This window comes from Musca autumnalis, unplaced genomic scaffold (assembly GCF_047663935.1).
Source record: "Musca autumnalis isolate F117 unplaced genomic scaffold, ASM4766393v1 scaffold_5, whole genome shotgun sequence".
Classification (NCBI taxonomy): Eukaryota; Metazoa; Arthropoda; class Insecta; order Diptera; family Muscidae; genus Musca; species Musca autumnalis.
Genome location: NW_027412088.1, coordinates 58,706,422 through 58,850,600, shown reverse-complemented (window position 1 = coordinate 58,850,600; position 144,179 = coordinate 58,706,422). Strand labels below are relative to the sequence as shown.

Sequence of the window (144,179 nt, the reverse complement as noted above, 5' to 3'; positions counted from 1 at the left end):
TCATGCTTTGTGCGATGCGGGGTATCATGCTTTGTACGAAGTCTAATATAATTCAATATCTAGCAGATTGGATGGGCCAGCACCGTGGTGCAGTGGTAAATAAACGTATAATTGATTGACCAACGTTTCAAAATTGTCTGGAGGGTAGTCTGCTCTATGTCCGCAAACAGCGTGGACTGTTTAACAGTATCAAAGGCTATTAATAGAGTCCTCGACTAATGTATAGAGATGGGGCTGTGGTCGTGCTGTGCTGCTTACGGAACCCATGCTGAGGATCGGCAACTGGACAGCTATATCTGATGCTAGGGATGAGTAAAGCCTCAATAGTCTTTGCTACGGAACACAAAAGTAAAATCGGTCTGTACGATTCACCTTTGCTGCCATCCTTGCCCGGCTTCAGTAGCGGGACCACCCTGCCCACTTTCCAGATTTCGGAAAAGATGAAGGTGGCTAAGGACGGGTTGAGAAATTTGTTGAAATAGTCGACTCATGGCTTATTCATCGGGGCCTAAAGCTTTGAATAATTTAGCGTTCCTGATGGCATTCGCAACATAATCATTGTAAATTGTGATGGATTGGTCCTAGACAGGAAGAGATCTAATGCTACGTAGTAATCTTCTCTTCCCCCTGTCACTCCCAGGGTGTCGATTAATATAACTTGTTCTTCAGATCAGTTAGCGTAACGTCCCAAAACGTAGGATTCAGATGATTTAGCCACTTGTTTCGCTTGTGGTCACCGACCAACCTGTTAACTTTCAGTGCCAGATCCCTGACTCTGGAGTAACAAGGGTTGGCACGACGAAGTTCATCACGCCTCTGTTGGGAAATTTGGTCTCATTTCCGATATTGGACTAGCGGCCACAGCAGTAATGATGTCTCTGAATGGTCTTTCTGCTACCCGAATATCAGAAGGGTTGGGCAGATTAACGAGCCTGGATTTTTAAAAATATTTTTCAGCGGACTTCTGGATTTAAAGGTGTGGATTTTTATATTTGTTCAGCGGACTTCTGCAGTTAAAGGCGTGGATTTTTAAAAACATTTTTTCAGCGGACTTCTGCACTTAATGACGTGGATTTTTAAAAATATTTTTTCAGCGGAATTCTGCAGTTAAAGGCGTGGATTTTTAAAAATATTTTTTCAGCGGACTTCTGCAGTTAAAGGCGTGGATTTTTAAAAATATTTTTTCAGACGACTTCTGCAGTTAAAGGCGTGGATTTTTAAAAATATTTTTTCAGCCGACTTCTGCAGTAAAGGCGTGGATTTTTAAAAATATTTTTTCAACGGACTTCTGCAGTTAAAGGCGTGGATTTTTAAAAATATTTTTTCAGCGAACTTCTGCAGTTAAAGGCGTGGATTTTTAAAAATATTTTTTCAGCGAACTTCTGCAGTTAAAGGCGTGGATTTTTAAAAATATTTTTTCAGCGGACTTCTGCAGTTAAAGGCGTGGATTTTTAAAAATATTTTTTCAGCGGACTTCTGCAGTTAAAGGCGTGGATTTTTAAAAATATTTTTTCAGCGGACTTCTGCAGTTAAAGGCGTGGATTTTTAAAAATATTTTTTTCAGCGGACTTCTGCAGTTAAAGGCGTGGATTTTTAAAAATATTTTTTTCAGCGGACTTCTGCAGTTAAAGGCTTGGATTTTTAAAAATATTTTTTTCAGCGGACTTCTGCAGTTAAAGGCGTGGATTTTTAAAAATATTTTTTTCAGCGGACTTCTGCAGTTAAAGGCGTGGATTTTTAAAAATATTTTTTTCAGCGGACTTCTGCAGTTAAATGCGTGGATTTTTAAAAATATTTTTTCAGCGGACTTCTGCAGTTAAATGCGTGGATTTTTAAAAATATTTTTTCAGCGGACTTCTGCAGTTAAAGGCGTGGATTTTTAAAAATATTTTTTCAGCGGACTTCTGCAGTTAAAGGCGTGGATTTTTAAAAATATTTTTTCAGCGGACTTCTGCAGTTAAAGGCGTGGATTTTTAAAAATATTTTTTCAGCGGACTTCTGCAGTTAAAGGCGTGGATTTTTAAAAATATTTTTTCAGCGGAATTCTGCAGTTAAAGGCGTGGATTTTTAAAAATATTTTTTCAGCGGACTTCTGCAGTTAAAGGCGTGGATTTTTAAAAATATTTTTTTCAGCGGACTTCTGCAGTTAAAGGCGTGGATTTTTAAAAATATTTTTTTCAGCGGACTTCTGCAGTTAAAGGCGTGGATTTTTAAAAATATTTTTCAGCGGACTTCTGCAGTTAAAGGCGTGGATTTTTAAAAATATTTTTTCAGCGGACTTCTGCAGTTAAAGGCGTGGATTTTTAAAAATATTTTTTCAGCGGACTTCTGCAGTTAAAGGCGTGGATTTTTAAAAATATTTTTTCAGCGGACTTCTGCAGTTAAAGGCGTGGATTTTTAAAAATATTTTTTCAGCGGACTTCTGCAGTTAAAAGCGTGGATTTTTAAAAATATTTTTTCAGCGGACTTCTGCAGTTAAAGGCGTGGATTTTTAAAAATATTTTTTCAGCGAACTTCTGCAGTTAAAGGCGTGGATTTTTACAAATATTTTATTAGCGGACTTCTGCAGTTAAAGGCGTGGATTTTTACAAATACTTTATTAGCGGACTTCTGCAGTTAAAGGCGTGGATTTTTACAAATATTTTATTAGCGGACTTCTGCAGTTAAAGGCGTGGATTTTTAAAAATATTTTTTTCGGACTTCTGCAGTTAAAGGCGTGGATTTTTACAAATATTTTATTAGCGGACTTCTGCAGTTAAAGGCGTGGATTTTTAAAAATATTTTTTTCGGACTTCTGCAGTTAAAGGCGTGGATTTTTAAAAATATTTTTTTCGGACTTCTGCAGTTGAAGACGTGGATTTCTAAAAATATTTTTCAGCGGACATCTGTAGTTATAAGCGTGGATTTTTAAACATATTTTTTATTGGACTTCCGGATTTAAATATCCGCCGGAGTATTGTCCATTTTCCGTCTGTGATGCTGTCACAATCTTTTGTCGGAAATCTTTTTGTGGTTTGATTTCCGGTCAAAGTGTTTATTTGTATCACCTCTGCTTCTTTCCAGGTCCCCACCTAAAACTTTCTGCTTGTTTACTTCGCACTTATCTTTATGGCATTACAAATACTTTGAAGTCTGTTTAAATTTGTAAATAAATATCGACAAGCCCTCCTCCTCCTCATTCTCCTATTTTCTATGCGGGGAAAAGGAGGTGTTACATTTGTATTATTTAGGTTCGCAGGAGTGTTGCTGTTGTGATAAATTTACTTTCTTTACTTTGACGAATGTTAAAGCAAATGTCAGCGTGTATTTTCAATGAAAATTTGCCCAAAGATTTATGATGTGTTCGTTAAGATGAAATCGTAGAAAGTTAACCTTACTTCGACACAAGCGACGGCATCATCGAACATACACACATTTACCACATAAACACATACAAACCATACATACATATGTATGTGTGTATGTATGTATGTATATCCCCACTCATTGGTCTCATTGGAAGACGGGAAACTTTGCCTTTTAACTTATTTTCGGAACATCGTTTGCTGTTTGTGGTGTTACGTTTTCTTGACGGTGATGAAAAAATTGCTAAAACTTTTTCAAGTTTGAGGTTATGCCATAAAACGTGCGTATGAGACGAAAATAAATTATTATTTTCTTCGTCTTCTTCTTCATCTTGTTGCTGTCATTGTTGAGTTTTTTTCCTTTCCTTTGGCATTGTAACACTGAGATATCCTGTAGGAGATTTGAAAAGGGACAAGTTTAAGGGAGAAAATCGAAAGTTTGGCTGTTTTCACTACAAAAGTTAGAAGGCTTTGGGAAGGTCATAACCGTTTGGTGGTGGGGTTAGTTCTGCTCATCATAAGATGTGGCATTCGGTTCTCGAAAATGACCAGAGGGGTATAGTGCTGGCTGAGCAGATTAATAGCTCTACGTTTTGCACGGTCAATGAGACCGCCTCTGCCAGAGTAAGCGGAGAGTGTCACAATTCACAAGATATGTCACCTGTTTTGACAAATGTCGTCACCTGGCAACCCGTCCTATCTTTTGGATCAGCCCATCTCCCCATAATTGTCCCCATCAGCAGACCGCCCGATTTTATTACCTCTCAACCGGCATTCCCTTTCATCAATCATGAGAAAGTTAATTGGTCGATGTTCAGAGAGTTCACAAATTACAGCTTCAGAGATCTGTCCAACCCTTCTGATGTTTGGGTAGCAAATAGGACGTTCCGTGACATCATCTCTGCTGCAGCCGTTTGCCATATACCTGCTGGTCCAAAAACCAAAGTGAGACCAAACGTCCCAGCAGTGGCGACGGGATTAGCAAATGAGTGTGATGAGTTTCGTCGTGCCATTGGGGGAAACTGGGGCACCCCAGAGTCAGGGACCTGACACTAGAAGTTAACAGGTTGGTTGGTGAGCATTAGCAGAAAAAGTGGTTAAATCATCTAAAGAGTTGCAACATTGAAGCCAGAATAAGCGAATTATGGGCAACGGTTAAGTCCCTCTCAAACTCTGGAAAGAAGGCAGGTAGAACTTCAGTCACCTTGGCAACTTACGCTCAGCGATCCGAGATGTGCGCAAGTTATTTCAATCGAAAGTTGTTCTAGCACCCCAGGAGTAGCAGCGGGAAGAGAAGAGTGCTACGTCACATTAGATCTCTTGCTGGCGACCATGCACCACGACAATTTAATTGAATTAATCGAGCTAACATGACCTAAGGAATTTTGTATTGAAAAGGTGAATTCTAGCGAAGTCCCACACACCCAACGATCGTTTTGCTGGTGATTTAATTCAGCTCATCAGGCAATTCACAATGGACGATTTTGCGAATGCCATCAGGAACGCTAAATCATCCAAGGCGTTGGACCTTGATGGATTCTCGATGGTAATGCTGGAACAGCTGGTTGAGCCGGGAGTTGTGTATCTCACCAAAGTTCTCAACCTCTTGCTAGCCACCCACATCGTTCACGAAGTCTGGAAAATGGCCAGGGTTGCCTGGCTACTGAAGCCAGACAAGGATGTCAGCAAAGGTGAATCGTATAGACCTACTTCGTTTTTGTTGACCATAGCAAAGACCCTTAAGGCTTTATGCCCCCTCAGTGTCAGAAAAAGCCATCCAGGTGGCGATCATCAACATGGGTTCCGTAAGCAACACAGCAGGACAACAGCGCTGCACGTTATCTCCACACATATTTGTCGAGGACTCAACCAGAGCAAGCCGTGAGATAGATACAGTGATGGTGGCGTATGACCAAAAGCCCTCGATACTGTCAAACATTCCACGCTTTTTGAGGCCATCGTGCAGACCCTCTGACCAAGTTTGCAAAGTTGGATAATCAATTATATGTGTGGACGCCAGTCGTACGTTGAATTCAGAACAAGAAGACGAAATACCGTAGTGGAGAGATATATCCGGAACTGTTTAACCTCTTCCTCTCTTCTATTCCGTCCCTTCCAGACGGCATTGAGATCGTTACGTATGGAGCTGATTGTACGATCTTGTCGTCAGGTTCCTTCCCTGAATTCATTAGTGAAAGGCTGAACTCCTATTGGACCTTTTTCCACGCGAGGAATGTGCAAATATTCGCTACTAAATCTACGGCAACTCTGTTCACCACATGAACGGCAAAGGGTAGAACAGAGTTGCATCTCATGGTCGATGGTGGCAGAATTCCGACCACAAACTACCCCAAAATTCTAGGGGTAACAGATATGTCATCATTCCCGTGTAACCCTACGGTCTTCTCTCAACACGAATTGGTTACATGCGACCAAACAGCGCCCCTTACACCGTAGTGAGGTACCAATTGTGTTCAAGTGCGGAACCCATCTAAAATTCTTATCTTTCTATGGCTCAGACAGCCGGTTGCAATGCAACTCCACATTAAAGCCGGAGAATATACCCGCGATTTGGATACAACCACAACCACTACCAGACTAGGTCTACAGACCAAGGGGCAACTGGTACCCGTGGTCCCAGAATTAAGTCTCTGGTACGATGAAGACTACCACCAGTTGGTCTCCAAACAGAGCCGGGTTGCTGACATGTAGGAACAAGGTCATTTAGTTCCTAGCCTTCAGCACTTGAGGTGCAGATAAAGAAACCTTGTTGACCACATATGACGCGATAGGTCGGTCTGTGGTAAGCTATACGGCGGTCCGCGAATATAAGTGCAACGCGACGGAAACATAGTCAAACTTGTCAGAATGCCTGAGAACTACAACACGATGCCTCCTAATGTGGATAAGTAGATCATCTATATGAGGAGACAAACGTTATGGTCGATAGTAGCAGAACTACGAACTACCCCAAAATTCTAAGGGTCACATTCGACGGCATGTTCACAGCTATCTGCGAAAAACTGAGACGCAGGAACAAGTTCCTGAAGTCCCTAGCCGGCAGCACATGGGGTCCAGATAAAGAAACCTTTTTGCCCACATATAACGCCAAAGGTCGGCCTGTGGTAAGGTATGTGGCGTCAGTGCGGCCAGCTAATTTAATTGCAAAAATATTCAAACCGATCAGAATGCCGCCCCTAGAACTACAACAGGATGCCTCCTCATATCTTCAGTGGACCATCTACATGAGGAGACAAAGATTCTTTTTTTCCAAAGATTCTTCCAGCGGTACGGTCCGCGAACGTAAGTGCAACGCGACGGAAGAATATTCAAATCCGTCAGAATGCCTGAGAACTGCAACAGAATGCTTCCTAATGTCTTCGGTGGACCCTCTACATGAGGAGACAAATGTGATGGTTGATAGTAGCAGAATTCCAACAACAAACTATCCCAAAATTCTAGGGGTCACATTCGACAGCATGTTCATGTCTGCGACAGGGTAAGATGTAGGAAAAAGGTGTTCAAGTCAAGCGAACCTTGATGACCACAAATAACGCCTTAGAACGGTCTGTGGAAAGCTATGCGGCAACAGTGTGGGCCGCGAATTTAAGTGCAAAAATATTCAAACCTGTTAGATGGCGTCTTGAGAACCGCAAGAAGATGCCTGCTCATGTCTTTAGTGGACCATCTATATATGGAGACAACGATTCTTCCAGCAGCACAATGTCATACATTCGTTGCAGTAATTGCTCGGGTGTTATCTTAAGAGCCATCCCAATCAACATGTGGTGGATAGAACTCTCCCACCCACACAATCATGTCAGGAGGGATATTCATGATCTAGAAAGAGAGGTTCAACGTTACAAGAGAGAATGCGTAGACCAACAAACCTATCAAACAGGTTTAAATAGCATAAATAACTATCGTGCGAATGCGGTACCCTGAGAACATCCCCCCATCTATCGCAGCTGAAAAACGTCAGTTACCATGACAAACCAGAATAGTTTTGGCTCAACTACACTCGGCATGGTGCAGCCGTCTGAATACCTATAGGGCAAGGATCGATGGAACCGTGGAAAACATCTGCATCGCATGCGGCACAGTCCCGCATGGCACACTGTACCTTTTCAACTGCCAAACCTACTCAATTAACTCCAGTAGATTTGTAGTTATATTCCATCGAAATAGCCACATTCCTAGAACAGCAGATTACCCAGAGCCAGATTAAGCAAAAGAATGAATGGTACACACATAAAATAAAAACTCTTTTACAGCAGCAACAACAAGACCATCGACTTGGTTTTGTAGCCGTATACTGCCAAACCCGCTTTAGTAGATCTTTATAAAAATATAATTTACTTATTTTACTGCTGATGGGGTCACACGAAAGTCTGTCTCCTTGACGCAAAACCTCTTTTGTTTCTAAACTCTTCGGGGAGGTTCTTTCCTATTTTATCTGAGGACCGAGTATCAGTTAATGTCATTTTACAAAGCCGAATGAACTTTTCGGGGATACAGAATTCAGACATGGCTTGGAATACATTTAGCGCTGTCGAAGGCTGTTTTACAATCGACAAAAATATGGTAAGTGTCGATCTGCACCTCTTGGGTCTATTCTAGGATTTACAGCAGGGTAAATTTCTAGTCAATGGAATGAATGTATCTTATAAGCAATATTTATATATGTCCCTGTAGTTTGAGCACATAATCTTATGTCACTTCTTGTGGACAGGACACGGGATACTCAGGTTTCATCGACCCTCAGGACAAACAAGCGTGGATTGTCTCCGAGTACAATATCAGTGTGAATGCCAATAAATAACTGGTGTTATGAGGATGCATCCTGCGCCGCATAGCTTATAATAGACCAGTCTAAGAATTCGACAAGACTTCTTTGTCGGCCCACAAGTGCCGCTGGCCAGCGACTTAAGGATTTTGCTCCTACTTCTGATCTTATAGCATATAGCTGAGGTTTGCGCAAACGCCCCTAAAGCATGATTTCGAACGTTCCACCCAAAATCTTTGGGTAGTTAGTGGTCGAAATCAGGACACGATCAACCAATAAATGCGTGGAGGGCCTCATTTCCACAGTTCAAGTGGAGAACAGTGTAACAGTAGATTTAGTGTCGGATATTATTATTGGAAGAACTGCACTAAGTCACATTTAACCTACAACCCGAAGGAACCGAAGATATCACTGCCGAACGGAGGAATTTCAGAAAGTTGGTTTATATATACAGAGCTCTGAAGATATTATCCCATATTAGGGATAGCTGTTTAACTCTACCCCTCTTCTTATTTCTGAATTCCACAAAGGATTCGCGTTGATTATCCAACGAGGGAAATCATCTTTATATCCCAAAACAGATCAAGAGCCATGACTGTTCTGTAGCACGACCTATGTTGGTTCATTCCTCGACCAATATATGTGGATATAACATGTAATGGTGTTGTGAGACTATGCATTTTCCGATATCCATACCCATGTTTGGACAACTGTGAAACAGTTTCCAATCATGGGGAAGAGTAGTGCCTCTAGAATTTTCGCTACTGGCGGCAGAGAAGAAATCGGTCTATACGATTCGCCTCTGCTGGCATCCTTGCCTGGCTTCAGTAGCGGGACCACCCAGCCAACATTCCAGGATTCTGGGTGGCTAACGATAGGTTGAGGAGACTTGTTAAATACTCAAACCCAGGTCCATCCAGTTGCTTAAGCATTACCATTGATATGTTGTGTAGGTCCAACGCTTTTGATGATTTTGTGTTTCAGATTACGTCTTCTCAGCTCTTCTTATACGGCGTAGAACACCTCTTTGCCCTATAACTATCGGGGTGCTCTATAAATTGCCTGTTATAAAAACACGCGCGCTTCTTTGGGTCAGTTACAGTCACGTAGTTGAAAGTAACAGCCGTACTATCATCCATCTTTCCCGGATTCGAGAGTGACTTAACCTTTGGCCACAATTTACTTAATTCTGTAACAATGTGGCATTGATTCAGGTGGTCTAGCCACACACTCAATACCATTTTTTTGGAGTGGATCTGTGGTATCTTCGTCGTCGATATAGCTGTAAAATTGTGGACAGGAAAGTAAACTAATTAATCAATTTTAGTTAACAATATTTTATGGTGGAGGGTGTAAAAAGTTCGGCCCACCCGAACTTAACGACTTTTTACTTGTTTTAAGTACGACATCGCAGAGAGATGAAAGAGGGACCAAGATAAGTCCCGGGGCTTTGTCATGTTAAATCCGGCAAAGCAATGACCCTGCTTTGTTTCTCTCATCACATACGTCACTCCTGCAAACATCCTACGAATATTATATAGATCATTTCCCGCAAATTCAAAGTTTCCCTCTTAAAATTCTCACCACTGTCCGTGTGTATGTATGTGTGTGATGTGTATATTGATAGGAATGGCCAGGGTTGCCTGGCTACTGAAGCCAGACAAGGATGTCAGCAAAGGTGAATCGTATAGACCTATTTCGTTTTTGTTGGCCATAGCAAAGACCCTTAAGGTTTTAGTCCTCCTCAGGGTCAGAAATATCCATCCAGTTGCCGATCAAGTGTTCCGTAAGCAGCACAGCACGACAACAGCGCTGCACGTTATCTCCACACATATTTATCGAGGACTCAACCAGAACAAGCCGTGAGATAGATACAGTGATGGTGGCGTTTGACCAAAAGCCCTCGATACTGTCAAGCACTCCACGCTTTTTGAGGACATTGGGCAGACCCTCTGACCAAGTTTGCAAAGTTGGATAATCAATTATATGTGTGGACGCCAGTCGTACGTGGAATTCAGGAACAAGATGACGAAATACCGTAGTGGAGAGATATATCCGGAACTGTTTAACCTTCTCCTCTCTTCTATTCCGTCCCCTCCAGACGGCATTGAGATCGCTACGTATGGGACTGATTGTACGATCTTGTCGTCAGGTTCCTTCCCTGAAATCATTAGTGAAAGGCTGAACTCCTATTGGACCTTTTCCACGCGAGGAATATACAAATATTCGCTACTAAATCTACGGCAATTCTGTTCACCACATGAACGGCAGAGGGTAGAACAGAGTTGCATCTCATGGTCGATGGTGGCAGAATTCCGACCACAAACTACCCCAAAATTCTAGGGGTGACAGATATGCCATCGTTCCCGTGTAACCCCACGGTCTTCTCTCAACACGAACTGGTTACATGCGACCAAACAGCGCCCCTTGCACCATAGTGAGGTACCAATTGTGTTCAAGTGTGGAACCCATCTAAAATTCCTATCTTTCTATGGCTCAGACAGCCGGTTGCAATGCAACTCCACATTAAAGCCGGAGAATTTACCCGCGATTTGGATACAACCACAACCACCACGATACTACCACAAGAGGGCCGACACTAACTACCAGACTAGGTCTACAGACCTAGGGACAACTGGTACCCGCGGTCCCAGAATTAAGTCTCTGGTACGATGTCGTAACCATGAAGACTACCACCAGTTGGTCTCCAAACGGAGCCGGGGCTGGTGGCCCATTCTAGGGGTCACAGTATAGAGCATGCTCCTGTCGTCCACGTATGCCACAAGCTGATATTTAGTCGGCATGTTCATGTCGTCCGCGTATACAACAGCTATCTGCGACAAACTGACACGCAGGAACAAGGTCCTGAAGTCCCTAGCCGGCAGCACTTGGGTCCAGATAAAGAAACTTGTTGACCACATATAACGCCAAAGATCGGTCTGTGGTAAGCTATGCGGCGTCAGTGCGGTCAGCTAAATTAATTGCAAAAATATTCAAACCTGTTAGAATGCCGTGTTGAGAACTGCAACAGGATGCCTCCTCATGTCTTCTGTGGACCATCTACATGAGGAGACAAAGATTATTTTTTTCCAAAGATTCTTGTAGCGGTGCGGTCCGCGAATATATGTGCAACGCGAAGAAAAATATTCAAACCCGTCAGAATGCCTGAGAACTGCTATGTGGCGCCAGTATGGTCCGCGATGGCCAAATATTCAAACCTGTCAGAATACATCCCTGAGAACTGCAAGAGGATGCCTCTTCATGTCTTCAGTTGGCCATCTATATAAGGAGGCAAAGATTCTTCAAATACAGGTGTTAATCACCATATGGTGGACAGGACTCCCCCACCCAGGCATGTCTAAAAGCATCTTCATGATCTAGAAAGAGAGGTCCAAGGTTACAAGAGAGAACCCCTAGATCAACAAACCTATCAAGCAGGATGCAGTCGCAGATGCAATAAACAACTATCGTTTTAATGCGGAACTCGGAGAACATCTCCCCATCTATCGCGGCTGAGGAAAGTCAGTTGCCATGACAAATCAGAGTAGCGTTGGCTCAACTACGCTCGGGATGGTGTAGCCTTCTGAATTCCTATAGATGACACAGTGCACAATATCTGCCCAACATGCGGCACAGGGCCCGCGCTGCACCTTTTCTACTGCCTGCTAAACCTACTCAATTACCTCCAGTAGCTCTGTAGTTACATCCCATCGAAGCAGCCACATTCCTAAAACTGGGGATAGACCTAGAGCCAGATTAAGCAGAAGAATGACATAAAATAAAACACTGTTACAACAACACAATCAACTTGGTATTGTGGCCGGTCTGGCAGTCCCACTTCAGAAGATTATTTTTCGACCTTTCTAAACGTAACATATACTTCTTTTGCTGGTCGATCCATAAAGACAATGTATAACCTTTTCCAGCAGAATGTTTAATAGAGCACACGAAATGTTTTCTTCTTGTCTGAATCCTCTTTTGGTTCTGAACTCTTCGGAAATGTTCTTTCCTATTGTAACTGAGGACTGGGTTTCAGTTAGAGTCATCCTACAAAGCCAAATGAGCTTTGCAGGGACACAAAATTAAGACATGGATTGTAGTACCTTTGAACGTACAGCACTGTCGAATGCCGCTCAATAATCTATAAAAAGTTGGTAAGTGTCATGGATCTTTTCCAGAATTTACCGCAGGGTAAATATCGGGTCAATGGTGGACTTGCCAGGCCTAAAGTCGCATTGGTGGGGCCCAATCGGCTTTAGTCGTCCACACAATATCCCTAACACTGTCCTATAACCAATAGAGAGCGGACTTATGCCCCTGTAGTCAAAGCAGACCGTCTTATCTCTTTTTCAATTGTTTGGCAGAACAAAGGACAGTGTGAATGACGTACTTGGAGACCATCTTCATATCCTTTGCAGCAGAAGAACTTGAGCTGCCAAGGCAAACACGAGTGGTTTAGCCCAGTTAAAATCCGGACTATGCAGACGCCTCAATTTATATTGGGACCACTGTTACCGAAGAGAAAAATGTGGACAAAGGGCTACTCTACAATCGGAAGCAAGGCACACAAGAGAGTTATCGGGAGAGACGTCTTTTGCGCAGGAAAAACAGAAAAACGAAAAAGAGGGAGTATGAGAAAATCGAGATGTACAGGAGCCAGAATCAAGTTCGAAAATTGTACCAAAGAGTGAAACGTGAAACTGATGGCTTTGATACAGGCACATCCTCCTGTAGAGGCTAGCAAGGTAATTTGGTAACTGTTACAGAAAATGTGCTCAGAATATGGAAAGAACATTGTAGCGAAAACAACGAAGATACCACCGATGTAATCCCTGAAGATGGTATTGAATGTATACCGCCCGGCCAAGATGAGGTAAAGACAGCAAAAACCCGGACGGAGAATAATAACGTAGCAGGAGTCGATGGCTTATCAGCTGATCTGTCCAAAGCGGAGACAACACGCTGATAAGGTGTATGCATCTGCTAGTTAGTACCAGGAAAAACACGACAAGTGGCACCTGGAACCTGCTATTCAAGTCTGCCTGGTAGTCTCGGTGAGATAGATATGAATTCTGCTACTGTTTACATGGAGTGGGCAATACTTTGCCACTGCTGATCAGTTATGTGGAATATGCGGTGGCGAAATGAAAGATGGACCATGATAAGTCCTGCGTTTAGTCATCCTAAATCCGCTCAGGGTCATTGATTTGTATCTTGCATCCCCCACGTCACCCCTACAAACATCCTACGAATATTATATTCACAACATTTCCCTTAAATATCCCGCAAATTCAAAGTTGCCCTCTTAAAATTCTCACCACTGTCCGTGTGTGTGTGTGGTGTTTATTGATAGGAATTTATTATTACTTCATGTTTATCCTTATGTTGAGAGATCAATGTGTTGCAATTTGTTAAAAAGAGACTCAATTTAGTGTGTGTTTGGTTAAGTCACTTTAAAAAGGATTTTTAACAAGGACAATCTTTAATATTCCTGTTGTAAAAAATATAAAAAAAGAATTTGATTATTGATTTGACGATGGCTGGTGATGGTTGCTGTTTATGTTGCTGCTGATAATCAGTCGTCTACCGTGAGCTTGAATAAAATTTACTGTAAGAAATCTCTTGTGTGTGTGCGAACACACGATGACTTTCCTTAAAGTTCAATAAAAATTAAGGTAATGATGCTGCGATATTATCGAAGGTCTCATATGCTCCGTTTCATGTTCACTAGACCATGTAACAATACACGTTGCCATATTTGGTCGCTATCGTAATTGAAAAGATGCCGAGGTTTGCTGTTTCTTTGTTGTCGTGTTGCTGCGTGCTTGTTGGCGTGAATGTTCATCAATTGATAAACTTGACGAAGAATTTGATAAGGAGCTGCGAGAAAATTTAGTAACTATGTATTTACAGAGGAGTTAGAGAATGTTCATTAGAAGATGTGGTTAAGGAACAATTCATAAATCTGAGGAAGAAAAATAAAGGTATTTTGATTTTTTAAATATGTTTTGAGGAGATACCAAAATTATTCAGAACCCGGGCTTGTAATACCAAAATTAGGGAAGAGTGCCATAATTTGCTACACATAAACATTGTGTTGTAATATCATCTCTCCATAAACGTCTCCATCAGCAGACCGCCCGACTTCGTCACCTCTGAACGCTGCACTTTCATCAATCATGGGAAAGCTTAATGGCCTTGTTTCAGAGAGTCCAACAATCACCTCTTCCGAGACGTATACACTCCTTCTGATATTCGGATAGTAAAAAAGATGTTCCGCGACATCATCACATCTGCAGCCACTCGTATATGACCTGCTGGTCAAATAACCGAAGTGAGACCAAACTTACCAACAGTGTCAACTGTTGTGCCAACCATGGTGACCCCAGGGATAGGGAGTTAACACTGTAAATTAATAGGTTGTTCGGTGAGCACTTGCGGAAGAGTTAAGGTAAGGTCACATTAGGCAAATATTTGCTCCAGCGACCGGCATTGTGCACTTACTGAGATCAAATGAGTGTTATAATACATTGAATTTATGCTCACTTGCTCTCAGTAAGCGCACACTGCCGGTCGCTGGAACAAATATTTGCCTAATGTAACTGTACCTTTACAATATTGCAGTCGGAATAAGTTAAATTTTGATAACGGTTTAGGCACTCAGTAACTTTGGTGACATTACACACAGATCCGAGCAGATTTTCGAGCACCCCGTGAGTGACATCGCATTAGATTTCTTCCTGTCGAGGAGAAACCACCACACTTTACCATGGAGGGTCTATTCAGAACATTTGGTCTATTAGCCGAACTAAAAAAGATTTCCATTCCTCTCCGTCTGTTGCTTTGCTTTTTGGAATACCGCGTCTTTCCATTTCTTCTAACACTTGTTTGCTCCATCGATGCCTTGGCCAGCCAGCTCTGCGTGTACCGTCATGTGCGAGATCCTTATCGCTTATTCCTATGACATAGCCTAGACAACGCAATAACTATACTTTGTTGTATAGCCGATACAGCTCGTGGTCCATACGACGTCGATATTTACAGTCAACTCAGCTGGGTCCGTAGATCTTTGAAGAATTTTTTCTTTCAAACACACCAAGCGCTGCGTTATCTTCTTGCGCAAGTACCCAGACTTCGGGACCATACATTAGCACGGGTAGTATCAGTGTTTTGCACAGCGTTATTATTATACCCTCCACCATAATATGGAGGGTATATTGTCATTCCGTTTGTAACTCATCGAAATAATCATTTGCGGCCGTATAAAGTATATATATTCCTGATCAGCGTAAAATTCTAAGTCGATTTAGCCCTGTCCGTCCCTCCGTCCGTCTGTTGTGATCACGCTATCTTCCGAATGAGTTGAGCTGAAATTTCGTACACATGTGTTTTTGGTCTGAACTTAGATCAAACTCGAAGATGGGCTATATCGGTCCACGATTTGGTATAGCCCCCATATAGCGGTACCGCCCGATTTCAGATATTTTGACGTTTTTAGCCACATTTTCAGACTGAATTAGTTATTATTTGGCATTTAGGGTTCCCATTAAGCAAGAAACTTCTCAACCAAAAATTATGGATAAGGTCCACGTTTTCTTATAGCCGCCATATAGCGGTACCGCCGGATTTCCGGTATTTTGACGTTTTTAGGTACATGATCTGGTCGAATTAGCTATACTTTGGCATTTAGGGTTTCTAGTGGTCAAGTGACTTCTCCAGCTAAAATTGTGTGCATAGGTACTTTCGCAACTAATAATTCCATATTAGCACAGAGTATTTCATGGTCGAGGGTATAAAAATTTCGGCCCACTTAACGCTTTTAAACATGTTTTTTTTTTGTGCAATTTTCTGGGTGTGGGTGGGGTAAGTTTTTGTTTGGTGGTGGGGAGGGGGTAAAATGACCGCCTCAACTTGCTCGAATTCGAGAAGAGTTTCACTCGCGAGTGAAATTCGGAGCTCTGATTTAAACTGCTTACTTTCACCAAAGTAACATCTGTTGGCCAATACAATTCTTATTTCAAAATTGATGTTGTTTGTTGTGTTTATAGAGGTGCCGAGGTAGGCGAAGCCTTTTAATACCCCAACATTATAGGAACCAACTTCAACAATTGGTCCGAGTTCTATGGACGCATTGCGTGCCGACACCATAAACTTGGTCTTCCCTCCGTTTACCGCCAGACCCACTTTAGCAGATTCTCCTTCGACCTTCTTAAATGTATCGGTATAAGTATTACTTCTTTTACTGATCGGCCCATCATGCCTATATCGTTAGCATAAGCAAGTAACATATGGCTATTGGTGTATATTGCGCCATTTTTTTAACATCTTCATCTCGTATAACTATTTGCAGCAGGATGTTGAAGAGATCGCACGAAAGGCTGTCTCCTTGTCTGAAATCTCTTTTGGTACTAAACCCTTGGCATAAGACGAATTTACCCACTAAGCTCGGATCGGGATGACATGCTTTTTACTGGTAGATCTCATCACCCTGATCACAAATATATACAACATTTGTTGCTGAAGTCGATACTTCCCGAGATATGGGCCTCTGAAATTGCGAAAATTCCCTTGTTAAAGGCCGGCTTCTTAATGAACAAATTACAATTTAAAAAATATTTTGTTCCCGTGCCTGAAATTAGCTCCTGTTCATAGGAGAAAGTTTCAAATCCCCGGCCTAAGGCCGGATATTTAAGAAAAAAATACATTTTTAAAGAAACTTTTGTACGCGTAGTGAGTAAACTCGACTTGTTCCAAGAGCTTTGCAGGGATACCAAATTCAGACAAGGCTTGGAATACCTTTAAACGCAGGCGGCTGTCGAAGCCTGATTTATAATCGACAAAAAGGTGGTAGGTGTCGATCTGCCTCTCTAGAGTCTTCTCCAGGATGTGCTGCAGGGTAAATATCTGGTCAATGGTGGATTTGCAGGTCTAAAGCCGCATTCGCAATTATTCCGTTGTCCATAGGCTTTAGTCGCACAATACCCCTGACACTATCTTGTTTGCAATAGCTCGACTGGTAAGACATCGGCTTATTATTCCTCAGCCAATTTATTGCTGTCTTTACCTCATGTTGGCTGGGCGGTATACTTGCAATACCATCTTCGTCGTCTTTGCTACTATTGGGTACCAACAGTTTGGAAAAGTATTCTTTTCATATTCCGAGCACACAATCCGAATCAGTTAACAAATTACTTTGCTGGTCTCTACAGGAGGTTGATGTTTCACTCTTTAGTAGAACTTTCGGACTTCATTCTCGCTCCTGTACACCTCGATATTTTCACACTCCCGCTTTTCCATTTCGCACTTTTTCCTGGGGAAAAGACATTTCTCCTCTCTTATTTTTGGTCGATATCACTCTCGGGCGCTACGCGTTGCTACTGGTTGTATAGTAGCCCTATGTGCCGCATTTTTATCTTCAGTCATACGACATTCCTGGTTATATCATGGATTCCTTGGTGGAGGTCTCTGGTATCCAAATACTGATTTTGCGGCTGTTTGCATGGAGTGGGCAATATTTTGCCATTGTGTTGATATGTTATCGGGGCAAGAAGTGCTTTGATTAAGCAATTGGGCCAGTTGAGTGGAATATGCTGTGGCTATATGTAGTGATTGCAGCTTACTGATCTCTAACTTTCGTGTTGTGTCCGTTCGTACTTTATTTGCTACGTTTATCCGGGTACGTACCTGCAACAAGGAGGTGGTCCGAGTCTTTGTTTGCTACTCGGAATAAACAACAACACGCTCGATGAATGTCTTTCATCTATCACAACGCACATAGGTTTCAATCAGGAAATTTTTGGCCAAAACCCTATTTTTGAAGTTTCGAAATTTTAATTTTTTTTACCAGTTTAATAAAAAACACATCAAGTCAGAAAATAATAAGTTTTTGTAAATAACGTTAGTATTCGTTGATTGGCGCAGTACCAAAGTTCACACTTTTTTATGAAAAAATAAAACAGACTTTGTGCTGTAAAATATACAATTTTTATTGTATTGCGTCGCATAAATATACAGAAGTGAGACCAAAGTTATTATGAATCGGGAAGCTGTTAATGAGTACTTTCATAACATTTACAAAAAGAACGATGAAATTTGTAAAATTAGCGTAATAAAATCAATGATTCGGAAGATAGCTGGGGGACTCCAAATTGATTTCGGAAGATAGCTGGGATACTGAGCTAATAAATTGAGAAATAAATTCTTGCTCAAATTTGCCACAGTTAAAATAAAGTGGATTTTTCTATTTCAAGATGGGAGAATTTTTTGTAAATACCTGTTGTGACTGTACGTAGTATCCAAATGAAATAGAACGGTAATACCCGCATCTATCAACCGATTTTCCTTAAAATTCATATTTAAGGGTTTCAGAGTGTAGAAAACAAGTATGTATAACTTTTTTGAAAATAGGTCCATTTTTTATCATAGCCCCCACATAAAAGCACCGTCCGATTTTAGATACTTTTTGGATTTTAGCGACACTTTATGACCGATTCGGCTGAAATTTGGTATTTTGACCTCTTGGAAGATAAGAATCCTTCGTAGCAAAAATTAACATAGGTCAAAGTTTTGGTTTAGACCCCACACAACAGGACCACCCTGTTCAACAAATGTTGGCAGTTTTTGGTGATTTTGGTCTATAAAACGTAAGAATTGCTGTTTGTACAAATTTATTGTAAATAATAATTAATTTCAATATTAAATGGACGTTGAAATAGTTTTGGCCAGAAAATTTGGATTTGGGACCACTGTGCAACGTAATCAATTTGGTTTCTTGTTTTTTTTTTTTTTTTTTTTTTTTTGGTGTGGAGACAGCCAGGTGCCCTTATGTGTTTCGAGATGCTTAAATCTGGTTCTGCTAACTACCATGCTTTTTGCGGCTGCGAAGTCTATCAGGCTCACTCCATTATCAGATGTTTCATTGCTGAGGATTTCCCAATTGTTGGCCCAAAAATATTCTCCTTTCAAATGTTGGGCAGGACAACGTACCTGTGTTTCTTCTAAGCGCTCGTAAAATATATCTTTGGTCTGTTCGTCCTTGTCTTCAGTGGGAGCATAAGCGCAAATAAAGCTGATGTTGAAGAAATTTGCTTTATTCTACAAATGTCATTAGGAACGCAAAATTCTTCAAAGCGTAAGGTCCTGGTGGTTTATCCATGATAATGCTGAAACAGCTGGATAAGCCGGGAGTTTGGTATCTCACTAAAAGTCTCAAGCTATCGCTAGCCACCTACATCGTGCTCTCGATTTATCATATCGTCGTTGATACTGTCATGCACTCCACGATACTGTCATGCACTCCACGCTGTTTGAGGACATCGATCAGACTACCCTCCCGTCAAGTTGGAAACGTTGGATAATTCAGAAACAAGAAGTCGAAGCCCCATAGAGTGCAACAACGGTTCCCCAAGGTGGGGTCCGAAACCATTTAACTTCTACCTTTTCTGTACTCCATACCCTCCAGACGGCATTGATATGGTTACGTATTCGGATGATATATGATCTTGACGTCCGGTACATTCCCTAATTTAATTTGTAAAAGGCTGAGCTTCTATTTGTTTGATCTTACCATCATTTTGCACCCGACTACTTGTTCACTACATGGACTGCGGAGATGAGCATAGAGTTGGAGGTGCTGGTCGATGGCAACAGAATTCCTACCACTAGCTGCTACATCTCAGCTTGTCGCAGATAGTTGTGCCAAACGCTGACCATGTGAACATACTGTCGAATGTTAACCCAAGAATATATTCCACAGTATATTCACGTCGTGATGTAGTAACAATGTCCTCAAGTTCCTAATCGAAAGCACTTGGGGTGCTGCAAAAAAAAAAACGATATGGCCGAGAGGCATCACGTTATAAAATTCTACTGCATATAGCTCAGGACCGATAAATCTCGAACAAGCTTTGATAACGAGTGGTCTCACGGGGTAGAATTTTCTGTGGTTAACCGAGATCCGACAGGTCTTAACCAGCTTATTTAAATAGAGGGCCAAGAGGTCCCACCTTACAGGATATATTGTGTTCAGCTGAAAGCCGACAGGGATCATAATAAATAAAATCTTGTTTCCCTCGCTGTTGGTGTATAATATACATTTCTGTCGCGAACCTTGCCCCACCTGAGTTTACCCTACCCGGTGGTAGAGTTGAATATATCCTCATTGAAGCTTCTTGGCCATTCCGACCCCAGCATATTATCTGACCACGAGAACAACCTGTTGCAACAATTTTCACAACGATCAGAGATATGTCCTTAAACTGTACTTATTGCAACATTTTTGAAAATTTGCGTCGCAGGTATCCGAAATACTGGACCGTATTCGAAACAAATCTATGTCTTGAAGAAATATTACGACGTTCAAAGATTGGACAATATAGGTAACTAGCCACGGTGCTCTTGAATCAAATTTAAATGGAAGGTGCTTACACCTGGAAAGTTTTTGCGGATTCTGAAACTACAATGTTAATAGATGAGAAAAATCAAAAAACAAAAAAATCGCCGGAGCGCTTTTTAAATAAAACGCGATTCAAGTTGACATTTTTAGGGGTTGTTTAGGTTTTCACGACTTTGCTTAGAAACCGCAAGTTCTATCAAAATGAGACTGAAGAAAATGTTGTAGCTAAGAAAATTCTCTACAAGATTGACGTTAACGGTATTTTCGTAGGTTTTACCATTTTTAAGATATTGAAGTTCAAATTGGGACAATGCACTGACTGTATCGCCCCCTTATAAAACAATGTCACTACATATTTTACCGAACTACCTGTAATTTAACATTTGATGCTCCCAGTGAACACAAAACTTCCTAACCAAAAATTGTCTACATAGGCCCATGTTTTGGTATAACCATCATATAACGGTAACTCTCGATTTTACGTACATATTTTGAAGATTTTTGGTAACATTTTTGACCGAACATCTGTATTTTACTTTTAGGGTTCAACGTGACAACGTGGGTTCATATTTTGGTACCTCCGATTTTAGATATTTTGAAGATATTAGATAATTTTTTTAACGGAGCTATGACGTTTGAACTACCCGTAATTTGACATTTAAGGTTCCTAGTGGTCACAAAACTTCTCCAACCATGATCCACGTTTTGGTATAGCCCCCATTTAACGGTACCTCCGGACTTTCGGTATTTTGAGGATTTTTGATAGATTTTTTTATGGAACTATCTGTAATTTCACATTTGAAGTTCCCAGTGATCACAAAACGTCTCCACCAAATATTTTCAACATAGACCACGTTTTTTATAGCCCTAATACAAGGTGGCGCAAAAGTAAACTTCCGATGATTTTTGGCTGTAATTTAAAAAAAAAAAAATTAAAAATGTTGATTCTTCTTGCGGATTGTTTTTATTTGGTCTTTTAATTTTTTTTTTACATCAAGTCGAGAATTTGATGTCAAATAAATGGCCGCCGGCACAGTTTATTGTCATTTAAGCCCTCACTTTGGCCAAAACTTCCGGCGATAGGTCCTCACATTCTTGACGGTTATTGTCTTTAAGAGCTGAAAGAGTTTGATGTTTGTTGACATAAGCCCGCGACTTCAAAAAGCCCCACAAAAGGAAGTCTGTAGCGGTTAAATCAGGCGATCTGTGACGAAATTCACGTTGTGCCAAAGTCACCGACCGATTATTGGTCACCAATATTCCGCGTTCTGGAGAAGTGTAGCGTAACATTGTTTATTAACGTGTATTTCGCATGTATTTACTACACAAATGTCAAAACAGAACTGACATTAGGGGCCAATCGCAAAATTTATACCATTTTCTGATAGCAGGATTACTTTTGCGCCACCTTGTAGAAGATCCAAAGGTATAACGGTAACTACCGATTTTCGATATTTTTTATATGTATTTTACCTATTTATGAGTAATTTACATATATCTTTCTTATGACCGAACCACCGGCTATTTGACATTTGATGTTCCCAGTAGCCACAAAATATCTCCAACGAAAATTTATCAAGATAGGTTCACGGTGTGGATCAACCGATTCGGTCAAACATTTGGACCTAAGTAGTCATATCATCACTTCCTTTATGTTAATAATTTACTTATAAGTAAAAAAATATGAAATAAATAAATTAATAAATAAAAAGACTTTGCTTTGCTTGGCTTTGCTTATTTGAAACAAGTGTTCTCGGGGCCCCTGTTACTACAGTACAAGTTTTTTCAGGGGCAAGTCCATACTTCCAGAGAAAATGGCCCGAATGCTGTAAAGAACACCTACGGCCATTATGTGTAGTGGCTGGTGCGCACGACAACTTTCGGACCGGATACTGCGTTGGTTCAAACTTTCTTTATCGCAATATTTCTGCGATCCTTAAACCGGGTGATCCAACAAGAGGTACTTTTTTTAGCAGCAGTTTTTTGGCAGATCATGCGTGAGTCGTGTCACGTGTTCATGTTATTATACCCTCAGCCTTTAGGCTATGAAGGGTATATACACTTTCATACGGGCAAAATGTGCCTCATCGAAATAATGGTTTTAGACCCCAAGTATGTTTGGACGAAATGTGTTTCAGACAATTTGGAGTCGATTGAGCAATGTCCGTCCGTCTGTCTGTCTGTCTGTCTGTCTGGCTGGCTGGAGCGCACGATAACTCTCGAAGGGATGAACCGATTCGGTTCAAATTTTGGCTTTCGTAATATTTTGTCCAAACTTAGTTTAAGTTCGAAGATGAGCTATATCGGTCCACTCCTTCCGGTACCTCCCCCACAAAAGTTCGAAAATGTTCGGAAAATTTGTACGCACGATAACTCTTGAAGGGTGTAACCGATTTGGTCCATACTTTGCCCATCGTGGAGCGTGTACCAGACTTAGATCAGGTTTTAATATGAACTCAATCGGTCCACTCCGTCGGGTACCTCCCACACAAAATTTTGGAAAAGTTCAGTTTAGGAACATCTCTCGAATCGCTTTGATTTTTACTTTAGCAACTTGTATTCACTGCCCTCCATACGACGGTATAAGTTTCATCAGGGGCAAGTCCATACTTCCTGAGAAAATAGCCTGAAAGTTGAAAAACAAACCCTATGACACCATGTTTATGGGTGGAAGCGCAAGATAATTCTCGAACGGAAATGCCGATTCCGGCCAAAATTTGGCCTTCGTAATATTGTTTCCAAACTTACTTTAAGTTCGTATATAAGCCACATCGGTCCACTCCTTCAGGTACCTACCCCACAAAAGTTCAAAAATATTCGGAAAAATTGTGGGCACGATAACTCTTGATGGGAGTGACCGATTTGGTCCATACTTTACACATTCTCATAATATCTACCAGATATAGATCAGGTTCGAATATTTGTCCACTCCATCCCGTACCTCCCACACAACATTTTGGATAAGTTCACTTTAAGACCTGCTATTGAATCATTGTGATTTTTGTTGAAGCAACCTACATTCGCTGCCTCAATTACGATGGTAAAAGTTGTTTCAGGGGCAAGTCCATAATTCTTGAGAAAACAGCCCGAAGGGTGTAAAAACCCCCTGTGGCACCCCCATGGTATATGTCGGTCCATTCCTTTAAGTACCTTTTCCGCAAAATTTTTGATTTTTAATCCTAATCAACATTTTTGTCGGTTCATACGATCAAAATTTTGAAACCCCCTAAATACATACGTTTTTTAAAAAGTGTTTCAATTTGCACAGGCTGAAGGTATATCTCTGTCGGGAAAGCCAACTGATACTTTTTTACTTGTTGCTTACATGGAATGTTGAGGACCTTTCCTTTGTTTCCTACTTCACAAAAGTTCAAAATCACGGCTTCAATTTGCCACTCCAGTTTTATTGAGTAATTTATAGAAGGAAAATGGGATTAGTAGAGAATTGATTTATTCAGAGGAAACGTTTGGATGTCATGGCGTTATCCACTAGTATTTTTTATACCCTCCACCATAGTATGGAGGGTATATTAAGTTTGTCATTCCGTTTGTAACACATCGAACTAATCATTTGCGACCCTATAAAGTATATATATTCATGATCAGGATAAAATTCTAAGACGATCTAGCCATGTCCGTCTGTCCGTCCGTCTGTCGGTCTGTTGTAATCACTTTAGCGTCCGCAATAATTGAGATAGAGTGCTGAAATTTTGCACCCGAGGGTCTTTTTTCCATAAGCAGGTCAAGTTCGAAGATGGGCTATATCGGTCCACTATTTGGTATAGCCCCCATATAACGGTACCTCCGTATTTGAGGTATTTTGACGTTCTTCGCCACATTTGCGGACCGAATTAGCTATAATTTGGCACTTAGGGTTCCTAGTGATCAACAAACTTATATCCCAAAGGATATGGGCATAGGTCCATGTTTTGGTATAGTCCCCATATAACGGTACCTCCCGATTTTCGGTATTTTGAGAATTTTAGCCACAATTTTTAACCGAACTAGCTGTAATTTGCCATTTAAGGTTCTCAGTGGTCATGAAATATCTCCACCAAGCAACGTCAGCATAGGTCCATGTTTTGGTATAGCCCCCATATAACGGTACCTTCCGATTTTCGGTATTTTGAGAATTTTAGCCACAATTTGTAACCGAACTATCTGCAATTTGACATTTGAGGTTATCAGTGGTCATCAAACATCTCCACCAAACATCGTCAACATAGGTCCATGTTTTGGTATAGCCCCCATATAACGGTACCTCCCGATTTTCGGTATTTTGAGCATTTTAGTTACAATTTTTAACCGAACTAGCTGTAATTTGCCATTTGAGATTCTCAGTGGTCATTAAACATCCCCACCAAACATCGTCAACATAGGTCCATGTTTTGGTATAGCCCCCATATAACGGTACCTCCCAATTTTCGGTATTTTGAGAATTTAAGCTATAGTTTTTAACCGAAATAGCTGTAATTTGCCATTTGAGATTCTCAGTGGTCATTAAACATCCCCACCAAACATCGTCAACATATGTCCATGTTTTGGTATAGCCCCCATATAACGGTATTTTGAGAATTTAAGCTACAGTTTTTAACCGAAATAGCTGTAATTTGATATTTGAAGTTTTGAGTGGTCATAAAACATCTCCAACTAAACATCGTCAACATAGGTCCATCCTTTGGTATAGCCCCCATATAACGGTATCTCCCGATTTTCGGTACTTTGAGAATTTTAGCTGCAAATTTTAACCGAACTAGCTGTAATGATCGGTATTTTGAGAATTTTAGCTACAATTTTGTCTATTCAAAAATAATCGTCAATATAGGTCCATGTTTTGGTATATCCCCCCATATAACTGTACCTCCCGATTTTCGGGAATTTTCAGTGGTCACGAAATTTCTTCACTAAAATTCCTCAACATGGGTCCATTTTTGAGGGTCTACATTGTTTTGATGAAACTACCCTCTATTTGACTCTTGAAGTTCGCTGCAGCTATAAAACTTTTCCGCCAAAAAATTTAAAGATAGGTTGACTCTTTGATATAGCCCCGTAGGTGGTACCTTTCACCTAGCTGAACACATTTTTTAGATTAGATAACACTGTGCAACAAAATGGAGGTGAAAGGCTGGGGCACGGAAATTCCTCTTGGGGAAGAAAGGCCTTGGTGAGTATATTATGAACCCCGAAGGACAGATCCGCCGTGAGTCGAACTTCAGCGTTATGGCGTGATGAAATTTTTGTTAGAGACCCTGTGGGCCATCAGGAATTAGCGTTATATCTTTGTTCACTGTTGCTTAAGTGCTCTACAAAAACAACAAACAAAGATATAATGATAATTCATGATGGCTTACAGGGTCTCTTGCAAAAACTTCATCACGCCATAACGCTGAAGTTCGACTCACGGCGCATCTGTCCTTCGGGGTTTTTAATATACACACACCAAGGGCTTTCATATCCAGAAGGAATTATCTCTGCCCCAACATTTGTGTTCTGTAATTTAAGCAAAAGTGGAAGGCAGTAGGATTCTATCCATTGTCGAAAAGTTGTCCCACCTAAAATTGTGAAAGGACTCCAATTATTCCATTTTAATTAAGACTACTTTATGGTGGAGGGAATAAATAGTTCGGTCATTCCGAACTTAACGACTTTTTACTTGTTTATACTCTCAGGATTTAGGGTAAAAATGTGTTTGGAAGAAATCTGTTTCAGGAAACTTGGAGTCGACTTAGATATGTTCGTCCATCTGCGAGGCTGCCTGGAGAACACGATAATTTTCGAACAGATCAACCGATTCGGTCCAACATTTGGCCTTCGATATCTTTTGTCCAAATTTTGATCAACCTCGATCATGGCTCAGGGTATATTCCTGTCCGCAAAGCCGACTGTTTTCGATCAGTTTTTTTATTTCGTTTGTTGTCACAAAGTCCTTTGCCGAAGAAGGAAAAAGGAACATTTCTAGAAATGTGCATCCATTGAAAGTCGACAGAAAAATCCCTGAATCACCGATTTTATCTTTTATTGATGAATTGCTCTTATCAAAAATTTCACAAACAAAAGATCGCAATAATATTTTTTCTTTATGTTGTTTATAAGCCAAAGTATTGGCCGTAATATGCTACAAACGTTCAATAAATAGAAATAACCGTATTGTTCTGAACTCAGTAACACTTACAGTCAGCCTAAAATTACAATTAAATGCTTAAACAAAGTTAACAACAACTATGCAGAAAATTGCTCAAAAAGCCTAACGTGTTCATTATTTTTATACGATCAAATATGTGGGACAATAAGTATACCAATGTAGTTCAAAAATTCTCTGTAATACTTCGTCCGAATACTTTACATATTTCTTGAAAATTTTAAAACAATTTAAAATTTGACTCAAAAATTTAAAAAAAAATGTGTAACATAAGCTAATATCCTATGGAAACGAAAATCATTTCGGGGGCCCTCTGGCTACGTCGGTGATTCCCAGTGATCACAAAACTTCCAAAAGGTCCATGTTTTGGTATAATCCCCATATAACGCTACATCCCGATTTTCGGTATTTTGAGGGTTTCAGCCACCTTATTCTTACACAGATTATTTAGTCTCTGTTGTTAAATTCATCCTGTTCAATTTAATATCACATGCAAACATCTGAGAAATTATTATGTTACCATGAACAAAACTGTTACAGTACTTGACCTTAACCTCCACAATGGACATGGCTAAAAGTAAAAGTGCTGCGCTTTTTTTCCTGGAACTTCAGCACACAAATACCCAGTCGGCCAGCCTCACATACATACCTTCAGTAAACTTTATTGTTACAAACTTTTAATTTATAGACCATTTTCGTTTTTCGTTTCATCTTCCCTACCTCCCTCACATCCAGACATGGTCATCGTCGTCAACTTCCTTTACAAGGATATTATTTACTTAATCGTTATTTTTGAACCCTCAACATGTTTGTATTCATAAAATATAATGGCAAGTGATTTGTTGTTTGAGAAAAAACGGAGAAGAGAGTGGGGCAAAAGAGACCTTTTCCTTTTTTTGATTTTTATGACCTCAGAAAAGAAGTAAAGAATGTGAAAAAGAAAAGAATTTCAAAATCATAAATTAGTGTGTGTAAGGTCACAAGTATGACCGAACTCCCATACTTCCATTTTCCTCCATCACTTCTATTCGATATTGTTGCATGCAATGTCAAAGATGATGACATTATGGCTAAAAGAATTTTGTTATATTCTTCCTTTTCCCCCTCATTTTTGTGTGGAAAGCTATGATGTTTCACAAATTCTCCAAAATATTCGAATCTGCTTAAGGCATAAATCCCTCCTAATATTTACCTTATAAAAGCTTTTGTGGATATTTTTAGTAGCGATATCAGAACAAAATTTACTTCACAGTAACAACAAAAATGTCATTAAAACATTCCTGCAGCCTGGGGAAAATGTTTAAGATGGTCGTTCGTTGGTCGTTCTAAATGGCCACAGGGTCATATAGTAAATGGGCAATGTGTATATTTGGTGGGAAAATTTTCTTAGAATATTGTGTCCAGTTTGAGCTAATATAAGTGTGTGGTGCCTGGGCCTGTGGCGATCATAAATTTGTGAATGAAATTTTATTTTACTCACACAAACACACACATTCGCTCACCGCCATAAAACTCCTTATTGACAATATGTAAAATAAATGCAGCATAAGTTTGAGCTTTAAATGCAAATACCCCCCTCCCACCGCACTCATTAACAAATTCAATAGCTTCCGACAATGTGGTAAATATTTATATCGCCACACAATCACCATCGACAATATTTGTACTCAAATTACATGGTTTCTATACTCAAATAACACAATTAATTAAATTGAAGTCCTTTAAATCCATTTCATTCAGAGGCACTTACAAACGCTCTCTATAAAAACCCAATACAAGTATTCCTTAATTAAATTCCACTTCCGGCATTTACCTGATTTTTTTATTGTTATTATATGTATTTAGATTTGAATGTGATGTGTAAATCCCATACGGATTATTTTCATTCAATATTCAATTTGTTTAAAATTAGAATCTCATTACATTTGTTCTCCTTCCCGCACCCACTCACCTTCTGTGTCACTTCTCGTCAACACTTGTTGAGAACCATGTCGTTTCCCAGAAGCTTTAATAGCAATTTGCGTTGTCTAGATTGAATTCAATAGAATTGTCAAAACATTTATTTTCATACCAAACACATAATCAAATAGTCAGTCGAATGGGGGACATACATACATAAGTTTATTGGGAAACAGCAACAACATTTCGCAAAATAATTGTACAACAATAACAACAGTTAGAAGAATATATTATTGTCAATGAAGGAAATTTCGAAGAGGAGGCACAGTGATTGGAAACAAGCTTAAACCCTCAAAATACCGAAAATTGGGAGGTACTGTTATATCGGGGGTACATCAAAACATGGTCCTATACTTTTGCCGGAGAAGTTTTGGAACCACTGAGAACATCAAGTGTCAAATTATATGTAGTTTGGTCCAAAAAAACAAGTAAAAAAGTATCAGTCGGCTTTGCCGACAGAGATATACCCTTAGTCTATGTTAATTGAAACTTTAATCTACGGTCAGATCGAATGTACGAGTATTTATGATATTTTCATTATTTTGTGGCCTTTTTTGGACATTTGAACTTGCCGACGAAAATATGGATTAGGATTAAAGTTCAAAAATGTTGCAGATGAGGTACTTAAAGGAATGGACCGACATAATGGTTCTTATTTTCGGATATATCGCCCACTAGTCATTTCAGTGGGCCATCGTATAACTTATGGACCAGTATGCCTGGAAGCATGGACTTGTCCACGGAAAACATTATACCGTTGTAAGCATTTAGAAGTTAAACTTAATTTGGACAAAATATAAGGAGATCCCAACTTTGGACCAAATTTGTTCAAGAGATATCGTGCATACCATTTAAGTGACATTTTTTAAATATTCGGGGGAACTACCGAAAGTTGTGGGCCGGTATTGCCTATCTTCGAACCGAAAGTATGACAAAATATCAGGAAGGCCAAATGTTGGACCAAATCGGTTAGTTTGAGAGTTGTCGTGGTCTCCAGCCACTACGTATCGTGCCATAGAGTTTTTTTTACACCTTTCTGGCTGTTTTCTCAAGAAGTATGGACTTGCCCATGAAAAAATATTTACCGTCGTATTTGAGGCAGCGAATGCAAGTTGCTTCAACAAAAATCAAAGTGATTCGAGAGCAGATCTTAAAGTGAACTTATCCGAAATTTTGTGTGGGAGGTACCGGTTGGAGTGGACAAATATAGTCCATATTTGAACCTGATCTATATCTGGTAGATATATTAGGATGTGTAAAGTATAGACCAATTCGGCCACTCCCTTCAAGAGCTACCGTACGAACAATTTTTCCGAAAATTTTTGAACTTCTTTGGGGGAGGTACCAGAAGGAGTGGACCGATATGGCTTATCTTCGAACTTAAACTATGTTTGGACAAAATATTACTAAGGCGAAATTTTGGACCCAATCGGCAGATCCGTTCGAGAGTTATCTTGCGCTCCAACCACTTCACACGGTGTCATAGGGGTTTTGTGCAACTATCAGGCTATTTTCTCAGGAAGTATCGACTTGCCCCTGATAAAACTTGTACCGTCGTATGGGGGGCAGTGAACATAAGTTGCTAAAACAAAAATCAAAGCGATTCGAGAGCAGGTCCTAAACTGAACTTATCCGAAATTTTATGTGGGAGATAACCGAAGGAGTGGACCGATTGAGTCCATATTGGAACCTCATCTAAGACTGGTAGACATTTCACGATTTGCAAAGTATGGACCAAATTGGTTACTTCCTTCAAGAGTTATCGTACGTACAAATTTTCCCAATATTTTCGAACTTTTGTGGGGGAGGTACCGGAAGAAGTGGACCGATATAAGCCATCTTCGAACTTAAACTAAGTTTGGACAAAATATTATGAAAGCCAGATTTTGGACCGAATTGGTTGATCCGTTCGAGAGTTATCGTGCGCTCCAGCCAGCCTGACAGACAGACAGACGGACGGACATGGCTAAATCAACTCCAAATTGTCTAAAACGCATTTCGTCCAAACATACTTGGGGTCTAAAACCATTAATTCGATGAGGCACATTTTGCCCGTATGAAAGTGTATCTACAATCGTTAGCATAAATGCCTGATGGTATAAAAACGGCATATATTTAAGGCTAAAAATCAAATGTCGTCAAAACCCAACTTAGGTTTTATGAAAAGAACATTTTAAGACGCCCACCTTTTCAATTTTCAATTTAAATTCTTCTGCAAAAACTACTGAACCAATTTTCCTGAAATTGTCAGGGATGGCCCCGAAAACAGGCTACATGTTTTATTGGAATGTAGGGGGGGGCGGGGTACCTCCCCTATGCGATATTGTTAAAAAACGCTATATTTGTAAAAAATTACGCATGTATCGGTTTAAAAATTTACGGATAAATCTACAATCTTTTTTAATGTGTTATATCTCAATACTACTGAACCGATTTTAATCAAATTTACAACAAAAGCTCAAACTTTGCATTTGTTATGTATATTTTATAAATTTCGGAGGGGGTGGGGTACCTATCCCACGCCTTTCTTTTAAACGCTATATGTCTAAGCCAAACTTATGATTATGTTCTCAGCATAAATTTTGGGAGGCAATGGGGGAATACCGCGCCTTTTCATCTCATCATCCACTTGTTTGCGCCATCTATTCCTTGGCCTGCTAATTCTGCGAGCACCGCCAAGCGGTCCGTAATTATACGCCTTTTTAGCGGGTTCATCATCGCTCATTCTTATGATATGGGCTAGCCAACGCAATCGCTGCATCTCGATACGTTTAACAATATTGATGTCGTTGTACAGCAGATACAGCTCGTGGTTCATGCGACGTCGATATTCACCGTCAACGCAGATTGGTCCGTAGATCTTTCGCCATGTCTGCTCGCGCAAGTACCCAGGCTTCGGAGCCATACATCAGCACGGGTAGTATCAGTGTTTTCTAGAGCGTTATTTTTGTTTGACGAGATGTGGCTTTGTTTTTAAACTGCTTACTTAAACCAAAGTAGCATCTGTTGGCCAATACAATTCTTCTTTTTATTTCACAACTGATGTCGTTTGTTGTGTTACGGAGGTGCCGAGGTAGACGAAGTCTTTTACTACCTCAATATTATAGGAACCAACTTCCACAGTCGGTCCGAGCTCAATGGACGCATAGCGCGTCAACACCATCAACTTGGTCTTCTCACCGTTTACCGCCAGAACCACTTTAGCAGATTCTCCTTCGACCTTTATAAAGGTATCAGTTACTTCCTTTACTGATCGTCCCATGATGTCTATGTCATCAGCATAGGCAAGTTACATGTGGCTATTGGTGTAAATTGTGCCATTTCTTTTGACATTTGCATCTCGTATTACCTTTTCCAGCAAAATGTTGAAGAGGTCACACGAAAGGCTGTCTCCTTGTCTGAAACCTCTTTTGGTACCAAACTCTTCGGAGAGGTTCTCTCCTATTTTAAATGAGGACCTCGTGTCAGTTAAAGTCATTTTACAAAGCCGGATGAGCTTTGCGGGGATACCAAATTCAGACATGGGTTGGAATACCTTTGAACGCAGCGGGCTGTCGAAGGCTGCTTTATAATCGACAAAAAGGTGGTAGGTGTCGATCTGCATCTCTTGGGTCTTCTCCAGAATTTGCCGCAGGGTAAATATCTGGTCAATGGTGGACTTTCCAGGTCTAAAGCCGCATTGGTATGGTCCAATTAACTCGTTGACCATAGGCTTTAGTCGTTCGCACAATACCCCTGACACGATCTTGTAGGCAATAGGGAGTAGACTTATGCCCCTATAGTTAGAGCATACAGTCTTATCTCCCTTCTTGTGGACGGGGCACAGGATACTCAGGTTCCAATCGTCGGGTACTCGTTCTTCCTGCCAGATGGTGCTAACTAGCTGATGAATACACCTTATCAGCGTGTCGCCTCCGGTTTTGAACAGCTCGGCTGGTAAGCCATCGGCCCCTGCTGCCTTATTATTCTTCAGCCGATTTATTGCTGTCTTTACCTCATCTTGGCTGGGCGGTATACATTCAATACCATCTTCTGGGATTGGTACTGTGGTATCTTCGTCGTCTTCGCTGCTATTGGATACCAACATATTTGAAAAATGTTCTTTCCATATCCTGAGTACACTATCTGTATCAGTTACCAAATTACCTTGCTGGTCTCTACAGGAGGATGTGCCTGTACCAAAGCCATCAGTTTGATGCTTGACTCTTTGGTAGAATTTTCGGACTTCATTCTGGCTCCTGTACATCTCGATTTTTTCACACTCCCGCTTTTCCATCTCTCTCTTTTTCCTGCGGAAAAGACGTTTCTCCTCTCTCCTTTTCTCCCTGTATCTCTGTCGTGCGCTACGCGTTGCTACGGATTGCAAAGTAGCCCTATATGACGCATTTTTCTCTTCGGTGGCAGCACGACACTCCTCATCATACCATGGATTCCTTGGTGGAGGTCTCTGGTATCCAAGTATGGATTTTGCGGCTGTTTGCATGGAGTGGGCAATGCTTTGCCATTGCGCTGATATGTTATCGGGATGAGGAGTGCTTTGATTAAGCAATTGGGCTAGTTTAGTGGAATATGCTGTGGCTATCTGTTGTGATTGCAGCTTACCGATGTCTAACTTTCGTGTTGTGTCTGTTCGTACTTTGTTTGCTACGTTTAAGCGGGTGCGTACCTTTGCTGCAACAAGGTACATCCTACACGCTCGATGGATGTATTCCATCTATCACAACATGATCAATTTGGTTTCTTGTTTTCTGATCTGGAGACTGTCAGGTGCCCTTATGAATATCGAGATGATTAAATCTGGCACTGCTAACTACCATGTTTTTGCAGCTGCAAAGTCTGTCAGCCTCATACCATTGTCAGATGTTTAACTGTGGAGACTGAATTTCCCGACTGTTGGGCCAAAGATATTCTCCTTTCCAATTTTGGCATTAAAATCGCCTAGAATGATTTTAATGTCATGGGCAGGGCAACGGTCATATGTTTCTTCTAAGTGCTCGTGAAATATATCTTTGGTCTGTTCGTCCTTTTCTTCAGTGGGAGCATGAGCGCAAATAAAGCTGATGTTGAAGAATTTAGCTTTTATTCGAATTGCAGCATTGCATTGCAAGTCTCTCATTCACTGGGCTGAAGCTGGATACCAGATGTTTTAGTCTCCGACTAACTACGAATGCACAACCAAACTCATGCTTTACGTCATGGCAGCTATAATACAGTGCGTCACCTTTAGGTGTTGTTGTGACGCCTTTCCCAATCCATCGTATTTCCTGTATGTCAGTAATACCGGTCTTGTACTTTTCAAGTACGTCTGCCAATGCGGAGACTGCACCTTCTCTATAAAGAGTGCGAACATTCCAGGTGCAGATTCGCAGATCATGGCCCTTAAAACGTTTGCGGGGTTCGTCAACTTTAGAGGGGGTTGTTTTTCTTTTCTTTCGTTTTTTCATAGTAGGCTGTTTTTTTCTAGGGGAGGGTTACTAACCCGACGCCCAAACCCAAGTTTTTAACGTTCTTATGGGTGAACGCGCGGTACATTTTAGCTCACTTCCTTTAACGGGTGTTAAAGGCAGTTCCCCAGGTGACACCACTTGGAGGTCAGTGTCCACTTGGGATGAAAGAGGGACCAAGATAAATCCTGGGCTTTCCCATGTTAAAACCGGTCAGGACCTTTGCTTGGTATCTTCCATCCCCTACGTCAGCGTATATATACCCATGGTAGAATTATTATAAGGTAGGCCAGAGCTAACAGCTGACTACAAGTTTTTATACCCTATACCACAATGTGGAAAAGGGTATTATAAGTTTGTTTTGGTAAAAATTCATGTAACACCGCGAAATATTCGTCGGAGACCCCCAATGTGGTATACCAATCTTCATATCTCGACGAGATAAATCGATTTTGAGATGTGTGTCCGTCCGTCCGTCTGTCCATTATAAATTGTAAACACGCTCCAGGCCGCAATTATGGACCGATCGTCACGAAATTTTGTATGGAGGTCGGGTTCAGATCAGAATAGATCCCTATTCTTATTGGTGATGATCGCGAAATATTTAGCGGGTGAAATGGACCAAAAACATAATATTTATCCAATTTTCTAGCGGCTCTGTAGGTCTCAATAATAGTCCGATCAACGCGTAATTTTAAATAAAGTAAGAGTAAATCACAAAGGAGAAGCTTGCAATTTGAGATGGCGATCGGATAATATTTAGAGGGTTAAATGGACCAAAACTTTTGTGTGAAAATAGTGAACATTTTTAATATACAGCTTATATCTTAACACGTTCGCGGACGCAAGCAAATTCAGAGAGGTGAAAAAAATGACACCCAATTATTTTCGAAATTAGTTTTTTTGTTTTTATTTATTAATTATTGTTTATTATTATTATTTTTTATTTATTATAGAATGTATCTTGTTGAAATAAATCGTATTATGTATATTAATCACCAAAACTTAAGATTGTATACAAGTAAATGAACAAAATTTGGCTGACAATGTGAACGCTATAGCATTCACGTCATTTTGCATCGGAATGCTATAGCATTCACGTCCGCGAACGTGTTAATTCCTGGAAGTGACATTCCGGACAAGTGAGATATACTTGAAAGTGGAACGCTTGACCTTTCAATTGATGCCAATTATGTTGGTGTGCATGATCAGATAACAGAGTTACAGCCTAATATATTCCGTTATTTGTTTGTAGTGTAATAATAAACTCGCTAGAAGTCGCAATTATACATCAATAGTCACGAAATTTTGCACCGGATAAGAGTATAGGTCGAAAAAGATGCCTACAATTTTGAATGATGATCTGATATTCTTTAGCGGGTGAAATGGACCATTACTTTTGTATGAAAAATATAAAATTTTATTTATGGTCGATATTTTAATTCCTTGAGGACATATATATTTCGCAAAGTAGCCTACATATGGGAAAAAACTACTGACCTTTCCTCTGATGTAAATTGCAATAAAGTGTTTGCTAGATAACGAGCCTACTGCCTAATATATAATGGGTTCCGTGTAGAGAACCACATTTTTATCCCATGCTACATATTGTCTCTCCAAAAGTTTGTGTAACACCACGAAATATTTGTCCTAGACCTCTTATTTGGTATGCCAAAATTCATATCTCGACGAGATAAAGCGATGTGTGTCCGTCCATTAAAAATTGTAAACAAGCTTAAGGCCGCAATTATGGACCGATTGTAACGAATTTTCTAAGGAGGTTGGGTTCGGGCCAGAATGGAAATGATTAGTTTTGCTGATGATCGTGAAATATTCAGGGAATGAAATGGACCAAAAACAAAATTATAACCAATTTTGTAGCGGCTCTATAGGTCAAAATAATAACCCGCAAAATTTTAAACAAAGTTTGAGTTTATGATGAAGAAGAAGCGTACAAACCAACGTGAAGATCAGATAATACTTAGCGGGTTAAATGGACTGAAACTTTTTTGTGAAATTGGTAAAAACTTCAATAACGTAGCGGTTAAACAACGGAAGTAGTAGTACTACATAAGTGGGTTTCATTACATTTTAGTTTGTGTGAACTAAATTTTCCTTCCTGCTACAAAAATGTCTTTGTCATGCTAGATAACTTTTTGGTTTTGGTCATAAGTATTATACAATTCATCTCTGATATTTGATAATTAAATTTTGACAATCATTGAAAAGAAGTTCCGTGGAGAGCGATTGTCCAGGGATAGTGGTATAGGGTATTCCATGCAGGGCTTCGGAGTCGGAGTCGGAGTCGGAGTCTGGAGTCGGAGTCTAGCAAATTTTGCTGGAGTCGGAGTCGGAGTCTGGAGTCGTGAAAAAAAGCTCGACTCCGACTCCGGGCAAAATGTTTTTTTTCTACATTTATCAAAAGAGTTTTTATTTTTTATGATAGAGAGATTAACTTTATTAACATTTTGATAAATCGTTTATTCATTTTATAGGAAATCTATGAGTAAACTTGTAAGCAAAGGATTTATTATATTTAGTAATGTTCCATGACAATAGAATTATAATTGCATCTTTCAATATGAATCGATTTCTTAATATACCATCACATTTATGACAAAACTTATATCAGGAATATTGTCAATTATTTCATATTCCATTTCAGAAAAAAAGGATAAATTTTTTTCAACGATTTTTGATATGTGGGTTAAGAAAAAAATTCCGAGTACGAATCTGGTCGCGAGCCAATTTTTGGTTGTTGCGGACAAAAGTTATGGCGCTTTTATTTCGCTTTTTAAGAAAGAAAATATTATAAAAACGCTAATTATTTTAATGAGCACAATTGTTACAAAAAAGTTCTCTCGAAGTTACTTCAGCGAGTAGATTGCATAATACCTGCAAAATGTTGCACAGAATTCGCGGAATGTACAAAAAATTGATAAATTATTGAATATAAGTCTACTTTTTTCAAAATTAAGGCCCATTTAGTGGTCATAAAATTACAAAAAAAATTGTTGTGGGTCCAAACTTCACAGCAAATCAAATGAGACTACAATCATACAGATTGGTGTTATAGTTTTGATATTACAGCCAAAATAAGCACATATTTCGGTCAAAAAAATTATTTTTTGTTTAAAAAAATATTTTTCACATGCATTATGTAGTAGAAAATATTGTAAAAATTTATAGGAATACTTCCTTCATTTTGCTTAAATCTCCCAACAAAATAGACGGATTTTGCTTTATTGACATTCATATTAAAGCTTTCCCATTAGGGAAGCTAATTGGGTTGATGGGGACATATGTCAAAGCTTCTGAAATGGAAATAGAGGTCAAATAACCCATTTTTATTTATATGCATTTTTAAATACGTGTAAATCGCGTAATTATCAAAATCAGTTTGTCCGCATGTGATTTTCATGTACAGTAATACCGTATCTTTTAATTTGAATATAGTTTTCGAAATTTAATTTGGTGGCTAAGATGTAGCATCGGCTGCATCTTAGTGCCTAAAAAGCTATATAACGTCGCTAACTTGCTCGGAGTGCGTATGCTTTTTGTCCGCATCCGATTTCAGTGTCCACCATAAAAATCTACATCGATATATATCTATTTCAAGGCGGTCAACGAAGAACCGTGGATGTAGCATCACACACTATTTTATGGGATAAAATGAATGTAGCTCCCTTATCAGTGAAGTTTTCAAATCTCTGTTTCCGCTAAAACAAAGATGCTGTATTAGTTGTTTCATTGCAGTGGAAACGAACCGCAGAAAACGCGATAAAATACGCGATATTTCCAAAAACAATTTTAGGTGATTTTTCTACTTTGGATTTTCTTGTAACTCGCGTTTTAGTGGATGGATTTTCACGGAGAATGATTTATTAGATCCGGAACGTAAAAAACTAAAATGTGCAATCAAGTACGAGGAAATCGAATGACAATTGTAAAAATTAGGCCCGAATAATATGATTTTTAGAAAAATATTCACACAAAATTTCGTCATTTCGATACAAGTACTATAATCCTATTAAAGCCTTTTTGAAAAATCTGTGTGCGGAACGCGACTAGAAGAAATTGTCAAAAAACACTGTAAATTTGGCTTCAAAATGTCAGCGTCATTTATTGGTAGACGCTAATGAAATTTTGAAAAGTTATACATTAGTGAGATTATCCTTATTTAGTTGGCTTCTACTTTTACTTTGACAGGAAAATCGTGAGAAGTGTGGTTTACTCACAAATCGAGAGAAAACAAAAAAAGACACGTTGGCTTCAACCCATTTTTACCCATTTTCTAACATAAATATAGCCACAGCTTCCACGCAAATTAACTTTTGAGGCCAATATTTTTTGCCACGTCCAAAAACATTTCATTTTATCCATAAACATTTAATTTGTATAATATACAATCACAAGTCGCGTGTTCTAAAAGGGTAAACCTTGGCTTCAGCTATGTTAAATTTTCAAAAATATTGGTGATATACACTCTGGAATACTAGTTTTAGATCTCACATATTTATACTTCACAATATAATGTGGAAAAAGTATTATAAGTTTATTTTGTCCACAATTAAGGGGTTATGGTTACTTATTGTGCACGAAAAATTAAATTTTTCATGAATTTTTACAAGTAATCTACCAATTTTTTCCAAAAGATATTGTTTTCATCTGATTTATTGAAAAATATTGCACAGTTTTCTGACAAATGGCCACCTACGAAACACTGTTTTTACTAAAGCAGTTTGCGGTGACCACTGAAGCTCGAAAACGAATAAACCGATCAGCATATGTTTTTGTGGGATCATTAAGAACATAATAATCGTGTATTTAAGCGAAACGAGTTAAAAAATATGCATTTAAAAAAAAGGGAACTGTAGAAGTCAAAATTTCGCTTTCGTAAAATCTGTAAGTAACAAATTACTGTTGGCATACCCATCTTCATATTTCGACAAAATAAAACGAAAAAGATATGTGACCCGTCCCACAGAGGGGAAGGGTTTGTGTTAAAAGTTGATCAAAAGTCCTAGAAAGCTCATTTATACTTCGATTGATATAATATTTTGCACAAAGCATATCTTCTGCACAAGGATTAATCCTATAGAAAATAATGAAAATCGGTCCAGATTTGGATGCAGCTTCCATATATATTCGCATCTGATATGAGATAAAAATGCACCAAAATCACTGAAATTTGACACATGCAACCTGAACTAGGCTTAAAAAACATTGAGCCAATTTTCAAACAAATCAGTACAGATGTATATATAGTCCCATATACATATATTTCATTCCAAATTTTATTTTTTGAAATTTACTTAAATTAAATTTTTCTCAATTCACATGAGAAAAGCCGTGAACGTTTCTGAATAATGCAAACATATTTGATAGGTGTTGGTTTAGTCTGATAAATTAGAGCCCCGGTTATAACGCGGAACAAAATTTAGTGTGAGTAAACCTTTCAATTCCATATAAAAATATTTCATATTTTAGTTGAGAAAAATTAGATTTTTTCGGAATGGCGCAAATATGCGCAAATTTTTATGATTGAATCTGATATTTGAGGCTCAATCGCATAAAACATTAGAAGAAACTATGGTCGGGAAACGACGGGGAAATAGACTTTTTCAATATTGAAATTGTAGTAATCTTAAAAATGATCATAAACAATTTTCATAAAGAGGATATGTATTACCATTATTAAAGAGCAAAGATGTAAAATCAATCTGAAAATTTTAAATGCTAATCTTGTTCGGAGACTGTACAAAAACAATAAATCTTAAAAAATATAAGTTTTCGCGAAAAAAATGTCATTTTAATGTTCACCTAATTTCTTAGTTTTCGAAAATTTACTTTTTGTTTTCAGTAAGGCTGAGTTCAATCGACTGCTGCATTGGATTGGTTAATCTTACAAAGTCGAGGATGGTTATAGCAAATGTAGAAAAGAGTCTGGTTGCCGTTTATCAACATTTTTTTCATAAAAAACGATTTTCATATTTTGAGTTTTGAGGAACTTTATGCCTATGTTTCCCCTCTGTGCGTCCGTACAAAAAAAAAATTAATCAAACTCGTCAGTTCTACTTGTTTTTGTTTTAAATTGATAATCTGAGGGTATACTCGTACATATATTTCGGCAAAATCTACTGAAACTTTCTTTGTGTATAGGAAAAGTTGAAAAATTTAGCAAATTTTATTAATTTTTAGTGGTATAGGAAATTACCCTCGGAGTCGACTCCGGAGTCGGAGTCGTGACAAAAAACTGGCCTGGAGTCGGAGTCGGAGTCGAAGGAAAAATGGCTCGACTCCGAAACCCTGATTCCATGGTCGGCTCCGTCCGACTATAGACTTTTCTTACTTGTTTTTTTTTTTTTTTTTTTGTTATGGCCTATTCTTTCAAAAGCAGGGTTGACATTTTTTATTGTTGTTGACATTATGCAATAATAAATGTAGTTGCATAGGTGAATTGATCCAACAAAAAACTTCAGCTACAACACTATATCTTAAAATTAAAAACAAGGGCAAAAGATTTTTATTTGCAAAGTCCGGGAATGGATAAATTACAAATATTGTAAAAATTCTAACTGAAATTTATCTGCAAATCGGATGCCATCTATCACGATGTTAGATCAGAAAAACTTGTCCAGTAGAAAATAAGAGAATGAAATTTTTTACTGTCATAAGTTTGGGTACAACTTTTGTTTTTTTTTTTTTTTTTTTTTTTTTTGAACACTTTTCTAGCAACGATATTCTGGAGCCTAGCTAAAGTAATTATTATTTTTTACTCTATTTGGTAATTTGAACACATAATGAAATGTTGTTAGACTTGGCAACAAATATTGGCCTTTATTTTTATTTGAAAATTTTGCCTATTAGGCGAAGGTCATTTTTTTTATTAATTTTTTAATTAATTTTCGTTAGAGACGAGCTTACTGACCAAGATGCTTTTTGAAAAAGGAAAGCCGACGATACGAACCCACACAATCACCACTGTGTGACATGCATGTTTCGCCTCAGACACATCGACTGTGGGGCGGCTTAGCTATCCTCTAACTTATTTTACGTGGAAGCTGGGTTATGTTAAAAAATATGTACATATTGGTTGAAGCCAACATGTATTCGTATTCTCTCGATTTGTCATTAAACCCAACTTTTCACGATTTTCCTGTCAAAGTAAAAGTAGAAACCAACTTAATAAGGATTATCTCTCCAATGTATAACTTTTCAAAATTTGATCTGCGTCTACTATTAAATGATGCTGACATTTTGAACCCAGATTTTAAGTGTTTTTGAAATTTTCTTCCAATTCCATTCCGCAAACAGCTTTTTCAAAAAATCATGTATAGGATTGTAAAAAATCGCGATTCTGAGTTATTTGATATCGTGAATGTAGCCTACACAGCTTCACAGAAATCTGTATCCAAATACGAAAATTTTTACGAACAATTTTCTAAAAAAAAAATTCCAGATTTGGATATAGCTCTCATATACATTTTAGGCACATTTGGATATAGCTCCCATATTTGGATATAGCTCCCATATATATTTTCGACCAATTTGAGGTATTTGATGCACGAAACACGCTATATATATGTCCAATTTGGATGAAATTTGGACTATGTAACGGAATTTGGTCTACAAGCAAATGTGAAAAATTATATCGAAATGTGTTCTGATTTGGATTTAGCTCCCATATATATTTTAAATATTCACAGTGGTGTAGGGTATTATATAGTCGGCCCCGCCCGACTTTGATCCTTTCCTTCCTGGTTTTTTTGTTTGTAACACATCGAACTAATCATTTGCGACCATATAAAGTATATATATTCTCGATCAGAATACAATTCGGTCTGTCCGTCCGTCTGTTGTAATAACTCTAGCGCCCGTAATAATTGAGCTAGAACGCTATACGTTTGCACCCCAGTTTTTTTTCCAGGCAGGTCAATTTCGAAAATGGGCTATACGGTCCACGTTTTGGTGTGGCCCCCATATAACCCTATTATCGGTATTTCAAGGATTTAAACTACATATTTTACCAAACTACTTGTAATTTTAAGTTTGAGGTTTTGGTATAGCCCTCATGTAATGGGCCTTCTACACGCTATGTTTTATACATGTTATGTATAGCAACTGTCACTGTTTTTTCGCCCATATGTAATCCCTTCTGCACAGCAAAATTTTATTTTTCATTTGTTTTCTGTTGTTTTCGTTTTTTATATTGCGAACAAACAAAACAGCTGTTTCCTTTTGTTGTACAGGCGAGAATAGAGCGTGTCATATTCGTAAAAAGTATATGTATGATGCATTACAATTTTTGTATGGTTCACACCATGTGTACAAAATTCAGATTTGTAAAAAGTGACAGTCGTTATGTATAAAACGTACCCCATAACGGTATCTCCCGATGTTCAGTAATTTGAGGACTTTTACGTACCTTTTTAGACAGAACTACCTCCAATTTGACGTTTGAGGCTCTCATGTTTCGGTATAGGCCCCATATAACAGTACCTCACGATTTTCGATATTTTGAGGATTTTTAGCTACTTTTTTTGACAGAGGAACCTGTAATTTGACGATTGAAGCTCCCAGTTGCCACAAAATTCCTCTATCAAAAGTTTTCAACATAGGTCCACGTTTGGGCATTTTTTCGGTATTTTTTAGGGGTTTTAGCAACATGTTTTGATAAAACTAGCTGTAATTTGAAGCTCCCAGAGGTCAAAAAACATCTCGGTATAGCTACCATATAACGGTACCTCTCGATTTTCGGCAGTTTGAGGGCTCACCAAACATCTCTACCAAAAATTATCAACATTAGTATAGCCCCCATATAACGGCACCTCCAGATTTTCGGTATTTTAAGGATTTCAGGTACCATTTTTGACAGAAGTACCTGCAATTTGACGTTTGAGGCTCACAAACGTCACAAAACTGCTCTACCAAAAATTGTCAACATAGATCCCTGTCTCGGTATAGCCCCCATATAACGGTACTTCCCTATTATCGGTATTTAGAAGATTTTTATCAGTATTTTTGGACCGAACTACCTGCAATTTAAGATTTGGGGATGAAAGATACCAAGCAACGGTCCGGTTTTAACATGGCAAAGCCCAGGATTTATCTTGGTCCCTCTTTCATCCCAAGTGGACACTGACCTCCCCGTGGTGTCACCTGGGGAACTGCCTTTAACACCCGTTAAAGGTAGTGAGCTAACATGTGCCGCGCGTTCACCCATAAGAACGTTAAAAACTTGGGTTTGGGCGTCGGGTTAGTAACCCTCCCCTAGAAAAAACAGCCTACTATGAAAAAACGAAAGAAAAGAAAAACAAACCCCCTCTAAAGTTGACGAACCCCGCAAACGTTTTAAGGACCATGATCTGCGAATCTGCACCTGGAATGTTCGCACTCTTTATAGAGAAGGTGCAGTCCTCGCATTGGCAGACGTACTTGAAAAGTACAAGACCGATATTACTGCCATACAGGAAATACGATGGATTGGGAAAGGCGTCACAACAACACCTAAAGGTGACGCACTGTATTATAGCTATGACGTAAAGCATGAGTTTGGTTGTGGATTCGTAGTTAGTCGGAGACTAAAACATCTGGAATCCAGCTTCACCCCAGTGAAGGAAAGACTTGCAATGCAATGCTGCAATTCGAATAAAAGCTAAATTCTTCAACATCAGCTTTATTTGCGCTCATGCTCCCACTGAAGAAAAGGACGAACAGACCAAAGATATATTTTACGAGCGCTTAGAAGAAACATATGACCGTTGCCCTGCCCATGACATTAAAATCATTCTAGGCGATTTTAATGCCAAAATTGGAAAGGAGAATATCTTTGGCCCAACAGTCGGGAAATTCAGTCTCCACAGTGAAACATCTGACAATGGTATGAGGCTGATAGACTTTGCAGCTGCAAAAAACATGGTAGTTAGCAGTACCAGATTTAATCATTTCGATATTCATAAGGGCACCTGGCTGTCTCCAGATCAGAAAACAAGAAACCAAATTGATCATGTTGTGATAGATGGAATACATCCATCGAGCGTGTAGGATGTACGATCGTTCCGAGGCGCAAACATTGATTCGGACCACTACCTTGTTGCAGCAAAGGTACGCACCCGCTTAAACGTAGCAAACAAAGTACGAACAGACACAACACGAAAGTTAGACATCGGTAAGCTGCAATCACAGCAGATAACCACAGCATATTCCACTCAACTAGCCCAATTGCTTAATCAAAGCACTCCTCATCCCGATAACATATCAGCGCAATGGCAAAGCATTGCCCACTCCATGCAAACAGCCGCAAATTCCATACTTGGATACCAGAGACCTCCACCAAGGAATCCATGGTATGATGAGGAGTGTCGTGCTGCCACCGAAGAGAAAAATGCGGCATATAGGGCTACTTTACAATCCGTAGCAACGCGTAGCGCACGAGAGAGATACAGGGAGAAAAGGAGAGAGGAGAAACGTCTTTTCCGCAGGAAAAAGAGAGAGATGGAAAAACGGGAGTGTGAAAAAATCGAGATGTACAGGAGTCAGAATGAAGTCCGAAAATTCTACCAAAGAGTCAAGCATCAAACTGATGACTTTGGTACAGGCACATCCTCCTGTAGAGACCAGCAAGGTAATTTGGTAACTGATACAGATAGTGTACTCAGGATATTGAAAGAACATTTTTCAAATCTGTTGGTATCCAATAGCAGCGAAGACGACGAAGATACCACAGTCCCAATCCCAGAAGATGGTATTGAATTTATACCGCCCAGCCAAGATGAGGTAAAGACAGCAATAAATCGGCTGAAGAATAATAAGGCAGCAGGGGCCGATGGCTTACCAGCGGAGCTATTCAAAACCGGAGGCGACACGCTGATAAGATGTATTCATCAGCTAGTTAGCACCATCTGGCAGAACGAGTACCCGACGATTGGAACCTGAGTATCCTGTGCCCCGTCCACAAGAAGGGAGATAAGACTGTATGCTCTAACTATAGGGACATAAGTCTACTCCCTATTGCCTACAAGATCGTGTCAGGGGTATTGTGCGAACGACTAAAGCCTATGGTCAACGAGATAATTGGACCATACCAATGCGGCTTTAGACCTGGCAAGTCCACCATTGACCAGATATTTACCCTGCGGCAAATCCTGGAGAAGACCCAAGAGATGCAGATCGACACCTACCACCTTTTTGTCGATTATAAAGCAGCCTTCGACAGCCCGCTGCGTTCCAAGGTATTCCAAGCCATGTCTGAATTTGGTATCCCCGCAAAGCTCATCCGGCTTTGTAAAATGACTTTAACTGACACGAGGTCCTCAGTTAAAATAGGAAAGAAACTCTCCGAAGAGTTTGGTACCAAAAGAGGTTTCAGACAAGGAGACAGCCTTTCGCGTGATCTCCTTAACATCCTGCTGGAAAAGGTTATACGAGATGCAAACTTCAAAAGAAGTGGCACAATCTACACCAATAGTCACATGTTACTTGCTTATGCTGATGATATAGACATCATGGGCCGATCAGTAAAAGAAGTAACTGATACCTTTATAAAGGTCGAAGGAGAATCTGCTAAAGTGGGTCTGGCGGTAAACGGTGAGAAGACCAAGTTGATGGTGTCGACGCGCAATGCGTCCATTAAGATCGGGCCGACTGTGGAAGTTGGTTCCTATAATATTGAGGTAGTATAAGACTTCGTATACCTCGGCACCTCCGTAAACACAACAAACGACATCAGTTGTGAAATAAAAAGAAGAATTGTATTGGCCAACAGATGCTACTTTGGTTTAAGTAAGCAGTTTCAAAAAAACAAAGACACATCTCGTCAAACAAAAATAACGCTCTACAAAACACTGATACTACCCGTGCTGATGTATGGCTCCGAAGACTGGGTACTTGCGCAAGCAGACATGGCAGTGCTTGGTGTGTTTGAGAGAAAAATTCTTCGAAAGATCTACGGACCAATCTGCGTTGAATGTGAATATCGACGTCGCATGAACCACGAGCTGTATCTGCTGTACAACGACATCAATATTGTTAAACGTATCGAGATGCAGCGATTGCGTTGGCTAGGTCATATCATAAGAATGAGCGATGATGAACCCGCTAAAAAGGCGTATAAATACGGACCGCTTGGCGGTGCACGCAGAATTGGCAGGCGAAGGAATAGATGGCGCAAACAAGTGGATGATGAGATGAAAAGGCGCGGTATTCCAGAGTGCGAAGCAACAAATAGAGAGGAATGGAGATCTCTTCTTAGTTCGGCCTATAGAACACATGTTCTGTAATGGGTCAGCTAAGTAAGTAAAGTAAACGGTCACAAAACGTCTCCACCAAAACTTGTCAACATAGGTCCCTTTTTCGGTATAGCCCCCATTCGGTATTTTGAATGGTTTTTGAAATTTGTTGACCTTTCTATTATAGGTATTTCGAGAAGTTTACATTTGAGGTTCCAAGTGGTCACAAAGCTTCCCCCACCAAAAATTGTCGACAAAGGTCCAAGTTTTGGTATAACGGTACCTCCCGATTTTCATTATTCTGAGGATTTTAGCTACAATTTCTAACCAAACTTACCGTAATTTGCCATTTGAGGTTCTTAGCGGTCACAACACCTCTCCACTGAAATGTGTCAATATAGGAATATGTTTTGGTATAGCCCCCATATAACTGTACCTCCCGATTTTTGATACTTTGAGAATTTTAACTAATTAAATTTGACATTTGAGGTTCCCAGTGATTACAAAATTTCTCCACCAAAAAGTGGCGCTTGAAGACATTTTTGATACCTTTTCCGACGTTATATAGGCATTTGGGTTTCCGTGGTCACAAAATATCTCTATTTAAAGTTGTGGACAGGAAAGAAAATGAACTGATATATATTTCATGGTGAAGGGTATAAAAATTTCGGCCTGGCCGAACTTAATGTTTCATTGCTTGTTTATTTTAATCCCATTTCCAAACACTGTACAGACACGATTACAAACCATCTCCCAAACATAAAATCAAATCAACACTTAACATCAATGTCAAAGACGATTTAAGAAATTTCACTTCCAAGTTCATAAATGTTTGGCAAATGGCATTTTGGTGCTAAGAATAACAACAACAACGACACCAACAAAAACCAACCGACAATTTGAAATGAATAAAAATTGCCATTGCCATGTACATTCATGTCGGGAACAACACACCAAATAATTTGGTCTAAGATAATATTCATTTATTCGATACCAATTCAATTTCAAGTTCGTTCAATAAACATCTTTTTAGCCAAACATCACTACACATCAGCCACCACCTCCCACCCACATCAAGCAAAGATCTATGCTGTCTATGCACCTACATAGAGCTGCTGAGTAACTTCAATTAGGCAAATAAACATTTATAAGACAAGCGCTCAAGTGGTTGGGATTATCCGAAAGGTGTTGTATAACGACAACAATCCAATAAGACTAAAGCATCTTATAGCCTGCCTGCCTGCCATTCATGCTGAAGATGTACTTCTGGATACATTTTGCACAAATCTAGGAATTTTGCACAATGCCAATCTATGAGTGACTAAGGGAGTGTGTAAATGTTGGTGTGTATGGGTATGTGGGGTTGTGTCATTCTGTGGTTTGGAAGTTGTGTAAATATTTATGGCTGGCTAAGTACATCTACCCACTTTATAAGTAAAAGCCTCAGCAAATGTTGTTATAGCCAGCCTACCTCCTATCAACAATCATTCTCCTCTTCCTCCTCCTTATTGTGCAAAAGCTTCTTGATGTCTGTTCAACTCACAAGGTAAATGGAAATGAAAATCTTGGTAAATGTCTCACTATTCATTGTTGTTGTTGCTGCTGTCAAACGATAAATAAACAAATAATATTTGCATAAAATTAAATATCCTATGGCGTCGAAATGAATGACAATATTCTCTATATCTGGATTAAGGACTTTAGTTGTTATAGTGGCAGAGAAATAGGACACAGCATTTCCATTTCATGTGTATTGAGTGTCCATTGAGTAGTTGTAAGTATTTGAAGCTTATGTTGTCACACATACATATTTACAATGTATAGAAGACAATACACTGGAAGATATTTTCCACTCTTCTAGGATAATTAATTCAAAAAATTTGGAATTTTTAAAAAATAATTTTCAAGCACCTTTCGAGCAATAAACTTGGATTTTTTTAAACCACTTTTTTCAACAAAAATTCGAGCAGTAAACGTGGACTTTTTAAACAATATTTTTCCACAACCATCCTTGCAATTAACGTGGATTTTTAAACAATATTTTGAAAAGACCATCCTAGCAATAAACGTGGATTTTTTAAACAATATTTTTCAAGGACCTTTCGAGCAATAAACGTGGATTTTTTAAACAATATTTTTCAAGGACCTTTCTAGCAATAAACGTGGATTTTTTAAACAATATTTTTCAAGGACCTTTCGAGCAATAAACGTGGATTTTTTAAACAATATTTTTCAAGGACCTTTCTAGCAATAAACGTGGATTTTTTAAACAATATTTTTCAAGGACCTTTTGAGTAATAAACGTGGATTTTTTAAACAATATTTTTCAAGGACCATTCGAGCAATAAACATGGATTTTTTAAACAATATTTTTCAAGGACCATTCGAGCAATAAACATTGATTTTTAAACAATATTTTTCAAGGACCTTTCGAGCAATAAACGTGGATTTTTTAAGCAATATTTTTCAAGGACCTTTCGAGCAATAAACGTGGATTTTTTAAACAATATTTTTCAAGAACCAGCCGAGCAATAAACTTGGATTTTTTAAACAATATTTTTCAAGGACCCTTCGAGCATTAAACGTGGATTTTTTAAACAATATTTTTCAAGGACCATTCGAGCAATAAACTAGGATTTTTTAAACAATATTTTTCAAGGACTTTTCGAGCAATAAACGTGGATTTTTTAAACAATATTTTTCAAGGACCTTTCGCGCAATAAACTTGGATTTTTTAAACAATATTTTTCAAGGACCCTTCGAGCATTAAACGTGGATTTTTTAAACAATATTTTTCAAGGACCATTCGAGCAATAAACTAGGATTTTTTAAACAATATTTCCAAGGACTTTTCGAGCAATAAACGTGGATTTTTTAAACAATATTTTTCAAGGACCTTTCGCGCAATAAACTTGGATTTTTTAAACAATATTTTTCAAGGACTTTCGAGAAATAAACGTTGATTTTTTACCAATATTTTTCAAGGATCTTTCGAGCAATAAACGTGGATTCTTTAAACAATATTTTTCAAGGACCTTTCGAGCAATAAACGTGCATTTTTTAAACAATATTTTTCAAGGACCTTTCGAGCAATAAACGTGGATTTTTTAAACAATATTTTTCAAGGACCTTTCGAGCAATAAACGTGGATTTTTTAAACAATATTTTTCAAGGACCTTTCGAGCAATAAACGTGGATTTTTTAAACAATATTTTTCAAGGACCTTTCGAGCAATAAACGTGGATTTTTTTAACAATATTTTTCAAGGATCTTTCGAGCAATAAACGTGGATTTTTTAAACAATATTTATCAAGGACCTTTCGAGCAATAAACGTGGATTTTTTAAAAAATATTTTTCAAGGACCTTTCGAGCAATAAACGTGGATTTTTTAAACAATATTTTTCAAGGACCTTTCGAGCAATAAACGTGGATTTTTTAAACAATATTTTTCAAGGACCTTTCGAGCAAAAAAAGTGGATTTTTTAAACAATATTTTTCAAGGACCTTTCGAGCAATAAACGTGGATTTTTTAAACAATATTTTTCAAGGACCTTTCGAGCAATAAACGTACATTTTTTAAACAATATTTTTCAAGGACCTTTCGAGCAATAAACATGGATTTTTTAAACAATATTTTTCAAGGACCTTTCGAGCAATAAACGTGCATTTTTTAAACAATATTTTTCAAGGACCTTTCGAGCAATAAACGTGGATTTTTTAAACAATATTTTTCAAGGACCTTTCGAGCAATAAACGTGGATTTTTTAAACAATTTTTTCAAGGACCTTTCGAGTATTTAGCGTGGATTTTTTAAACAATATTTTTCAAGGACCTTTCGAGCAATAAACGTGGATTTTTTAAACAATATTTTTCAAGGACCTTTCGAGCAATATACGTGGATTTTTTAAACAATATTTTTCAAGGACCTTTCGAGCAATAAACGTGGATTTTTTAAACAATATTTTTCAAGGACCTTTCGAGCAATAAACGTGGATTTTTTAAAAAATATTTTTCAAGGACCATTCGAGCAATAAACGTGGATTCTTTAAACAACAATTTTCAAGGACCTTTCGAGTAATAAACGTTGATTTTTAAACAACATATTTTCAAGGACCTTTCGAGCAAAAAACGTGGATTTTTTAAACAATATTTTTCAAGGACCTTTCGAGCAATAAACGTGGATTTTTTAAACAATATTTTTCAAGGACCATCCGACAAAAAAACTTGGATTTTTTAAACAATATTTTTTAAGGACCATCCGACAAATAAAAGTGGATTTTTTAAACAATATTTTTTAAGGACCATCCGACAAATAAACGTGGATTTTTTAAACAATATTTTTTAAGGACCATCCGACAAATAAACGTGGATTCTTTAAACAATATTTTTAAGGACCATCCGACAAATAAACGTAGTTTTTTTAAACAATATTTTTCAAGGACCATTCGAGCAATAAACTTGGATTTTTTAAACAATATTTTTTAAGGACCATCCGACAAATAAACGAGGATTTTTTAAACAATATTTTTAAGGACCATCCGACAAATAAACGTAGTTTTTTTAAACAATATTTTTAAGGACCATCCGACAAATAAACGTGGATTTTTTAAACAATATTTTTTCAGGACCATTCGAGCAATAAACGTGGATTTTTTAAACAATATTTTTCAAGGACCATTCGAGCAATAAACGTGGATTTTTTAAACAATATTTTTCAAGGACCATTCGAGCAATAAACTTGGATTTTTTAAACAATATTTTTCAAGGACCATTCTAGCAATAAACGTGGATTTGTTAAACAATATTTTTCAAGGACCATTCGAGCAATAAACGTGGATTTTTTAAACAATATTTTTCAAGGACCATTCGAGCAATAAACGTGGATTTTTTAAACAATATTTTTCAAGAAACTTTCGAGCAATAAACGAGGATTTTTTAAACAATATTTTTCAAGGACCATTCGAGCAATAAACGTGGATTTTTTAAACAATATTTTTCAAGGACCATTCGAGCAAAAAACGTGGATTTTTTAAACAATATTTTTAAAGGACCTTTCGAGCAATAAACGTGGATTTTTTAAACAATATTTTTCAAGGACCATTCGAGCAATAAACGTGGATTTTTTAAACAATATTTTTCAAGGACCATCCGACAAAAAAACTTGGATTTTTTAAACAATATTTTTTAAGGACCATCCGACAAATAAAAGTGGATTTTTTAAACAATATTTTTTAAGGACCATCCGACAAATAAACGTGGATTTTTTAAACAATATTTTTTAAGGACCTTCCGACAAATAAACGTTGATTCTTTAAACAATATTTTTAAGGACCATCCGACAAATAAACGTAGTTTTTTTAAACAATATTTTTCAAGGACCATTCGAGCAATAAACTTGGATTTTTTAAACAATATTTTTTAAGGACCATCCGACAAATAAACGAGGATTTTTTAAACAATATTTTTAAGGACCATCCGACAAATAAACGTAGTTTTTTTAAACAATATTTTTAAGGACCATCCGACAAATAAACGTGGATTTTTTAAACAATATTTTTTAAGGACCATTCGAGCAATAAACGTGGATTTTTTAAACAATATTTTTCAAGGACCATTCGAGCAATAAACGTGGATTTTTTAAACAATATTTTTCAAGGACCATTCGAGCAATAAACGTGGATTTTTTAAACAATATTTTTCAAGGACCATTCGAGCAATAAACTTGGATTTTTTAAACAATATTTTTCAAGGACCATTCGAGCAATAAACGTGGATTTGTTAAACAATATTTTTCAAGGACCATTCGAGCAATAAACGTGGATTTTTTAAACAATATTTTTCAAGGACCATTCGAGCAATAAACGTGGATTTTTTAAACAATATTTTTCAAGAAACTTTCGAGCAATAAACGTGGATTTTTTAAACAATATTTTTCAAGGACCATTCGAGCAATAAACGTGGATTTTTTAAACAATATTTTTCAAGGACCATTCGAGCAAAAAACGTGGATTTTTTAAACAATATTTTTAAAGGACCTTTCGAGCAATAAACGTGGATTTTTTAAACAATATTTTTCAAGGACCATTCGAGCAATAAACGTGGATTTTTTAAACAATATTTTTCAAGGACCATTCGAGCAATAAACGTGGATTTTTTAAACAATATTTTTCAAGAAACTTTCGAGCAATAAACGTGGATTTTTTAAACAATATTTTTCAAGGACCATTCGAGCAAAAAACGTGGATTTTTTAAACAATATTTTTCAAGGACCTTTCAACCAATAAACATGGATTTTTAAACAATATTTTTCAAGGACCTTTCGAGCAATAAACGTGGATTTTTTAAACAATATTTTTCAAGGACCTTTCGAGCAATAAACGTGGATTTTTTAAACAATATTTTTCAAGGACCTCTCGAGCAATAAACGTGGATTTTTTAAACAATATTTTTCAAGGACCTTTCGGGCAATAAACGTGGATTTTTTAAACAATATTTTTCAAGGACCTTTCGAGCAATAAACGTGGATTTTTTAAACAATATTTTTCAAGGACCATTCGAGCAATAAACGTGGATTTTTTAAACAATATTTTTCAAGGACCTTTCGAGAAATAAACGTGGATTTTTTAAACAATATTTTTCAAGGACCGTTCGAGCAATAAACGTGGATTTTTTAAACAATATTTTTCAAGGACCGTTCGAGCAATAAACGTAGATTTTTTAAACAATATTTTTCAAGGACCTTTCGAGCAATAAACGTGGATTTTTTAAACAATATTTTTCAAGGACCTTTCGAGCAATAAACGTGGATTTTTTAAACAATATTTTTCAAGGACCTTTCGAGCAATAAACGTGGATTTTTTAAACAATATTTTTCAAGGACCTTTCGAGCAATAAACGTGGATTTTTTAAACAATATTTTTCAAGGACCTTTCGAGCAATAAACGTGGATTTTTTAAACAATATTTTTTGAGGACCTTGCAAGCAATAAACATGGATTTGTTTGCTCGAAAGGTCCTTGAAAAATATTGTTTAAAAAATCGACGTTTATTGCTCGAAAAGTCTTTGAAAAATATTGTTTAAAAAATCCACGTTTATTTTAAACAATATTTTTCAAGGTACTTTCGAGCAATATACGTGGATTTTTTAAACAATATTTTTCAAGGACCTTTTGAGCAATAAAAGTGGATTTTTTAACAATATTTTTCAAGGACCTTTTGAGAAATAAACGTGGATTTTTTAAACAATATTTTTCAAGGACCTTTCGAGCAATAAACGTGGATTTTTTAAACAATATTTTTCAAGGACCTTTCGAGCAATAAACGTGGATTTTTTAAACAATATTTTTCAAGGACTTTTCGAGCAATAAACGTGGATTTTTTAAACAAAATTTTTCATGGACCTTTCAAACAATAAACGTGGATTTTTTAAACAATAGTTTTAAAGGACCTTTCGAGCAATAAACGTGGATTTTTTAAACAATATTTTTAAAGGACCTTTCGAGCAATAAGCGTGGATTTTTTAAAAAATATTTTTCAAGTACCTTTCGAGCAATAAACGTGGACTTTTTAAACAAAATTTTTAAGGACCTTTCGAGCAATAAGCGTGGATTTTTTAAACAAAATTTTTAAGGACCTTTCGAGCAATAAACGTGGATTTTTTAAACAATATTTTTAAAGGACCTTTCGAGCAATAAACGTGGATTTTTTAAACAAAATTTTTCATGGACCTTTCGAGCAATAAACGTGGATTTTTTAAACAATATTTTTAAAGGACCTTTCGAGCAATAAACGTGGATTTTTTAAACAAAATTTTTCATGGACCTTTCGAGCAATAAACGTGGATTTTTTAAACAATATTTTTAAAGGACCTTTCGAGCAATAAACGTGGATTTTTTAAACAATATTTTTCAAGGACCTTTCGAGCAATAAACGTGGATTTTTTAAACAATATTTTTCAAGGACCTCTTGAGCAATAAAAGTGGATTTTTTAACAATATTTTTCAAGGACCTTTTGAGAAATAAACGTGGATTTTTTAAACAATATTTTTCAAGGACCTTTCGAGCAATAAACGTGGATTTTTTAAACAATATTTTTCAAGGACCTTTCGAGCAATAAACGTGGATTTTTTAAACAATATTTTTCAAGGACTTTTCGAGCAATAAACGTGGATTTTTTAAACAAAATTTTTCATGGACCTTTCAAACAATAAACGTGGATTTTTTAAACAATAGTTTTAAAGGACCTTTCGAGCAATAAACGTGGATTTTTTAAACAATATTTTTAAAGGACCTTTCGAGCAATAAGCGTGGATTTTTTAAAAAATATTTTTCAAGTACCTTTCGAGCAATAAACGTGGACTTTTTAAACAAAATTTTTAAGGACCTTTCGAGCAATAAGCGTGGATTTTTTAAACAAAATTTTTAAGGACCTTTCGAGCAATAAACGTGGATTTTTTAAACAATATTTTTAAAGGACCTTTCGAGCAATAAACGTGGATTTTTTAAACAAAATTTTTCATGGACCTTTCGAGCAATAAACGTGGATTTTTTAAACAATATTTTTAAAGGACCTTTCGAGCAATAAACGTGGATTTTTTAAACAAAATTTTTCATGGACCTTTCGAGCAATAAACGTGGATTTTTTAAACAATATTTTTAAAGGACCTTTCGAGCAATAAACGTGGATTTTTTAAACAATATTTTTCAAGGACCTTTCGAGCAATAAACGTGGATTTTTTAAACAATATTTTTCAAGGACTTTTCGAGCAATAAACGTGGATTTTTTAAACAAAATTTTTCATGGACCTTTCAAACAATAAACGTGGATTTTTTAAACAATAGTTTTAAAGGACCTTTCGAGCAATAAACGTGGATTTTTTAAACAATATTTTTAAAGGACCTTTCGAGCAATAAGCGTGGATTTTTTAAAAAATATTTTTCAAGTACCTTTCGAGCAATAAACGTGGACTTTTTAAACAAAATTTTTAAGGACCTTTCGAGCAATAAGCGTGGATTTTTTAAACAAAATTTTTAAGGACCTTTCGAGCAATAAACGTGGATTTTTTAAACAATATTTTTAAAGGACCTTTCGAGCAATAAACGTGGATTTTTTAAACAAAATTTTTCATGGACCTTTCGAGCAATAAACGTGGATTTTTTAAACAATATTTTTAAAGGACCTTTCGAGCAATAAACGTGGATTTTTTAAACAAAATTTTTCATGGACCTTTCGAGCAATAAACGTGGATTTTTTAAACAATATTTTTAAAGGACCTTTCGAGCAATAAACGTGGATTTTTTAAACAATATTTTTCAAGGACCTTTCGAGCAATAAACGTGGATTTTTTAAACAATATTTTTCAAGGACCTCTTGAGCAATAAAAGTGGATTTTTTAACAATATTTTTCAAGGACCTTTTGAGAAATAAACGTGGATTTTTTAAACAATATTTTTCAAGGACCTTTCGAGCAATAAACGTGGATTTTTTAAACAATATTTTTCAAGGACCTTTCGAGCAATAAACGTGGATTTTTTAAACAATATTTTTCAAGGACTTTTCGAGCAATAAACGTGGATTTTTTAAACAAAATTTTTCATGGACCTTTCAAACAATAAACGTAGATTTTTTAAACAATAGTTTTAAAGGACCTTTCGAGCAATAAACGTGGATTTTTTAAACAATATTTTTAAAGGACCTTTCGAGCAATAAGCGTGGATTTTTTAAAAAATATTTTTCAAGTACCTTTCGAGCAATAAACGTGGACTTTTTAAACAAAATTTTTAAGGACCTTTCGAGCAATAAGCGTGGATTTTTTAAACAAAATTTTTAAGGACCTTTCGAGCAATAAACGTGGATTTTTTAAACAATATTTTTAAAGGACCTTTCGAGCAATAAACGTGGATTTTTTAAACAAAATTTTTCATGGACCTTTCGAGCAATAAACGTGGATTTTTTAAACAATATTTTTAAAGGACCTTTCGAGCAATAAACGTGGATTTTTTAAACAAAATTTTTCATGGACCTTTCGAGCAATAAACGTGGATTTTTTAAACAATATTTTTAAAGGACCTTTCGAGCAATAAACGTGGATTTTTTAAACAAAATTTTTCATGGACCTTTCGAGCAATAAACGTGGATTTTTTAAACAATATTTTTAAAGGACCTTTCGAGCAATAAACGTGGATTTTTTAAACAATATTTTTAAAGGACCTTTCGAGCAATAAACGTGGATTTTTTAAACAAAATGTTTCATGGACCTTTCGAGCAATAAACGTGGATTTTTTAAACAAAATTTTTCATGGACCTTTCGAGCAATAAACGTGGATTTTTTAAACAATATTTTTAAAGGACCTTTCGAGCAATAAACGTGGATTTTTTAAACAAAATTTTTCATGGACCTTTCGAGCAATAAACGTGGATTTTTTAAACAATAGTTTTAAAGGACCTTTCGAGCAATAAAAGTGGATTTTTTAAACAATAGTTTTAAAGGACCTTTCGAGCAATAAAAGTGGATTTTTTAAACAATATTTTTAAAGGACCTTTCGAGCAATAAAAGTGGATTTTTTAAACAATATTTTTAAAGGATCTTTCGAGCAATAAACGTGGATTTTTTAAAAAATATTTTTCAAGTACCTTTCGAGCAATAAACGTGGACTTTTTAAACAAAATAAACGTAGATTTTTTAAACAATATTTTTAAAGGACCTTTCGAGCAATAAACGTGGATTTTTTAAACAATATTTTTAAAGGACCTTTCGAGCAATAAACGTGGATTTTTTAAACAATATTTTTCAAGGACCTTTAGAGCAATAAACGTGGATTTTTTAAACAATATTTTTCAAGGAACTTTCGAGCAATAAACGTGGATTTTTTAAACAATATTTTTAAAGGACCATTCGAGCAATAAACGTGGATTTTTAACAATATTTTTCAAGGAACTTTCGAGCAATAAACGTGGATTTTTAACAATATTTTTCAAGGACCTTTCGAGCAATAAACGTGGATTTTTTAAACAACATTTTCAAGGATCTTTCGAACAACAAACGTGGATTTTTTAACAATATTTTTCAAGGACCTTTCGAGCAATAAAAGTGGATTTTTTAAACAACATTTTCAAGGATCTTTCGAGCAATAAACTTGGATTTTTTAACAATATTTTTCAAGGATCTTTCGAGCAATAAACTTGGATTTTTTAACAATATTTTTCAAGGACCTTTCGAGCAATAAACGTTGATTTTTTAAACAATATTTTTCAAGGACCTTTCGAGCAATAAACGTGGATTTTTTAAACAATATTTTTCAAGGACCTTTCCAGCAATAAACGTGGATTTTTTAAACAATATTTTTCAAGGACCTTTCGAGCAATAAACGTGGATTTTTTTTAACAATATTTTTCAAGGACCTTTCGAGCAATAAACGCGAATTTTTTAAACAATATTTTTCAAGGACATTTCGAGCAATAAACGTGGATTTTTTAACAATATTTTTCAAGGACCTTTCGAGCAATAAACGTGGATTTTTTAACAATATTTTTCAAGGACCTTTTGAGCAATAAACGTGATTTTTTTAAACAATATTTTTCAAGGACCTTTCGAGCAATAAACGTGGATTTTTTAAACAATATTTTTCAAGGACCTTTCGAGCAATAAACGTGGATTTTTTAAACAATATTTTTCAAGGACCTTTCGAGCAATAAACGTGGATTTTTTAAACAATATTTTTCAAGGACCTTTCGAGCAATTAACGTGGATTTTTTAAACAATATTTTTCAAGAACCTTTCGAGCAATAACCGTGGATTTTTTTTAACAATATTTTTCAAGGACCTTTCGAGCAATAAACGCGAATTTTTTAAACAATATTTTTCAAGGACCTTTCGAGCAATAAACGTGGATTTTTTAACAATATTTTTCAAGGACCTTTCGAGCAATAAACGTGGATTTTTTAACAATATTTTTCAAGGACCTTTTGAGCAATAAACGTGAATTTTTTAAACAATATTTTTCAAGGACCTTTCGAGCAATAAACGTGGATTTTTTAAACAATATTTTTCAAGGACCTTTCGAGCAATAAACGTGGATTTTTTAAACAATATTTTTCAAGGACCTTTCGAGCAATAAACGTGGATTTTTTAAACAATATTTTTCAAGGACCTTTCGAGCAATAAACGTGGATTTTTTAAACAATATTTTTCAAGGACCTTTCGAGCAATAAACGTGGATTTTTTAAACTATATTTTTCAAGGACCTTTCGAGCAATAAACGTGGATTTTTTAAACAATATTTTTCAAGGACCTTTCGAGCAATAAACGTGGATTTTTTAAACAATATTTTTCAAGGACCTTTCGAGCAATAACCGCGGATTTTTTAAACAATATTTTTCAAGGACCTTTCGAGCAATAAACGTGGATTTTTTAAACAATATTTTTCAAGGACCTTTCGAGCAATAAACGTGGATTTTTTAAACAATATTTTTCAAGGACCTTTCGAGCAATAAACGTGGATTTTTTAAACAATATTTTTCAAGGACCTTTCGAGCAATAAACGTGGATTTTTTAAACAATATTTTTCAAGGACCTTTCGAGCAATAAACGTGGATTTTTTAAACAATATTTTTCAAGGACCTTTCGAGCAATAAACGTGGATTTTTTAAACAATATTTTTCAAGGACCTTTCGAGCAATAAACGTGGATTTTTTAAACAATATTTTTCAAGGACCTTTCGAGCAAAAAGTGTGGATTTTTTGAACAATATTTTTTAAGGACCTATCGAGTAATAAACCTGGATTTTTTAAACAATATTTTTTAAGGACCTTTCGAGAAATAAACGTGGATTTTTTAAACAATATTTTTTTAAGGACAAACAAATATTTTTTTAGGACCTTGCAAGGAATAAACATGGATTTTTAAACAATATTTTTCAGGGACCTTTCGAGCAATAAACGTGGACTTTTTTAAACAATATTTTTCTAGGACCTTTCGAGCAATAAACGTGGATTTTTTAAACAATATTTTTCAAGGACCTTTCGAGCAATAAACGTGGATTTTTTAAACAATATTTTTAAAGGACCTTTCGAGCAATAAACGTGGATTTTTTAAACAATATTTTTCAAGGGCCATCCGAGTAATAAAAGTGGTTTTTTTAAACAATATTTTTAAGGATCTTTCGAACAATAAACGTGGATTTTTAACAATATTTTTCAAGGACCTTTCGAGCTATAAAAGTGGATTTTTTAAACAACATTTTCAAGGATCTTTCGAGCAATAAACTTGGATTTTTTAACAATATTTTTCAAGGATCTTTCGAGCAATAAACTTGGATTTTTTAACAATATTTTTCAAGGACCTTTCGAGCAATAAACGTGGATTTTTTAAACAATATTTTTCAAGGACCTTTCGAGCAATAAACGTGGATTTTTTAAACAATATTTTTCAAGGACCTTTCGAGCAATAAACGTGGATTTTTTTAACAATATTTTTCAAGGACCTTTCGAGCAATAAACGCGAATTTTTTAAACAATACTTTTCAAGGACCTTTCGAGCAATAAACGTGGATTTTTCAACAATATTTTTCAAGGACCTTTCGAGCAATAAACGTGGATTTTATAAACAATATTTTTCAAGGACCTTTCGAGCAATAAACGTGGATTTTATAAACAATATTTTTCAACGACCTTTTGATTAATAAACTTGAATTTTTTAAACAATATTTTTCAAGGACCATTCGAGCAATAAACGTGGATTTTTTAAACAATATTTTTCAAGGACCATTCGAGCAATAAACGTGGATTATTGAAACAATATTTTTCAAGAACATTTCGAGCAATAAACGTGAATTTTTTAAATAATATTTTGGAAGGACCTTTCGAGCAATAAACGTGGATTTTTTAAACAATATTTTTCAAGGACCTTTCGAGCAATAAACGTGGATTTTTTAAACAATATTTTTCAAGGACCTTTCGAGCAATAAACGTGGATTTTTTAAAAAATATTTTTCAAGTACCTTTCGAGCAATAAACGTGGACTTTTTAAACAAAATTTTTAAGGACCTTTCGAGCAATAAGCGTGGATTTTTTAAACAATATTTTTAAAGGACCTTTCGAGCAATAAGCGTGGATTTTTTAAACAATAGTTTTAAAGGACCTTTCGAGCAATAAACGTGGATTTTTTAAACAATATTTTTAAAGGACCTTTCGAGCAATAAAAGTGGATTTTTTAAACAACATTTTTCAAGGATCTTTCGAGCAATAAACTTGGATTTTTTAACAATATTTTTCAATGACCTTTCGAGCAATAAACGTGGATTTTTTAAACAATATTTTTAAAGGACCTTTCGAGTAATAAACGTGGATTTTTTAAACAAAACTTTTCATGGACCTTTCGAGCAATAAACGTGGATTTTTTAAACAATATTTTTAAAGGACCTTTCGAGCAATAAACGTGGATTTTTTAAACAAAATTTTTCATGGACCTTTCGAGCAATAAACGTGGATTTTTTTAAACAATATTTTTCAAGGACCTTTCGAGCAATAAACGTGGATTTTTTAAACAAAATTTTTCATGGACCTTTCAAGCAATAAACGTGGATTTTTTAAACAATAGTTTTAAAGGACCTTTCGAGCAATAAAAGTGGATTTTTTAAACAATATTTTTAAAGGACCTTTCGAGCAATAAACGTGGATTTTTTAAACAATATTTTTAAAGGACCTTTCGAGCAATAAACGTGGATTTTTTAAACAATATTTTTTTAAGGACAAACAAATATTTTTTTAGGACCTTGCAAGGAATAAACATGGATTTTTAAACAACATTTTTCAGGGACCTTTCGAGCAATAAACGTGGATTTTTTTAAACAATATTTTTCTAGGACCTTTCGAGCAATAAACGTGGATTTTTTAAACAATATTTTTCAAGGGCCATCCGAGTAATAAACGTGGTTTTTTTAAACAATATTTTTCAACAACCATCCGAGCAATAAACGTGGATTTTTTAAACAACATTTTCAAGGATCTTTCGAACAACAAACTTGGATTTTTTAAACAATATTTTTAAAGGACCTTTCGAGCAATAAACGTGGATTTTTTAAACAATATTTTTAAAGGACCTTTCGAGCAATAAACGTGGATTTTTTAAACAATATTTTTAAAGGACCTTTCGAGCAATAAACGTGGATTTTTTAAACAATATTTTTAAAGGACCTTTCGAGCAATAAACGTGGATTTTTTAAACAATATTTTAAGGACCTTTCGAGAAATAAACGTGGATTTTTTAAACAATATTTTTAAAGGACCTTTCGAGCAATAAACGTGGATTTTTTAAACAATATTTTTAAAGGACCTTTCGAGCAATAAACGTGGATTTTTTAAACAATATTTTTAAAGGACCTTTAGAGCAATAAACGTGGATTTTTTAAACAATATTTCTCAACAACTATCCGAGCAATAAACGTGGATTTTTTAAACAATATTTCTCAACAACTATCCGAGCAATAAACGTGGATTTTTTAAACAATATTTCTCAACAACTATCCGAGCAATAAACGTGGATTTTTTAAACAATATTTCTCAAGGAACTTTCGAGCAATAAACGTGGATTTTTAACAATATTTTTCAAGGACCTTTCGAGCAATAAACGTGGATTTTTTAAACAATATTTCTCAACAACTATCCGAGCAATAAACGTGGATTTTTTAAACAATATTTCTCAACAACTATCCGAGCAATAAACGTGGATTTTTTAAACAATATTTCTCAACAACTATCCGAGCAATAAACGTGGATTTTTTAAACAATATTTCTCAACAACTATCCGAGCAATAAACGTGGATTTTTTAAACAATATTTTTCAAGGAACTTTCGAGCAATAAACGTGGATTTTTAACAATATTTTTCAAGGACCTTTCGAGCAATAAACGTGGATTTTTTAAACAATATTTCTCAACAACTATCCGAGCAATAAACGTGGATTTTTTAAACAATATTTCTCAACAACTATCCGAGCAATAAACGTGGATTTTTTAAACAATATTTCTCAACAACTATCCGAGCAATAAACGTGGATTTTTTAAACAATATTTTTCAAGGAACTTTCGAGCAATAAACGTGGATTTTTAACAATATTTTTCAAGGACCTTTCGAGCAATAAACGTGGATTTTTTAAACAATATTTCTCAACAACTATCCGAGCAATAAACGTGGATTTTTTAAACAATATTTCTCAACAACTATCCGAGCAATAAACGTGGATTTTTTAAACAATATTTCTCAACAACTATCCGAGCAATAAACGTGGATTTTTTAAACAATATTTCTCAACAACTATCCGAGCAATAAACGTGGATTTTTTAAACAATATTTTTCAAGGAACTTTCGAGCAATAAACGTGGATTTTTAACAATATTTTTCAAGGACCTTTCGAGCAATAAACGTGGATTTTTTAAACAATATTTCTCAACAACTATCCGAGCAATAAACGTGGATTTTTTAAACAATATTTCTCAACAACTATCCGAGCAATAAACGTGGATTTTTTAAACAATATTTTTCAAGGAACTTTCGAGCAATAAACGTGGATTTTTAACAATATTTTTCAAGGACCTTTCGAGCAATAAACGTGAATTTTTTAAACAATATTTCTCAACAACTATCAGAGCAATAAACGTGGATTTTTTAAACAATATTTTTCAAGGAACTTTCGAGCAATAAACTTGGATTTTTTAACAATATTTTTCAAGGACCTTTCGAGAAATAAACGTGGATTTTTTAAACAATATTTTTTTAAGGACAAACAAATATTTTTTTAGGACCTTGCAAGGAATAAACATGGATTTTTAAACAATATTTTTCAGGGACCTTTCGAGCAATAAACGTGGATTTTTTTAAACAATATTTTTCAAGGACCTTTCGAGCAATAAACGTGAATTTTTTAAACAAAATTTTTCAAGGACCTTTCGAGCAATAAACGTGGATTTTTTAAAAAATATTTTTCAAGTACCTTTCGAGCAATAAACGTGGACTTTTTAAACAAAATTTTTAAGGACCTTTCGAGCAATAAACGTGGATTTTTTAAACAATATTTTTAAAGGACCTTTCGAGCAATAAGCGTGGATTTTTTAAACAATAGTTTTAAAGGACCTTTCGAGCAATAAACGTGGATTTTTTAAACAATATTTTTAAAGGACCTTTCGAGCAATAAAAGTGGATTTTTTAAACAACATTTTTCAAGGATCTTTCGAGCAATAAACTTGGATTTTTTAACAATATTTTTCAATGACCTTTCGAGCAATAAACGTGGATTTTTTAAACAATATTTTTAAAGGACCTTTCGAGTAATAAACGTGGATTTTTTAAACAAAACTTTTCATGGACCTTTCGAGCAATAAACGTGGATTTTTTAAACAATATTTTTAAAGGACCTTTCGAGCAATAAACGTGGATTTGTTAAACAAAATTTTTCATGGACCTTTCGAGCAATAAACGTGGATTTTTTTAAACAATATTTTTCAAGGACCTTTCGAGCAATAAACGTGGATTTTTTAAACAAAATTTTTCATGGACCTTTCAAGCAATAAACGTGGATTTTTTAAACAATAGTTTTAAAGGACCTTTCGAGCAATAAAAGTGGATTTTTTAAACAATATTTTTAAAGGACCTTTCGAGCAATAAACGTGGATTTTTTAAACAATATTTTTAAAGGACCTTTCGAGCAATAAACGTTGATTTTTTAAACAATATTTTTTTAAGGACAAACAAATATTTTTTTAGGACCTTGCAAGGAATAAACATGGATTTTTAAACAATATTTTTCAGGGACCTTTCGAGCAATAAACGTGGATTTTTTTAAACAATATTTTTCTAGGACCTTTCGAGCAATAAACGTGGATTTTTTAAACAATATTTTTCAAGGGCCATCCGAGTAATAAACGTGGTTTTTTTAAACAATATTTTTCAACAACCATCCGAGCAATAAACGTGGATTTTTTAAACAACATTTTCAAGGATCTTTCGAACAACAAACTTGGATTTTTTAAACAATATTTTTAAAGGACCTTTCGAGCAATAAACGTGGATTTTTTAAACAATATTTTTAAAGGACCTTTCGAGCAATAAACGTGGATTTTTTAAACAATATTTTTAAAGGACCTTTCGAGCAATAAACGTGGATTTTTTAAACAATATTTTTAAAGGACCTTTCGAGCAATAAACGTGGATTTTTTAAACAATATTTTAAGGACCTTTCGAGAAATAAACGTGGATTTTTTAAACAATATTTTTAAAGGACCTTTCGAGCAATAAACGTGGATTTTTTAAACAATATTTTTAAAGGACCTTTCGAGCAATAAACGTGGATTTTTTAAACAATATTTTTAAAGGACCTTTCGAGCAATAAACGTGGATTTTTTAAACAATATTTTTAAAGGACCTTTCGAGCAATAAACGTGGATTTTTTAAACAATATTTTTAAAGGACCTTTCGAGCAATAAACGTGGATTTTTTAAACAATATTTTTAAAGGACCTTTCGAGCAATAAACGTGGATTTTTTTTTCAACAATATTTTTAAAGGACCATTCGAGCAATAAACGTGGATTTTTTAAACAATATTTTTAAAGGACCTTTCGAGCAATAAACGTGGATTTTTTAAACAATATTTCTCAACAACTATCCGAGCAATAAACGTGGATTTTTTAAACAATATTTCTCAACAACTATCCGAGCAATAAACGTGGATTTTTTAAACAATATTTCTCAACAACTATCCGAGCAATAAACGTGGATTTTTTAAACAATATTTCTCAACAACTATCCGAGCAATAAACGTGGATTTTTTAAACAATATTTCTCAACAACTATCCGAGCAATAACCGTGGATTTTTTAAACAATATTTTTCAAGGAACTTTCGAGCAATAAACGTGGATTTTTAACAATATTTTTCAAGGACCTTTCGAGCAATAAACGTGGATTTTTTAAACAATATTTCTCAACAACTATCAGAGCAATAAACGTGGATTTTTTAAACAATATTTTTCAAGGAACTTTCGAGCAATAAACGTGGATTTTTAACAATACTTTTCAAGGAACTTTCGAGCAATAAACTTGGATTTTTTAACAATATTTTTCAAGGACCTTTCGAGAAATAAACGTGGATTTTTTAAACAATATTTTTTTAAGGACAAACAAATATTTTTTTAGGACCTTGCAAGGAATAAACATGGATTTTTAAACAATATTTTTCAGGGACCTTTCGAGCAATAAACGTGGATTTTTTTAAACAATATTTTTCAAGGACCTTTCGAGCAATAAACGTGGATTTTTTAAACAATATTTTTAAAGGACCTTTCGAGCAATAAACGTGGATTTTTAAACAATATTTTTAAAGGACCTTTCGAGCAATAAACGTGGATTTTTTAAACAATATTTCTCAACAACTATCAGAGCAATAAACGTGGATTTTTTAAACAATATTTTTCAAGGAACTTTCGAGCAATAAACGTGGATTTTTAACAATATTTTTCAGGGACCTTTCGAGCAATAAACGTGGATTTTGTTAAACAATATTTTTCAAGGACCTTTCGAGAAATAAACGTGGATTTTTTAAACAATATTTTTTTAAGGACAAACAAATATTTTTTTAGGACCTTGCAAGGAATAAACATGGATTTTTAAACAATATTTTTCAGGGACCTTTCGAGCAATAAACGTGGATTTTTTAAACAATATTTTTCAAGGACCTTTCGAGCAATAAACGTGGATTTTTTAAACAATATTTTTAAAGGACCTTTCGAGCAATAAACGTGGATTTTTTAAACAATATTTTTAAAGGACCTTTCGAGCAATAAACGTGGATTTTTTAAACAATATTTTTCAAGGACCATTCGAGCAATAAACGTGGATTTTTTAAACAATATTTTTCAAGGACCTTTCGAGCAATAAACGTGGATTTTTTAAACAATATTTTTCAAGAAACTTTCGAGCAATAAACGTGGATTTTTTAAACAATATTTTTCAAGAAACTTTCGAGCAATAAACGTGGATTTTTTAAACAATATTTTTCAAGAAACTTTCGAGCAATAAACGTGGATTTTTTAAACAATATTTTTCAAGAAACTTTCGAGCAATAAACGTGGATTTTTTAAACAATATTTTTCAAGAAACTTTCGAGCAATAAACGTGGATTTTTTTAACAATATTTTTCAAGGACCTTTCGAGCAATAAACGCGAATTTTTTAAACAATATTTTTCAAGGGCCATCCGAGTAATAAACGTGGATTTTTTAAACAATATTTTTTTAAGGACAAACAAATATTTTTTTAGGACCTTGCAAGGAATAAACATGGATTTTTAAACAATATTTTTCAGGGACCTTTCGAGCAATAAACGTGGATTTTTTTTAACAATATTTTTCAAGGACCTTTCGAGCAATAAACGTGGATTTTTTAAACAATATTTTTCAAGGACCTTTCGAGCAATAAACGTGGATTTTTTAAACAATATTTTTCAAGGACCTTTCGAGCAATAAACGTGGATTTTTTAAACAATATTTTTCAAGGACCTTTCGAGCAATAAACGTGGATTTTTTAAACAATATTTTTCAAGGACCTTTCGAGCAATAAACGTGGATTTTTTAAACAATATTTTTCAAGGACCTTTCGAGCAATAAACGTGGATTTTTTAAACAATATTTTTCAAGGACCTTTCGAGCAATAAACGTGGATTTTTGAAACAATATTTTACAAGGACCTTTCGAGCAATAAACGTGGATTTTTAAACAATATTTTTCAAGGACCTTTCGAGCAATAAACGTGGATTCTTTAAACAATATTTTTCAAGGACCTTTCGAGCAATAAACGTGGATTTTTTAAACAATATTTTTCAAGGACCTTTCGAGCAATAAACGTGGATTTTTTAAACAATATTTTTCAAGGACCTTTCGAGCAATAAACGTGGATTTTTTAAACAATATTTTTCAAGGACCTTTCGAGCAATAAACGTGGATTTTTTAAACAATATTTTTCAAGGACCTTTCGAGCAATAAACGTGGATTTTTGAAACAATATTTTACAAGGACCTTTCGAGCAATAAACGTGGATTTTTAAACAATATTTTTCAAGGACCTTTCGAGCAATAAACGTGGATTCTTTAAACAATATTTTTCAAGGACCTTTCGAGCAATAAACGTGGATTTTTTAAACAATATTTTTCAAGGACCTTTCGAGCAATAAACGTGGATTTTTTAAACAATATTTTTCAAGGACCTTTCGAGCAATAAACGTGGATTTTTTAAACAATATTTTTCAAGGACCTTTCGAGCAATAAACGTGGATTTTTTAAACAATATTTTTCAAGGACCTTTCGAGCAATAAACGTGGATTTTTTAAACAATATTTTTCAAGGACCTTTCGAGCAATAAACGTGGATTTTTTAAACAATATTTTTCAAGGACCTTTCGAGCAATAAACGTGGATTTTTTAAACAATATTTTTCAAGGACCTTTCGAGCAATAAACGTGGATTTTTTAAACAATATTTTTCAAGGACCTTTCGAGCAATAAACGTGGATTTTTTAAACAATATTTTTCAAGGACCTTTCGAGCAATAAACGTGGATTTTTTAAACAATATTTTTCAAGGACCTTTCGAGCAATAAACGTGGATTTTTTAAACAATATTTTTCAAGGACCTTTCGAGCAATAAACGTGGATTTTTTAAACAATATTTTTCAAGGACCTTTCGAGCAATAAACGTGGATTTTTTAAACAATATTTTTCAAGGACCTTTCGAGCAATAAACGTGGATTTTTTAAACAATATTTTTCAAGGACCTTTCGAGCAATAAACGTGGATTTTTTAAACAATATTTTTCAAGGACCATTCGAGCAATAAACGTGGATTTTTTAAACAATATTTTTCAAGGACCTTTCGAGCAATAAACGTGGATTTTTTAAACAATATTTTTCAAGGACCTTTCGAGCAATAAACGTGGATTTTTTAAACAATATTTTTCAAGGACCTTTCGAGCAATAAACGTGGATTTTTTAAACAATATTTTTCAAGGACCTTTCGAGCAATAAACGTGGATTTTTTAAACAATATTTTTCAAGGACCTTTCGAGCAATAAACGTGGATTTTTTAAACAATATTTTTCAAGGACCTTTCGAGCAATAAACGTGGATTTTTTAAACAATATTTTTCAAGGACCTTTCGAGCAATAAACGTGGATTTTTTAAACAATATTTTTCAAGGACCTTTCGAGCAATAAACGTGGATTTTTTAAACAATATTTTTCAAGGACCTTTCGAGCAATAAACGTGGATTTTTTAAACAATATTTTTCAAGGACCTTTCGAGCAATAAACGTGGATTTTTTAAACAATATTTTTCAAGGACCTTTCGAGCAATAAACGTGGATTTTTTAAACAATATTTTTCAAGGACCTTTCGAGCAATAAACGTGGATTTTTTAAACAATATTTTTCAAGGACCTTTCGAGCAATAAACGTGGATTTTTTAAACAATATTTTTCAAGGACCTTTCGAGCAATAAACGTGGATTTTTTAAACAATATTTTTCAAGGACCTTTCGAGCAATAAACGTGGATTTTTTAAACAATATTTTTCAAGGACCTTTCGAGCAATAAACGTGGATTTTTTAAACAATATTTTTCAAGGACCTTTCGAGCAATAAACGTGGATTTTTTAAACAATATTTTTCAAGGACCTTTCGAGCAATAAACGTGGATTTTTTAAACAATATTTTTCAAGGACCTTTCGAGCAATAAACGTGGATTTTTTAAACAATATTTTTCAAGGACCTTTCGAGCAATAAACGTGGATTTTTTAAACAATATTTTTGGAGCAATAAACGTGGATTTTTTAAACAATATTTTTCGAGCAATAAACGTGGATTTTTTAAACAATATTTTTCAAGGACCTTTCGAGCAATAAACGTGGATTTTTTAAACAATATTTTTAAAGGACCTTTCAAGCAATAAACGTGGATTTTTTAAACAATATTTTTAAAGGACCTTTCGAGCAATAAACGTGGATTTTTTAAACAATATTTTTCAAGGACCTTTCGAGCAATAAACGTGGATTTTTTAAACAATATTTTTCAAGGACCTTTCGAGCAATAAACGTGGATTTTTGAAACAATATTTTTCACGGACCTTTCGAGCAATAAACGTGGATTTTTTAAACAATATTTTTCACGGACCTTTCGAGAAATAAACGTGGATTTTTTAAACAATATTTTTCAAGGAGCTTTCGAGAAATAAACGTGGATTTTTTAAACAATATTTTTCAAGGAGCTTTCGAGAAATAAACGTGGATTTTTTAAACAATATTTTTAAAGGACCTTTCGAGCAATAAACGTGGATTTTTTAAACAATATTTTTAAAGGACCTTTCGAGCAATAAACGTGGATTTTTTAAACAATATTTTTAAAGGACCTTTCGAGCAATAAACGTGGATTTTTTAAACAATATTTTTAAAGGACCTTTCGAGCAATAAACGTGGATTTTTTAAACAATATTTTTCAAGGACCTTTCGAGCAATAAACGTGGATTTTTTAAACAATATTTTTCAAGGAGCTTTCGAGAAATAAACTTGGATTTTTTAAACAATATTTTTCAAGGAGCTTTCGAGAAATAAACGTGGATTTTTTAAACAATATTTTTCAAGGAGCTTTCGAGAAATAAACGTGGATTTTTTAAACAATATTTTTCAAGGAGCTTTCGAGAAATAAACGTGGATTTTTTAAACAATATTTTTCAAGGAGCTTTCGAGAAATAATCGTGGATTTTTTAAACAATATTTTTCAAGGAGCTTTCGAGAAATAAACGTGGATTTTTTAAACAATATTTTTCAAGGAGCTTTCGAGAAATAAACGTGGATTTTTTAAACAATATTTTTCAAGGACCTTTCGAGCAATAAACGTGGATTTTTTAAACAATATTTTTCAAGGACCTTTCGAGCAATAAACGTGGATTTTTTAAACAATATTTTTCAAGGACCTTTCGAGCAATAAACGTGGATTTTTTAAACAATATTTTTCAAGGACCTTTCGAGCATTAAACGTGGATTTTTTAAACAATATTTTTCAAGGACCTTTCGAGCAATAAACGTGGATTTTTTAAACAATATTTTTCAAGGACCTTTCGAGCAATAAACGTGGATTTTTTAAACAATATTTTTCAAGGACCTTTCGAGCAATAAACGTGGATTTTTTAAACAATATTTTTCAAGGAGCTTTCGAGAAATAAACGTGGATTTTTTAAACAATATTTTTCAAGGACCTTTCGAGCAATAAACGTGGATTTTTTAAACAATATTTTTCAAGGACCTTTCGAGCAATAAACGTGGATTTTTTAAACAATATTTTTCAAGGACCTTTCGAGCAATAAACGTGGATTTTTTAAACAATATTTTTCAAGGACCTTTCGAGCAATAAACGTGGATTTTTTAAACAATATTTTTCAAGGACCTTTCGAGCAATAAACGTGGATTTTTTAAACAATATTTTTCAAGGACCTTTCGAGCAATAAACGTGGATTTTTTAAACAATATTTTTCAAGGACCTTTCGAGCAATAAACGTGGATTTTTTAAACAATATTTTTCAAGGACCTTTCATGGAATAAACGTGGATTTTTAAAAAAATATTTTTCAAGGATCTTTCGAGCAATAAACGTGGATTTTTTCAAAAATATTTTTCAAGGACCTTTCGAACAATAAACGTGGATTTTTTCAAAAATATTTTTCAAGGACCTTTCGAACAATAAACGTGGATTTTTTAAACAATATTTTTCAAGGACCTTTCGAGCAATAAACGTGGATTTTTTAAACAATATTTTTCAAGGACCTTTCGAGCAATAAACGTGGATTTTTTAAACAATATTTTTCAAGGACATTTCGAGCAATAAACGTGGATTTTTTAAACAATATTTTTCAAGGACCTTTCGAGCAATAAACGTGGATTTTTTAAACAATATTTTTCAAGGACCTTTCGAGCAATAAACGTGGATTTTTTAAACAATATTTTTCAAGGACCTTTCGAGCAATAAACGTGGATTTTTTAAACAATATTTTTCAAGGACCTTTCGAGCAATAAACGTGGATTTTTTAAACAATATTTTTCAAGGACCTTTCGAGCAACAAACGTGGATTTTTTAAACAATATTTTTCAAGGACCTTTCGAGCAATAAACGTGGATTTTTTAAACAATATTTTTCAAGGACCTTTCGAGCAATAAACGTGGATTTTTTAAACAATATTTTTCAAGGACCTTTCGAGCAATAAACGTGGATTTTTTAAACAATATTTTTCAAGGACCTTTCGAGCAATAAACGTGGATTTTTTAAACAATATTTTTCAAGGACCTTTCGAGCAATAAACGTGGATTTTTTAAACAATATTTTTCAAGGACCTTTCGAGCAATAAACGTGGATTTTTTAAACAATATTTTTCAAGGACCTTTCGAGCAATAAACGTGGATTTTTTAAACAATATTTTTCAAGGACCTTTCGAGCAATAAACGTGGATTTTTTAAACAATATTTTTCAAGGACCTTTCGAGCAATAAACGTGGATTTTTTGAACAATATTTTTCAAGGACCTTTCGCGCAATAATCGTGGATTTTTTAAACAATATTTTTCAAGGACCTTTCGAGCAATAAACGTGGATTTTTTAAACAATATTTTTCAAGGACCTTTCGAGCAATAAACGTGGATTTTTTAAACAATATTTTTCAAGGACCATTCGAGCAATAAACATGGATTTTTTAAACAATATTTTTCAAGGACCATTCGAGCAATAAACGTGGATTTTTTAAACAATATTTTTCAAGGACCTTTCGAGCAATAAACGTGGATTTTTTAAACAATATTTTTCAAGGACCTTTCGACCAATAAACATGGATTTTTAAACCATATTTTTCAAGGACCTTTCGAGCAATGAACGTGGATTTTTTAAACAATGTTTTTCAAGGACCTTTCGAGCGATAAATGTGATTTTTTAAACAATATTTTTCAAGGACTTTTCGAGCAATAAACGTTGATGTTTTAAACAATATTTCTTAAGGACCTTTCGAGCAATAATCGTGGATTTTTTAAACAATATTTTTCAAGGACCTTTCGAGCAATAAACGTGGATGTTTTAAACAATATTTTTCAAGGACCTTTCGAGCAATAAACGTGGATTTTTTAAACAATATTTTCAAGGACCTTTCGAGCAATAAACGTGGATTGTTTAAACAATATTTTTCAAGGACCTTTCGAGCAATAAACGTGGATTTTTTAAACAATATTTTTCAAGGACCTTTCGAGCAATAAACGTGGATTTTTTAAACAATATTTTTCAAGGACCTTTCGAGCAATAAACGTGGATTTTTTAAACAATATTTTTCAAGGACCTTTCGAGCAATAAACGTGGATTTTTTAAACAATATTTTTGAAGGATTACTTAATCTAAAAATCTGCAATTGGAAAATCAAGACTATTTACAGGGACCCCGTAAACAACGGAACAACGGTTCCTTTTGGAATGTTCGTAAAAAATAACATTTTCTCCTTAAAAATCTACACGTGTCCTTTGTTTTTAATTTCGCAGTGTATTTATATTCCATGATGAAGTAGGTGGTAGGATTCTAGGAATAGGTTTTCCGTTTTGCTTTTAGGGTCTCAGATCAATGTAGCATAAAATGTTAGTAGACAGACCGAACACACGTAGACAACTGCACCACGCATTTGCCAACACACGTACCGGTCGAATCCAAAAGTTTATAATACGGTGATTAGAAGCTGATAAGATAAACATGCCGCATGGATGTGATGTGGTGGGGAAACTGAAAGAGTGTTAATAGAAAACAATCTGTTGGATACTTTACCTAACAACAGCAGCACTCAGCACCCGTAGTATCGGGATTCTTAATGTATGTAAATTATCATTAATGGGATTTTCTATGGATGGAAATTGTTGTGAGCCAAACAACCAACCAACTAGTCAAGCACCCACAACCCACCCAGCCATTGATTATCATCGGACTGCTGCTGCTACTGAAAGGAAACCTACTCACCAACCTAGGCAATTGGCAAAGTTCTTTCTTCGCATTGACAATATCCATTGCCAGCAGCAGCCGGAGTTCTAAGCAACAACAGACGTTAAAAATTAAAAATTATGTTAATGTTGTGTTACGCTCCATGAAGATTAAGCAGCCAGGCAGGCCGACATTCTAAATTGGCAGCACAGCAGCAACAATTCGTAATCAAATTTCAATTATACGGATTTGAATTCATTTATTAATTAGAGAGAAATTCGAAATTGATGAGCATCATCAACAATTATTATTATAAAATGGAAAATCACAACAAATATTCGACATTTTATTATCCGCATCGGCTCATCTCCGCAACAAAAACAACGACAACAACTAACATCAATATTGAATGAACATTTTAATGAACCAACAACGAAAATGAGGCAATTAGATTACTATTTGCGAAACAAGCAAAAAAAAAATAGTCCATCTTTTGGGGGGTAAATGAAATTTAGTTAAACACTTCTATGTTCGAGGGGTGAGTGTTGTTGTTGTTGTTCTTCTAATTACCAAATATTTTAAAATTTTATAGCGGATAATAGAAGGTAATTCAGTTTAATTACATCCTTCTACATAATAATCAAAAGTCTTTTCAAGAGAGACAACAAGTTCTTTGGCTCAGGAGCGAGGGGGATTTTTCAGAAATCAATGCGTGCACGCCGATTAATATTGGCTCAACGATTTGGCAAAGAAGTCTTCGGGGGGCAGTGGCAAGCTTGTCCGCCTTGCATTCAGAAGTCCTGCGGTTCAATCCCTGATTTTATATTTTATATTTTTATTTTATATTTCATATTTTATATTTTTATACCCTACTAGCTGAACCCGGTGCGCTTTGCTGCCCCGACTACATATAAAATATAATGGAATGCCAGAATTATTTTAACATTTTTAATATTTTAACAAATAAATATAGGAGATATGAAGGCGTTATATACCTATTCAGGGTTGTTATGGAGCTACTATGGTATTTTTTTATGTTTCAGGAGGTAACACTCCTCCGAAAGCCTTTCCGCCTATAAGTATTCCTTCTTCTTTATTTGCATATTCGATCTCGAATATAAGCGACCAATACAATTATATATCATTATTTGTTACAAATATTAAGGTATATTCATATATTATTAGTGATCTCCATAAAAGTTTCTCTATTTCTGGCTTCACTCAGTAGGATTGAGAGATTTCCAATGCCGGTCCATTTCAGTATATTGTCAATCCATGATGTTTCTTTCCGTCCTCTGGATGGCTTCCCTTCTATCGTTCCACCGATTATGGTTTGGAGCAGCTTGTATTTTCGGTTCCTCATTATATGTCCAAGATATGACACTTTTCTTCTTTTTATTGTCGTAATGAGTTCACGTTCTCGATTAACCCTTGTCAGAACTACTGAATTGGGTTTTAGGGATTGGGATTTTTAGGATACGTCGTTTCAAAAGATTCCAGTTTCTTTATGTCACCGGCTTTTAACGTCCATACTTCTGAGGCGTACAGCAAGACCGACCAGAGATTAGTTTTAACAAATCGAATTTTTGTTTCCATGTTTATGTCATGACTACATAAGACATTTTTGTATTTGAAAAATGTAGCTCTTGCCATTTCTATTCTGCATCGTATTTCTTTTGTGTTGTCCCAGTTTTCATTTATTTTGACGCCGAGATATTTAAAGGTCTGTACTTTATCTATGTATATGTACATTATTTATTTGTAATTCGGTTGTTTCTTGGTTTCTGGACTTGGATATAATCATATATTTAGTTTTTGGGATGTTGATCTTTAACCCATACTTTTCGCTACAGATATTTAGACGATTCAGAAGGAATTGTAATTCTGACAGGCTACTTGCAATTAACGTGGTATCATCTGCATATCTGATGTTGTTGACGAATGTTCCACCAATATATATGCCTTTACGAACGTTAGACACTGATTCTTGAAAAATTCTTTCGGCGTAAATATTAAATAGTAATGGTGATAGTATGCAGCCCTGTCTAACTCCTCTCGATATTGCAATGGAGTCGGTAAGTTCTCCATTAATGTCGACTTGTGCTGTTTGGTTCCAATATAGTTCCTTGATGCATTGTAATTCCTTTCCTTGATGCATTGTAATTCCTTGCCAATAGAAATGAGGATTTCCACCATTTTGTCATGCTGTACGGTATCGAAGGCCTTTTCATAATCCACAAAACAAATGTATACGTCCTTTTGTACATTTCTACATTTCTGTATTAAAACTTGTATAGAGAGTAGGGCTTCTCTCGTACCCATGCCTTATTTAAATCCAAATTGCGATAGCCCCATGTATTCTTCACATTTTTTATATATTCTGGAATGTATAATTCTTAGAAATATTTTGAGAGCGTGGCTCATCAAACTTATTAGTCTGTAATCGGTACATTGTCTAGGGTGGTTTTTCTTCGGTATCGTGATGAAAGTAGATTTCAGCCAGTCTTGGGGGTATCTGCCTGAGTCGTAAATGTAGTTAAAAAGCAATACTAAAAGCTGTATGTTTTCGTCGTCTATTAATTTAAGTAATTCGGAAGGAATTTCGTCTGGCCCACAAGATTTTTTATTACGTAATAATTTTATTGCAGATTCCACCTCAGTTTTAGATATTGGGTTCCCTGTGAGTGGTTGTTGGTTAGCCGAAACGTTGTTTGATCGGTTACTGTCAGTAAATGTTTGTTTTATGTATTCACTCCATATTATTATTTTTTCATTTGTCTCAAAAACAGCTTTGTTGTTAATATATAGTATTTTCGGTATTGATTTGTAATATACTCCTGAGGCTTCTATTAAGTCGTTTATGTAAATTGAAGTCGTCATGAAGCTCCTGCAGACGTTCAATTTCCTGACATTGCTTGTTTAAATGCCCAATTTTTGCGGTTCGTATTGCTGATTGAATTTCTCTTTTAAGCTCAAAATATATTTCATAATTTGTGTGTTTATATTTTCGGCGCTCTTCCATCAGTTTAAGTATGTCGTTTGTCATCCATTCTTTATTTTTAGGTTTTTTGTAGTTTCCTAGGTTATTGCTGGCAATATTTTTTAATGTATTTTTGATAGAACTCCATATGTTCTCTACTTCCTCCCTGTTTATATGGTCTAATTCACGATTTATACGTTGTTTCACAACTGCGAGTGTATTATGGTTATCAAGTTTCTCCACAGCAAATTTCCTTCGCCGAACCGTTTTCCTTGCTAGGGATATTCTGCAACACATATTCGCTAATAAAAGATTATGGTCGGATGGCACGTCAGCTCCTGGATAAGTGGATGTTTTCTTTATGCATGAGAAAAACCGTTTATTTATGATTATATAATCTATTTGATTTCTCACAATGTTGTCTTTTCGATCTTGTGGAGATTTCCAAGTATACAGTCTTCTTTTGGGAAGACAGAAAAATGTGTTTGTTATTTTCATTTTATATTCTTGGCAGAATTGAATCAGCCTGTCCCCTCTTTCATTTCGATCTCCAAGTCCGTATTTTCCCGTTACACTAGGTACAGCTTCTTCTCCAACTTTTGCGTTAAAGTCACCTTGGATAATATTTATCTCATGGGATTTTGTAGTTTTCAATAAATATGTGATTTCGTCATAGAATGCTTCAATTTCTTCATCACTTTTATCTGCAGTTGGCGCGTATGCTTGTATTATGTTTATATTCATAGGCTTTGCTTCTATTTTGATGAGCATTGTTCTATATGTTTTTGGTATAAATCCAATTACAGAATTCGCAATATTCTTTTTTACTATGATTCCAACTCCATTCCGGTGGTTGTTATTTTGATTGCCAGAGTGGTATACCTTTGAGTTGTTAGATGTAAACTCGCCATTATCAGGCCACCATGTTTCACTTACACCCAATATGTCTATGTTGTAATGGTTCATTTCGTTTATTGTGTTGGCTAGTTTTCCTGGTTCGTAGAGACTTCTTACATTCCAGGTACCGATATTTAGCTTTCTTTTTGTTTTACCTCCGGGGATTCTTAGCACCCTTGTATTGCCGGAGACTAAGGGCCGTGTATTTGATTCATTGTTCATAATTGTATGGTTTTCTAGGGAGGGAATACATCAGTGGTTTCCCCTTGCCTTCTGATGGGTTTGTAGTTTTCCGTCTACATACTCAGCCGCTCCAATGGAGTACAGACGCTGTTTGCTGCCGCTTAATTTAAGGCAGACGTAGCTACCTGTTGGTCCGCGGGACGTATTTGATTTCCGTCCTACCACCCATATCTGGGAAGCATTCCCCTATCTGCCACCTGGGGACGCGCCCTATAGGGGTTACAGGTTTTCCCCTAGTATTCCTAATGATATAGATATATCATAATAAATCATAAATCGTAAGAAGTCTCTCAAAGACATGATACTTAATAGCTGTAGCCTTGGCCAATTCCTTCCCGACTATAAGTACTTCTGTAAATAATGATGACTTTTACTGACTGCTAAAGGTAAGGTCACATTAGGCAAATATTTGCTCCAGCGACGGGCATTGTGCGCTTACTGAGATCAAGTGAGTGTTAATAATACATTGAATTTATGCTCTCTTGCTTTCAGTAAGCGCACACTGCCGGTCGCTGGAGCAAATATTTGCCTAATGTAACTCTACCTTAAGTCTTCAAAATTTCATTGAAATTGAACATACGTAACAAAACATGAAATCGACCGAAAATATATATGGGTAGCTATATTCCTATATGAACCGCTCTCGACATAATTTGTCATATTTATTTTTAGACCAAATCCCGTCTCACATTCATATTTTGTGCATAAAATACAGAAAATCAGCCGAAAATATATATGGGAGCTATATTCTAATCTGAACCGATTTCGGTATAATTTGTCCCATTTATTTCTAGAACGAATTTCGTCACGCTTTCCAAATTTCAATGAAATTGGACCTATGTAGTGTGTCGAAATCTGAACCGGTCTCGATATAATTTGGCACATTTATATTTGGAACAAATTCCGTCAGACATCCCAAATTTCAGCGACATTGGACACGTATAGCGTGTTTAGAGCATCAAATACAGCAAATCGGCCTAAAATATAGATAGGAGCAATATCCAAATCTGAACCGATTTCGATATGATTTGGCACATTTATGTCTACACCAAATCCCGTTACGTTTCCAAATTTCACCGAAATTGGACATAAATAGTGAGTTTGGTTCATAAAATACAGGAGCTATATCCAAATCTGAACCGATTTCGATATAATTTGGCACATTTATTTCTAGACCAAGTTCTGTAGCACATTCCAAATTTCAGGGTGCTTGGTGCATAAACTACAGGAAACCGGCCGAAAATATATATGGGAGCTATATTCAAATCTGAACCGATCTCTACATAAGTTAATCCATTTATTTCTGGAACAAATTCCGTCAGACCCTCCAAATTTCAGCGAAATTGAACATATACAGCGTGTTTGGTGCATAAAATGTGGAAAATCGACCGAAAATATATATTGGAGCTATATCCAAATCTGAACCGTTTTCGATATAATTCGGCACATTTATGCCTATACCAAATTCCGTTACACATTCCAAATTTCAGCGAAATTGGACGTATATAGCGTGTTTGGTGCATTAAATGCGGAAAATCGGCCGAAAATATTTATGGGAGCTATATACAAATCTGAACCGATTTCGACATAATTCGGCACATTTATGTCTAGACCAAACTACCTTACACATTTCAAATTTCAGCGAAATTGGACATATATAGCGTGTTTGGTGCTTAAAATAAGGAAATCGGCCGAAAATATATGTGTATGGGAGCTATATCCAAATCTGAACCAATCTCAATATAATCTGGCACATTTATTTCTAAAACAAATTCCGTAAGAAATTCAAAATTTAAGCGAAATTGGACATATATAGCGTGTTTGGTGCATAAAATAAGTAAGTCGGCCGAAAATATATGTGTATGGGAGCTATATCCAAATCTGAACCGATTTTGATATAAATTGGCACGTTTATTTCCAGACCAAGCTCCGTCACACATTCCAAATTTCATTGAAATTGGACATAAATAGCATGTTTGGTACATAAAATAAGGAAATCGGCCGAAAATATATGTATGTATGTGGGAGTTATATCCAAATCTGATTTGAATATACATAATTTGGTAAATTTATTTCTTCATCAAATTTCGTCACACATACAAAATTTGGAGATTGTATCTGTAATAGTTCTAAAGATATTTGCATACAAAATCTAAATTTTTTTGGGGTAACTCCGGTTTTGATGCTATACCTCCATATCTACGCGAAATTTCAAAAAATTATATAGCCTATTTTCATTTCAGGCCATGTAGCAATGTACCCTAAAAATGTCAGTACGATCTGTTCAGCGGTTTTCGAGTCTATAAGGCACAAACAAACAAACAGACAAACAAATTTCAATTTTATATATATAGATATTTTAATTTTAATATTTTATAATATATATTTTATACTTTATATTTTAAATTTTATATTTTAGTACCATTTAGTACACATAAGTATATATTATTAGTACCAACGGCAACCTAAAGTGTAAATTTCAAATTGTACCAAATTTAGTACTATTTAGAAATTATGACCATTTTACTGTATTTTGCACCCTAATATGCAGCAGATGCTACATCGTGGACGCCAAATAGAATTTGACAAACTGTACATCAAATAAGAGGGATTGATGAGCTGTGTTGGAAAATCGGATGCGCATCATGTCATTTTCATAATTACGCGGTTTATATGCATCTCAAATGTTGTAATATTCAATATAACATTATTTTAACGTTATGTATATATTTTAACGTTATAATATTATCCAATAGGAAAACTATAAGCGAAAAATTTGTTACAACGGAATATCCTCATTATTGTGTGAAATTTTGACGAAAATGCCGAAGAAGTCGAAACATTTTTTCTCAAAATTTTCCTATAAAACCATAAAAAAATAAAATTAGAATAATATGATTTTAATTTTTTCGTAATATTTTCTTCGTATTTTTGCAAATAACATGATTACTTTAGCTCCAACCTTCACAATTTAGGTTTCATTTTACTCCTCAAAATGTCTGGATGCTGTTATAATTTTTTTTTTATATATTTTTCGTAAGTATGAGCGTTATTGTTTCAAAAATATGTTTGTAAATACTTGAAATTATTTAACAAATTTGATTTTTCGCGAATCCATTGAGACTTTGCGATTATTTTTTGCATCATCGCAAAGGTTACGAATTCAGTTAACGATAATAGGATATAACAGCTAACTATATTAAGCCGCGATTTTTTTAGAATTTTTTCTAATTTATCTAATTAAAACGGTCATATCTTTTGCGCGCAACGATCAAAGTTAGTAACGAAAACAGATTTGGAATGCTGATTTTTTTCTTAATCTGTGTACCAAAAATCATCGATGTAGTATCAAAATTTTTTTTTGATTTTTTTGAAATGGAAAAGACAATTTTTGACATTTTTCCTGATATATAGATATTCTAGATTTAATATTATGTATGTATTTTATATTTTAAGGGTTCGCAAGGCTGTTCTGCTTTCAATGTGGCCTTCAGATAGTCAACGGTTCGAAGAACTCAATATCCAAACTTTTTAAAATCTGTTTTCACTCTGACCGTGAAGAGCTCTGCTTGGAATACACTATAGTCGTTTCTCAAATTTTATGGTTATTTAAGACCTAGTAGACACCAACGGTGGTACCTTCTCCCAATTTGGAGGATGGTTACTTCGGTTCCAATAGTCTCTACTTGGGATAATGACCTCAATATCTTCAAATCGCAAGATATGTTATATATGAGGCGCTCAACGCCAAAACGGCCTAACCCAAATACCCAATAACATCAAACTGACTATGTATAAAGATTTATCTGGAGCCTTTTGAAATATATTCTAAAAAATTCCATATTGCATTATTACAGAACTTAGCATAACGTAATGCTATTCAGTGCAATGGGGGACTTGTTTTTATAGTTATTTCAAAAGATTCTGGTTACATTTTTAAAGTCTGCTTGTGTTTTTTTTTTTTTTTTTTTTTTTTTTTTGTCATGTGGGTTAGTCCTTTTTGGCGCTGAGCGTCTCATATAGACCCAAGATTTTCAACAAGGATCCACTTAAATATTTGCTCCTAATTATCTTAGGATACACGAATAGAGTCTTCCCTATTTTTCCCGTTGTTCCAAATTTACTAACTATCCTCACAGCAGTATTGTTAGTACCATTTTTTTAAATCCTTTTCTTAAAAAATTAAAACTTTCAACACTCACAGCAGCCAGCGAGCCTAAAATTGTTATTTGCCGTTCTGTGTCCACTTGGCAAACAAAATGAACAGCAAAAAGAGCGGTTTAGTGGTTTTGTTCCGGCTTTAGTTTATTGCCTTTTGCTGGCATTTCTCGTTAGAATGATAAATGGTATTTCAATTTTGTTTTGCCACTCTTTTTTTTGGCAAAACATTGGCATTCTAAATCGTACATTGTGGTTATTACAACAAACATAGCCGGAGCAATAGAAATTTATTGGAAATAACAACCGAAATGAATGTATGTCTGTAAATATGTGTTTGTTGTATGCATCCGTAGGTGTATAACTATTGTTATTGATTTTTTTTTGCGATTGCCTTATCCGGACTTCGAAATATTTTAGTATTACATTTACAATTGTCCAAAATAAGCGATTAAACTGAAATCAAATTTTGATATTTTTCTGGAAATTTTTATTATTTGTGTGGTTGAGTAATTTTTATGACTGCTTCCACTTGCAAAACAAATTTGGAGTGTTTTATTTTTTCAACGAAACACCATTATATATTACAAAAACATGTCTGATTTAAGAGCATGGGAAGTTTGGCACAGTTTCCTTCCTGTTTGTTCAGATGCGTAGGGAGTTCGACTGGGATTGGAGAAGTGTTGATGGTACTCCCCAGTTTTTTTCGGAATTCTGAGTTTTCGACAGTGTATCCTGGAAAACATGCCCTCAAATCTTATTGTCCATGCAGAAATAGGTAAGAACTTGGGACCACGTATATGCCACATGTCAACATCTATCACATGTTATTGTTGTTATTGTAACATCATATGACATCGTTGGATAGTGGTTCTATCCAGTGAGTGATTCTCAGCGTAACACCCGGTCTGTACAATTTAACGGTATTTGATATATTTGTATGTTCATTTTTCTGCTTGATCTGGAATCTACTGAAGTTAGTTGAGTAGGTTTGGCAGGGCAGTTGAAAAGGTAGACACCATAGTTGTGTGAATATTATTTAAACCTGCTTGATAGACTTGTTGATCTAGGTATTCTCGCTTGTGCGCAATCCACCAAATGGTACTGCAATGAAATATTACCATTGTGTTGCTGTGTTGGAAACATCTCTGTCTTCTCATGTTAATGGTCCACAAAAGATATGAGGAGGCACACTGTTGCAGTTCTTAGGGCGCCATTCTGAGTGGTTTGAATATTTTTCCATTGCGTTGCACTTATATTTGCGGACCACACTAGCGCCACGTAGCTTACCATAGGGACCTTGAGGACCTTGTTCCTACATTTCAGCTTGTTGCAGATAGCTGCGGCATGCGCGAACGACGAGAACGTGCTGTCGATTGTGACCCCTAGAATTCTGGGGTAGTTTGTGCTCTAAATTCTCCTACCATCGGTCATGATATTTGTCTCCTCATGTAGACGGTCCACTGAAGACATGAAGAGGCATCCTGTTGCAGTTATCAGGCATTCTAACAGGTTTGAATATTTTTCCGTAGCGTTGCACTAATATTCGCGGACCGAACTGGCGCCGCATAAGTTACCACAGACCGACCCATCGCGTTATAAGTTATTAACTAGATTTCTATATCAGCCGGCTAGGGACTGAAGGACCTTGTCGCAGGTAGCTGTGACGACATGAAAAGTTGTCGAATGTGGCCCTTAAAATTTCGCATATTCCTCGCGTGTAAAAACAGGGAACAGATGTCAACAGGGAAGGTACCTGACGTCAAGATCGTACAATCATCCGCATACTTTACGATCTCAATGCCGTCTGGAGGGGGCGGAATACAGGAGAGGTAGAGGTTAAACAGTTCCGGAACTCTCTGTTTCCCTCTACGGGGTTTGGATTTCTTGTTTCTGAATTCCACGTAATACTGGCGCCCAAACATATAATTGATTATCCAAATTTTCAAACTTGACCGAAGGGTTGTCTGCTCGATGTCCCCAAACAGCGTTGAGTGCTTGAAAGGCTTTTGGTAAGTCAAGCGCCACCATCACTGATCTATCACACGGCTTGCTTTGGTTGAGTCCTCGACTAATATGTTTGGAGATGGCGTCCAGCGTTGTTGTGCTGTGCTGCTTACGGAACCCATGCTGATGATCTCTGACGTTGGGAAGGATTAAAGCCTCAATAATCATTGCGAAATCGGTCTGTACGATTCACACTGGCATCCTTACCTTGTTTCAGTAGCGGGAGCACCCTGCTCATTTCTAGACTTCGGCCACGATGTGGATGGCAAGCGACCGGGTTGAGCACTTTGGTGAGATTTTCGACTACCGGCTCATCCAGCTGTTTCAGCATTACCATCCATGCAGATTCCATCAGGGCCCAACGATTTGGATCGTTTTGCATGCTAAATTCTGGTGGTTTCTCCTCGACAGGAAGAGGTCTTTTCTTATCCATCTTTTCAAACTTGGCTGGAGGGTTGTCTGCTCGATGTCCCCAAACAGCGTGGAGTGCTTGACAGAATCAGAGGCTTTTGATAAGTCAAGCGCCACCATCACTGATCTATCACACGGCTTGCTTTGGTTGAGTTCTGGGCTAATATGTTTGGAGGTGGCGTCCAGCGTTGTTGTAGTGATGTGCTGTTTTCGGAACCCATGCTGATGATCGGCTATTGGATAGCTATCTCTGACCTTGAGGAGGAGAAAAGCCTCAAGAATCATTGCGAAATCGGGCTGTACGATTCACCTTTGCTGGCATCCCTACCTGGCTTCAGTATCGGAACCGCTCTGCCCATTTTCCAGACTTCGGACACGATGTGGATGGCAAGCGACAGTTTGAGAACTTTGGTTAGATTCTCGACTACCGGCTCATCCAGCTGTTTCGGCATTACTATATAGATTCCATCAGGGCCCATCGTTTTGCTTTCCTGATGGCATTCGCAACATCATCCATGCTAAATTCTGGTGGTTCCTCCTCAGCATTAAGAGATCTAATACGACGTAGTACTCTTCTCTTCGCCCTGTCGCCAAGGGGTGCTCGACAAATTATTCGATTAAAATAACATGAGCACCTTTTCGCTTCAGTCAGTGTAACGTCTTCAAACGTTACTGAGGTCTCATCATTCTTCTTTCCAGGGTTCGAGAGAGACTTAACCGTTGGCCACAATTTACTTATTTCGGCTCCACTGTTTCAACTCTGCAGATGATTTAGCAAATTGTTCCGCTAATGCTCACAGACCAACCTGTTAGCTTCCAGTGTCAGCTCTTTGACTCTAATCTCACATCGGGAATTCGACCAGCAGATACATATATAGCGAGCGAATGCAGCAGTTATTTGGGGTTATTCTGAACGAAAATTACCCGTAAGTTTTTTCACTATCTCTCTTAAATCGAAACGACGGAAAGACAAAACTCACGAAGAATTTTCGATCAGAATGTGGGGCGTTAAGACATTATGAAGTCGGACTGTCTACTGATGGTAACGATTATACAGAGTCTGACCCAAGAGAAATGCTGGTTTGCCAGGTGAATTTAGTAATCAGAATATGTGATACCATGGTTATGTCTGGCAAGCGGCGCTATCCGCTAATTATAGGACCGGGTAGCGAATGCTGCAGCTCATGATGAACATTAAAGTCTCCCAAGACCAGTCGGTTATGACCTTCAAAAAGCATGCTAGTGGGGATTTATACGCTAAGCAACTCTATCTCCACAGTTTCACACCTGAATAATACCTCCATATATTCCATGTGCGGGTCATTAGGGCCAGACTCAATGTCTGCATTGAACAGACTGGTTCCATAAGAAAGCTATACTAGGGGCACTAAAAAACCTTAGGCAACACGCAGTGTCGCCAGGCGTCATTTGACTTTTTTTGGAAAGGTTGACAGTTTTTAGTCTAAGCGTACTTAGGACAGTTTGACATGCGACTATGTGTTGGGTTGTTTTCAGTGCCCCTCGTACAAACACATGTAGTGACAGGGCGAAGAGAAGAGTACTACGTCGCATCAGATCTCTTCCTGCCGAGGATGAACCATCAGGAACGCTAAATCATCCAAAGCGTTGGGCCCTGATGAAATCCCCATGGAAATGCTGCAACAGATGGATGAGTCGCGGGTGGAGTATCTCACTAAATTTCTCAACCTGTTGCTAGCCACTCTAATTGTTCCCGAAGTCTGGAAAATGGACAGAGTGGTCTCGCTACTGAAGCCAGGCAAGGATGCCAGCAAGAGTGAATCGTACAGGCCGATTTAGCTTTTTTCGCCTGTAGCAAAGACTCTTAGAGGCCTTAGACCCCCCAGTGTCAGAAATAGCTATCTAGTTGTCGATCATCAGCATGGATTCCGTAAGCAGCACAGCACGACAACAGCGCTGCACGCCATTTCCATACATACATATTTGTCGAGGACTCAACCAGAGACCGCCGTGTGTCAGAATGGTCGCTCTTGACTTATCAAAAGCTTTTTATACTCCACGCTGTTTGAGGACATATAGCAGGCAACCCTCCAGCCAAACTTGAAACGTTGGATAATCAACTATATGTGTGGACGCCAGTCGTACGTGGAATTCAGGAACAAGAAGTCCAAACCCCGTGGAGTGAAACAAGGAGTTCCCCAAGTTGGGTGATATCTCCGGAACTGTTTAACCTCTACATCTCCTGTATTCCACCCCCTCCTGACAGCATTGAGATCATAACGAATGCGGATGATTGGACGTTCTTAACGTCAGGTACCTACCCTGATGACATCTGCCAGAGACTTAACTCCTATTTAACTGATCTTACCATATTTTTCAAACGTGGAATATGCATATACCCGCCGCTAAATCTACGGCCAATCTGTTCACCACATGGACGGCGCAGTATAGAAGAGAGTTGAATGTTGTGGTCGATGGTAGCAGAATTACGACCACAAACTGCTCCAAAATTCTAGGGACCACATTTGACACTTCGTTAACGTCGTCGCAGCTATCTGCGATAAACTGAAATGCAGGAAAGGAAAAAGGTCCTCAAGCAGGCAGCACTTGAGGGCAGGTAAAGAAACCTTGTTGACCACATATAACGGGATAGGTCGGTCTGTGGTAAGCTATGCGGCGCCAGTTTGGTTCCCGAATTTATGTGATACGCATTGGAAAAAGATTCAAGCTTGTCAGAATGCCGCCAACAGGGTGCCTCCTCAAGTCTTCAGTGGACCATCCACATGAGAATGCAAAGATTCTTCCAGTAAAGCAACACTATGAGATGCTGTCGTTGCAGTACTTGCTGGGATGTTATCGTGAGAGCCATCCCAATCACCATCTGGTGGGTAGGCCCGACAAATTCAGGCAAATCAAGGAGAATATCCACGTTATAGAGGAAGTGGTCCAACGATACAGGAGAGAACCCCTAGATCAACAGGCATATCAAGCAGGCTTAAATAACATTCACACAGACGCAGTTGCTAAGACCATATAGGGGGTTATCATTAACGGCAATTCCCCGTGCATTTTTTCACTTTCTCTCTTAAGTTGCAACGGCGGAAAAACAAACACGGTGAAATTTCATTCATGATAACCCCCATGGTGTGAAAAAAGGCAGTAGGTCTATCACAGCTGAGGAGCGTCAGCTGCCACGACAAACCAGAGTAATTTTGCCTCAACTACGCTCAGGATATTGCAGTATCGATAGCACCGTGCAAAACATATGTCCAGTATCCGGCATGGGCCCGCACCCAGACACAGAGCCTGATTGAGCAGAAGAACAAACATACAATAATAAACTCTGTTAGAAAAACAACGACATAAGAAAGCTATTTTCCCACCTCCACTTCTGGTGCGAACGTTCCCCAGTACCATCAAAAGCTGTACGCTGCACTTGTTGTTGAGCTTGGTTTCCTGCTCCACGCCAATATGATACACTGTGTGTAATTTTTTGTGTCATGGAAAATTAACCATATTCTGACACCGCAGCGTAATGGAAGACGAAAAATAAGAAGACACGTGCCTCGGCGTTTTTCCCTGTTACTTCGAATTTCGCGGTTATGGGCCCCCAAAAACCTGAGGCCTTGATGTCAAAAAGGACCATTTTGTCAGGCTCATATCTTCTAAACCGCTAAGAATTTTGGTTTACTCGTGGAGGCAAAGTTGTAGCTCTCGTCTTAAGGAATAATAATTGTGAAGACATAAAATCCATTCAACCTTATCTTCAAGGTCAAAATCGTTAAAGTCAAGTTTCCGTTACAATTTTTTTCTCAGATTTTGGCCTACAGATATCAAACCGATCAAAATTGAATCAAACAACCAACTACAAAAATGTACCTTAGATCTCAATAAACAACTTTCTAGAACAGACGAACCCTGTAGAAATGGTTCTTAAAGGTCAAAATAGCAAAACAAATGCAATTTTTATTTTATTTTTTCGGTTTCTGCTCCATAGAAATTAAACCATTCAAAATTCAAGAAAACATTCAACCACAATAATGTAGCGAATATATCAGTATACAACTTTGTGGAACATCAGAGCCCACTACGAACTGTTCTTAAAGGCCAAATAGCAAAAAACTTTAGAAAATATTCGATTTTTATACTTTTTTCTCCGATCCCGGTCCACAGATACCGAACCGTTCAAAATTCAAGAATACAAGCAACTACAAAAATATACCTAAGATCTCAGTTAACAACTTTCTAGAACATATGAACATTCTAGGAACGGTCCTTCATGTTCAAACTTTACTAACAATTATATTATGGTTAATGCTCAGGTCTGGAAATAACAAACTGTTCAAGGTTTGTTATTTACGGACCTGACCAGGAAAGAATGAGTAAAACTAATGGAATTTTGAACATGAAGGACCGTTCCTAGAATGTCCATATGGTCTAGAAAGTTGCATACTGATATATTCGCTACATTATTGTGGTTGCATGTTTTCTTGAATTTTGAATGGTTCAATTTCTATGGAACAGAAGCCGAAAAAAGAAAATAAAAATTGCATTTGTTTTGCTATTTTGACCTTTAAGAACCATTTCTACAGGGTTCGTATGTTCTAGAAAGTTGTTTATTGAGATCTAAGGTACATTTTTGTAGTTGGTTGTTTGATTCAATTTTGATCGGTTTGATATCTGTAGGTCAAAATCTGAGAAAAAATTATAACGGAAACTCGACCTTAACGATTTTGACCTTGAAGATAAGGTTGAATGGATTTTATGTCTTCACAATTATTATTATTTAAGATGAGAGCTACAACTTTGCCTCCACGAGTAAACCAAAATTCTTAGCGGTTTAGAAGATATGAGCCTGACAAAATGGTCCTTTTTGACATCAAGGCCTCAGGTTTTTGGAGGACCATAACCGCGAAATTCGAAGTAACAGGGAAAAACGCCGAGACACGTGTCTTCTTATTTTTCGTCTTCCATTACGCTGCGGTGTCAGAATGTGGTTAATTTTTTTCGTGTCGCACAGTGATATTCTTCCAACTCATGAAATCCGCTATTTCCCCGATCTCATCTCGGAGACCATTGCAATTAAATTGCACAAAGGACGAATTTTTCCGGATTGGAGCAACAACGGCAGGTGTTGTTGTTGCGAGAATAGCGGGGAGTCGTATATTCTGAGGACGGCTCAAAGTTACAGAATTTTCAAAAGTATCAGAATTTTTACAAGAAAAAAAAAACGATTCTGAAACACTGTAAGGCGTGATATGAGGAAAGTCTTCCTTGTCCCATTGGGGATGTTGTGGGAACATATGTATGCATATTAGAGATGGGCGCGTGCCTAATTTTTTAGGCATGCACGAACACGGACCAACATTTTTATGCACATTCACGCACAAACACGGCGTTTTTCGAGAAGGCACGAACACGCACTACTCACGGCACGACACGCGCCCACCTCTAATGCATATACCATCGTTAATCTAATGGTTGAAATTTATGTTTACCTGAAAAAATCCTTTCGAAAATTAAATACATTTTATTTTAAATATTTTTAACGATTTGTATTTATTTTTAAACGATTTGAACATATCTCATAAACACTGCACATTTGTTGAAATTACACTTTTAGAATAAAAATAGTACAATAATAGCTTGATATTACAACAAATATTACACAGAACAACAAAAAAATTAACTTATAAAAACTATTAATTACAAAATAAAGAAATGGTTGGGATTTTTAGGACTTGATAATTAGTAGAGAAAATGCAATTAAAAGAGAAAGTAAGCAACAAATAATTGAAATCAGAGGGACCAGATACAAAGGTAGAACTTCTCAGGAAAAAGTATAGAAATGGTTTGCTAATTACATTTAACAAGAAAAAACTGTAGAGTACATATATAAATTCGATATGTGTATGAACACATAATTATTGCAATGGCATAATCTCGGAAAATGTGAAGATTACCTCAAACAATTAACAATTTGTTATATATTTTTAATCGTTTAAATTTTGGACCCAATCTTAAATCTTGATATTCTTTGTAAGTATTGGGATCGCCTCAAATACAATATCCCTTATTTTGTAAATTGAAACATAAATAAGTTCTTTGGCATTCAGTTAAACAAGACGTGTAAGTATGTAATTGAAAAACACCAATTTATTGCAGAAAATTTAGATCTAAAAACAAGCACTGGGAAGTTTACTAAAAGCTTCTCAAAATTTTGATATAAATTTACAAGACAAAAACGCTGGATAAACACCAAGTGATCTATTTATCAATAAAAGTACTAATTTTCATATATGTTGTCTCCTTTTACACATCACAAAAGTGTTCTCAGCCTTCAAGGGAATAACAAGTATTTATTTATTTAGTATTTGAAGCGATAATTAACAAAAGATATCTTTTCCGTGAATTTTATGTTGATGTTCAAAATAATGTTTGAGCTTAGTTGCCTTTTAGTTGTAATATCCAAATCAAAATAGACATTTTTAAGTTCCTTTTAAAATTACAAATTTCAAAATATTTCAATATATTTATTGCATTTAGTAGATGATTAAATTAAGCACTTCCAAGCCTTAAGAAAATAGAAATGAATACAAATAGCGTACGTATTAACAAAATGAATTTAAAAAATAAAATTAAATGCCGAGCATTATATACAAAAGTTTGATTTTGTAGGATTTTAGATTAAGTAAAAGAAATAAATAGTTTTAAATTACAGGGAAACAAGTTTTAAAAACAATGCCAAAAGCTTAAAGATAAAAAAGAAACTGTGCCTATACAAATAAGAAAAACTGTTAAGAAGAGAGGGGGAGGGAGAAGAGGTAGTAATCGAGACTGGGTAGTGATGCAGATAATTTTTTTTTCTTTTTTTATAAGGAAAATTGTTGCACTTAAAATTAAATAATAATATTAATTATATAGCTGAACATGGTAATATTTGATTGGTGAGCCAATAAAAATTTGACCCTCCTCGAGTTACTGTTAACCAATGTTTGCCGGTATAAAGTAAATAGTGTGTTACCTTATTGTTATTTGTTGGTTCTAACAAAGAATCTGAGTTACTGTGTTTCTCTAGAATTTTGCACTTCTTGGTTATAGGAATCTCCTCTTTGTTAGGTTGTTTTTGGTTTTTTTCTTTGAACCACTTTCAAGGCACTTATTTACTTTATCTGAGTAGTAGAGAATTAACTTGCATTTCTTTTTTATAAATTATAACTAAATACATATGTAGCTACAAAACATTTATACTTATATTTAAATTATTTACATGTTGTTTTTTTTTTCATTCTTTTACTATCTAAAACTTAAATTTAATGCATTTAATTTTTTATGATTTTGTGCTTTTTTCCTTAAATTTATTGGGAGTTTTTTAGTTTTAACTTAATTATTATGGCTAAGTTTAGTGGTAGGGAGGGATGGATATACATTTCTTTTGGTTTAGTAGTACTTCTTGCCCATATTCCTCTTGTTGGGAATTTATGCAGTTGGTGGTTTTCCATGTACCCGGAATCGATACAGACATGTGTAGAGCGGTTGACCGTGATTCGATTCGATGCGTAATTCCACAATTTCATAGGGACGATTGATGTTGGGATTTTGTACGGGGAAATACTGCAAAGAAGCATCATTATCCGCATATTCATACTCACCGAAAAGTATTGGCTCCTGATCCTTTTCATGCTCAAGACCCTGAAAACAAATAGATAAAATACGGAGACTGTGAATAAATAGGAAATTAAATTGGATGCAAAATATGCTTAAATAGGAAAAGTGAAATTAATTTAATTGAGAGTCGATTTAGCCATGTCCGTCTGTCTGACTGGTGCACATAGTAACAAAGTCAGTAATGGTTTTGGGGTCCACCCTTTGCGACACGTAATTTTTAAAGGATCATCAAAACAATAAACGTGGATTTTCTAAACAATATCTTTTCAAGGACCATCTGAGCAATAAACGTGGATTTTTTAAACAATATTTTTCAAGGACAATCCCAGCAATAAACGTGGATTTTTAAACAAACATCCGAGCAATAAACGTGGATTTTTAAACAATATTTTTCAACAAACATCCGAGCAATAAACGTGGATTTTTAAACAATATTTTTCAACAAACATCCGAGCAATAAACGTGGATTTTTAAACAATATTTTTCAAGGACCATCCGAGCAATAAACGTGGATTTTTTAACAATATTTTTCAACAACCATACTGGCAATAAACATGGATTTTTTTAAACAATATTTTTCAAGAACCATCCTAGTAATAAATGTGGATTTTATAAACAATATTTTTCGAGGACCATCCGATGAATAAACGTGGATTTTTAAAACAATATTTTTCAAGCGTAAATAAACTTAGGTTTTTTTTAAAACAATTTTTAAGGGTAAATAAACCTGCATTTTTAAAACAATATTTTTTAAGGGCAAATAAACCTGGATTTTTTGGGTGACGTAGGGGATGGAAGATACCAAGCAACGGTCCTGACCTGGTTTTAACATGGCAAAGCCCAGGATTTATCTTGGTCCCTCTTTCATCTCAAGTGGACACTGACCTCCCCGTGGTGTCACCTGGGGTACTGCCTTTAACACCCGTTACAGGTAGTGAGCTAACATGTGCCGCGCGTTCTCCCATAAGAACGTTAAAAACTTGGGTTTGGGCGTCGGGTTAGTGACCCTCCCCTAGAAAAAACAGCATACTATGAAAAAACGAAAGAAAAGAAAAACAACCCCCTCTAAAGTTGACGAACCCCGCAAACGTTTTAAGGACCATGATCTGCGAATCTGTACCTGGAATGTTCGCACTCTTTATAGAGAAGGTGCAGTCTTCGCATTGGCAGACGTAATTGAAAAGTACAAGACCGATATTACTGCCATACAGGAAATACGATGGATTTTGAAAGGCGTCACAACAACACCTAAAGGTGACGCACTGTATTATAGCTGCCATGACGTAAAGCATGAGTTTGGTTGCGGATTTGTAGTTAGTCGGAGACTAAAACATCTGGTATCCAGCTTCACTCCAGTGAATGAAAGACTTGCTGCAATTCGAATAAAAGCTAAATTCTTCAACATCAGCTTTATTTGCGCGCATGCTCCCACTGAAGAAAAGGACGAACAGACCAAAGATATATTTTACGAGCGCTTAGAAGAAACATATGACAGTTGCCCTGCCCATTACATTAAAATCATTCTAGGCGATTTTAATGCCAAAATTGGAAAGGAGAATATCTTTGGCCCAACTGTCGGGAAATTCAGCCTCCACAGTGAAACATCTGACAATGGTATGAGGCTGATAGACTTTGCAGCTGAAAAAAACATGGTAGTTAGCAGTACCAGATTTAATCATCTCGATATTCATAAGGGCACCTGGCTGTCTCCAGATCAGAAAACAAGAAATCAAATTGATCATGTTGTGATAGATGGAAGACATTCATCGAGCGTGTTGGATGTACGATCGTTCCGAGGCGCAAACATTGATTCGGACCACTACCTTGTTGCAGCAAAGGTACGCACCCGCTTAAACGTAGCAAACAAAGTACGAACAGGCACAACACGAAAGTTAGACATCGGTAAGCTGCAATCACAACAGATAGCCACAGCATATTCCACTCAACTAGCCCAATTGCTTAATCAAAGCACTCCTCATCCCGATAACATATCAGCGCAATGGCAAAGCATTGCCCACTCCATGCAAACAGCCGCAAAATCCATACTTGGATACCAGAGGCCTCCACCAAGGAATCCATGGTATGATCAGGAGTGTCGTGCTGCCACCGAAGAGAAAAATGCGGCATATAGGGCTACTTTACAATCCGTAGCAACGCGTAGCGCACGAGAGAGATACAGGGAGAAAAGGAGAGAGGAGAAACGTCTTTTCCGCAGGAAAAAGAGAGAGATGGAAAAGCGGGAGTGTGAAAAAATCGAGATGTACAGGAGCCAGAATGAAGTCCGAAAATTCTACCAAAGAGTCAAGCATCAAACTGATGGCTTTGGTACAGGCGCATCCTCCTGTAGAGACCAGCAAGGTAATTTGGTAACTGATACAGGATATGGAAAGAACATTTTTCAAAACTGTTGGTATCCAATAGCAGCGAAGACGACGATGATACCACAGTCCCAATCCCAGAAGATGGTATTGAATGTATACCGCCCAGCCAAGATGAGGTAAAGACAGCAATAAATCGGCTGAAGAATAATAAGGCAGCAGGATCCGATGGCTTACCAGCCGAGCTGTTCAAAACCGGAGGCGACACACTGATAAGGTGTATTCATCAGCTAGTTAGCACCATCTGGCAGGAAGAACGAGTACCCGACGATTGGAACCTGAGTATCCTGTGCCCCGTCCACAAGAAGGGAGATAAGACTGTATGCTCTAACTATAGGTGCATAAGTCTACTCCCTATTGCCTACAAGATCGTGTCAGGGATATTGTGCGCCTATGGTCAACGAGATAATTGGACCATACCAATGCGGCTTTAGACCTGGCAAGTCCACCATTGACCAGATATTTAGCCTGCGGCAAATCCTGGAGAAGACCCAAGAGATGCAGATCGACACCTACCACCTTTTTGTCGATTATAAAGCAGCCTTCGACAGCCCGCTTCGTTCAAAGGTATTCCAAGCCATGTCTGAATTTGGTATCCCCGCAAAGCTCATCCGTCTTTGCAAAATGACTTTAACTGACACGAGGTCCCAGTTAAAATAGGAAAGAACCTCTCCGAAGAGTTTGATACCAAAAGAGGTTTCAGACAAGGAGACAGCCTTCGTGTGATTTCTTTAACATCCTGCTGGAAAAGGTTATACGAGAGGCAAACGTCAAAAGAAGTGGCACAATCTACACCAATAGTCACATGTTACTTCCTTATGCTGATGATATAGACATCATAGGCCGATCAGTAAAAGAAGTAACTGTTAACCTTTATGAAGGTCGAAGGAGAATCTGCTAAAGTGGGTCTGGCGGTAAACGGTGAGAAGACCAAGTTGATAGTGTCGACGCGCAATGCGTCCACTGAGCTCTAGTAACAGACTTCGTCTACCTCGGCACCTCCGTAAACACAACAAACGACATCAGTTGTGAAATAAAAAGAAGAATTGTATTGACCAACAGATGCTACTTTGGTTTAAGTAAGCAGTTTAAAAACAAAGCCACATCTCGTCAAACAAAAATAACGCTCTACAAAACACACACAGCACGGGTAGTGCTGATGTATGGCTCCGAAGCCTGGGTACTTGCGCAAGCAGACATGGCAGTGCTTGGTGTGTTTGAGAGAAAAATTCTTCGAAAGATCTACGGACCAATCTGCGTTGACGGTGAATATCGACGTCGCATGAACCACGAGCTGTATCTGCTGTACAACGACATCAATATTGTTAAACGTATCGAGATGCAGCGATTGCGTTGGCTAGGCCATATCATAAGAATGAGCGATGATGACCCCTAAAAAGGTGTATAAACACGGACCGCTTGGCGGTGCACGCAGAATTGGCAGGCCAAGGAATAGATGGCGCAAACAAGTGGATGATGAGATGAAAAGGCGCGGTATTCCAGAAAGCGAAGCAACAAATAGAGAGATCTTTTCTTAGTTCGGCCTATAGAACAAATGTTCTGTAATGGGCCAGCTAAGTAAGTAAGTAAGTAAACCTGGATTTTTAAAACAATATTTTTCAAGGACCTTCCGAGCAATAAACGTGGATCTTTTTCAAGAACCACCCGTGCAATAAACTGTCAAGTGTGGAACTGAATAACTTGAGTTGCTTAATTTATACATCCCGCCTACACTGTGCCCACTTTTGGAAGGTCAGAACCGACTGGTTTATAGAACTTTAGTGGACATCACCGAGCTGTGACATTCGATCCTAAGTAAGTGTTTTACACGTGTAAACTGGTCTAACAAATGAAGAAGAGGTCCTAGCGGGACACCATGTTGGTCGGTGAGAATAAGCGGAGCAAGTGGCTAAATCACATGAAGAGTTGCAACATTGGAACAGTAAATAATCAATTGTGGACACTCCCGAACCCTAGAAAGAAGAGAGATAGGACCTCAGTCACGTTTGGCGACGTTACGCTGACTGATCCGAAGTGGTGCTTAAGTTATTTTAATCGACAGCTGGATGAACCGAGAGTCGAGTATCTCACCAAAGTTCTCAATCTGTCACAACCTTGCCACCTACATCGTGCTGAAAAATTGGCATGCCAGCAAAGGTGACTTGTACAGATCAATTTCGCTTTTGTCGTCCGTAGAAAAACACTTGACTTTCTATTCCTAGCCAGAATCAAAAAAAGAGTATCCTGTTTCCGTTAACAATAATGGATATCGTAATCGACACAGCACTATAACAGCGCTACACGCCGCCTCTTCGTATCATCTCAATCATCAAACATTACTAGTGGTTCAACTTAGATCCGACTTGTCCACTATTCTGAATATGTACTTAACAATCCAGAATTATTACAGGTATAATAGACAAATGACCAGAATGCAGGCGGGGACCACATAATACAGTTCACCTTTTTGTTTGTCCAGTTCGACCCATATAATATGGACCTACCTTAAATGTCAAACGAATAAATAGCAAATTCCGATGACAAACCTACTAAAAGTTGTCGAAATACTACAAATCTTGGGGTATCTTTATATGAAAGCTATACTAAAGCTCCCGCCTATGTTAACAACTTTCAGTAAGGGGCTTTTGTGCCAATCAATGGCATTCTTCTTTCATATCATTGAGGGCGAACAGATTCCGTCTAGTCAATTATATTTGAACATCTTTGTGTCGCCCCAGCACATAAATTCGAAATTAGAAAATCGTTAAAAAAACTTACCCAAACTGTAAAATTCTTTGGTGCAGAATCAATGGCTCCGTTTGGCGCCAGACTTTTTGGAATATGCTCCAGGGTAAAACCAGTGACATAAACCATTGAATTTAACTTCAGCACTGAAATAGAAATAAAAATTAATAAATTATGTCCAATACAATAAAGTTGAACCTCTATTATCCCAAGAGGAATTTTAACATATTGCACGCCCAGCGGTATAACAGCAGTTCAACTATATTTCAAATTGAAATCTTCTTGATCTTCCTCACTTCGTCTCCTTTCAACATCTTACCCAAAAATCCAGGAAAACCTTGGAAAGCCCAACATTCACCAGGTTGAACATTGGGTGATATGGCGACACGTGGTGTATTTGTGGGATACCATAAGGGTATACCGAATATGGATATTTGAGCCGATTTGGTTTGATAGCTTTCGGTACAGCGTGTTGATAAAATTTGACCACCAGCCGATTCCAAGGCAAAGTCCACCAAGCCCGTTTTGTCGGCATCATAAATGGCCAACACTGATTTCACAATGTTGCGTACTTCTTCCTCGGACAGGGCAGCCTTAATTTGACCCTCCAGCTTGGTGTTACTTTCCTTGTGTTTATTTTCCACGGCAATGATTATTTCCTCTTTGAGTCTCTCACTGATATCACGCATTAGGAACATGGCAGATTTATCAATTTCCTGCCTGATCTTGTCATGGGTACGATTATTGATATCCGACAAACGTTGTTCCAAATAATCTTTGGCCACAAACATAGAATTGACCCAATGTTGTAGGTCACCATCATCGAATTTGACACCGTCCTTTAACGAAGCACTAAATCCAAGAATGTCAATCAAAGAAAGTTTCACCTGCTGGTTGAGTAAATGGAATTGCTCCTCTTTGAGATTATTTAATTTGGTGGAAATTTCTTGGATTAAATTTGAGAAACGTTGATCGGTTGAAAACTCCAATTCTTGTAGACGTTTTAGCAAATCATCTTGGGTTTGCTGTAAATGTTTTATGGAATAATGGAGACCTTCATTTTCAGAAAGTTTATCACTGAGCGAGAGCTTTATAAAAGCCACCTCTTGGCCTAAATTGTCAATGATGAGTTTTTGTTGCTCCAAAAAGGCAAAGTTATCGGATCCCTGTTTTGACGATGATGATTGGTACTGTTGTAATTCGAGTAGTTTGTCGTGTAATTTGGCATTGATTTGTTGGGAGATTTCATCGTTGATGTAGGTGCTAAATAGTGGAGCCCTTAAAAGTTTTCCCAGGAGAGCATCTATATCCAAGTTTTCCACAATTGTGTGATAGTGGGCATGATTGTGCACTTCCAAAGTTTGGGAAACTAAACGTTTTATTTCCTCTATATTATTGGCTGAAAGTTGTACGGGTAATTTGAAATCCGTGCTTTGTTGGAGTTTTAGCAACACCTGTTGTACTATGAGATTGAGTTCACTATCACTGAGTGTCGCCGCCGTTAAGTCTTTATCCCGCTTTTGACGTGATATTGTTTCCAGATTTTCTTTCATTAATTGTACTATTAAATTAATTTGTTTAGATGAAAGCTCCGTAGAAGCTTTTTGGGTTTGTTGTTCCACCTTCTTCTGTTGCTCCTGTAATTTCAAATCCACTAATGTTTGTACATATGAATTAATGTGATTCAAAATATTCTCATATTCTTCGGTGGGTAGCGATTTTTCCATGGACATTTTAATGTTGTCCAAAGTTTTTTGACTAGCACTTTGTTGGCTTGAGAATAGAGGTAATTGTAAAAAGCTTTTTATGGCATGAACATTGGTGTACATAGATCCTCTCAGTGTGGTAATCAGGGAGAGGGGTAATAGAGAATTCCAACGTTGAGTATATAATAGGCGATCTTCTTCATCCAGCAGGTACCAGGCTATTGGTTGAACATAGGGGTGTTGTTGGGCGGGAAAAAGAGAGAGAGGAAAACAAAAAGGCTGGGATTAGAAAAATACTCCTCCTCTTTGGTGGATGCAATGCAATGAGAACCTTCTTCATTTGTTAAATAAAATTATAGATAAATGGGAGGGGGAAACAAAACAGCCTCAGGTAGTTGGGAAAGTCCAAATTTTAGTATAAGCCAAAAATTTCAGTATGGGGAAAATGTAAGAAATAAAATCAAGGCCAATTTTAAGACTAAGGGAAAGTTAAAAGCATAGCGTAGCAATTTTTTATAAAATAAAATAACATCAAACAAATGAAGAAGGATAGAGTATTTTTCCAATTCGTTGCCATTTTGTCCCTTCTCTTTTGTGTTTCTTCTTCCTTTACCACCACTCACATATACTTATATATACACATAAAATACAGTTTAGAAATACTTACCTCTTTATACCCACCAAACTAGAGATCCCCACCCTTAGTGTAATTGTGGACATTTGCACTTTTCCCCCAAAATTATTTCGTCTTGGCCTATTGTTATTGAGATTCGAAATACTAAGAAACTTTATAAAGCCCCTTTTCCTAACTTTTAGCCTGTGTGTGAAATCATATCTGTACTTTTTAAAACAATGCGTTACAGAGAATTATTCGTTATAGAGAAGTTCGGATGTAAATTGTTTATGGTCTGTACATCCCAAGCTATAATGAGGGGTTCGTTGAGTGTTGTGTTAGCCTTCGAGTTCACAGAAAATGACGTCCACATGAGAAAGGACGCAGCAAAGTTGAACGTTAAAATGAATTACCATACAATGTTTAAAATTAGCTGAAGCTTTTGTCGTCCATGTGTAACATGAAACAACTTCCAACCGACCCATTGTGGCTCGGGCTTTGGAACCTTAAACAACAAACAATTCTGAAATCGAATTTAGGACCTCCATTACTTGTTACAACATAGGGGGTTATTCTGAACGTAAATTCTCCGTGAGATTTTTCACTCTCTCCCTTAAGTCGAAACGACGGAAAGACAAAACTCACTTCGAATTTTCGTTCAGAATAAGGCTGATAAGTACATAAGCACACATACAAATAGTAACAATGATATTGTTTAAATCTTAAATCACAATTGGCCAAAGAACGATATACATATTTTGGGAAACATTACAAATTATCCCCGCCTAAACAACCCACAACATTTATATAAAAATTAACAACTCATGAACAAATTTTATGTGTGTGTGTGTGTTTTTAAAGTGTTAGAAAAAGTTTTATTTAAAAAATATTTTACAAATATAAGAAAAAATTGGGTTGATAAATTAAGAGTGAAGAAAATACAATACATCATGGAAGATAATTTTATTTAATATTCAAATTTGTTAAGTTGTTTAACAACTAGTTTTTTATTTTTGTTTTAATATCAAATGAAAAAAGACACACAGTGATTAAGAGAATGGGAATATACTCTGAGGAGTGCCCAAAAATTAGTGGATAAAGAAGAAAAGAAAGATAACTCAATGAGAAATAGCGGCCAAAAACAACTTTTCCCTAGCGAAGACTTTGTTGCACAAAATAAATATGTTAAAAAATGGGTCAAGTTTCAACCGCAGCTACATGTGAAGTATGTGATGTTTCAAAATTAAAAAATTAAAAATTGAAGTATTTAAAGACAATATAATCATCGATAGCTCGTTATTTTGAATATATTCTATTATTTTGCAGGTCATTTTTATACCATCGTGGGAATGGACTGAGCTATACTTCTCAGTTTATTTGTCAGATTATTCCTGGTACTTAGCCAATTTTGCACAATGCCCAAAATGTGATTGGTCCTTAAGCTGAAAACACATCCAACGTTTGAGTAAAGTTTTGTGTTGGGCGTTAAGAAAAAAACAACAACAACAGGGCGACGCCAACATCAAAGTCCAGCGTTGATATATTTCAAATGAATTAGAATTTTTCGGCATCATGCCGAACAGTGTAAAAACGACCAAAACGACACAAAATTTTACCCAAACGTTGCATGTGTTTTCAGATTTATGGTCCAAAATGTGATTGATCAGATCGCCTAGAAGGAAGCGCAAACCACAACAGCATAGTTTCGTTGACAGCTTGCTCAATAAAAAGTTTTTGGGAGAAGGAGACCAATCGGACAATAATTTTGATAATGTTCCCTGCGCCTAAAGAAAACATTAGCACTATTGGTTCTTCGTTTAAAATTAATTTTTTGTTGTTGTAGACACTATAAGTTTGGTACAGAATAGGATTACAGTCGTCGGCGGTATCAGACAATGGTTTTATTCAAAGACATTGGTTTGGTAGAAAGTTTCCTGTGTATGAGAAAATATCGATCAAGGAAAAAGAAGACTTTTTAAGGTCTCCTATAGATAGAAGACCTCTTAAGGACTTCTAAAGATAGAAAACCCCATGAAGCATTCACTCTTGAGACCTTCTTAAGGACTACCGTGGAAAGAAGACCTTCTAAAGGCCAGGTGGAACACTTTAGACAAAAAATCATATCGGCACGAATTACACAGAGTTCAAAGAGCGGGATCAATGCTCATCAGTGGTGCTACAAAGAGCACACCTCAGGCTGACCTTAACGCACTACTGGATCTTATTCCGTTAGTCCTTGTTGTAGAGAATCAGGCATCCAAGAGTGCTCTTTATCTCAAGGAGCATAATATGTGGCCCAGGGATCAACATGGCTACGCTGCGATTCTTAGAGGTAGTTTACACTATCTATCAATGTCATATGACACGAAATAAAAACATTCCATATTTACCCACGGAGGCAATGTGGAGACGTAGTTCTTTTTTACATTTTTCCTGGTGTGGACGCACAGAGTAAATGGCGTAAGGAAAATCTCCAATATTACACATATTAGCGAATATATAACGATGGAAAATTTCATGTCATATGACATTTACATATAGTTTAAACTACCCCTTAGTCGAACAAAAGTGCCAATGAGCACTGAGAGAGATTAAGTGGTTACATATCACCACAAATGAACTTCGAACAAACAATTGCGCACAATCCTGTACCCACAACATACCACCTCTAGACGGTATAGAGATTTATACCGATGGATTAAAGATGGAGAATGGAACAGGTGCAGGTGACACCTCGACCTCCTCGACTCGCTTTAAAGTTCAATGAAAATTGTAGTGTCTTTCAAGTCGAAATTGTGACTGTTTACGTCGATAGTAAAGCATTCCTCAAATCACTTATATCCTACTCCATCAAGTCATACCTAAAATCAACTGGGTCCCAGAAGATTTGTCGACAAGTTAAAAGATACTACTATCGAAAACTCAATCAAGCCAGCTGTGTGTCATTTCATGCGGCTGGTGGAACAAGGATAGCCAGTTTAGAAAAACGAAGACAATCTGGCCATTCCTCTCCAAACGCAGAACCTCTACTTTCGCTAAAGAAGACCGATTTCAGATTAACAGTAGGCATAATTATATATAATTGTTCCACAAACATCCCATACGGGACAGGGGAGACTTCTCTCATATCAATGAGTGCACCCCGATTCATATTAAGCTCAATGATATGGGACCTACTGTTTATCGCCGAGTCCGAACGGCGTGTCTTACGACACCACTTTATAGAGAAGTTTTACATGGCTGAAATACTCAGGAAATGTCGCCAACATTACTGAGGGGTATTTTGCCACCGTTGAAACTTATGATGTTGCTTGGTCGGGGAATCGAACCCACGATTTTCTGCGTGCAAGGCGGGTGTGCATACCATTGCACCACGGTGGCACCCGCTGCACAAGCTGCAATATTAGAGCTATGTCTTACAAATTGGCAAGAACCGAAAATGCTGACTACTGCAGGCTATGCGAAGATGAGCATTTACTATGTCGCTATCCAATGCTCCATAAGGTATCCGAATGAAGTAACTGTCAATTAAGACAGATACGCGTCTCCTTTAACCTAACCTAATCGAACTAAACGAAACATTCCAGAAGGGACAAGGGGAACTTATCTTATATCAATCAACGAGTGCACCCCGAGTGAAACACCACTTGTAAAAAACTTTTTTATGACTAAAATATTCAGAAAATGTCGCCAACAAAACACTGAAAGTTATTTTAGCACCGTCCAAAATGTGATATTGTCTGACCTAGGAGGAATCAAACTCCGTCATGCAAGGCGGACCATTGCACAATGACGGCGACCGTTACGTGTTCATATGGTAAACATATTTTATACTTTCATAAAATTTTAGATATTTCTCAGAGGCCGACCTTTGTCCCCCGCCGAATGTGACTATAACGCTATGCTGTTTATCCAGGTATTGATCTCCCACCAATTAGAAATCTCCTAGCGCAGGGGTGTATAACGTGCCTATGCTTGTTCTTAGGTATTCAGTAAGCTAACGACAGTATTAGAACAGATTTTCGTTGTTACTTCTTGAGCACCCCAACGAGTAAAAGCAATCCCAAGGCCAGCGGCTGCCAACCTACCAACCAGCATCAAATTTATGCCGTTACGTTTCTTTCTTTGCTGCTACAACAACAACGAGGAACAGGCTTAGTTGCCAAGATACTATCAGGTCCTCAGTTTCCCCGTATACAAAATGCTCATGGATGATAACAAATGAAATAGAAATAGACGACCACAGTAATAACCACGGACTCTGTAAACAATGGACGCCATTTCAGCAGTGAGCAACAATTCTACAATAAACGTAGGTTAGCAGGGCAATCCATACTCAGATCAGGAAATTGCTGGATCTACTGAAGGAGAGTATAAATCTCGGTTTGGGTCGGGAGAATTCTCCCGTGAGCACCTGGGAAGTCAACCGTCTGTCTGACGATGAGATTGATACCATGAATTTAGGCAGCCAGAGTGCAACACCCTTAGGGAATGAAACATCATTCATAGCCGATAGACCCATCCTTCCTAAGTAGGATGTTCTGGTGGATGAGGCCTATGTATGGGGAGATAGACCTCTTCCCCAAATCTTCATCCACTAAAAGTAACAAGGTGAGGGAAAGGATTAAAAAGCACGCCAACAGAATGGCAGTGGATTACTACAAAAAATTGTTTGACAGGACCCCACCAGATGATGTTTCAGTAGCGGAATTCCGTGATATTCAACTGAGCCTTTGATTTGACGTTTAAAAGTAAATGTCCTCATGCTGAGAAACGTTTCTTAACAATCGAGCGGTTTCCAGTCGTTGCTTCGGTTGTAGTAATCAGACCAAAGAGTACAAAACCCAGTGACTTCAAAAGCTGGCGGAGTTTTCAATTATTTCGATACAATAAACAATTCCTAAAAACGTTTCCCTGACATGCCTATCATTCGATATAGGACGGCCACATCAATCCATTCAGTAAAATTTAATTGGAACATTTACCTCAACGATCGCAAGAGTTCCCATTCTTTATTATTCGTGATAGACTTCGTGATAATAAAGAATGGGAACTCTTGCGATCGTTGAGGTAAATGTTCCAATTAAATATTACTGAATGGATTGGTGTGGCCGTCCTTTATCGAATCATAGACAGGTCAGGGAAACTTTTTTTTGGAATTGTTTATTGTATCGAAATAATAGAAAACTCCCTGTGGAAATTTGAAGTCCTTTCCAAAGTTTGTCAAGGCAGACACCGCCAGCTTTTGAAGTCACGGGGTTTTGTACTCTTTGGTCTGATTGCTACAACCGAAGCAAATATTGCATAGCACAACACTTATTGAGAAGTTTTTTACGGATTTGAAAGATTTTAAAAATATATGTAGCAAAATTGTGACGTCTAGCCGAAAAAGTTTCGACAGATATTAAGGTGGATGTGACCTTTTGTAGTAAGGAAGCCTCCAAACTAGACAATCCATTGAATAGAATCCTTAGAGAAATCAAATAAGAAGAAGCGAAAATATGAATTAGGAAGGTTGAAATGTTTAACGAACAAATATTTCATCATTGATTTATCCAAGCATATCAAATTTATCCACAAATTTTGAAAAAAAAAATAAACTATATAATATGTTTTATAATAATATACGATTATATTAATGTGTTTTAAAACTAAAATGATATTTTTTTGTAATTAATATTAAGAGAGAGAAAAAATATATATTTCTATATATTGCAGCGGTTTTGGTTATAACACTCTATCCTTCTCCAAATTTGCTTTAAAAGCTTTGCACGATGATTTTGGTTTTGGAAAATTGCTAGTTTCCTTTATGGGTGGTTTGATATGGGGAGGGGTATAAACCTTTTTTATATGGCAGGGATTTTTGTTTGTTATGGATGGCTAATGGAAATGATTTCTTTTGTAAGGAGGAATTAAACTAAAATCGATATAAACCGAAAAAATGCAAAAAATTTGTACGTTTTTTTAGAGCGAGAAAAAAATTTGTATAACTAAAAACTACTACTTACGCGCCTAAATATAAAAAAGTAATGTAAAATTAAAAAAAAATATTAGTATTCATAAGACAAAGTTGGGGGGATTGAAACACGGAAAAAATAAAAATATCAAACAAAAAATCATAAAACTAAAAAATAATGATAACAAAAAATATATAACAAAAGAAAAAAATACTAACAAAAAAATACTAAAAAATGAAAGAAAATACTATAGAAGAAAGAAAACAACATGGGGAAGTTTAAGGCATAGAAATTATGCCAACAAATTGGAAATTTGCAACTTATGAGAAATGTTTAAGCAAAATTGTACAACAAAAATACAATTTTAAAAGTTGTTTTTTAATTTTCACAAAAAAAATATTAAGAATGGCACAAGGAGATTAAGAAAAAATTAGAAAAACTTAAAAATCTAGATTTCCTCAAAATTGAAAACACATACATAGATACATATATTGTAACAAAAAAACTCCATATAAACAGGAGAGACAGACTTACTTCCAATATGAAGTAAAATCAAAGAGAAAGTTCACGTGGTTGTTTTCTTTCTTAAAAAAAAAAAAACGAAACATAAAATGAATAAACATCACTGTAAACCAAAAAAAAATCGAAACTAATTCTAAATTAATTTAAGAAAAAATGTGATTAACTAAATCATAAGCGATTTGTAAAAATAATTTATATACGTATTGAAATATTTCCAGCTCAAACACGTTCAACATTGTCTTCATTTTGAAACAATTTACGACCCTCATCTATGATGTTTTGTGACACCGTTTTTAAATATAGAAAATAATCTGCTGACCAATCGCGTACATTATCGATACGATTAAAAGCCTCCCGTTTGTATACTTCATATTTTTCTTCATTTACATAATCGGATATATCGATTTTAGGTAATTCGGGTAATTTGAAATTTAATTGTGAAAATGATTTAGGAGGGAAAGGTTCATTGGGATGTAGATAATAGTAAGTACCTGAAATAAATTGGAAATAAAAAATACGATACAATACAAAAACAAATTGTATTAGATGTAATATTTCAGCCATAGTGGATGAGGGAGTAGTTGTCATCAGATAATAAATGAAAATAACATGCAAACAGAAATAAAATTGAATACTTTTTAAATCGAACAAAACAAAATTTTCATTTGGCACTCAGTAAATTTAAATTAAGAATAGCACATAATATATTAAATCCTTGGTATAACCCTATATAACCAAAATTTTCATTTGGCACTCAGTAAATTTTAATTAAGATCAGCACATAATATCTTAAATCCAATTGTAAACCTTGGTATAACCCTATTGAGGAGTGACTCCCACTTGTAAATTTCAGAAAATCGAAACATTTTTTATCGGCTTATTTTAAAGCAGGGCTAGCATAGAAAGTGGTCAAGTCGATTGGAACATTACTGCCTGAGATATGAACGTTGAAAGGGAAAATTTATGCTGAAACGTGTTTTTCTCGAAATGACATTTTGAAATCGGTCAAAACTCTAGCTTGAAAACTAATGAACCGATTGCCATTCAATTTAATTGGGTTATCAAGGACATCAACAAATAGTCCTTCATCGTTCGATTTTATTTTTAAAATTGTTGTTTTGACCGTTTTATGACCAGAAAACGTAAGTTTTTTAAGCCAAAATGTTGACTTTTATGGTCCACCATTTCAGTAAAAAATCGATTGGTGAAGGACTAGACTTTTATGTTCTAAATAAGCCCACAAAAATATATGACGATCTGTTAATTAGTTCTCGACCTAGAGTTGGCAACCCTAAACGCTTTTACAAAAAAAAAAAAAAAAAAAAAAAAACAAGATATTTTTCAACAAAAAAAAAAGCGGACACTGGATTAAAATGTGCTCTTTCATATGAAAAAAATCTTCCAACAAAGTTTGGTAGTTTTCTTAGAAAAAATCATCAAAAATTCCGTTTTTGGATCACCCGTTAAACAAAAATGCGGCGGACAATATCGACAAAAGCCTCGCATTCACGATTTAAAAAAAATTGATGAGATAATTACAAAGCAACACGTTTTAATTGCCTACGCATTGATGAGAGCGGTTACTGCCATCTTGAAAACAATTGAGAAATATTCCAATAAAGCGCTTCTGCTGTGTTGATTCCTAGGTGGCCCACAAACAGTAGGCTTATATACCAAGTTCTTGCCGTGGTCTGAAGAGGAAAATACATATTAAAACGCCAAAAACAAACACAAAATAAGCAAAAAAAAAAAAAAACAAGTAAAAAAAGTACCAGTCGGCTTTGCCGACAAAGATATACCCTCAGCCTGTGTGAATTGAAACTTTCATCTACGGTCAGATGAATGTATTTATGGTATTTTCATTATTTTGTGTCCTTTTTTGGACATTTGAACTTGCCGACGAAAATATGGATTAGGATTAAAGTTCAAAAGAGTTGCAGAGCAGGTACTTAAGGGAATGGACCGACATAGTCCATTATGGAAGTGGATCTTATTTTGGGAGTCATATCTTTTCGATATATATCGCGCCCACTAGTCATTTCAGTGGGTCATCGTATAATTTAAGTGACATTTTTAAATATTCGGGGGAAGTACCGGAACTTGTGGACCGGTATTGCCCATCTTCGAACTGAAAGTATGACAAAATATGAGGAATGCCCAATTTTGGACCAAATCGGTGCTCTCCAGCCACTACATATGGTGCCATAGGGGTTTGTTTTTTACACCTTTCGGGCTGTTTTCTCAAGAAGTATGGTCTTAAAGTGAACTTATCCGTAATTTTGTGTGATAGGTACCCGAAGGAGTGGACAAACATAGTCCCTAGTCGAACCTTAGGATATGTAAAGTATGGAACAAATCGGTCAATCCTTTCAAGAGTTATCGTGCGAACAATTTTTCCGAACATTTTTGAACATTTGTGGGGGGTACCTGAAGAAGTGGACCGATATAGCTGATGTTCGAACATAAACTATGTTTGGACAAATATTACGAAGGCCAAATTTTGGACCAAATAGGTTGATCCGTTCGAGAGTTATCTTGCGCTCCAACCACTACACGCGGTGTGATAGGGTTTTTTTTTTGTATCTTTCAGGTTATTTTCTCAGGAAGTATGAACTTGCCCCTAATGAGACATGTGCCGTCGTAAGCGGGACAGTGAAACAAATTGCTACAAGAAAAATTAAAGAGATTCGAGAACAGGTACTAAACTGAACTTTTCCGAAAGTTTGTGTGGGAAGTACCCGAAGGAATGGACCAATTGAGTCCATACTAGAACGTCATCTAAGTCTGGTAGAAATTTCACGATGTGCAAAGTGTGGACCAAATCGGTTACTCCCTTCAAGAGTTATAGTGCGCACAAATTTTCCGAACATTTCCGAGCTTTTGTGGGGGAGGTACCGGAAGGAGTGGACCAATATAACCCATCTTCGAACTTAAACTAAGTTTGGACAAAATATTACGAAAGCCAAACTTTGGACCAAATAGGTTCATCCGTTCGAGAGTTATCAGACAGACAGACGGACGGACAATGCTAAATCGACTCTAAATTGTCTAAAACGGATTTCGTCCTAGCATACTTGGGGTCTAAAACCATTATTTCGATGAGGCACATTTTTCCCGTATGAAAGTGCATACACGCTCGTTAGCATAAATGCTGAGGGTATATATAAAAAAGAAAAAACTCTGGACTCATTCATGTGAGGAACTACTCAGGGCTCCAGTGAATCGTCGTTATCAAAATGTGAGACTCCCCACACCCCCAACCACACACAATTCTTAAAAATGCATCGTCTTTGTAATTTAATTGCAATGGACTCCGAGGTAAGATCGAGGAAATAGTTGACTTGATAAGTCGGAAGAACCAAGATAAATAGCAACTACACCTTACAGCGTTGCGGTAGTTACAAAATACAGAGGAGAATCGCAACAGAAGAGGACTAATTTTCCTGTTTTACCAGCCTGTTCTATACAGGTCTTTGTCGCCTGAGCAGGGCTCTAATGGCCCATATATGGAATGTATGGGGGGTAGCAGTCAGGTGTGAAACTGCCGAGGTAGTGTTGCTTAAAGTATACATCCTGTCGAGAAATAGCCCGCTTTTGAAAGGTAATAACCGACTGGTCTTGGTGCTCTGGCTGAGCAGATTGATTGATCTACGTTTTGCGCGGTCAATGATGACACACCTACCAGAATAAGCGGAGAGTGTCAGTTCGCCAGATATAGTCTAACAAATGACGTCACCTTTTCATAATTGTCTCCATCAACATACTGCACGATTTTATCACGTCTGAACGCCGCACCTTCACATCAATCATGGGAAAGCTAATTGGCCTAGTTTCAGAGAGATCTCTAATAACCACTTGAGAAATTTGCCAAGCTTTGTGATGTCGGGAAGCAGAGAGGACGTTCCAAGACATATTCACTGCTGCAGCCGCTCGCTATATGTATTCTTATGACCCCAGAGACAGGTAGCTGACACTGGAAATAAACGGGTTTGTGGGTGAGCTTAAGCGAAACAAGTGGCTAAATAATCAGAAGGGTTGCAACATTGGAACCGGAATAAGTGAATTGTGGGCAATGGTTAAATCACTCTTGAACCCTGAGAAGAAGGATGTTTGCTGACGTTCCCAAGAGGCGCGCAAGTTATTTTAATCGACAGTTTGTAAAGCACCCCGGGAGTGACAGGGCGAAGAGAATCAGATCCCCTTTTCGGCATCAGATCAGACCTCAGATGCCAAGTAGGAACCACCACAATTTACAATGGATGCTTTGCGAACGCCAACAGTAGTGGGATTCTTTAACACATTTATTGAGTTACCGACAAAAATCGGTAAAATTAAAGTGCTTATACATTCGGTAATTAACGATATTTTTAGGTAAGTTAGTGATGAATAAAAACTACTCTACCGATAGCAAAAGTGCTATCAACTTTAATTTGAACTTTTCATTCATAATTTTGCGCTTTAATTTTGCCGATATTTGTCGGTAACTTAAAAAATGAGTTAGAGAATCGCAGCACAGGAACGCTAAAAAAATTCAAAACGTTGGGCCCTGATAGAATCTCCACGATCATATTGAAACAGCTGGATGAACTGGGAGTTGATTATCTCACCAAAAGTTATCAAACTGTCGTGCACGGTGTCAGAAAAATGGACATGGTGATCCCGCTATTGAAGCCAGACAAGGAGATGCCAGCAAAGGTGAATTGTACAGACCGATTTCACTTTTGTGAATATGAGTAGCTTTTGATACTGTCAAGCACTCCACACTGTTTTAGTGCTTCGAACAGAGCCTCCGGCCAATTGTGTAGACGCCTGTCTTGGAATTCAGGAACAAGAAGTCCAATACTCGTAGTCTGAAACAGGGATTTGCCCAACGTGGGATGATATCTCCGGAACTATTTAACCTGTACCTCTCATGTATTCCACTCACTCTAGATGACATTGAGATCGTAACGTATTCGGATGATACTTAACAGATCTTACAACCTTTTTTCGCGCAATAGTAGCAGAATTCCGACCACTAACTACCCCAACATTCCAGGGGTCACTTTCGACGCACGTCTACGACATCCGTGCTTGTCACAGCTATTTGCGACATGCTGAGATGTAGATAGAAGGTCCTCAAGTTCCTCGCGGCAACACTTGAGTGCTGACAATGAAGCTTTGAATTGGAAGACAAAGATTCTTCCAGAACAGCAACTCAGTGGCGTGCTTTCGTTGCAGTACCATTCTAATCACAATATGGTAGATAGCAAAGAAAGACAGTCATACAGACGGACGGACATGGCTACATCGACTCTAAATTACATAAAACGTATTCGGTGTGGGGTCTAAAGCCATTATTTCAATGAGCCATATTTTTATTATAGAAAAGAGGCAACTAAGAACATAGCTCAAGATGGAACTATCATTATCAATCACCAGTCCTTATATATTGCGGAAAATTTGCTGTTCATCTTCTTAAAGGATGTTGCTATGAACAATCAAAATTTACTGAGTACCAAGGAACTGTTTTGCTGCTAAAAACGTATAGAAACACAACAAACTTACCCGCTAACAATAACAATGGCAACAGCATCAACAAAAACAACAGGAAACGTTTCTTGCTCTTATTATCAGCACTTGAAGATTGCAGCAACCAAGTGTCCAAACATAAAACCGATGATATAAACAAATACAGATTACGTGTGAAATAGGCAAAAGCCGAGGTGATGCCATAAATTATTGAACCAAAGAAACCTACAGAAGAAATAAATTCATTGAATTAATAACAGAGAAATATAAAATTCCCAACAACAACCAACCTCTATCTTCTTCTGCCAATTTGGTGTGATACATACTGCTGCTGTAGCTGGTGGTGTAACGTCCCACACCCCCGTTATATTGTTCACTATTTGATCCGGTAATTGTTGACCATGTTGTGGTCAAGGTTGTGACAATTGTGGTAATAAAACGCATTAACCATGATTCTTGTTGCTGCTGGTATTGTCGGTTATATAGATTTGCGCTTTTACGATATGCATAATCAACTTCATCACCCGAATCATAGGCCAATTTTTCTGCAGCCCTTCTATTTTGTGTGTATTTGGAAGATTCATAGCGACGACGTATGTATTCTTCTTGGGCAGGATCACGTTCAATCATGTAATTGATACGTTCATGATGATTTTCCAGGGATTTGCGGGACATATTTGGCATGGCAACAATGCCGGGTGCTAATTCACGGCGATGTGGAGAGAGTTCGGAATATGTGTAATCTGTTTTGGGTGTTGTTCTGAAAGAAGTTTACAAAAAAGCATTCATTAATTAAGCGTGTAACCATAAAAAAATATTTGATGATTGAACTTACTTCCAATATTCTCCTGCCTTTTTATATTCCAAATAGGCAACATGATCACTGGCATCCAAATTATCCACACTAAAAGAGTTACCCAAGAATCCACTTAGATAAGATTTACTTTTACTTAGCTCCTTTTCACTATTCAGCACATTTTGTGTGTGCTCCTTGACATTTCTCTCCTCAAATTGAGTATCGATTTGTGATTTAGATGCTTTAGTACCATGACCAACACCACCCCTACCTCTTGAAGAAAACTGTGAAGCAAAATGACTTATAAAATTACTTGCTTTTGGTGTTGATGTGGCCACACTACCACCAGATTTTTTGGTCTTTGTTACAACGGTTGTGGTGGTACTGGTGCTGGTGGTTTTACTTTCTGTTACGCCGGCAGTTTGACTTCTTAACTGTTGGGAATTTGTGGATGCAGATGTTATAGCCCTGCTTCCAGTTGTTTTTGCTTTATTCTCAGGACTATCATCACTGGAATAATCTGATGTTTTGATTTTGGTTTGTGTCATTTTGGATGGACTATTCTTTCCAGTCCCCTCAACCGATGATGACGATGTTACCTCTACGGTTTCTTCAATAATGGTTCTGCAATGAAATAACAATGAGAAAACTTTTTAGAACTGATTTTTTTGGGAAAACAATTAAAAAAGAATCAATCGGCTATGACTGTGCCAAACAACCATTAACAGAGAAGTGATGGACCTAAATGGACTATGAATAAATCTCTAATTTTTAAAGTATATGGCATTTTCGTATGTTATAAAAGAAGTTCTGAAAGTTGCCAGCGTAAATTTTTATGTATTTGTGGAGTGGTTATTAGAAACAGTGGACCCATAATTCCAATGTCTGTCATGAAATAATCAACACAGGCTACAAATTGATGTGCTGTATCTCCGCAAATTCGGGGGAAGGGATCACTCTGAGAAAGGTCCCTTTTCCATCAGAAACAAGTTCAGGTTCATGAGAAAATTTTGAAGGAATTTATCCTCATGCATCATGATGTGAGTTTCAGGTGGATATGACCTTCCTCCTAAGTCAAAGCATGTTCCGAAGGAGAGCTCCAAGTCGAAAGATACTATAAAGGCCAAAGAGCTTACCCCAAAACCAAGCAAGATCCTTAATAGTGAATAACTGGCGAAGGGGTTTGCTTCTAAGCCCAACTCAAACCCGAAAGACACGGGTAAATCTGAAGACAGTTGGCTTTGGGCATGACCACAGGCTGCAAGGAAACTAAATTGGCTGGGCTGTCTGAAAAAGAAGCATCTTCTGCAGAATAAAACTGTTATGCGTGTTCACTCCTCCGAAGGCCTGCAGAATTCGCCCCAAAAAGACTATGGTTTCTTAGAGAGTAAATCCTTCGATCTCCTAAGCAGCTATCCTTGAGAAGATTGGCACCTCGCCTGTAGAAGCGATCTCTAAAGCCTATGGCCAATGTCACAAAACACTTATGCCACAGACCGGGCCAATGATGCCCGATGAAGAATTTTGAGTGGCAATTATTGACAAAGCTGGTCCTGAATAGAAAGAAAATCAAGGAGAGTCATTGGCTGCTAGTCGAAACCGGTCTTAGAAGAATCATTGTTATATTAGGAGACCGAAAATTTGGCAGCGCCTCCCTCCTCAATTTTTTCATAGGGAGTTACCCGAGAGTTTTGTCCTCAATTCGGAAGGATTTTGGAGCTCTTCGGCCATTATCTCAAGAAGTATGAACTTACTCTCGAAAATAATTGTACAGTCGTAACATGAGACGCCTTGACAACCTTCAGGAAAACATGTACGAAAGTATCAGTCAGCTGTGCTGACAGAGATATACCCTCAGCCTCTGACCTAAAGAAAAGAAGTGAACACAATGGACACAATGGCCGCATACACAACATGTGCCAACAAATTTAAAAACAATTCCAGACGGGATCTAAGAGTGCAATTTTTCCAACCTTTCTGTGGAGATACTCGAAAGAGTGGTCCGATGTAGTCAATAATCCGAATCTGTAAGAAAAAATACGATGTACAATGTGTGGACCAATCGGTTTCTCTCTTCAAGGGTTATATTACGTACTACCCAGTTCATTTGCTGACGACAGGCTTTTTTGGAGCTTTAGGACCACCAAGCAACGGTCCTGACCGGTTATAACATGGTAAAGCCCAGGATTTATCTTGGTCCCTCTTTCATCCCAAGTGGACACTGACCTCCCCGTGGTGTCACCTGGGGAACTGCCGCGCGTTCACCCATAAGAACGTTAAAAACTTGTGTTTGGGCGTCGGGTTAGTAACCCTCCCCTAGAAAAAACAGCCTACCATGAAAAAACGAAAGAAAAGAAAAACAAACCCCTCTAAAGTTGACGAACGCCGCAAACGTTTTAAGCACCATGATCTGCGAATCTGCACCTGGAATGTTCTCACTCTTTATAGAGAAGGTGCAGTCTTCGCATTGGCAGACGTACTTGAAAAGTACAAGGCCGATATTACTGCCATACAGGAAATACGATGGATTGGGAAAGGCGTCACAAAAACACCTAAAGGTGACGCACTCTATTATAGCTGCCATGACGTAAAGCATGAGTTTGGTTGCGGATTCGTAGTAAGTCGGAGACTAAAACATCTGGTATCCAGCTTCACCCCAGTTAATGAAAGACTTGCTGCAGTTCGAATAAAAGCTAAATTCTTCAACATCAGCTTTATTTGCGCTCATGTTCCCACTGAAGAAAAGGACGAACAGACCAAAGATATATTTTACGAGCGCTTAGAAGAAACATATGACCGTTGCCCTGCCCATGACATTAAAATCATTCTAGGCGATTTTAACGCCGAAATTGGAAAGGAGAATATCTTTGGCCCAACAGTCGGGAAATTCAGTCTCCACAGTGAAACATCTGACAATGATATGAGGCTGATAGACTTTGCAGCTGCAAAAAACATGGTAGTTAGCAGTACCAGATTTAATCATCTCGATGATATTCATAAGGGCACCTGGCTGTCTGCAGATCAGAAAACAAGAAATCAAATTGATCATGTTGTGATAGATGGAAGACATTCACCGAGCGTGTTGGATGTACGATCGTTCCGAGGCGCAACCATTGATTCGGACCACTACCTTGTTGCAGCAAAGGTACGCACCCGCTTAAACGTAGCAAACAAAGTACGAACAGACACAACACGAAAGTTAGACATCGGTAAGCTGCAATCACAACAGATAGCCACATCATAATCCACTCAACTGGCCCAACTGCTTAATGAAAGCACTCCTCATCCAAAGCAAAGCATTGCCCACTCCATGCAAACAGCCGCAAAATCCATACTTGGATACCAGAGACCTCCACCATGGAATCCATGGTATGATCAGGAGTGTCGTGCTGCCACCGAAGAGAAAAATGCGGCACATAGGGCTACTTTACAATCCGTAGCAACGCGTAGCGCACGAGAGAAATACAGGGAGAAAAGGAGAGAGGAGAAACGTCTTTTCCGCAGGAAAAAGAGAGAAATGGAAAAGCGGGAGTGTGAAAAAATCGAGATGTACAGGAGCCAGAATGAAGTCCGAAAATTCTACCAAAGAGTCAAGCATCAAACTGATGGCTTTGGTACAGGCACATCCTCCTGTAGAGACCAGCAAGGTAATTTGGTAACTGATACAGATAGTGTACTCAGGATATGGAAAGAACATATTTCAAAACTGTTGGCATCCAATAGCAGCGAAGACGACGAAGATACCACAGTCCCAATCCCAGAAGATGGTATTGAATGTATACCGCCCAGCCAATATGAGGTAAAGACAGCAATAAATCGGCTGAAGAATAATAAGGCAGCAGGAGCCGATGGCTTACCAGCCGAGCTGTTCAAAACCGGAGGCGACACGCTGATAAGGTGTATTCATCAGCTAGTTAGCACCATCTGGCAGGAAGAACGAGTACCCGACGATTGGAACCTGAGTATCCTGTTCCCCGTCCAAAAGAAGGGAGATAAGACTGTTTGGTCTAACTATAGGGGCATAAGTCTACTCCCTATTGCCTACAAGATCATGTCAGGGATATTATGCGAACCACTAAAGCCAATGGCCAACGAGATAATTGGACCATACCAATGCGGCTTTAGACCTGGCAAGTCCACCATTGACCAGATATTTACCCTGCGGCAAATCCTGGAGAAGACCCAAGAGATGCAGATCGACACCTACCACCTTTTTGTCGATTATAAAGCAGCTTTCGACAGCACGCTGCGTTCAAAGGTACTCCAAGCCATGTCGGAATTTGGTATCCCCGCAAGGCTCATCCGGCTTTGTAAAATGACTTTAACAGACACGAGGTCCTCAGTTAAAATAGGAAAGAACCTCTCCGATGATTTTGGTACCAAAAGAGGTTTCAGACAAGGAGACAGCCTTTCGTGTGATCTCTTCAACATCCTGCTGGAAAAGGTTATACGAGAGGCAAACGTCAAAAGAAGTGGCACAATCTACACCAATAGTCACATGTTACTTGCTTATACTGATAATATAGACATCATGGGCCGATCAGTAAAAGAAGTAACTGATACCTTTATGAAGGTCGAAGGAGAATCTGCTAAAGTGGGTCTGGTGGTAAACGGTGAGAAGAACAAGTTGATGGTGTCGACGCGCAATGCGTCCATTAAGATCGGACCAACTGTTGAAGTTGGTTCCTATAATTTTGAGGTAGTAAAAGACTTCGTCTACCTCGGCACCTCCGTAAACACAACAAACGACATCAGTTGTGAGATAAAAAGAAGAATTGTATTGGCCAACAGATGCTACTTTGGTTTAAGTAAGCAGTTTAAAAACAAAGCCACATCTCGTCAAACAAAAATAACGCTCTACAAAACACTGATACTACCCGTGCTGATGTATGGCTCCGAAGCGTGGGTACTTGCGCAAGCAGACATGGCAGTGCTTGGTGTGTTTGAGAGAAAAATTCTTCGAAAGATCTACGGACCAATCTGCGTTGACGGCGAATATCGACGTCGCATGAACTACGAGCTGTATCTGCTGTACAACGACATCAATATTGTTAAACGTATCGAGATGCAGCGATTGGGTTGGCTAGGCCATATCATAAGAATGAGCGATGATGAACCCACTAAAAAGCCGTATAAATACGGACCGCTTGGCGGTGCACGCAGAATTGGCAGGCCAAAGAATAGATGGCGCAAACAAGTGGATGATGAGATGAAAAGGCGCGGTATTCCAGAGTGCGAAGCAACAAATAGAGAGGAATGGAGATCTATTCTTAGTTCGGCCTATGGAACAAATGTTCTGTAATGGGCCAGCTAAGTAAGTAAGGGCCACCATTATCTCTGGTAGTATGGACATGACCCATCTTAACAAGGCTGACAAGAATTACTTTTTGCAAAAAATTTCGAAGATATCCGAGCCGGGCTGTTAAACTGCAAATTTTCCAAATTTGATCAAACTTGATCTACGCCTGGAAGTAATATTATCATATGTTAAGTTATGATCAATTCTGTTACTCCCATCAATAGTTATCTCGGAAGAAGTGGACCGATATGACTTATCTTCGAACATAACTAAATTTGACAAAATATTACGACACCCAAATTTTGAACCAAATTCATTAATTCATTCGAGAGCTATCGTGCGCCCCAGCGACATACATGGCTAAATCAAATTGTCTGAAACGGATTGCGCCCAAACATACTTGGTGTCTAATACCATTATTTCGATGAGGCACAATGTTGGTTGTATCAAAGTGTATATACTAGGGTTATGACTTTTTTACAACCTCATATCCCTGTATCATAGCGTGATGAGTTTTGCCATAAGATTACATAAAATCATAATTATAAGGTGATTCGCTGAAAAAACCTCACGCACAAAAAGATTTTAAAATTTGAATTTATCAAAATTATGGACAATTTTTTGAAGTCACTGTAAGCAGATATACAATTGAAAATAAACTTTAGAGTCACATGAGATAATTAAACATAAAATTCATTTCACACTAATTTTCTTCAATTCTGAGAATCGTAAAAATGTCGTAAACGCTTTTATTTAAAGATATAATTTTTTTAACAAAAAACAAAAAATTTAAAATTTTTTCAAAGTGGTTTGTGCATGACCGTTTTCAATATTTGAATGAAATAAACATTATTATGGGTACCACCGTGGTGCAATGGTATGCACGCCCGCCTTGCACGCAGAAGGTCGGTGGTTCGATTCCCCGGCCAGGCAACATCAAACATTTTTCAACGGTGGCAAAATACCCCTCAGTAATGTTGGCGACATTTCCTGAGCATTTCAGCCTTGAAAAACTTCTCTATAAGTGGTGTCTTAGGACACGCCGTTCGGACTCGGCGATAAACAGTAGGTCCCATATCATTGAGCTTAATATGAATCGGGGTGCACTCATTGATATGAGAGAAGTCTCCCTTGTCCCGTATGGGATGTTGTGGAACAATGTTTTTTGTTGTTTAAACATTATTATAGTTATTAGTAGGCTTATATTTATTCATTCGTGAAACAAAAAATAATTTTTGAAAAAAATGTTTCATTTCATACATTTTTCTAAAAATTATATTTTTAAAATCGATTTGTAGTGATTATTAGGCAAAAGTTCATTCATCCCTGCTACAGGAAATCATTTTTGAGAAAAAATGTCAAAAAGTCATAACCCTAGTATATACCCTCCCTCTTTAGCCTAGACAGTTTTTTAATTTTGTTTGCCCGATTTTGGAAACAAAAGGAAATTTTTCAAAATTCTGACTTTGACAGTTCACAATTTTTTGAAGATTTTAAATTCTGTTTCGCTTAAAGACAAGATTACTAAGTTCACAAATTACCCATAAAAATATACATGCAAATCGCTTTGACATGCAAATCGCTTTTACAAATAAAGGGTTTAGCAGGTAGCCATTTACCATAAAACTATGCAATATTTTACAGCAACAAATATTTCAAAAGCAGAGTTTTTTGGAAAAAATAAACATGAAAATTAGTTTTTTTTGGTCTGCACAACTAGGAGCTATCCCTAGAAGAATGGACCGATTGATTATTATTGGAACTATTGGTCTGTTTCACTAAAAATTCGAATCGTCTTAGAGAAAAAGCCCCTATATCTGGAAAAATATTACGATGTACAAAGTTTGAACCAACTCGGTTGATCTATTCGAGAATTATCGTGCACATCAACCAGTTAGACAGAAAGGCGGACGGTAGTGTTATGTCGTCTCCAAATTGTCTAAAACGGATTTCTTCCACACAAACTTGGGGTTTTAGATTATTTCGATGAGGTATCAAAGTGTATGTACTTGCGGAGAGCCCGCCTAATGGCTTAGAGTATAAAAATCATCATTATTTTAGTATTATTTAACCAAAAAAAATCTGTATGTACGTACATACAAATTTGTACAAGTATATATGTACATATATATAAAAAATAAACTATAAATAAATAATTAAAAAATACATAAATTATGTGTGAGTGCGAGAGTGAACAAAATGAATAGAAACATTTTCAAACGTGTTATTTGACCTTGAATTTTCAAATATGTGGTATGGGAGGAAAAAAAAATAAACACAAAAGCCAACGACTGTAGTCGTGAAAGCGTTCACCAGCAGGCTGGCTATTGTGACATGGTGACGATGATGACGACGACTTCACTAATGATGAGGTGTGGAAAGAGGGATCTGGTTGAATGAGAACTGGCTACTGTGATTTATTTAAGGCCAATAAACTAATGACGGCCGAAACCAACCAAAAATAGTTTATAACGTAGAATCAAAACAAAGTGAAATTACGTCATGATTTTAATGGGACTAAGTGGTAATGAAAACCTCAATAAAGAGAATAGCTGATAAAGCTAACAAAGTGAACTTCTAAACAACGTTTAAACACAATTTTGAAACAAGAATTTCACTAATCCGCTCCCACAACATGTGAAGTTATGTTAGCAAAACATATCCCATTAAAAGTGTAAACAATTCAAAACAAAATCCACAATGTATGACATCATACATAATTATGGATTAGAGGAGTGCGCAGGTATACAATTCTATAAGAATGTGGTGAATTTAAATAGTCGATTATTGTGGTTGGTACAGTGTAAACAAAAACAAACCTTATTGTGATTCAAGCTTTTTGTTGATTCATTTCAAATTGCTTTGAAAGCACGAGAAAAACAAAAAAAAAAAAAAAACTGTTAATAAACGCCAAACTAAAGTCGCGCCAAATGAAGGCTTGTACTGAGAAAAAGTGTGGTTGTTGCTTATCACCAACAACAACCGGCAGTTTTTCTTTATCGTTATTTGATTTGAAAAATAAAACGACACCTAAGCATGCTAAATTGGGTTTCGGTTTGTAATCAAAGGTAACTTATTTCATTTGATTGGCAATTGGGAGGTGGGTGATTTTATGTCACGTCTATAACAAAAATTGGAAAATACATTAAAAAAAAAATTAAAAAAGCATTGTTATGTGAAGGATAGAGTGTGTAGAACATGCTTTATAAGTGTTAGAATTGTTTGATTGTAATCAATGCGGGCTGCCAAGCGATGACGTTATTGCTTACGTTATAACTCTTCCGATAAAAAAGTTTATTTATTTTTTGTCACGACATTAAAAATACACGTTTTTTATTATAAACTAAAAGTTGATAGCTAGCTGAAGTTTTGATTGTTGTTGTTGTTCTGACCATGTGGTGTGCTTGATGTCTCGTTGTTGTCATTTATGAGGTAAACTAGATTTTTTTTGTTTATATTTGAAATTAGTATTGAAATACGAAATTATTACTGTAGCTAAGGTTATGTTTAATATTAACAAAAATAAAAATTGTGTTTTTCGTTCATGAGAAGCTTATGCGTGTATGTACTTGGAAGTAAAATCGTAAAAATGGAGTATGGAAAGTTTCTTAGATAATGTAAACTTTTGAAGATATGGAAGCCAAGTGGCATCCCCACCAATAACAGACAAAATTAAAAATAGAAAGGCTTATTTTTATAGCCTCAGACTTTAGGCTGTGCCTCATCGAAATAATGATCCTAGATCCCTAGTATATTTGGGCGAAAACCGTTTCAGACAATTAGGAGTTGATTTAGTCCTGTCTGTTTGGCTGGTGCGCACGATAACTCTCGAACGGATCAACAGATTCGGTTAAAATTTTTGGTAGCGTAATATTTTGTCAAACTTAGTTTATGTTCGAATATAGGTTATGTCGGTCCATTTATTCCGGTACCTCCCCCACAAAAGTTCACAATTTTTCGCCTAATAGTGCGTATTATTTCTTAGAATGTTTTGGTTCCTGATCGCAAACAAGACAAACACTCTACAAAATGTAAGCAACACCTCTTTGTATCTGTCATTACCACACTCCACATGACAAAAGTCCATTCATCCATTTTTATACCCTCAGCATTTATGCTAACGAGGGTATATACACTTTCATACGGGCAAAATGTGCCTCATCGAAATGATGGTTTTAGACCCCAAGTATGTTTGGACGAAATGTGTTTCAGACAATTTGGAGTTGATTTAGTCCTGTCTGTTGCTGTGCGCACGATAACTCTCGAACGGATCAACAGATTCGGTCCAAAATTTGGCTTTCGCAATATTTTGTCCAAACTTAGTTTAAGTTCGTAGATGGGTTATATCGGTCCACTCCTTCCGGTACCTCCCCCACATAAGTTCGGAAATGTTCGTAAATTTTGTGCGCACGATAACTCTTAAAGGAAGTAACAGATTTGGTCCATACTTTGCACATCGTGAAATTTCTACCAGACTTAGATGAGATTCCAATATGGACTCAATCGGTCCACTCCTTCGGGTACCTCACACACAAAATTTCGGAAAAGTTCAGTTTAGGACCTGCTTTCGAATCGCTTTGATTTTTGTTGTAGCAACTTTTATTCCCTGCCCCAATACGACGCTATAAGTTTCATCGGGGGCAATTCCATACTTCCTGAGAAAATAGCCATAAAGTTACAAAAAACCCCCTATGACACCGTGTGTAGTGGTTGGAGCGCAAGATAACTCCCGAACGGATCTTCCGATTTGGACCAAAATTTGGCTTTCGCAATATTTTGTCAAAACTTAGTTTAAGTTCGAAGTTGGATTATATCGGTCCACTCCTTCCGGTACCTCACCCACAAAAGTTCGAAAATGTTCGCAAGATTTGTGCCCACGATACTCTTGAAGGGAGTAACCGATTTGGTCCATACTTTGCACATCGTACAACTTCTACCAGACTTAGATGAGGTTCCAATATGGACTCAATCGGTAAACTCCTTCGGGTACCTCCCACACAAAATTTCGGAAATGTTCACTTTAGGACCTGCTCTCGAATCGCCTTGGTTTTTGTTGTAGCAACTTGTATTCACTGTCCCCCTTACGAAGGTACAAGTTTCATCAGGGGCAAGTCCATACTTCCTGAGAAAATAGCCTGAAAGTTCAAAAAACCCCCACACAAAATTTCGGATAAGTTCACTTTAAGACCTGCTATCGAATCACTGCCTGCCTCAATTACGATGGTAAACGTTTTTTTTTTTTTTTCAGGGGCAAGTCCATACTTCTAGAGAAAACAGCCCGAAGGTTGTAAAAACCCCCTATGGCACCCCCATGGCCTATGTAGGTCCATTCCTTCAAGTACCTCCTCCGCAAAACTTTTGAACTTTAATCCTAATCAACATTTTTCTCGGTTCATACGCCCAAAATTTTGAAACCCCCTAAATACATAAGTTTTTTGGGGAAAACTGTTTCAATTTACACAGGCTGAGGGTATATCTCTGTCGGCACAGCCGACTGATACATTTTTACTTGTTCAGGGTTCGTTATCCACGGTTCTAACGTTGTGTAACTTATTCGTACGGCGAAGCTCATCACGCTCATTCACGAATTCGGTCGGAAATAAGGCAGTATTTCAGGCATTTGACCCTACTTCCTGAGATAATGACCCCAAAGCTCCAAAAAGATAACCCACCCTCGAAGCGAAAAACCGATTTGGTCCAAACGTTGTGCATCGTATTATTTCTTACAGCCTCGGATTATGTCCGAATATTGACTACCTCGGACTTCTTTTTCGGGCACCTCCCACACAAAGTTTGGAAAGAGTGCAGCTTAAGGAATTTTTTGGGATAGTTTTTTTTTTAAATTTTTGGCAACATGTTGTGTATGCGCCCCTAGTTAAGATGGTACAATTTTTTCGGGGCAAGTCCATACTACCTGAGAAATTGGCCCAGAAAATCAAAAAAAAACCCCTTAGACCTCAGAAATATTGGTTTCACTTCTTTTCTTTAGATCCGAGGCTGAGGGTATATCTATGTTGGCACATCTGACTCATACTTTCTTACTTGCTGTAGTCGGTAAGGATCCATCACATATGACAGAGAAGGAACTCCGGGAGATCAAGCCGAAGCTCTAACATAAAAGGAACTTAAAGAAATACGACCTAATACGACGATTATTTCGAAAATGTCGGCATTAAAGCAATCACTTAAACAGACTGTAATGTTAATGATATGTACGAGACACGAGGCTCGTCAGTGTTGAAAGACGTTCCTTCGGAATCCGCTCGTATAAGCCTAATCTCACGGCCAACAAAAATTTAAATGCGCAGCAAAATTGCTGCTTTTGAGTCTCCCAGCGAGTTAATCGCATAAAGGCTCCATACCAAGGAGACCTGTTGCTCTGTGCGTCGAATCATTCGTTTCATTTCCCTCCTGAAACTTTACATGACAGGTCATCATTTCATCATTTGTATCGATATAATGGTTAGGATTATTCCTACGGAAACACCCAATATGTGTAACGGAAGCAACTTATGCTGACGATCGCGCCATGAATACTACTCAAAATTTCTTGATATTTGGCTTGATCCAGAGGTTCTCTTTTATATCTTTGGACCACTCTTTATAGATCATGAAGATCTTTCCTGAGCGGGGTATCTATCCAAAAGATGACGGTTTGGGTCTTAGCATCCTCAATCCTGCATACTAGAATATTTGTAAATTCTTTCCTGGCACCGCAAAGCTTACCACAGAACGGCCTATAGTCTTATATATGTTTAACAAGGTTTCTTTATCTGCTTTCTAAGTGCTGCCTGCTTGGGACCTGAGGCCCAACTCGGTTAATGTGAATGGAATTCCTTCAAGTTCAAGCACTTTGGATGATTTGCACCTCAGATAATATCTGCAAACCATCGTAGAATGTTTTGGGGCCCTGATCGCAAAGAAAGCACTCCACAAAATGTAAACAAAATTACCCCCGCATCACATCTTTGTATCTGTCACTACCACTCTCCGTTAAACATGACAAAAGTTCCTTCATCCTTTTTTTCAGGAGTCGTTGTCCACAATATATAACAAAGGTTCTACGGTTTAGGAACGCTAAATCATCCAAAGCGTTGGGCCCTGATGGAATCTTCATGGTAATGCTAAAACAGCATGATGCCCCGGGAGTGGAGAATCTCACTAAAGTTTTCAACTTGTCGCTTGCCACCCTTATTGTTCCCGAAGGCTGGAAAATGTGCATAGACCCTTGAGGCCTTAGTCCTCCCCAGCGTTAAAAATAGTTATCCAGTTGCCGATCATCAGCATGACAACAGCGCTGCACGCCATATCCACACATATTTGTCGAGGACTCAACCAGAGACCGCCTTGTGATACCGCTTGATTTATCAAAAGCTTGACTTATCCACGCTGTTTGAGGGCATTAAGAAGACAACCCTCCGGCCAAGCTTGAAAGTTGGGCAATCAGTCGTACGTGGAATTCAGAAACACGAAGTCCAAACCCCGTAGAGTGAAACAGGGAGTTCCCCAACGTGGAGTGATGTCTCCAGCACATCTTAACCTTTACCTCTCCTGTATTCCGTCCCCTCCAAACGGCATTGTGATCGTAACGTATGCGTGAGGTACCTTCCCTAATGACATCTGTGAAAGACTGAACTCCTAACCTTAACCGATCTTACCATCTTTTCCACGCGAGGAATATGCATATATCAGTCACTAAATCTATGGCTACTCTGTTCACCACATGGACCGCTCAGTTTGGAAGAGAGTTGAATGTCGTGCTCGATGGTCGATAGTAGCAGAATTCCGACCACAAACTGCCCCAAAATTCTAGGGGTCAAATTCGACGCTACGCTCACGTCGTCCGCGCAATCTGCAACTATCCGCGAAAAATTGAAATATAGGAACAAGGTCCTCAAGTCCATAGCCGGCAGCACTTGGGGTGCAGATAAAGAAACCTTGTTGACCACATATAACGCGATAGGTGTCTATGGTAAGCTATGCGCCGCCAGTTTGGTCCCCAAATGGTAGAATGATAGAACCATTGAGTGTTGGCTCTGTCTCAATCACTCGCATGCTACATGTGCTGGGATTGATGAAAAAACTGCTGACTCACTCAACCATGATTTTAACGGGCTTAGATGGTGTTGTGTAAAGTGTCGTAATATAGATTTTGAATTTTACAATTTTGCTAAAGACTTATCGACTGAAATAACTGAAATAAATAGGGAAATCTGGAACGCGTATTTACGGATGACCCGCTTTAATGGGATTTTTGAAAAATATCCAAACTTAGATGATTTTTCTTCATCACCAGCCACATCTGCACCGAAACGTAAAAGGTCAAATAAGAAAACTTCAAATAAAGCGAAGCTTCCTAATACACCTAGCGTTTCAGGTGGCACTGTTTTCTCACCGCTTATATCTGCTAATCCTGTTACAGAATATGGGGGGTCGAAAACTGATGCTACCATTGTGCCGGACCCAGCTCTGCGAACCCCGGCTACTAACACAGATATTGTCATGGGCTCTGTTAACCCTTTGAGTGCAGCGAGTAATTCTACTCCAACTCTAAGGAGTAAGAAAGCCCAAAAAGATTCCACATCTCAACCAAATCATGGGAGCACTTCTGCTTCCTCTAACAGGGATGTTGAGTCCAGACATCCTGAGTTAGATCAGCCAACATCGGTTGCTGCAGTTGAAGTTCCCGAGGGCTCTGCTAATCCTTTTAGTGTAGCGAGTGTACGCACTCCAACTTTAAGGAATAAAAAAGCCCTAAAAAATCCTTCATCATCTACCAATGTAGCGAGTTCATCGACTCCCACTGTTAGAAATGTAGAATTTGGTGAGACTTCTACAAACGCACCAACTCTCGCATCTGCTCCGTCACAAACCCCGCGAATCTCCCAAAGACCGTTGTTAATGGCTCAGCCCATGAAAGCTGTTTTTGCTGCCAGGTTCGCACCAGTTGTAACGGCTGATGACATAAATTACTATATCAAATCTAAAATAAATGGAGATTATTTCCTGAAAACTTATAAATTAAAACAGCGCTACTCAGAGAATAGATCGTCATTCAAAATTATTGTACCTCAGAACATATTTGATCAGATATTATCGATAGATTTTTGGCCTCCTCAAGCATTTATAAAAGAATTTGTTGAAAAATCAGACAACTTAGCTCACTTACCTCATAGACCAGAGTCGACTCCAAAAAACTAAATAATTCTATTTCAATTTGCTATCAGAACGTTAGGGGACTAAATACAAAATTGTCTCGACTGTTCACTGATAGTTTCGATTTCGAGTTTCAAATTATAGTACTCTCAGAAACTTGGTTGAAACCTTCTGTTTTAAATAGCGAAATATTATGCTCAAGATATCAAATTTTTAGAAAAGATCGAATCATTAAAAAAGGTGGCGGTGTTCTAATTGCAGTCGATTCCAAATACCCATCTAATATTATTACATTAAATGACCTATATGACATCGAGTTCATAGGAGTCTGTATTGAATTTGTCAAGTTTAAATTATTTGTTACCTGTTCATATATACCTCCTGCATCTGACCACAATCTGTATTTTCAACATTTATCTGCAATAAACTCAATAGCCTCGAGAATGTGTGATACTGATAAAATTCTAATACTAGGAGACTTTAACTTGCCGTCAATTAAGTGGCTTTCGCTTGAGAACTCTGATGGTATGACACCATTGACCCCAAGTGAGAATACGAACCAGCTCTCTTTTGATGTTGTAACTCGCTTCTCGGAAATAAATATGTATCAAATAAATAATGTAATAAATAAGTATGGTAAGATACTGGACTTAGTATTTGTGAATAATACTCTAAATTTTGAAATTTCGAGAATTCATCCTGTATCTATTCCTGAAGATTACCATCATCCCACACTTTGTATACAGTTGATTTATAACTCCCCAATTTCAACACCACTAACCACTAGAACATTCAAATCTGTTTTCAACTTTAAGAAAACTAACTTTCAAAAACTGAATCTTCTCATTACTTCCACAGAATGGGCCTCTTTGTTTCACTGTAATAATCAATTTGACCTTGAACAGGCTGTTAATAAATTTTATGACGTACTGAATAATTTTCTTAATGAATGTGTACCAAAAGTTAAAATAAATTCTTCTAATAAATTGCCGTGGATTACTTCCGAATTGTCCGCTCTAAAAAACTCTAAAAATAGACTTTTCAAAAAATTTAAAAAGTCGGGATCTACTATAGATTATTCAAATTATTCCATTGCCAGATCAAAGTACAACATTGAATCTCACAGGTCATATAAAATGTACATTGATAAAATTAAGATAAATATTAAATCCGATCCAAAATCGTTTTATGATTTTGTTAATTTAAAAAGAAAAAGTACCCGTAGACCTCATTTAATAAAATATAATAATAATGAATTCGTAGGCGATCGTGATATCGCTGAATGTTTTGCTAATTTCTTTGCTTCAACATATTCGTATAGCAATAGTTTCTTGGATACTCAATATCCATATCAGTTACCTAACATGGATAACCTTAGTATGCCGTTTCTCAGAACTGAAGACATTTCAAAGGGTTTATGCTGCCTTAAACCTATAAAAAGTCCAGGTCCTGATGGCATACCTAGTATAATACTTAAAAATTGCCATAATTCCTTATCTACACCATTAACTTTTCTTTTTAATTATTCCCTGAAATTTGGTTATTTCCCAACATTTTGGAAAAAATCTTACTTGGTACCTCTTCATAAATCTGGCAGCTTATCCGACGTATCCAATTATAGAGGAATTGCAAAACTGAGTGCAATTCCGAAGTTATTTGAAAAACTCATCACGGATGTAATCTCTTACAAAGTACATCATATTTTAAGCCCTTATCAGCATGGTTTCCGCAGTGGCTTATCCACCGTTACGAACCTAGTTCAATATACCTCAAAGGTCATTAAAGGATTTACTCAGCAGAAGCAAACTGACACAATCTATACTGATTTCAGTAAAGCGTTCGATAGAGTCAATCATAAATTATTAATATACAAATTAAACCGAATCGGTTTCAGTAAAATCCTATTATCTTGGATCTCGTCTTACTTGCAAGGCAGGTCACAAGTTGTTTTATTTGAGGATTGTCATTCCAAATCAATAAATGTACCATCAGGTGTTCCTCAAGGGAGTCATCTGGGCCCTGTCTTGTTTTTATTATTCGTTAATGATTTACCGTTGTCAATAAAAAATTCTGAACTACTTATGTATGCAGATGATGTTAAAATTTTTATAACACACAAGTCTGTAGAATATTTACAATTACTGCAGGAGGATTTAAATAGATTCTCCCGGTGGTGCGCTATTAATAACATGGATTTAAATTTAAAGAAATGTAAACATATGTGTTTCTCTAGAACCTCACCTCTAACATATGATTTCCGGATAAATGAATCTACTCTAATATCTGTGGATTCCTTTGTTGATCTAGGTGTCCTATTGGACCCCAAACTAAATTTCAATAATCATATTATAACAATGGTTAATAAAGCAAATGGAGTTTTAGGATTCTTTAAGCGTTGGTCAAAGGAATTTTCTGATCCCTATGTCACCAAGCAATTATTTGTCTCACTTGTCAGACCTATACTTGAATATGGTTCTGTTGTATGGGATCCCTATTATTCGAAATATTCTGATAAAATTGAATCTGTGCAAAAACAATTCTTACTTTTTGCTTTAAGAGGCTTTCATTGGAATAGTGATTTCATCTTGCCCTCATATACGAGCAGGCTTAAGTTAATCAGATTACCAACATTAAAAAGTAGACGTGTAATGTTCAATACAATTATGGTACAAAAAATTTTGAATGGCAATATACTTTCAGATTTCCTTATTTCTTCAATCAAAATAAATGTTCCTATCAGATTCAGTAGATATTATCGTTTCTGTAACACTGATTCTCATCGCACTAATTATGCACTAAGCGAACCTGTCTGCAGAATGTGTGATGAATTTAATTCTTTATATTTTATTGTAGATTTTGGTGTAGATATCAATATTATCAAGTCTAGAATAATTTCATATCTTAATACTTAGAATATACCTAACATTATAAAATATACTAGCTGTTAAAGAATTTTCTGTAGCTGGTATCCAATGCCATCTTTTTATCCCGTCATGCTCCGGATCATGACGTGTACGCGATCCCTACGTAATGGGGAGGTCGCCCCCACGGTTCGGAAGGGGTGGGAAAGTGTGGCGTTGGGAACGTTCGAAAAAAAAAAAGAAAAAAAAAAAAAAAAAAAAAAAAAAGCCCGGCACACCCAGGCACATCAGGAGGAGGCTATCCACGTTCTAGAGGAAGAGGTCCAGCGATACAGGAGAGAACAGGCATGTCAAGCAGGTTTAAATAGCACGGCCGTCATAAGCAAATATAGTGTGAATAAAGTCCTGGAAGTACATCCCCCATCTATCCCAAATGAGGAGCGTCAGCTGCAACGACAAATCGGAGTAGTTTCGGCTCAACTACGCTCGGGATATTGCAGTCGAATGAATTCTTATAGGGCAACGATCGATCGCATCGTGCAAAACATCTGCCCAGCACAACACACTGTACTTTTTCAACTGCGCTACCAAACCTACTCATCTAACTTCAGCAGATCTCTGGTTACGTCCCATAGAAGCAGCCACTTTCCTGGAACTGGTGTAACGTGACAAAATGATCACGAACATAATACCAACATCATTACGTCCCCACTATAAAACAACTCAATGCCATCCACACTGATAAAACACCTGACGCTACTATGGAAACGATGCGTTATAATGCAATGTAATAAATCACCAGCATGACAACAACGGAATACTTCTCAATCGCTTTGTGCAACCGTTCACTTAAGTATTTCAGTTTGTGAAGGGACTGGGAGGCTTGCTACCGCAGGGAGCCAGCCATACGGGCTTGAGTACAGTTGTTGTGTTCGTAGTCCGCCAACCGACACGAGAGTGTTAAGAGGTTCGGAAGTATTTTTGAGAGCTACCTCTTTGCGCGGTGGCTAATACATTCACTCCACCTTCGGGTGTTGTTCCACTCCACCTTCGGGTGTTGTTCCACTCCACCTTCGGGTGTTATTCCACTCCACCTTCGGGTGTTGTTCCACTCCACTTTCGGGTGTTGTTCCACTCCACCTTCGGGTGTTGTTCCACTCCACCTTCGGGTGTTGTTCCACTCCACCTTCGGGTGTTGTTCCACTAGTCAGTACTCGTAGAATACCGTAGAGGCTAACTTAGAACTAACATTAACGAACGACAACCCGAACAGCCGAGCCGAGTGCAGAATCACCGAGTAGCCGAACACCGAATCCCCGGGTGGCCGAACATCAACAACACGAATCACCGAGTTCCGGATTATCTTCAAATCGTCTACTACCGAACAACGAATCATCGAGTTCCCGATTATCTTCAAATCGCCTACAACCGAACAGCGAATCACCGAGTTCCCGATTATCTTCAGATCGCCTACTACCGAACGGCGAATCACCGAGTTGCCGATAATCATCAAACCATTTACTGAATCCAAGTATCCTTCTTATCGTATTAAAACATCAGTAGATTATAAATTAGTTTTACATCAATAAATATCCGATTTAACCCCCCAGGAAAGGGAGATTACTCGCCTTATTATTCCGTAAGGTTTAGTGGGCCCTTATGCCCAGCCCACGGCAAAACCACCTTACACTGGAGATAGACCCAGAGCCAGATTAAGCAGAAGAACGAACACACAAACCTACAATAATAAACACTGTAACAACAACCAACGTTTATAATGTTGTAGAACTTATACGTACGATGTAGCTCATCAAAGTGACAGATTGCCAAGTGACAGGAAACTACCCTTGGCCATGCGAAATATCGAGTTTCAAAGTTAAGTCATTTTTCAGGCGAGAGAGATGACATGGGGAACCTTACTCACGGCAAAAAATGATAATGTATAAATATTTTTACCTGGTCATTACCAAAAACGGAATACCACGAGTTTTTGACTTCCAAAAGCTAGCTAATGTTAGAATATTCACCTCATTACCAGATATTTGCACAAATACTGGTGGTGTTAAGGGCTGCGTCTGTGATTGCTGGCGAAAAGACTGCGGTGGGGTTTCATGCAACGTTGATCCTGGTATGTACCTATCAATTTTTTATGCATTTGTTCGCCAGTGGTATGACTTCACTGCACAATATGACTACAAACAACTTTGATTTAAAAATCTTAATCCAAAAACAGGTATGTATTTTGTCATCAGAAAATCTCATAATTTGTCATTGCTCAATGTGCTTCCAACAAATCATTTTACTACTCATTCTTTAAATTTAAAATTTATGAATTTATTTTTTCTCAAAATAATAAAAAAATACTCACCGAACATTTGCTAATTGTGATGTTGGTTTTTTCTTGTGATGTGTGTGTGGCTCATCCCCAATGTGATCACAGTTTTCGTGGTCACAACTGGAACGTAAAAATGGTGTTTTTGATCGAGACCTACGTCTCGTTTCTATAGTATATTCGCTCATGTCTTTCCAGATGTAATAACCACCAGACTATAATGTGGGGCAAACACTTTGATTGAATGTTCGCTTATTTTACGTTAGCCAAATGAAATCTGTAAATGAAAAAGCAAAGAATAAGATACAACAAAATCCAACTAACCATAAAAAAATGTAAACAAATTACGTTACTATGTGTAGTGATGTAAATATGTAAAGTAAACATTGTGAACAAGCTAAATGATGAAGATGAATATAAACAACATATTGTGGAAAATATGAATAGTGTGAAATTTGGGTGTAATAGCTGGTTGGTATGCAGACCAAGACCTTGGCAAGATGGAAAAAGTATAGCACAATATATAGTCGTAGGAAATTATTGATGTGTATGTGTGTTATGTTGTAACTATGAAATATCAACAGAACACCCAAAAATTGTTTAAATATTAGCTGAAAAGCTTCCGTCTTGTCAAAGTGACTAAAACGTATAAAAAATTAGGGGGCAAGAGACTTATTTCCTTCAACGCAGTGTTGATTTAAATTCAACATACTTATTTCAATTAGCATTGATTTTTCTTAATCAGTCCTATAGGTTCAAAAACCACATGGAGCTTATTAGCAATAATTAAAAAATACATTGATGGCCATATTAGAAGTACTTATAAAATACTCTCCAGTGAAGATGTTACAAACAAGGCAACCAAATACACAATTGCCACATGCTCTCTGCCGGTCTTACAGCCAGCCAATCATTCAGAGCAAGCTAAACAAATAAAAAACAAAATCACCATCTTGTGTCTATTTGATTTGCTAGCTCCAAAACAACGAAACCTCACAGTTATAGTTTATTAATGGAAATCAAACAATTTTTTAAGTACGAAGGTCGATAACGGCAAATAAACTCCAATGCCTGACTTATTCGCACATTTAAATATTTTTTCTTTTTTATTGAAGAAACCAATTGATACTGTTGATCGCACACATGTACGAGTACATTAAAATGTTTCCCGCCCAAATGTTTTTCAACACATTGCTTCTTCCAAAGTAGTCCCATCTGTATTGGGAGCTGTTTTATGATTCATGCGTTTCTGTTGCTGTCCCTCTTCTTGTTTGCTGAATTTCCATTACTTTTATCAATTCCATAAAATGCGCTGTTTGCCGGACATTAAACACAAAAAGACAGAAAAACAAAAACTGAAATTCCCGCCATTTACTAATATTGCTACTCAATCTTATTGTAAATATGCTTGGATTAATCGAACTTAGGGGGCAAATGGAAATTATAAAGGGAATGTTTTGTATAAAGTTATAATAATGTCATGAACAAATTACCATAAATGGTAATTTAAAAAAATATATACATATATAAATAAATGGTCTATAGAAGCCCCATTTCTTTCAGATAGGGTCTATAGAAAGACCCTTTCTGTCAGAAATGGTCTATAGAAGCGCACTTTCTACAGAAGCACCCTTTCTTTCAGAAATGGTCTTTAGAAGCGCACTTTCTACAGAAGCACCCTTTCTTTCAGAAATGGTCTATAGAAGCACCCTTTCTTTCAGAAAGGGTCTATAGAAGCACCCTTTTTTCAGAAAGGGTCTATAGAAGCACACTTTCTTTCAGAAAGTCTCTATAGAAGCACCCTTTTTTCAGAAAGGGTCTATAGAAGCACCCTTTCTTTCGGAAAGGCTCTATAGAAGCACCCTTTCTTTCAGAAAGTCTCTATAGAAGCACCCTTTCTTTCAGAAAGTCTCTATAGAAGCACCATTTCTTTCAGAAAGTCACTATAGAAGCACCCTTTCTTTCAAAAAGGATCTACAGAAGCACCCTTTCTTTCAGGAATGTCTATAGAAGCACCCTTTCTTTCAGGAATGTCTATAGAAGCACACTTTCTTTCAGAAAGTCTCTATAGAAGCACATTTTCTTTCAGAAAGTCTCTATAGAAGCACATTTTCTTTGAGAAAGGGTCTATAGAAGCACCCTTTCTTTCAGAAAGGGTCTATAGAAGCACCCTTTCTTTCGGAAAGGTTCTATAGAAGCACCCTTTCTTTCAGAAAGTCTCCATAGAAGAACACTTTCTTTGAGGAAGGGTCTATAGAAGCACCCTTTCTTTCAGAAAGGGTCTATAGAAGCACCCTTTCTTTCAGAAAGTCTCTATAGAAGCACACTTTCTTTGAGAAAGTCTCTATAGAAGCACACTTTCTTTGAGAAAGGGTCTGTAGAAGCACACTTTCTTTCAGAAAGTCTCTATAGAAGCACACTTTCTTTGAGTAAGGGTCTATAGAAGCACCCTTTCTTTCAGAAAGGGTCTATAGAAGCACCCTTTCTTTCAGAAAGTCTCTATAGAAGCACACTTTCTTTGAGAAAGGGTCTATAGAAGCACCCTTTCTTTCAGAAAGGGTCTATAGAAGCACCCTTTCTTTTCGAAAGATTCTACAGAAGCACCCTTTCTTTTCGAAAGGATCTACAGAAGCACCCTTTCTTTTCGAAAGGATCTACAGAAGCACCCTTTCTTTTCGAAAGGATCTACAGAAGCACCCTTTCTTTTCGAAAGGATCTACAGAAGCACCCTTTCTTTTCGAAAGGATCTAAAGAAGCACCCTTTCTTTTCGAAAGGATCTACAGAAGCACCCTTTCTTTTCGAAAGGATCTACAGAAGCACCCTTTCTTTTCGAAAGGATCTACAGAAGCACCCTTTCTTTTCGAAAGGATCTACAGAAGCACCCTTTCTTTTCGAAAGGATCTACAGAAGCACCCTTTCTTTTCGAAAGGATCTACAGAAGCACCCTTTCTTTTCGAAAGGATCTACAGAAGCACCCTTTCTTTTCGAAAGGATCTACAGAAGCACCCTTTCTTTTCGAAAGGATCTACAGAAGCACCCTTTCTTTTCGAAAGGATCTACAGAAGCACCCTTTCTTTTCGAAAGGATCTACAGAAGCACCCTTTCTTTTCGAAAGGATCTACAGAAGCACCCTTTCTTTTCGAAAGGATCTACAGAAGCACCCTTTCTTTTCGAAAGGATCTACAGAAGCACCCTTTCTTTTCGAAAGGATCTACAGAAGCACCCTTTCTTTTCGAAAGGATCTACAGAAGCACCCTTTCTTTTCGAAAGGATCTACAGAAGCACCCTTTCTTTTCGAAAGGATCTACAGAAGCACCCTTTCTTTTCGAAAGGATCTACAGAAGCACCCTTTCTTTTCGAAAGGATCTACAGAAGCACCCTTTCTTTTCGAAAGGATCTACAGAAGCACCCTTTCTTTTCGAAAGGATCTACAGAAGCACCCTTTCTTTTCGAAAGGATCTACAGAAGCACCCTTTCTTTTCGAAAGGATCTACAGAAGCACCCTTTCTTTTCGAAAGGATCTACAGAATCACCCTTTCTTTTCGAAAGGATCTACAGAAGCATCCTTTCTTTTCGAAAGGATCTACAGAAGCACCCTTTCTTTTCGAAAGGATCTACAGAAGCACCCTTTCTTTTCGAAAGGATCTACAGAAGCACCCTTTCTTTTCGAAAGGATCTACAGAAGCACCCTTTCTTTTCGAAAGGATCTACAGAAGCACCCTTTCTTTTCGAAAGGATCTAAAGAAGCACCCTTTCTTTTCGAAAGGATCTACAGAAGCACCCTTTCTTTTCGAAAGGATCTACAGAAGCACCCTTTCTTTTCGAAAGGATCTACAGAAGCACCCTTTCTTTTCGAAAGGATCTACAGAAGCACCCTTTCTTTTCGAAAGGATCTACAGAAGCACCCTTTCTTTTCGAAAGGATCTACAGAAGCACCCTTTCTTTTCGAAAGGATCTAAAGAAGCACCCTTTCTTTTCGAAAGGATCTACAGAAGCACCCTTTCTTTTCGAAAGGATCTACAGAAGCACCCTTTCTTTTCGAAAGGATCTACAGAAGCACCCTTTCTTTTCGAAAGGATCTACAGAAGCACCCTTTCTTTTCGAAAGCATCTACAGAAGCACCCTTTCTTTTCGAAAGGATCTACAGAAGCACCCTTTCTTTTCGAAAGGATCTACAGAAGCACCCTTTCTATTCGAAAGGATCTACAGAAGCACCCTTTCTTTTCGAAAGGATCTACAGAAGCACCCTTTCTTTTCGAAAGGATCTACAGAAGCACCCTTTCTTTTCGAAAGGATCTACAGAAGCACCCTTTCTTTTCGAAAGGATCCACCGAAGCACCCTTTCTTTTCGAAAGGATCTACCGAAGCACCCTTTCTTTTCGAAAGGATCTACAGAAGCACCCTTTCTTTTCGAAAGGATCTACAGAAGCACCCTTTCTTTTCGAAAGGATCTACAGAAGCACCCTTTCTTTTCGAAAGGATCTACCGAAGCACCCTTTCTTTTCGAAAGGATCTACCGAAGCACCCTTTCTTTTCGAAAGGATCTACAGAAGCACCCTTTCTTTTCGAAAGGATCTACAGAAGCACCCTTTCTTTTCGAAAGGATCTACAGAAGCACCCTTTCTTTTCGAAAGGATCTACAGAAGCACCCTTTCTTTTCGAAAGGATCTACAGAAGCACCCTTTCTTTTCGAAAGGATCTACAGAAGCATCTTTCTTTTCGAAAGGATCTACAGAAGCACCCTTTTTTTCAGAATGGATCTATAGAAGCACCCTTTCTTTTCGAAAGGATCTACAAAAGCACCCTTTCTTATCGAAAGGATCTACAGAAGCACCCTTTCTTTCCGAAAGGATCTACAGAAGCACCCTTTCTTTTCGAAAGGATCTACAGAAGCATCTTTCTTTTCGAAAGGATCTACAGAAGCACCCTATTTTCAGAATGGATCTATAGAAGCACTCTTTCATTCAGAATGGATCTATAGAAGCACCCTTTCATTCAGAAAGGATCTATAGAAGAACCTTTTCATTCAGAAAGGATCTATAGGAGCACACTTTCTTTCAGAAAGGATCTACCAAAGCACCCTTCTTTTAGAACGGGTCAACAGAAGCACAATTTCTTTCAGGAAGGGTCTGTAAAAACACGCTTTCTTTCAGGAAGGGTCTGTAAAAACACGCTTTCTTTCAGGAAGGGTCTGTAAAAACACGGTTTCTTTCAGAAAGAGTCTATAGAAGCACCCTTTCCTTCAGAAAGGGTATAAAGAACCACCCTTTCCTTCAGAAAGCGTCTATAAAAGCACACTTTCTTTCAGAAAGGGTCTATAAAAGCTCGCTTTTTTCGAAGAGGGTCTATAGAAGCACCCTTTCTTTCGGACAGGGTCTTTAGAAGCACCCTTTCTTTCGGAAAGGTCTATAAAAGCACGCTTTCTTTCAGAAAGGGCCTATAAAAGCGCATTTTCTTTCGGACAGGGTCTATAGGAGCAACCTATCTTTCAGAAAGGGTCTATAGAAGCAACCTTTCTTTCAGAAAGGGTCTATGTAATACCTGAAAGCGGTAGGTATCGGAAGGTAAATGTCGTTTATCTTGGGCCAGACCATCACGATATAATTGTTTCCATCACCAGACCACCCGACTTCATAACTTCCGAACGCCGCACTTTCATCATGAAAAAGCTAATTGAACTGGTATCAGAGAGTCGCCCGATCACTGCTTTAAAGAACTAATCAAATCTTCTAAGGCAGCCGCTCGGAATATATGCAAATACAAATAGGAATTTCCCAGAAGAGTCGGCGGGACTAACAAATGAGCGTAATGAGCTTTATCGAACCGACTGCAGTGACACTAGAGTGAGGGAGCTGACACTAGATGTTAACAGGTTGGTCGGTTAACAGAAGCGGAACTAGTGAGTTATCATCTGAAGATAAGAGATAAGAGAATTGATAGCAACTTTTAAGTCACTATCGAACCTTTGGCAATGTTACACTGCCTGATGGGAAGAGGAGAAAAATGCCTAAAACAAAATTGTTGCCGGAATAAGTGAACTGTGGACAATGCTTAGGTCACTATCCAATCCTGGGAATAAGGAAGATACAGTCTCTGACACTATTGGCCATATTGCACTGATTGCCGAGTACCGGGTAATGACAGGAACTTGCCCAAGATTCTAGGTGTCACATTCGATAGTATGTTCACATTGTTTGCGCTTACCACAACTAACCGCGACAATAAAGCTATGTTCTCGTTGCAGTACTTGGTCCGTTACCGTGAAAGAAATCCTAATCACCATATGGTGGATAGATCTCTCAACTATGCATGTCAGGAGGGATGTTCACGATCTACAGAGCGATGTCACGGTGCGCTTTAACTATCCTTAAATTAAAAGTGCTTACACCTGGAAAGTTTTTGCGGATTCTGAAACTACAATGTTCATAGATGAGAAAAATAAAAAAAAAAAAAAAACAAAAAAATCGCCGGAGAGATGTATAAATAAATCGCTTTTTCTAGGGCTTTTTTAAGTTTTCAGGATTTTTCTTGGAAAAAATACCGCAAAAGCCAAATTCAACATTAAATTAATGTAAACATCTCATAAAATTTTATAGTTATGCAAGTTTCTATTTTCTTTATCGAGCAATGAAAATTTAGCACAACCCAAATAATTAAAATAGACACCGAGACAAAATTGAAGCAAAAAATACAAACATTTTTCATGTGTAAACATTGAGATGTGCAAAAATATACCAAGGCAAACAGTTCTTAAAAAGAAAACAAACATGAACAACCCATATACAAAATTCACTGCAGGGATCACCTAAAGAAAAACACTTAGGCGGCATTTAGCCAAAAAATTAAAAACAAAAAGAAAACTAAATCAAAACATGGGAATGGGAACAAATTGGGCTCAAGCGTATTTATGTTGACTTAGAACCTTAAAAAAATCAACAAAAAATATTTAAAAACCCAAACTATAACATCAAAATAAGAACAATCTCTAGACTAAATATAGACTTAAGAACATACATATAACGGATTGATGAACATACAAAAGTTTCAGACGTATTGATGTGTTTATACGACGAAAAATGTACAAATGTGGAGGAGATATGAATGTAGATGTCTTGGTATTTGCAAATGTTGAGACAACAGCAACATTATTCCTCACCAGATTAGTCAGCCAAATGAGAATCTACAAAAGCGTTTTTTGTATTTTGTTTTTGCCTTTTCGAATTCACAAACGTTTTGTTCTCGTGAAAAAAGTCACACGATGCGAGAAACAGACTAGCAAAACATAAATATTTTTTATATGCACGACAACAACAACTGTACTTGAAGAAAAATGTTCAATATGAAATAAAAATGAATATAAATTTTGTAAAATTACTGAAGGTTATAACGGAGGAAAACAAATTCACAAGGTTATTTTATGTTTTTTAATACAGCCGATCATGTGGGTTGTGTTTTTGTTACAAGTCAATAACACCAGGATTTAGGCCAATCATTAGCTTGTTTTTGGAAGGCTATAACAGAACTATCTTCGTTATCTTCTGAACAATACCTGTATGTTCAATACTGACCTACAACTTTCGCTTTTATGACGCATACATGAAATGTTTGGGTATAGCAGTCGGATGTAGCACTGCCGTCTACACCCCGTTGAACTCCAGGTCATAGGCCCAACATAAATCCGCTTTCGGAAGGTCGTAACCGACTGGTCTTGAGCGAATTTAATGCTCATCATGAGTTGTGGCATTCGATCCTCGGCAATGACGAAAGGGGAATAGTGCAGGCTGAGCAAATTGATAGCTCTACGTTTTGCACAGTCAATGAGGACGCCCCTACCACAATTAGTGGAGAGCAACAAACTTCGCTTGCCGCCCTCGTTGTTCCCGAAGTCTGGAATATGGGCAGGGTGGTCCCGCTACTGAAACAATTTCGCTTTTGTCGCCCGTAGCAAAGACTTCCCAGCTTTAGAAATAGCAATTCAGTTGCCGATCATCAGCAGGTATTTCGTATGCAAAACAGCACGACAACAACGCTGCACACCATCTCCACGAATACTAGTTGAGGACTCAAAAGGAACAAGCCGTGAAATAGGAATAGTGTTGATGGCGCTCGACCTATCAATTGCCATTGATACTGTCAAGCTCTCCACACTGTTATAGGACACTGAGCAAACTTACCCACCGGTCAAGTTTTAAACGTTGGATAATCAATTATATGTGACAGTTCTATGGAGGTTATACAAATTCGTGGAGCAATGAAAAAAATGCCAAATTATAGCCTTTTCGATTGGATATAAAGGCCACAAGCTTCAAAAAACCGAACATCGGGACGTACATTCAGGGGGGGTATACGAAGTCGTGGAAGTATACCGACAAGTTTTTGGTGGAAAGTTTTATACCTCCATCGAAGACTAAGTACAAAATTTCAGGCATTTCGGTGGTATAGTGAGGCCAAAAACTTCAAAATACCATAATCGGGAGGGACCGTACCGAAAAATTTTAGATGAAAAGTTTTATACCTCCAACGAAGACTAAATGCCAATCGCACGTAAAATTCAAGCACAAGAAGTCGAAGCCCCGTAGAGTAAAACAGTGGAGCTATACCGACAAATTTCATGTGGAAAGTTTTGTACCCCCAACGAAGACTAAATGCCAAATTTCAGCCATTTCGATTGGATATTGATGTCACCACCTTTAAAATGCCGAAAATCGGGAGGTACAGCAATATGGGGGCTATATGAAGACGTGGACCTATGCCGACAAATTTTTGGTGGAAAGTTTTACACCTCCATCGAAGACTAAGTAACAAATTTCAGGCTTTTCGGTGGTATAGTGAGGTCAAAAATTTCAAAATACCGTTCTATATGAAAACGTGGACATGTACGGAAAAAATTAGATGGAAAGTTTTATACCCCCAACGAAGACTAAATGCAAGTCGTACGTGAAATTCAGGAACATGGAATAAGGTGGGGCAATGTCTTCGGGACAATTTAACCTGTACCTCTGCTGTATCCCACCCCTTACCCACGGAATTGAAATGTAACGTATGCGGATGATGAATGAACGCCTTGAAGTCAGGTACCTTCCCTGATATCATTTGTAAAAGACTTAACTCCTATTTGACTGATCTTATCACAATTTTCCAAGCAAGGAACAGTTAAATATCCGCCACAAAATCTACGCTCACTCTGTTCACCACAGAGGTGAGCACTGTGTTAAATGTCGTTGTCGATGTTAGCAGAATTCCGACCACTAACTAACCCAAAATATTCTAGGGTTCACATTCGATAGCATATTCACGTCGACCGAGCGAGCATTTCACAGGTGTCTGCGTCAAGCTATGATGTAGGAACAAGGTCCTCAAGTACCTAGATGACAACATATAACGCGATAGGCCAGTCTGTGGTAAGCTATGCGGCGCCAGTGAGGATCGTGAATATAGGTGCAACGAGATGGAAAAATATTCACACCTGTAGAATGCCGCCCTGACTGCCACTGGGTGGCTCCTCATATCTTCATTGGACCAGCTACATCAACACAATGTCATGCTTTTGTTGCAGTACTTGCTCGGGCGTTACCTACCGTGAGAGCCATCCTAATCACCCTGGGTAGGAACCCCCCAACGTTACAAGAGAGATCCCTTAAATCAGCAGGCCTATCAAGCAGATTTGAATAAATATTCACACAGATACCATAAATAATTAGAATTCCAAACCACCAGAGTTGTTTTGACTTAACATTGCTTGGGATGGTACAGCCGTCTAAATTGCTATAAAGCAAGGATTGATGACACCGTTCAAAACATCTGCCCAGCATGACGCATAGGCCCGCACAACACTCTGAACCCACCCCATCGAAGCTGCCACATTTCTAGAACTGGTGATAGACCCAGAGCCAGATTAAGCAGAAAAATTAAGTTACAAACATTTCATATGCTGTTCCAACAACAACAGCAAATATGTGTCCTTGGATAAGCAGAACACCCCAGTGTCACATAAAAGTGCTAATAAATACGCTTGAATTACCAAAAAATTGAACCCGTCAACAATGTCGGTGAAACAATTACCCTGGAATAGTTTGTGGCCGGAATTTGTGGTTATAAACAATATACTTGATAGTCCTGTTGCCCACATTTCGTTTCTTTGCCATTGAATTTTTTACCTGACCCTATTTTTGTGACTCTACATTGGCTTAGAAACACCATAAGCTGGGAATTTAAAATATATAACAAATTTACTTTTGATTTTCCCACAAAATATTTGGAATTTTCTTTTGCATCGCAAATTTCCAAAAGATTTCATTTTCCCTCCGTAATATTTTCAATGACATTGGCAACTCTAATGTCTTTCTCCTTTCTACAACAAGCCAAACAACATTCCTTGAACACACATGTTATTAGCATGTTGTCCATGTTGAAATTCTCAAAAGGAACGAAGGAAAAGAAAAAACAAACAAAAGTGCAACAACACCACCATGTAAAATCCAAAGGGGAAATGAAATTTGTACAACAATCTGGAGGTCTGGTGGCGACGACAGTTGTAAAAACAAAACAACTTACATTTTCCAAGCGAATAACATAAACAGATGAAACAGCTATTAGCTGAAACTAGTTTTCCACATTCTTGCATATTTGCTTTGCTATCGTCAAATAGGACAAATGGACGATGGTGGCGGGCGCTGTTGGCTATTAGACAAACATACGGCGCACACACATAATATATAAACGGCAGGCAATGCAACAAACAGGCAAACACAATACGCCAACAAATTCAATCATTTTTTCTTTTAATTACAACAACAACAATGGCTCGACTTCGTATACGAAAAAGAAAAGTGAAGCACTAAAAATGCGGTCATAGATATTTTTTCTAGGAGTTGATAATCACAAATTGATAAAGTTTTAAATACCACTTACTTTCAATATCAATTTATAGCGTGTTTTTTTGAACGTAACACTTATTTTTGTGTAGCACTTTTATTTTTGTATGAAAGTTATTTTCTATTTTATTTGTTTTTTGCACTTGAATTGCGCTTCTTTTACAATTGTTATTTTTGTTTATTCTTTTTTGCTTGTATACACTTTGTGTGGGGCCTTGTTTTTCTACAGAATTTTCCCCCGGTTAGTCATCAACAAATTGTTTCACGAATTATTTCCTTCTTTTTTTGCATATAAAATTGTTTTATTTATTTTACTTTTCTTATTGTAGAACACACGCGCAACTCATACGCTTTGCGAGAGTACAGCAACGTCCGCTCAAATCAATTAAAAATATGCGAATGACAAATGCAAACCGAAAAACATCTCTAGATGTTACAAGTGTTGCCAACCTTCCTACACTTAAAATACAGAGTTGTATTTCGTGTTAAGTATTGACACCACCCGTCTACCGTTAGTGGTTATCGTATCGTAACCTAGTCATACGTGGGAGTAAACTTCCCAGCAAAAAATTTTATAAGAGATAGTTTACACTATCTATCAATATCATATAACACGAAATAAAAACATTCCATATTTACCCACGGAGGCAATGTGGAGACGTAGTTTTTTTACATTTTTGCTGGTGTGGACGCACAAAGTAAATGGCGTAAGGAAAATCTCCAATATTACACACATTAGCGAATATATAACGATGGAAAATTTCATGTCATATGACATTTACATATAGTGTAAACTACCCCTAAGTTGTGCAGTTGGAGTTATGATTTCACAACATCTTTCGATGTAGTCCAATAGATTTATGAAAAATGCACTCCGTTCGATACATTTTATAAGCAGTTGCTGTAGAGATTCCTACATAAAAAAAAACAGTTGGTTGATCCCTACACATTTCTTCAAAAGATAAACAAGAGTGTATACATTTCGAAGAATTTGTTATAAAATAAAGAAATAACAACTTAAGTTGCGAACATTTTTGCGGTAATTCACGAGACGGAAATTTTTAATGGAGTGGAGTTGGAGTCCATCTCAAAAGCTGAACTAGTGATGGGAAGGCAACATATAACAACTTTATGGTTGGTTTACATTCCGCGTCGTTTCGTGATTTCGAAGGCGTTTCGTGATTTCGATCAAGCAAAATTTATCAAGATTTCGCATACAAAAATGAAATCATCTCATTTCGTGATTTCAGCGAAATCAACATCGAAATCACAGTACACATGATATACAATCTTGCTTTTGCGTAAAAAAGTACCAAAAGTTGCAACACTTTTCACGTATCACAATAAACAAGGTAGATGTGCGAATTGCTGCAACAAAAAATTTTAGTATCAAAATTTGTAAACAACGTGAAAAAATATTAAATTACTTTGTTACAATGCTATTTTTCATTGTGTTCCTGTACTTTTTAATGGTAATTTTGAGAATATATATTGAATTGTCAAAAATTTCTCCCCCATACAAATTTGCTAAAAAATACGGGAACGGAAAAATGACGGAAATTGCAAAAACTCCAGCAGAAATGACAAAATCAACGTATCAGCTATAATATAAGATACCAATGCTTACTGCTAGTTTCTACTAGGCCAAAATTGTATGGCAGAAAACAGGAGAAGAGGGTGTTATTCGGCGCTATTTTTGTTTAAAGAGAAGTGCAAGTCTAGCTAGATTTCGGAGTACGGGAAGGCATTTTAGCACTAAACGGGAAAACTACT

The 144,179-nt window shown here is 37.0% G+C and overlaps 1 protein-coding gene across 2 annotated transcripts; it reads right to left on the bottom strand.

Moving 5' to 3' along the window:
• Positions 1-89,515: 89,515 nt before the first annotated feature.
• On the bottom strand, positions 89,516-142,843 carry koi (Sad1 and UNC84 domain-containing protein klaroid). Of its 2 annotated transcripts, XM_073988473.1 has the most exons (8): positions 142,444-142,843; positions 131,568-131,808; positions 111,923-112,507; positions 111,378-111,847; positions 111,124-111,312; positions 97,098-98,702; positions 96,812-96,924; positions 89,516-91,679 (listed from the first exon to the last, which is right to left on the bottom strand). In XM_073988473.1, the coding sequence occupies exons 2-8, from the start codon at positions 131,717-131,719 to the stop codon at positions 91,467-91,469; spliced, it is 3,327 nt and encodes a 1,108-aa protein (XP_073844574.1). In that variant the 5' UTR covers positions 131,720-131,808; positions 142,444-142,843; the 3' UTR covers positions 89,516-91,466. The 2 variants fall into 2 exon arrangements, with proteins under 2 accessions (XP_073844574.1, XP_073844575.1); XM_073988474.1 differs by lacking the exons at positions 89,516-91,679; positions 96,812-96,924; positions 97,098-98,702 and adding an exon at positions 104,706-106,067 and having other exon boundaries at positions 142,444-142,834.
• Positions 142,844-144,179: the final 1,336 nt, after the last annotated feature.

Coding starts and splice junctions, on each gene's coding strand:
- koi (XM_073988473.1), bottom strand. CDS start 131,719: ATGAGCGAATATACTATAGAAACGAGACGTAGGTCTCGATCAAAAACA. Junction 111,848..111,922: donor AAGGCAGGAGAATATTGGAA/GTAAGTTCAATC, acceptor AACTTCTTTCAG/AACAACACCCAAAACAGATT. Junction 96,925..97,097: donor AGGTTTTCCTGGATTTTTGG/GTAAGATGTTGA, acceptor TTTCTATTTCAG/TGCTGAAGTTAAATTCAATG.